Source organism: Phascolarctos cinereus, unplaced genomic scaffold (assembly GCF_003287225.1).
Source record: "Phascolarctos cinereus isolate Bilbo 61053 unplaced genomic scaffold, phaCin_HiC Scaffold_4;HRSCAF=312, whole genome shotgun sequence".
NCBI classification, from domain to species: Eukaryota; Metazoa; Chordata; class Mammalia; order Diprotodontia; family Phascolarctidae; genus Phascolarctos; species Phascolarctos cinereus.
The window spans coordinates 5,899,719-6,032,652 of NW_027555847.1; the positions used below are offsets into that span (position 1 = coordinate 5,899,719).

The 132,934-nt window shown below is 44.8% G+C and overlaps 4 protein-coding genes across 6 annotated transcripts in view; 2 read left to right on the top strand and 2 right to left on the bottom strand.

The window, feature by feature from the left end:
• The window catches only part of HECW1 (HECT, C2 and WW domain containing E3 ubiquitin protein ligase 1), a 317,358-nt gene extending 311,310 nt beyond the window's left edge, over window positions 1-6,048 (bottom strand). Inside the window, exon 1 of the mRNA XM_078152039.1 lies at window positions 5,656-6,048. The gene's annotated coding sequence lies outside the window, so the exon portion shown is untranslated. The remainder of the gene's footprint in view (window positions 1-5,655) is intronic.
• Window positions 6,049-37,245: 31,197 nt separating this feature from the next.
• Window positions 37,246-100,610, bottom strand: MRPL32 (mitochondrial ribosomal protein L32). 3 transcript variants are annotated; one of them, XM_020964482.2, is made up of 4 exons: window positions 100,380-100,610; window positions 97,887-98,068; window positions 95,830-96,092; window positions 37,246-37,624 (listed from the first exon to the last, which is right to left on the bottom strand). In XM_020964482.2, exons 1-3 carry the CDS (start codon window positions 100,519-100,521, stop codon window positions 95,838-95,840), a joined length of 579 nt encoding a protein of 192 aa, XP_020820141.1. In that variant the 5' UTR covers window positions 100,522-100,610; the 3' UTR covers window positions 37,246-37,624; window positions 95,830-95,837. The 3 variants fall into 3 exon arrangements, with proteins under 3 accessions (XP_020820141.1, XP_020820142.1, XP_020820140.1); XM_020964483.2 differs by lacking the exon at window positions 37,246-37,624 and adding an exon at window positions 90,386-92,428; XM_020964481.2 differs by lacking the exon at window positions 37,246-37,624 and having other exon boundaries at window positions 95,785-96,092.
• A 108-nt stretch (window positions 100,611-100,718) lies between these two features.
• Window positions 100,719-113,150, top strand: PSMA2 (proteasome 20S subunit alpha 2). The gene is made up of 8 exons (XM_020964480.2): window positions 100,719-100,827; window positions 108,120-108,196; window positions 108,885-109,017; window positions 109,559-109,681; window positions 110,381-110,462; window positions 111,664-111,737; window positions 112,701-112,758; window positions 112,859-113,150. Exons 1-8 carry the CDS (start codon window positions 100,787-100,789, stop codon window positions 112,973-112,975), a joined length of 705 nt encoding a protein of 234 aa, XP_020820139.1. The 5' UTR covers window positions 100,719-100,786; the 3' UTR covers window positions 112,976-113,150.
• A 995-nt stretch (window positions 113,151-114,145) lies between these two features.
• On the top strand, window positions 114,146-121,446 carry CUNH7orf25 (chromosome unknown C7orf25 homolog). The gene is given in 3 exon segments (XM_020964479.2): window positions 114,146-114,329; window positions 118,040-118,871; window positions 118,874-121,446. Coding segments are annotated over 2 exon segments (1,263 nt in total). The 5' UTR covers window positions 114,146-114,329; window positions 118,040-118,060; the 3' UTR covers window positions 119,326-121,446.
• Window positions 121,447-132,934: the final 11,488 nt, after the last annotated feature.

The following is a 132,934-nucleotide window of genomic DNA, read 5'->3' on the forward strand; positions in this document are numbered from 1 at the left end:
TTTTCCGTCCATCATTGTACCTCCCCAACAATAAACTGCAGGCAATTCGTTCCCCAAATGTCCAATTTCACAGAGTAGCCCAGTCCATGTGTAATTTTCAGGAATGTTGAGAGAAAAGCTCAGCTGTGGTCAATTCAATCCACATTTCTGAAAAATAGTACACTTAGCACTTGGGTGTGTATGGGAGGGAGTGGGGATGGCAGGTACAAAGGCAGAAATGAAAATGTCCCTGCCCCCAAGACATTCGCATGATTGAACTGGGAGGATGCAAGCAACCATCAGTCAACACTTACTAAGCATCCACTGTGTTCCAGGAACAGCGCTAAGCCTAGAGATACAAAAAGGGACCAAAGGCAGTCTCTGCTCCAAATGAAAGGTAAATTGAGAAGCACAAACTGCAAGGGGAATGAAGACAAGCTCCTCAGAGATAGAAGGCACCTGAGATTAGCTTCTGGAAGGAAGCTAGTCTAAGAAGTGGAAAGAAGGTGGGAGGGCATTCTAGGCCTGTGGGCAAAAGGAAGGAATTGAGCCTCGGTGGAGAACATCGGGCAATCCAGGAAGTGGCTGTCACAGATTTGAAGGGTTCTTGGATAGAGCAGGGACTAGCCTGGACCTTCGTGGCCCCACAAGTCAGAACTAGGAATGATGAAGAGAAGCTGCAAGAGGCAGATTGGGGCTTGTTGAAAGGAAAACTTTTAAACCATGCAAGCTGTCTCCAAGTGGGATGGGATGGGATTTTACCTGGGGAGCTCCTTCTCACAGGGAGACCTTCGAGCAAAGGCAGGACAGCCCACTTGTCATGGAGGTTATAGGTGGATAATTGCTTGGGTCCAGGTTGGTCTTCTTAATGGACCACTGAAGTTTCTTCTAACTCTGAGATTTTGTGAAATATCTTTTTATCAAATTGGAAGGGAGGGATCAAAAATATTCCTCAAAGAAAAATGGGAAGTGAGCTTTCATTTTGTTTCAAATATCCCTTATAAGGAAAGTTTCCCTTTTTTGCCCCTCCTTCCATTCCTCCTTTTAGCGAGCAGGTGACCCTGTGTTCTTGAAGGCTTTTTAGTGGGGGGAGGGGAGGTGGCAGCAGGTATTCCCAGCCATCCCAGGGTACAAGGGCTTCAAATAGGGGAGCAGCTGATGGTCTGTGTGTCTATGGTGTGAGAGCTAATGGAGATCACAGAGGTTCCTTACCAGGCTGATAGTAAGGGAATACATTTTTTAAAACCCAGCAACTTGGAACAGTTAGATGGCGAAGTGGATAGAGCACTGGTCCTGGATTCAGGAGGACCTGAGTTCAAATCGGGCTTCAGACGCATAACACTTACTAGCTGTATGACTCTGGGCAAGTCACTTAACCCCATTGCCTAGCCAAGAAACAAAACAAAACAAACAACAACAAAAAAACCCCCAGCAACTTTCAAAGGCCTTCTAAGCTGCTGAGAGACTGTGAAAGGAGGACCCAGAGGATGAAAGAGAATTAGAGCTATGTAGAGATAGAGCATTTGTAAGCACTTACTATGGGCCAGGCATTGTACTAGGCACCGGGGATACAAATGTAAGCCAGTAAGCCAGCTCCTGCTTCAAGGAGTTTATATTCTAATGGAGGAACAGCACACAAAGGGGAATCAGCAAAGGGGGTAAGGAATGATCAAAATCATAGATCCTTAGTATTAAGATCTCATTCCAAAGTCCTCCTCAGATGCCACCCTGTGGTGGGAGGAGGACCTTGGGAACCTGAAGGTCACTCCAGCCCATCACTGGCTCTTAAAGCTTCTACTGAGTGGGAGAGATATCATGGACGCACCAGTCAGCAGATGGCCACCCAAGAAAATCTCTTAGCTCAGTCAAGAAAGGCTCATAAGCAGAAGGGTGGCTGCCAGTTCAAGTTTCTTTGGACAAAACTAATCATGAAAGTCTATTAAGATATTCATGAGACAGTTGATGGATATGACCCAGCGATACAACTGTAGATCTTTTAAAGAATTATATTGTGCCCCTAAACCCTTCACACATTCTGGTCAAGTGCGTACTGCAAAACAGAATGTCTGAAGTGACTATTGACTTCTTATATGAATCCTTAGGCCAATTTCCCTTTCCAAAACCAGATCTATGAAGGCAAAACCAAGCAGAAGACATAACATCTCTCAGGTAAATGTGGGCAGGCTAGTGTAGTAAACCAAACAATTGAAAATGGGGGAGGAGAGGAGGCTGAAATTGTCTGAGTTGTTTGTCTACATTATCCACAAATATTGGCCTTTGGAGAGCAGGTGGAAGTAACCGTTTTTAGAATCCTCTTGCCCCACCACTGAAGGACATTGAAGTGGTCCGTCATAACCTTCTCAACCATCTTCATGTTTCCAACATATGCCAGCTTGAGAAATGTTCACCATATCCCCTTCATAATGGATGGGCTTGTTGGCAAGCCTGCTCCTACTCTTTCTTGTTACGGTATCAACACTTTCAGCTGCAGTTCTTAGAAAGGACTCACTCTTTAGAACCACCGGAAATGCACCACTATGTAATCGTTCCGATAGTATAAACACTCCCAATTACACTTGCGAGTATCCCTGGTGTGTTCCTCACAGCCTTCCCGAGGACATACAGCACAGGAGCATCATCTCCCCTCCACACTCCCAGGGTGACCAGAGAGGACAAAGCTGACAACGTTTTACGATAGGGTTAGCTGGGTAACCTTTCAAGCCACCAGACAATGAAGAAAACACAATGTTGGAGTCCCTGCTCCAACACCCTCTTTCCTCCCTAAACCTCTCCTAAATCTTGTTCCACATCACGGGATTGTTGAGACTTGGAACCTGTTATGTGAACTAGAAGAAAGAACCGTCCATTTGGAGTTAGAGTATAAGGGCTCAAAATTCATCTTGGCCACTAATGGATTTGGAGCCAGAGGTTCTAGGTCATAGGACCATAAATGGACAGCAGAAAGAGACTTTGAGAGGTGTTTGAGCACTAACCTCTTTATTTTACAGACAAGTCAGCTCAGGCCCAAAGCAAGGAAATGACCCCCCCACCCCAAATCGTACAGGTGCTTAGGAGCAGAGCTGCAATTCAGCCTCAAGTCCTCTGATTCTCAGACCAGCTCTCTTTCTATTTGCATCACCACCATCCCCCTACCCCCACCCCTAGTTTGGTGGCCTTGGACAAGTCACCAAAGTGCCCCAGGCCTCAGTTTCCTTCCCTGTATAATTAAGGGATTGAGGGGGATGCTGTCTCAGTTCCCTTCTGGCTCTAGACCTATGGCCCCATGATATAACTGACATTTCCAAGGTGTTTTAAGGTTCTTAACCATTTAATGATGTGCATTATCTCATTGCAGTGAACAACCCTGCAAGACAGCTATTACAGTTACCATTTCCCCCATTTTACAGAGACTTAGAGTGTGAATGACTTGCCCATACAAATGTGAGTCCATATTGTTACCTCTAGCCTTATTATCCCCCACCATCATAGCCAAAGGCAACAGACCTAGGATTTTGGTTTGTATTGAGTTGGGGGCTTTCTTGTCCCTAAGACATAAGCCAAATACCAAGAAAGAGAGGGAAGGGGTTTAAATATGCCCCAGGTGGAGTAGGACACCAGCCGCTGAATATCCGGTTCAATTCGAGCCTCAGTGGGTCTCTCCCTGCTTTGCTATATGTAGCCCAGGGCCTGTCACCATCTAGTTGGTATTTCTCATTTAGTTGTACGTACAGAAGTTCTGTATAGGTATGGGGTTGTGGTGGTGGGGATGCCTGGAGTGGAGTCTGCAAGTATCTTTTTGAATCCTGGGTAGAAGAGGGAAGTAGGAGGGCACTAGCCCACATGCCTGTCCCTGGTATCCCGGTCACAGCAGTTCAGGCTCAGTAGGATCTCTCCAGGTGTTAAGTGCTATTCAAACATGGGGGTGTGACATTTTATAGATGAAGCTCCTCTTTCTCCCCCCCCCACCCCAGTTCATCCCCCTGAAAGCCATAAATACCAAATGCAGAGGATGACAGTAGTGAGAAGAGAGCTGCTTTGTCTGCGCACCAGCCTGGGATTCCAGGATCTGCCCGGATCTGGTTTATTAACTGAAGCCCTGCCAAGTCCCAAGTGGTTGCAGGATGCTCCCCTTCCTAGCGACACTGTATTCCAGAGGGGCGACAAGCAGAAGCCCAGACTGCACCAGGGAAGGCATCACCGACCTTCTAGCTCTGTAATAGGCAAGCAGGCAGGAATACACACACACACACACACACACACACACACACACACACACACACACACACACACACACACAGAACCACACAACAAGCAGTCAGTGAAACAATAATCCCTTCTTAGTGGAAAATCCAAATTTTCCAAATGAATCCCCAGGCTAGGATGAATCCCATAATAACTCCAATCCAAGCAGGCTCCCTTGGCAGACCACCTGCTATGTTTGTGACGTCTTGGACCCCAGCAGTTCCCAAGTCCCCCCTGCGCTTACCCCTTTGCTGACTGGCTCCAGGAAAAAAGGGGATCGTATTTAAGTTGGCCACCAGCACGCAGGACACTCTCGGCACAGAATCCTTTTTTTCCCCCGAGGCAGGGAAATGTGGCTGCCCCTCCGGTTGGAAGAGAACATACACAAGGCTTTCGGTAATGAGGGAAGACCCCTTGTGAGAGAGAGCTGGGGGACACTGGGATCAGGTTCGCTGCCTAGAACCTCCCAGCGCTCAAGGGACCACGCAAATCCTGCCCATACCGCAGCCTGGGCTAGTCACAGCTGGCCCCACACTTGCTTACAAGGAAACGCAAAGCCAGCGACGGTGACCTGGCAGCGCAAACAAAGGTGGGAGGGGGGTTCCGTGAACAGTCCCCCCTTCCAATCAGAGACATAGTGGAGAACTCCCATTATCTCCAAGAACAGGCATTGTCTTAGTTGATCCTTTAGTCCAAGAATGACGGGGAGGGGCAGCAGGCAGTCCGAGCCCCCCCTCAGGCCAGCCAGGCATCTAACCCTTCCTGCCAGTGATGCCCACTACTGATGGCATGCAGATTCGATCCCTGCCCCAGCCCCATTAGAGGAAATGCGGGTGACAGGCGGAGGCAACGGAAGGAGCTGCAGAACCCACAGGGGGGGTGGGGGGGGAGGAAGTGCTGGTCCCCTGCACTTGGCCTAGGTTTCCCCCCCATCCCTGTCCCTCAACCAGCAAGTCCGGGAGGCAGCGGGGCGGGGGAGGTGCGAACTAGAGCCCTCGGAAACGAATGATGAGGCAGAATTTTGAAAGCCCAGCCCAACCCTGGGAATGCGGGACCCAGGCACTCTGGCTTGGGTCCCGCTACCTTGTCCATCCGGAGGGACAGATCCCGGGGGCCAAGTCCCCAAGCTCAGCTGGGCTCGGGGAGCCCCGGGCTGGCGGGGGCGCAGGGGGCACCTGCCCGGAGGGCGCCTCCTTTGTCTGCCGCCCGAGGAGGAGCGCCGGAGCGCTGCAGACAGCCAGCGCAGCGCAGCGCAGAGCAGTCCCCCGGGACCGGACCGCCGCCGGGACCGACTGACGGACAGGCTGGCGGAAATGGCAGCGGGGTCCCAGGGCTGGGGCCGGCTGGTTCCATCCCCTCCAGGAGTCGGAAGCCCACAGAGCGCCTGGGGCGGGGGCGGGGGCGGGGACGGGGGCGGTGCTGCCCTTTCCTTACCTGGGGAAGCTTGGCCTGGCCACAAAGCATGCTCCCGCCCTAGAGCGCACGGCGGCCCTCCGGGGGACCCTGTATGGAGGCGGCGGCCACCGCCACTGCCTCGGTCACTGCGATCCCACTGCCTCCGCGCCCGCTCTCTCTGGGCGGCGGCCACGGCCACGCAGGAGTGAGTGCGAGTGTGTGCGCGGCTGTGTGCGCGCGGGCGTGTGTGTGAGTGTGTGTGTGCGCGCGTGTGAGTGTGAGCGGGCGAGTGTGCGCGCCCGTGTGGCAAGCAAAGGGGCCGCCGTCCCCGATGCAATGGCTCTGAGCCCCTGCCGGGATGGGACTGGGGCTGCCGCGGCGCCTTCCTCGGCTCGCCTGGCTTGGCTCCGCTCGGCTCTACCCTCCTCTTTTTCCTCCTCCTCCTCTCCCTCCTCTTTTTCCTCCTCCTCCTTCCCCTTCTCTTCGCCCCTCCCTGCTTATGCCTCTACGGCCACCGGGCTTAGGCTCCGGGTCCGGGTCCGGGACAGCTGGGACCAACCAGCAGTGAGGCCGCGCTCCCTGATTGGTGCAGCTCCGCCTTCGCCCCGCCCCCGCCCCCTCCCGGGCCCTGCCACCCCCAGTCGCTGCCTGCGCCCATCCCGCGCCTAGCTTGCGCTAGCCAATGCTGGCACCACAGCCCACCCCCGGGTGCTGCGGGCCCAGATACGTACCCGAGGGGCACACATCACATCCTTCCCTTCTTCCCTCCCTCCCTCCATCCACCCGTCCATCTATCCATTCCTCCATCTGTCCATCCGTCCCCACCCACAGAATACACAGGGTGCCTGGTCCCAGGTTATGTCTCATCCATTATCATACTTTCAGGCACCTGGCCCCAAGGCTCGACAGACAGCCACTTCCACTCAGACAAAAGATGCACCAGGGAAGATGGCCCAGTCTTACCCTGGACAGGGGCCAAGGGGCCTCCTCTGGGGATGCCAGGAGATTCCCCCCAGTGCCTTGGACACCTGCAGACTTTGCCTCCTACTTGGGGAGGGAGGGCTTGGCAAATGTAATATCCAGAGCATCATAGACTTTTAGAGCTTTAGGGACTTAGAGACCATCCATTCTACCCACTTCAGGAAGGGAAACTGAGGCCCAGAAAGGAGAAATGATGGGGCCAAAATTCTACCCCATGTGATCAATAGAAAGAGAGCTGGGATTTGCTGAGTGCTTGACACCATTTGAACTGAACAACAACCTTGGGACTTTAGTACAGTAGTATTGTCACCACTAGTTTACAGATGAGGAAACTGAGGCCCAGAAAGCAGAAGCAACTTGGAGGGAAGGTTTGGAGTGGCTGCTTGAGACACTTGGGGGTGGGATTTGGGGCATCTCCTCACCCATCGAACCTCAGTTTCCTCCTCTGCAAAAGCAGAAAAGTGGCCTTTGAAGTCCCTTTCCAGATGAAAATCTAAGCTGTTCTGAACCCTGGTCTCTCATGACCACAATTCTAAAACCCTTCTCTGCTACCCATAGTGTCTAATCTCTTGTCTTTGTAGCTTCATTGCCAAGGACAGAATTTCACGTCTGATAAATGTTGAGTAAACAATGAGATCTCCAAGCACTGAGTTATCTTTTAGCTCTTTTCCAGCCCTGAGGTTCTATGGTTTTATGTTCAAGACCACAGAGAAGAGCACCTCCTTCCAGTCTCCCAAGCAGCAGCATCCTCTCTGTAACTCCTCATTCAGACACTAGGACGCTTCTTTCCTTCACACACACCAAATCTTTACACAGACAAAATAGAGATTTGAGCTGACCCCTTAACACTCCTTCTCCCAACTTGAGGCTGTGAGCAATGCAGGCAAGCAAGTGAACTTTCTGCCCCTCTCCCCCTGAATGGAATGCTTTGGTTCAGCAGTGCTCCTTCCATCTTTGTCCCTTCCTTGAAACTCCTGACCCTATTAGTTAATATCCCTACCAGGTTAAGAGAACTGTCCCAAAGTGAGAGTCCAGGAGGGTGTGAACAGTGGAGAAAGCCCTGGGTTAGTAACCAGGAGACCCAAGGTCAAGTCCTAGGTCAGGCTCCCGAGCTGTGCTGTCCCCTCCTTTGGTAGTAGGTCTGACCCTGATTTCCTCTCCAGTAAAATGGAAATGATGATACTGGGAGCACCTTGCTCAGAAAGCTGGCTGTGCGGCTTGAAGGAGATGACGGGTGGAGAACACTTTGCACAGTGTAAAGCACGCCAGGGAAAGGTCAGTTATTGTCACCATCCTCATCGTTAAAAGACTGATTGGCCATCGGACAGCAATCTCCTGTCACAAGAAGTCATTGATCTATTGCCTCCCAACTTTGGCATTCTTTGTTCTATGCTTGGCATGAGTGGCTTGAGCGATGGCGAGAGCAGTGGCCCATGCCTCTTTGTGGAGACCCTAGGTTGAGTGCAAGATGCACAGGAGGCTCCTGGGTGGTTGGGGGATGAGCACACATTTTCTCTAGCATCCACTTGGATCCCATACTCAGGGGCTGGGAACATCTCAATTGGGGGAATCTGGGTACTTGAAGTCAACATTGAATCCTGCATGAAAAAAAAAACTCTCCCCAAAGAGTTTGCCAAGGGGCAAAATGAATCTACTCCATTCCCCAAAAGTTTCCACAAAGGCAAGTTTCAGACTCACGCGAACAGCTTTGGGAGTTAAGTTGGACTTAAAAGCTTCAGTAGCTTTGTGATCAGGGGTGCAGATTACACCCCAATTCTACTTACCCATCCTTGGGATTCTTGCTCCCGTTTGTCCAAAGTCCTTCCACTTAACCTGGATTCTCTGGGTTCAGTACAACTGCAGAGCTGAACTCTGGCTTCTTCTCATCCTCCATGCATGAGCAGGTCAGCTCCTTTCCCAATCATTCTATCTAATCCTTTAAAAAAAATCATTATAAACTCAACAACCCCTCAGTAAGCTTTGACCTTCAAATACACACACACACACACACAAAACCCGTGTAAAACATAAAAAGTTCTATAACATCATAAGCTTCAGTCATTTACATTCTATTTAACAAAAATGTAAAATTGAACTTTCACAAAATAAAAGCAAATTGTCCTCTTTGCCGCACCCTTCCCACCCTCTGGTTTCTGGTTATTTGTCCAATGTTGTTACTGTTGAGATTATTATCATTTATTGAACGGGTTGTTAGGCAGATCTCCTCAGATTGGCCGAGGATCTCATTGAATCATGTTGTGGGTCATCCAGGTCTTAAATTAATACAGAAACAATCAAATCATAATAAGTGGGAACACATGGCATTAGTGCATTGCTGATGATGCCCCCTTTGTTTATTTCCAGATATATAGCCTCAGTCCAGCTCCTGGTGATTCCAATGATCCTCCTCCGACAATCCTGTGTTTCTTTTCACTTGTGATTGATTATTGGTGTAACAATTCTGAGGGATGGTTTATTTTTCCCTGGAGGACTCTCCTCCTTCCCCCTGACAGGAGGCACAAAGGCTCTAAACAGAAGGGAATAAATCCATCAGTAATGTGAAAAGATTCTGCTCTGCATTGCTCTCTAGGCAAACCCTGACTTGCTAAACAGATATATCTCAGAGATTAGTAGAGAGATGAAGAGAGTTGAGCTGTGGTTTCATGCATTCCAGGCTCTGGTATTCTGAGAATCAAAGGAGTCAATGTTTGAATCAGATGCCAGGTGCTTTGAAGGGATTATTTTATTATTAATAATTTGATCTCAGTTCAACTTCAGAAACAGTTATGAAGCGACTGCTATGTGTCTAAAGCATGGAACTGGGCGTTGATGATATAGAAATGAATGATAGTTGAGTCCCTACATCTGAGGGACTGCCATTCTCTTGGGATGTGGGCTATGACATAAAGGAAGGCGAGCACAGTAAGATATGGGATTGGGACAGATCACAGCCCTAACAACGTGAACTCCACCCTTACAGAGGAAAGTGACTGATCATTCAATCAAGGGCCTGCTAGACACCAAGCACTGTGCTAGGTGTTTGGGGGTAAGACTGACAAATACTGTGTCTGTGATCTCATTAATTCTGGCTGACACCTTAGGCTAAAGGCTTGACAGTCTTGGATTGCTGCTAAGGGTGAGGAGACTTGCCCAGGGTCACACAGCCATGATGTGTCAGAAGCTTGAGGCCAGCTTTCTATTATCCACTAAATCCCACTGCTGGTGTTTGCTTCTGGGGATACAAAGACTAATTAAAAGACTCCTTGCCCTCAAGGAACATCCATTCTACCAGGAAAGATGACATATGTATAGACATACATACATACATCACGCAGGCAATAAGTAGCAAAGGTGACGTTTGAACCTAGGTGTTCTGAAAGGCCCAGCATTCTTTGAACTATGCTCTGCTGTCTCGCCTTTTGTCCAACTCTTAGTCTAAACACTCTGGCTCTGGGGTTAGAGGACTTGGGTCCCAACCTCTGATGCTTACTACCTACGTGACCTTTGGTGAGTCAAAAGCTCCTTGGGCCTCAGTTTCCTTATCTGTAAAATGAAGGGGTCATGGGGGCAGCTAGGTGGTGCAAGGGATAGTGCTCTTGCTCTGGAGTCAGGAGGACCCGAGTTCAAATCTGGCCTCAGACCAAACACTTGACACTTACTAGCTGTGTGACCCTGGGCAAGTCACTCAGCCCCAGTTGACAAAAAAAAAAATGAAGGGGTCAGGTTAGGAGGCCTCTGCAATCCTTTCTGGCTTTAAGTAGTAGGCTTTTTGAGCTTCCTCTTGTGCTCGGTTGACTCTGAAGCCAGTTAAAAGATGGATGAATTAAATTCACTGACTGTTATTAAGACCCTAGTCTGTACTAGGTAAGAGGTAGCATCATAGTCAAGTAGACTTTGGTGTCAGTCCTGTGCTGGTAAAAAAAAGAAATGCCAGCTGTATCCCCACTGGGAGGTGAGCTCTATTCTCAAGGACCCAAACAACCTGCCACGACTCAGATCCTAAGGACATGCTCCTTTTTAGGATTCACTGTGGAGGTCTCTACACTGGCAGCTTCCCAGGCCAATGCAACATCACGCCTGAAATCCCCACAGCCCTTGAGTCCCTTTCCCCATCTCCAAATATGCTTGCCATACAGAAAAACCAGTTTACTCACTTCATCAGTGCAACTGATAACTAATTGTTGGTTTGTTTTTAACATCATAACGCAACCTTCTATGTGCAAGTTGCTGTAATAAGCAATGGGGATACAAAGAAAGGCAGAAACACAAATGGTCCTTGCCCTCAACACATGAGTGGTGGAATAACACATGGACAAATAGGTTTGTGCCAAATACTTTCAGAGCAGAAGAACCAGAACCTTGGAAAGGAAGGCTGGAGCATTGGGAAAGCCTCTTGCTGAAGCTGCCGTTAAAACCGAGCCAGGGACATCAAGAGACAGAGAGAAGGAAGTAGAGTATTTCAGGCATGGGAATCTCCAGTGAAAAGCCACAGAAATGGGAGATGACTTGTCACATGTCAAACACAGCAAGAAGGGCAATGTCACTGGATCATAGAGTGTGGGGAGGAATATGATGTGAGAATCCTGGAATGCTGGAAAGAGCCTCAGATGCCAAACAGAGGGCTCAACTTTTGTCCCTGTTGGTAGGAGGGAGCCACCACAATTTATCCAGCATGGAGGTGATCTGGTCAGATGTGTGCTTTGGGAAGAGCACTTTGGCAGCTGAGTGAAGGATGGACTGGAGAAGAGAGAGGTTTGAGGCTAGGAGACCAATTGGAAATTATTCCAATGGTCCGATGAGTGACAATAAGGTGATGTCTGTGTGAGTGAAGAGATACATGAGTGACTAAGAGTGAGGGGTCAAGGAAGATGCCAAGCAGAGCCCCAGAGAGGACAGAATGTCTAGGAGGCGATGGTGATCAGCACCAGCAAAGGTCGACAAGACGTTAAGAAGAATAAGGAATGTTAAAAGGCCATCAGCATAGTCAATTAAAAGCTCATTCATGATTTGGAAAGAAAAGTTTCAGTTGAATGATGAGCTTGGAAACTTCACTACAGACAGAGGGGTTAGAAGAGAGTGAGAAGAGAAAGACAGAATGGAGGCATTGGGTATGAACAACCTTTTCAAGGAGTTTAGCAAAGAAGGGAAGGAGAGAAATGGCACAGTACCTAGTGGGGATGGTAGGATGAAGGGACTTAGTGAGCATTTAACAAATGAGGATGGGGAGACAGGGATATGTTTGGAGCAAGGAAGGAATTAATACACAGCATTTTAGAAATGGTTTGGTCGCTTACATTAGCTGTTGATGGTATGGAATATGGTGTTTATCCCCTTTTTACAGATGTGGAAACTGATGCTTAATGTGCAATAGGTTCAGAAGGCAATTCCAAAGATATTTTGAGCATTGACAAAGCCCTATAACAATATTTTCCCCCAGAAGAAGGAACCAAAAACCTAAGTCAGAGTCTCAGTCTTGCCATATAACTGTGACTAAGTCACATTCTCCGACTCCTTAGTTTCCTCATCTTCCAAATGGAGATAATCCCTGCAGGTCCTACCTTACATGGTTATTTTGAGCAATGTGCATTGTAATACTTCAAGGGGGAGGGTTTCATGACCTCCAAGATACCTGTAACTTTTCCCCAAAACCTCTCCAACCTAAACACCCCAGGAAAATGAATTGTGTAGCAGATATAGTGTCCCTAAATCTGAACCAACAAGATAAGAAGGTAGAAGCACCACACAAAGACAAAATAAAATCTCACAATATAGCAGAAGAAAATCATCATGCCTAGAGTTCCCACTCAGCATCCCCACTCCCAGATCCATGTAACATCCTGGAAGCTGGCAGTAGTAGCAACATCCTAAGCTTGTGCTTCACAGTCCAGTTTTGAGGGACCACAACCTGATTCCTTATGGTAGTGATTCAGTCTGAACCCCTGAATCCCCTCCCATCCCCACCAACAAAAGACATAGATTCTGCCTGGTCATATGAAGGTGAGATTATGAGGCAACTTGAAGAAGAGGATAGAAGCTGGCTAGAGGGGAAAATACTTCCGTGGCTAAGGGAGAAGAGCCTACAACCATAGCTGGAGTCAGTTCTTTCTCCACAGAGTTTACCTAGAAATGGACCCAGATTGAGTCCATATAGCCTACAAGGTGAGGAGGCTGAGAACACCAACCTCAGGGGTCTATATAGCAATGGAAAGGTTAGAAACCCAGGAATGAGGAGGATTGAGGAGGGAAAGCAGAGACAAACTACCTAGAATCCAAGATAAAGACTGAAAGACCACAAATCAAGTGGAGAAAACTAGAGTGTAAAGTGAAGTCACAAAAAGATAAACCCAGAAAGATACTCATAAAGAAAAAAAAGACAAAATGAAAATTCAAAGAGAGAGGAATAGCCATTATACTATGAATGATAATATAACAAAATTCCCCAATTAGAAAAAAAAAAGAATCCATGGAATTTCCCAAAATCATGGAACAATAGTAGAAAACTCCAGGATTGTTCAAAATAGAAGAAAAGATGATATTCAAAACAAAGTTTTGTCAGAAATCAGAACTCTCAATGCATAATTGAATACAAAACAGGCTAGAAAAAAATAGAAAACATGACAGAGAATCTTTCCAGAGTAGAGACTCTGAAAAAAGAGAATGACAGATTTGGGATACAAAAATGGAAAACAATTTGCTGAAGGAAGTAAAAAGTGAGCAACTTTAAATAAACACATGAAATCTAGGCAACCAAAAGAAGGAAACATAAAGACAGGATGCACAGAGCTAACTAAAAAAAAAATCATCATTTTCTAGAGGAGCAAAATACGTTTAAAAATACTTGAATTTCAAATTGCAAGAAAGAATATAAGAAAAGGGGTCAGAACTTTTGTATACAGAAAACAAAATCCTGTTCACTTTTATCCACACATCACTGCTAAGAATAATCATGCACATGATTGTCCAGAGCATGTAGTAGTTAAATTTCATAATTTTTATACAAAGCAACACATTGTACAAACATTAGGGGGAAAAAATCTTCAAGTATTAAGACATGCTAATTGATATAAACCAAGATTACTTCATAGACATGAGAAATTGGAGAAAAGAAGGGAATATGATATTCTAAAAAGCAAAGGAAGTCAGTCTGACACCCCAAATAACATATCATATAAAGCTGTGGCTAAGAGTAAAGGAAAATAGATGAACCTTCAACAAAAGAAAACAATTTGAGTCACTCTTGTAACAACATATAAAAATAGCATGTCTCTCATAAAATAAGTAAATAAACCAGACTATTGGACTTACAAACACTCAAAACAAGAAAATACAAGGAAAATAAGCCAAATTATCAAGAAAAGTATAGTTAATTTGTATGCTTTATAGACCATTTTTTGAAAACAAAAGAAAATTCAAACTGAGAGACAAAAGAATGAGACTTTTCAACTATACCAAGCTGCCTGTCTCTCTAAGATCACATATTAACAAAAATATGAAACAGAATAATTGATGAACTAAGTATGAAGTTTCTTTAAAAAGTATTTGCCAATAGCAGATCCAAATTAATTACAAAAGAGGAAATAATCATAACAGCTACAACAATAATGACACTAATAGCTTACATTTTTATAGCACATTAAAGTTTTTGGCATTTTACAGATATTATCTCATTTCTTCTTTACAACAATCTGAGAGGTAGATATTATTATTATCCCACTTTTACAGATGGAGAAACAGAGGCAAACAGGGTTTGCCCAGGGTCACACAGCTAGTAAGTGTCTGAGGTTGGATTTGATCTCAGGTATTCCTGACTCCAAGTCCAGTGCTCTCTACTACCAAGAAATATACTTAGGAAATTATAAATGACTAACTGTTGACCAAATGGTGAGAAGCCTCCCTGATTGGTTGTGTAGCCAGAACTGAGAGTACATTGGAAAAACACTAGTTGACCACAGCCTCATCCCTCCCTAGATTCAACTTCTTCCAGTCTGGGAGTGTTCTGGTGAAAGACAATGCTGTAAGAGGAGAGGCCTAACCCCAGCTTCTTGGATAAGAACTCACTATTTGACAAAAACTGCTGGGAAAACTGGAAAAGAGTATGGCAGAAACTAGGCATAGACCAACATCTTACACCATGCACCAAAATAAAGTCAAAATGGGTTCACAATTTAGATATAAAGGCTGATACTACAAGCAAACCAGGAGAACAATGAATAGTTTACTTCTCATATTTATGGAGAACAGAAAAATTTATGACCAAACAAGAGATAGAGAACATTATGAAATGCAAAATGATGATTTTGATTACATTAAATTGAAAAGGTTTGGCACAAACAAAGCCAATGCAACCAAGATTAGGAGGGAAGCAGAAAAATGGGAAACAATTTTTACAACCAGTGTCTCTGATAAGGGCCTCATTTCTAAAATATATAGAGAACTAAGTCAAATTTATAAGAATACAATTCATTCCTCGATTGATAAATAGTCAGAGGATATGAACAGGCAGTTTTCAGATGAAGAAATTAAAGCCTTCTATAGTCATTTGAAAAAATGCTCTAAATCACTATTGATTACAGAAATGCAAATCAAAACAACTCTGAGGTATCACATCACACCTATCAGTTTGGCCAATATGACAAAACAGGAAAATGATAAATGTTGGAGAAGATGTGGGAAAATTGCAACACTAATGCATTGTTGGTGGAGTTGTGAATTGATCCAACCATTTTGGAGAGCAATTTAGAACTATGGCCAAAGGGCTATAAAAATGTGCATACCCTTTGACCCAGCAATAGCACTTCTGGGACTGTGTCCTAAAGAGATCATACAAATAGGAAAAGGACCCACATGTACAACAATATTTATAGCAGCTCTTTTTGTGGTGGCAATGAATTGGAAATGGAAGGGATGCCCCATGAATTGGGGAATGGCTGAACAAGTTGCGGTATATGAATGTAATGGTATACTATTGTGCTATAAGAAATGATAAGCAAGCTGACCAGAAAAACTTGGAAAGATTTGTATGAACTGATGCTGAGTAAAGTGAGAAGAACCAGGAGAACATTGTACACAGTAACAGCCACGTTGTGCAATGACTAACACTGATAGACTTAGCCCTTCTTACTAATGCAAGGATCTAAGGCATTTCCAAAAACCCCATGATGGAAAATCCTATCCATATCCAAAGAAAGAACTATGGAGTTTGAATGCAGATCGACACATACCATTTGCTATTTTTTTCTTCTTTTGGTTTTTCCTATTTGTTCTAATTTTTCTTTACAACATGACTAATGTGAAAATATGTTTAATAGGATGTATGTGTATAGCCCATATCAGATTGCACACCATCTTTGGGAGGGAGGGGGAGAAAATTTAAAACTCAAAAGGTTATGGAAGTGAATGTTGAAAACTAAAAATAAATTAATATTAAAAAAAGAGGAGAGGCCTAAGATCTTCCCTACTCAAAGCTCACTTATGGCCCATTGGTCATGGAGCTTTGGCTCTTTCTGAAATGAAAGAATTTTTGGTGAAAGAAAGGGCTACAACCTTGTGGGTTTAGAAAGATTAGGTGAGAGGACCACCAGCAGATCCAGAAGCCGAGTCCTTGTTGGGGTTTGCAGCAAGTAGGCACAGTTTAGAAGCTCTGAGATTGGTAGATAATGCATTTATTAAGCACTTACTACATCCCAGAGGAGTGAGAAGGTACTTTGGGACATAGACAGTGGTAGCTGAGATGAGAGCTTGTCCAGAAGGGATGCTGGATGCAAGCTTGGGAGACCAATGCTATGTGGAAATAGCAATAAAGCAGAGCCTGCTCTCCCCCAAAGACTAAGGTGGTATAGGGGAAAGTGTGCTTCTAGGGACCTTCTAAGGGAAAATGTTTATGCTTCTCTTCTTGATAAGTCTTCAAAGTCAATATTCCTTTGTATAAGCTAATCAATGGTAATTTCTTAAATAGACTGGAACACTGGTGTCGAAGAGTGTGTGTGTGGTGGGATAAAGGTGAGTGGCACAAAAGGGGAGAAGATTGACATGCTTCATCCAGGAACAATGATGGAGTTGATTTGATATTGGATTCCTTTCATCATTTCTCCATTGGATACTGTATATTAGTATTAGTTTTATAGACATGTATCAATTCTGTATATCAGAGCTTTGCTAGATATATTTACTGTGAATATTTCTTAAATTTTTGAGTTTTTTTTTGTCTACAAAATCCTCTTATGCTTGAATAATAAAATTTCTTCCATTTATTTGAGGGATAAAATTCTTTCTTTTCTCTACAATGGAAACAAATGTTCTATTCTTTATTCTTCTAGTTCTGCGGTTGTCTTATATATTTAGCATTGATCCTATTAAAGTTCCTCAAACAGCTTGTCCCTTTTCCCACCAGTTTTTATTGGATAATGATTCTATTTCCTTTTGGGTTTTGGTGCTGGTTTTCTCAAATGTATACATTAGCTGCTATTTTCAGAAGCTCTCTGCATTTTCATTGATCTGTTTTCCTATTATTTTTCCTAGTACCAGACGGTTTTTGTAATTATTACTCCATTATTCACCTCGACCTCTGGAAGGGTAAGTTCCTTTTCATCAGTTCCTTCCTCTCCCCTCCCCATAGCTCTTTTTCATGTTCTCACCTGTTGGGTTTTCTATATAAACTGTGCTATGACTTTATCTCATTCAACAAAGTGCATTATTGGTATTTTTGTTGGCATTACACCAAATCTACAAGTTTATTTGGGAAGCAGAAACATTTTTCATTATATTTGCTTGACCTAACCATGTTCAGAATATGGCCATTCATTTGTAGCTAGGTGGCCCTGTGGATAGAGAGCCTAGGGCCTGGAGTCAGGAAGACTTGAGTTCAAATCTGCCCTTAGACACTTACTAGCTATGCAACTTTGGGCAAGTCACTTCAGTTCTGTCTGTCTCAGTTTCTTCATCTATAAAATGGGGATAATAATGATACGTACTTCCCAGGGTTATCGTGAAGACCAAATGTGATCGTTGTGAGGTGCTTAGCACTCACTGCACCTGGCACATAGTGCTATATAAACATTAGCTATTATCATTATTCCTCAATTTCTGTCAAGGTCATTGTCAAGATGGATTTGTATAGATCTCTTGTAGGTCTTTGAAGATTAGTGGGCTGGTATTTCAGCTTATTGTTCTTGGTTGGAAACAGTATTTCCCTTTCTGTCAGTTTCCCCTGATTTTTGCAAATGGAATAGAGACAAAGGTTTTTGTGGGGTTTACTCATACAGTTTGTATGAACCTGGGCAAGTTACTTAATTAACACTAAGGCAAGAATTATTGCTGATCTACATTAGCAAAGACAGTTTCCTTACCTTAGCTCTCTGACCAGATAAAATCACCAGAACTGACCCCCATCTCCCTCATAAAAACCTTCTCGTGCCCAGCCACCTTGATGGGTATTTGATTATTTTATTCTCAGTGTCTCCTTCTCCTCCCTCTTCCTCATCTCCCAACACTCAGCTGCTTTCTGTCCCCCTTTCTTCCTTCACCCTGTCTCATACCAAGAGCTGAGTCTCATCCTGACCAAGTCCTCTCCTTCTCCAAGTGATCCCATTCCATCCTCTCTCCTTCAGCATACTGTCCCACTCTTTTATCCCTACTCTTTTCCTTATTTTCAATCTCTCCCTCTCTCTTGGCTCCTTTCCTACTGCCTACAAACATGGCCATGTCTCCTCCATCCTGAAAAAACCCTTTCTTGATCCTTCCATCTCAGCTTACTTTCCTGTAATAATTTCTTCCTTTTTTTTTTTGGAAGCAATTGGGGTTAAGTGACTTGCCCAGGGTCACACAGCCAGTAAATGTCTCAGGCCAGATTTGAACTCAGGAAGATGAGTCTTCCTGATACCAGGCCTGGTACTCTACCCACGGCACCACCTAGCTGTCCCCTAAATGTCCAGCAGACATCTTAAACTCAATACGCCCAAAGTGGAACTTACTATCTTTCCCTGTAAACCTCCCCCCAGTGCCTTCCCTATTACTGTAAAGGACAATGCCCTCCCCCCCAGTCCTTCAGGCTCACAACCTAGGACTGATCCTGGTTTTCTCACTGTCTCTCCCACTCCCCATATCCAATCTGTTATCAAATCTTGTCACTTTCACCTCTGCAGCCTCTCTTGCATATGCCCCCTTCTCTCTTCGGACCCTGCCCCCACCTTGGTGCAGGCCTCCTTCACCTCACATCTGGATCATTACATTAGCTGTGAGTAGGTCTGCCTGCCTCCAGTCTCTCCCCACTCCAGAACGTTCTCCATTCAGCCACCAAAGCACAGGTCTGGCCATGTCACACTCCTTACTTATTAAACTCCAGTGATTCCCTATCAATTCCAGCATCTAATACAAAATGCTCTACCTGACCCTGTAATGTAGGTCTTATTATTATCTCCATTTTTACAGATCAGGAGACTGAGAATTGGATAAATGATTTCTTGCCCATAGTCATGTGGTGGCTGCATGTATGTTCTGGACTCGAAGGTCAGCTCTTTACCCACTGACCATGCACGGATCCTTGCTCCCCTCCCCTCCCTCCATCTGCAATGAAGCCAATGGTGCTTCTTCACTGCTTGGTTTGATCATTTTCTCTCCCTTTCATGGCTTACTGTCATAGCTAACACTTTTAGCACCTTGTCATATAGCATCAGTGGCAGTGGACAGACCTGCTTTCCATCTGTTTTGAATGGGAATACCTGGCATGTTATTCTGTATTTAAAATTAGCTAGTGGTTTTATGTGTGTGTGTGTGTGTGTGTGTGTAAATATATATCATATTAAAGACAGAGGAAGCATGGGGCAGTGCAGTGGGGAAGGTACTAGATTTGGCATCAGAATCTGGATTCCAATGCTAGCTGTGTCACAGACCATTGGTGTGAGCTGGGGCAAGTCAACTCAAATCAGCTTGGGCGAGGCAAGGCAATCTTTCTGGAGCTCACTCCCCTCCTTGAAAATGAGGCGATTGGATTAGGCGTGCTCTGAAGTCTGGTCTAATTCTAGATCTCTGATCCTAAAATACAATTCTTCTTTTCCTATTTTTAAAAATGTTTTTAACATGAGTGAATGCAGTCTTTTATTAAAAGTTTTCTCTCTAATCATATGGTAATATAGGTTTTTATTTTATGGATGATATTTATTCTATTGATCATTTTTCTGGGGGTTAAACTCTGCTTGCATTTTACTCATAAATCCTTCTTGGATAGAATAAATAATTTGCCGATGAAGTACCATTGTAATCTCTCTGTGAGTACTATACTCATTCAGACATCCCCCTATAATTCTTTTTTCAGCCTTACCTTTGCTGAGTTTGGGGATCACATTTTTATTAGCCCTATAGAAGGAATTGGGAAGCCATAAAGAAAGACAATATTCTTTCTTTGGGTTAGTATCTGTGCTATGAGGGCCTGGCAGACTTCAGTGTTCCTCTTCCCTTTTCATAGGGTAGTATTCTCATGACCAGCCTTATTCCCCTCCTGAGACTCATCTCTGTAGGTACTCCATTTCAATTTTGTTAATTTGGGGCTTTCATTCCCCCTGCAGTCAAACTGGTAACAACACTTTCTAAACTTAGCAAGGTTGGTCCTTAGTCAACTGTTATAATCAATTACTAGGCCCATAGCTGAAGCTGTTGAAAACAATCATGTTATTTTACATTTGTTATAAATATTAATTAATTCTTTTTAAATTTTCAAATTTATTCCCAGACAGCCTTGTATAAAAGTCTCTGATCATATATTTTCTTTCTTTCCTTTTCACCTTCATGAGCTCCTTTTTCTCCTTTCTCATTCTGGTAATTTGGATTTTCTTCCCCTTTTGAAAATTATATTTGCTGACTTGAATTTTTTAAAATCATCTCTTGGCCTTATTTGTCCTTTCAGCAGCTTTCTAATTTTCAGCTTTATTAATCACTGTTCTTGATTATTTCTCTGTTTTGGCATTCTGTTGGTTATTACTTTGCTTCTTGAATTTGTAAAGGACGTATTTAATTTGTTAAGTTTCCTTTATTATTTTTGATTGCTACAGGCTTTCCTTACTATACGTTTGCCTCTGAATACGGCTTTGGCAGCAACCCAGAGCTTTGCATATGTCATAACTGTATCGTCATTATCACTGATGTAAGTCTTCTATTGTTTTTTTTTAAATTTTCTCTTTTCTCCAGGCATTATTTAATAAATCGCTTTTTTAGTTTCTGTGTGAACCTATGGACTTACATTATCAACACTGATTTCTAGCTTTATTACATTATGCTTCACAAAAGGTAGTCTATATGATTTCTGATTCTCTCTATTTCATCATCCAGGATCTGTGAGTTTTACTGGCATGGATGCTTTGTCTACAATCATTGTATGTTTGGGCAGACAACATTGGTGAGCTTCCGGACTAACAATTTTATCACTCCATGGACAGTCTGGTGATGGGCCTGTGCACATACATAAACAGGCTTGTCCAAACACTAGAGAGTTTAACTTGGACCATTCCAGCTTGGTAGGACCTGTTAGAGCTAGCGCTCTGCCAGGCTGGTCTTTGAGAGCCCAAAGTCACCTCCAAGCCATGAGAAAAGACCATAGAAGAACTTCAGTGATGTTGGTTACTACTACGCAGATGAACCTGACATTATCTCTCATCTCACTGAGTATTTCCATCTTAGGCTCAACATATCCCAACAGAGGAACAGGAGTACAATTACTTACTTGAAGGCTTTCTGCCCACAGAGGTGCCATCTTGTCATTTCACTTGTCAGGAAAGATTTCTTACCCGACTACCAGTTTTCTTTCCCTCCCATACAGTGCAGCTCCCCTCCCATCCTTCCGTTCCCATCCTTTCTAAAGAGTCTGTAGCCTGGCAACGTTGCTTACTCCTTCAGTTATTCTTCCAGCAAGTCTCTGATGTGTCAGTTCTATCGAGGTTCTCACTCCCTGCCAAGTTTTACAAGCCATTATTAGTGTCTTCTTTTGGCTCCAGCTTCTCTACGGATGACTGCTTAGAGGAGGGCTTGCGTCGTCTACACTGGACTTTCGTCCTCCCTCATACGCCTGGCTTTTGCTTGATTTGGTGGGTTAGGTATCTGGTCAAGCACATTTCAGTAAATTTGACATTGAACGAATTCCCCATGATCCACCCCATGATGAGATGTGTATCTCTCTGAGTATCGAGTTTTTCCACCCCATTGGCCTCCTCCATTCAATAGTTGAAAAGACGTGTCGTCACCTTTGTCCATTTCAGTTTCGTCTCTCCTGGGGTGTTTTGATAGATCTGAGATTCCATCAATGTGGATACTCATCTCAGTGGTGCCGATCATAACCCATCCATGCCATCTCGTCTTGTGCATTCTTTCTTTGTGTCCTCCTACAAATCCTTCATGAAGTTAGAGAGAAGTGGTCATCTACACTATGTGCGATGGGTCTTCTTATTTGTCTCTCGGTATTACATGAATTTCAATGGATCATACAGATTTTATGTAAGTAAAGACTTTCTTTTGGATTCTGTGGTGTGCAGCCTCAAGGACAAAGGTAGAATATCTTTGACAAGCACAACTTACCACTTTGAGGCTTGATTTACATAGAAAACCAGACGGCTGTCCAAGAGACTCACCTCTGTCATTTCATCTCTTATGGAATTTTTCACAAGTTTTATCATATACCTGGGAAATATTTGTTGATAAGAGCCTTTAACTTAGTGTTTTGTTGTACTAAAATAATTTTTAAAAATAACCAACCAACAAAGGAGGGACAGGGTGAAAGGAGAGAGAAAAGTATAAACAGGAGAAAATAGGATGGAAGGAAATACACAGTAATCATAACTGTGAATGTGGATGGGATGAACTCTCCCATAAAATGGAAATAGATAGCTGAGTGAATTAAAAACCAGAATCCTACAATATGTTGTTTACAAAAAAACACATTTGAAGCAGAGAGATATATTCAGAGTCAAGGTAAAAGCAGATGATATTATGCTTCAGCTGAAGTGAAAAAAAAAAAGCAGGAATAGCAATCCTGATCTCAGACAAAACAAAAACAAAAACAAATCTAATTAAAAGAGATAAGGGAGGAAACTATATCTTGCTAAAAGGTGTCATAGACAATGAAATGATATCAATACTAAACATATATTCACCAAGTGGTATAGCATTCAGATTCTTAGGGCAGAAGTTAAGTGAGCTATAGGAAGAAATAGACAGCAAAACTATACTAGTTAGGGACCTTAATCGCCCTCTCTCAGAAGCAGATAAATCTAACCACAGTGAACAAGAAGGAAGGTAAGGAGGTGAATGGAATTTTAGAAGGTAGATATGATAGACATCTGGAGAAAACTGAATGGGGATAGAAAGTAACATAACATTTTCTCAGTGGTACATAGCACCTACACAAAAATTGACCATGCATTATGACATAAAAACCTCACAATCAAATGCAGAAAGGCAGAAATATTAAATGCATCCTTTTCAAATCATGATGTAATAAAACTTATGTGCAATAAAGGGCCATGGAAGGATAGGCTAAAAATTAATTGGAAAGCAAATAATCTAATCCTAAAGAAAGAATGGATCCGACAACAAATCATAGAAACAATAAATAATTACATCAAAGAGGATGACAATGAGACAACACACCAAAATTTATGAGATGCAGCCAAAGCAGTTCTTAGGGGAAATTTTATATCTCTAAATGCTTACATGAGTAAAATATAGAAAGAGCAGATCATGAATTGGGTAAACAACAAAAAAAGCTAGAAAAAGAATAAATTAAAAATCCTTAATTAAATACCAAAAAAGAAATTCTGAAAATCAAAGGAGAGATTAATAAAATTGAAAGTAAGAAAGCTATTGAACTAATAAGTAAGACTAAGAGCTAATTTCATTTAAAAAGAGCCAATAACATAGATAGACCTTTGGTTAATTTTATAAAAAAAAAAAAAAGGAAAACGAAATTGCTAGTATCAAAAATGAAAAAGGTGAATTCACCAGCAATCAAGAGGAAATTAAAGCAATAACTAGGAACTATTTTGCCCAACTGTATGTCAATAAATCTGACAATCTAAGTGAAATAGATGAATATTTACAAAAATATAAATTGCTCAGATTAACAGAAGAGTAAATAGAATACTTAAACAACCTCACTTCAGAAAAAGAAATTGAACAAGCCATCAATGAACTCCCTAAGAAAAAAATATCCAGGATGTACAAGTAAATTCTATCAAACATTTAAAGAACAATTAATTCTAATCCTATGTTAACTGTTTGGGAAAATAGGCAGAGTCATACCAAATTCCTTTTATAACACCAATATGGTGCTGATAGCTAAACAAGGAAAAGCCAAAACAGAGAAAGAAAATTATTGATCAATTTCCCTAATAAACTATTGGTGCAAAAGTTTTAAATAAAATATTAGCAAAGAGATTACAGAAATTTATCGTGAGGACAACATACTATGACCAGGTGGGATATACACCAGGAATGCAGAGCTGGTTCAATATTAGGAAAAACTATCAGCATAATTGACCATATTAATAACAAAACTAGCAGAAATCACATGATTGTCTCAATAGGTGCAGAAAAAACTTTTGACAAAATACAGAACCCATTCCTATTAAAAACTCTAGAGAACACAGGAATAAATGCAGCTTACCTTAAAATGGTAAGCATATCTATCTAAAACCATCAACAAGCATTACATGTAATGGGGATAAGGTAGAAGCTTTCCCAATAAGATCAGGGGTGAAACAAAGATGGCTCCATCATCACTACTGCTATTCAGTATTGTACTAGAAATGTTAGCTTTAGCAATAAGAGAATAAAAAAGAATTGAAGGCAGTGAGGAAACAAAGCTATCATTCTTTGCAGATGATATGATGGTATACTTAGAGAATTCTAGAGAATCAACTAAAAAACTGCTTGAAATAACGAACAACTTTAGCAAAGTTGCAGGATATAAAATAAATCCACATAAACCATTTCTACATATTACCAACAAAGCCCAACAGCAAGAGATACAAAGAGAAATTCCATTTAAAATAACCATAGACAATCTAAAATATTTCTACCTGCCAAGACAAACCCAGGGGCCACATAAACTCAATTACAAAATGCTTTTCACACAAATGAAGTCAGATCTAAATAACTGGAAAAATATCAATTGCTCATGGGTATACCAAGCTAATATAGTAAACATGACAATTTTATTTAAATTAATTACTTTTTCAGTGCCATACCAATCAAACTACCAAAAATTACTTTATATAGCTAGAAAAAATAATAAAATTTACCTGGAAGAACAAAAGGTAAAGAATATCAAGAGAATTAATGAAAAAAATGCAAAATAAGGCAGCCTAGTTGTACCAGATCTAAAACTATATTATAAAGCAGCCAGCATTAAAACTATTTGATACTGTCTAAGAAATAGAGTGGTGGATTAGTGGAATAGGTTAGGTACACAAGTCACAGTAGTCAATGACTATAGTAATCTACTGTTTGATAAACCTGAAGACTTTAGCTTCTGGGATAAGAACTCACTGTTTGACAAAAACTGCTCAGAAAACTGGAAAATAGTATGGCAGAAACTAGGCATTGACCACATCTCACACCATATACCAAGATAATGTCAAAATAGCTACATGATTTACACACAAAGGGTAATACCATAAGCAAATTAGGAAAGCAAGGAATAGTTTACCTGTAAGATCTATGGATAAGGGAAGAATTTATGCCCAAACAAGAGATAAATGATGTTATGAAATGCAAAATGGATAATTTTGATGACATGCAATTGAAAAGGTTTGGCACAAGAAAACCAATGCAACCAAGATTAGAAGGGAAGCAGAAAGCTTGGAAACAATCTATATAACCAGTGTTTTTGATAAAGGGCTTATTTCTAAAATACATAGAGAACTGAGTCAAATTTATAAGAACACAAGTCATTCCCTAATTGATAAATGATCAAAGGATATGAACAGGCAATTTTCAGATGAAGAAATTAAAGCCATCTGTAGTCATTTGAAAAAATGCTCTAAATCACTATTGATTAGAGAAATTCAAATCAAAACAACTCTGAGATACCACATCACACCTATCAGAATGGCCAACATGACAAAACAGGAAAATGATAAGTGCTGGAGAAGATGTGGGAAAATTAGAACACTAATGCATTGTTGGTGGAGTGAACTGATTCAGCTATTCTGGAGAGCAATTTGGAACTCTACTCAAAGGGCTACAAAATTATGCATACCATTTGATCCAGCAATAGCACTTCTAGGTCTGTATCCAAAAGAGTTAATAAACAAGGGAAAAGGACCTATATGTACAAAAATATTTATAATAGCCCTTTTTGTGGTGGTAAAGAATTGGAAACGGAGGAGATGCCCATCAATTTGGGAATGGCTGAAAAGTTGTGATATATGAATGTAATGGAATACTATTATGCCATAAGAAATGATGAGCAGGCAGATTTCAGAAAAACCTGAAAAGACTTAACATGAACTAATGCTGAGTGAAGTGAGCAGAACAGGAGAACATTGTACACAGTAACAGCAAAATTGTGAAATGATGGACTTTGAAAAATTTAGCTCTTCTCAGGAATACAATGATCCAAGACAATTATGAAAAAACTCACAATGGAAAATGCTATCCACATCCAGAGAAAAAACTATGGTGTCTGAATGCAGATTGAAGCATACTGTTTTTACTTTTTTTTTTCTTTCTCATGGTTTTTCCTCTTTTGCTCTGATTACATGACTAATGTGGAAATATATTTAATATGATTGTACATGTATAACCTAAAAAATACCAAACAAACAAAAAGTGCATAGGAATCTTGGATTCTTTGTAACTTTCAGGCAAAACTTTCAGATTTGTAAAGATTGCAGTTATTAGCCTTGGAAACGCATCAAATGTCAGTAATAATAAAGAAAAATGGGAGGGGATCTCATTGAAAAGGAGGTAGATTTTATGTACTTTTAATAGTGGCTGCTTTAATTGAGCCATCAGAGAACTTCAGAATTATTATTCATGTTGTGGGCAAAATGCATTGGAATGGAATGCCCTTCATCATTTTGATGATTTTGATAGAAAACATTACACTCATCTCTTCACACACACATATATGCTTATGTACGTGTGTGCATATATGTATATATGTGGGTGTGCATGTACATACACAGCCATATATACGCACATATATGCAGAGAGTGTTAGTCATTTTCTATGGCTAATTTATGTACGTGTATAAATTGTATATAATTGCATATGCAATGTATGCACATATATCACAGTTATTATGGATCACCAATGACAATCTTTATGAAATAAATATAAAAGATTTCATCCAGGAAAAGTACATCTGGAAAAAAGTACATTGGGAACCCCCAATGTGAAAACTAATGAATCTGGTGAGGCACTCCTCATCACCATCCCTACAATAGAATGCCCCATGCAAATGAAGACAGTGAAGACACATTGAGGAAACACAAGTCCATTCCTAAGGACTGATGTTGGAATTCAATTTGGTGCGTTTTTGGAGGGCAAGATGGCAGTTAGTATCTAATAGTTCAAAGAGGCCAAATAGTATATTTCATGAAGGAAACAATGTGAGCAAAACTTCATATGTGTTTATGAAGCGACCTTTACCACATTCCAGGCCTTGCACACAAACTCGAAGGAGGCACATTTCTTGTTCTCAAATGGGTTCTGATCTAATTAAAGAGAAAAAAAAGACAAAGAAAAGTTAAAAATAAAAAATAAAAGAAGGAAGAATATGATTAATTAAAAAATGTCTGAGGACAGAGAGTAAATTGTTTAGGTCTGAGCACCATTGTGGTCTTGAATAGTTAGAGGAGATGGAACATGAGTTAGACCTTAAAGAATACAGAATATTTCATTTGGCCAATTTTTCTTTTTAGGGCATTTTTTTCCTCATTGGCTTTTTGGACCTCTTTTGCCATTGGGTTAGGCTATTTTTTTAAGGTGTTATTTTCTTCAGCATTTTTTTGGGTCTCCTTTAGCAAGCTGTTGACTTGTTTTTCATGATTTTCCTGTATCACTCTTATTTCTCTTCCCAGTTTTTCCTCTACTTCCCTTACTTGCTTCTCAAAATCCCTTTTGAGCTCTTCCAGGGCCTGGGACTGATTCATATTTTTCTTGGAGGCTTTGGATGTAGGAGCTTTGATTTTGTTGTCTTCTTCTGGTTGTATGTTTTGATCTTTTTCACCAAAGTAAGATAATATAGTCTGACTCTTTTTGTGCTGCTTGCTCATGATCCCAGCCAATTACTTGAGTTTTAAACTCCTTGTTAAGGTGAGAGTCTGCTCCCAATGTGGAGAATATATTGTCCCAAGCTTCAGGGGTTTGTGTAGCTGTTTTCAGAGATACTTGTAGGGCCCTGTAAATTTTCAGTCCTTCCAAGGTGGTATGATAAGGGGTGAGGTGTTTACTGCTTTCCTGGCCTGTGACCACAAGTATCCTTTCTGTCCTGTAACTGTGAGGAGGGTTTCTCTCACAGCCACTACAAGCTCCACCACAGTGCTCCTCCTCACCCCAGCATGCCCCAGAACTGTGACCCAGATCCAAACACGGGCAAAGCAAGAGATTCCTGCCTCAGCACTGACAAAGAGATCCCTGCAATCCCTTTCTGATCAGCCACTGGATTCCCCCTCAGTCTGTGAGCCAGAAGCTCGGGAAGCAGCTGCCCCCGCCCAGGGCCAAGCTCTTGGGGAATGGAGCTGAGACCCCACCTTCCTCTCTCAGCACCAACAGAAACAGACTTTTCCCACTGACCTTCTAAGTTGTCTTTGGCATTCATGGATTGAGGAGTCTGGAAATCTCCACAGCTGCGCATGATTCAGTCCTGTGAGGCCTGCTCCAGGTTTGCTGCAGCCTGCGCGCCCATGCCACACAGTGCTGTGCTCCCAGCCCGGTGCGATACACTTTTCTGATCAATCATACAGGTTGTCTTGGCTTGGAAATGTGTTTCACTCTGTCTTTTTGTGGGTTCTGCTGCTTCAGAATTTGTTTAGAGCTATTTTTTATGAGAATTTGAAGGGGTTTGGGGGAGAGCTCACGCAAGTCACTGCTTTCACTCCATCATCTTGGCTCCGCCCCCAAATATGGAACATTTCAAAAGTGGGAAAAACATTTTAGACACAGAGAATGGTCTTACAATAGACCCACAACCTCTATTCCAGACAAATTGGCCTACTAGTTGTTCTCTATACTGGAATTCAACCTTTCTCCTTCCTCCTTATACTTTCTGCACAACCCATCCCCCTCAGACAGCATCCTTCCTCACTCTGCTTCTTAGAATTGGTTTCTATTTCCTTTATAATTAAATTCAGGCACCACCTCCTAAGGCAGCTCTTCCCTGCTCTCTTCTTTTGTTAGAGTTATTGCCCTCAACTAATTATCTTGAATTTTGTTATTTGTACACAGAGGATCATAGGGGAGGCCCCAAAAGAGTGCAGATTCCAGTGACTTTTTTTGCCCCAACCAGGCTATAGTCCTGACTCTCTGGACTTTCTCTCCCATGCCTATTGCAAAAACCTCTTCACTTTGGAAGTTCACCTCACCCCTGGACTTCTCACAACAGTACCTTTGACTGCTGTGGCCTCTTTCTCTGATTGGCTGTTTCCTCTGGGTAAGCCACATCTTCATTCCTTTCCAGGCTCCATTTCTCTGTCATGCTCCCATGTGATAGACCCCCCTTCCCCCTATCCTATTTTTCAACTTCTTTTAATGTGTTATATTAAAATATAAGGTCCTTGAAGGCAGGGCTGTCTCTTTTTCTCCTTGTATTTGTGTTTCTAGTACTTGGCACTGTGCCTGGAACATAGCAAGTGTTTAATCAGTGTTGACTTGACTACTGTTGTATCCCGTGCTTAGCATAGTGTTTGCACACAGTAGGTGCTTAGAAAATGTTTGTTGAATTAACTGACCCAAACTGCATTAAATAGGCACCAAAAGGGCACATCCCAGTCTAGGTCTGACTGGTCAGATCTGTCAGTGGTCTCTAGTATACTGAGGTGGGACTCCAGCTGGGCTTCCAAGATCAACATTTCAACTGGCAAAGCAGAGAGAATCCAATGTTAAATCTTCTGAGAGCAACAATTCAAGGAGAAAACTTAAACTTGCAGATTAAAGTTAAGTTTCCTAGTTAGCAGCTTTAGCCAGTTGGTCAGCCCTGCCTTCAGGTAGGGCTTCCCTCATCTGAAGGAGGCAAGACCATACACTTAGAGTTCTTTACAGATAAAGAAATTAAGGCCCAGAGAGGCTTCAGGAGTTTCCTCTGGGAAACAGGAAGTAGGCGGTAGAACTAGAGAAAGGAGCCTCCTCAGCCAGTCAAGAACCCTCAAGACTGCTCATGGATGTCCTTGCTCTCTAACTGGGCTTCGTCAAGATCTTGCTGTGGGGAGGGAAGACATGAAGGGTGAACCTAGGCTGAAACCATAACAAAAACTGCCAGAAAGCCCCAGATCTTGGTGGACCTACTGTGGGACACTCGTCTTGTCACTGGGGTCACCAGTTCAACCAGCAGGGGAAATCCTCCAGCCCTACTGAGGAGTCACTTGCTAGTGAACTTGGTTATGGGGAGCTCTGGTCCAGGCTAGTGAAGGGAGGGAACCAGATCTCCCTAGCAGCTCCCTGAGGACCGGGTTGATTTTTATTTTTTGTCTTTGTATCTTAAGATCTAGCACAATGCCTGATACATAATAGGCATTTAATCAAAGCAATGCAATGCATTATGTTAGACTAGGTTGAATTGAAGAGACCCAGATATCATCTGAAAAGGCAGAAAGGGAAAAAATGTATCTATTATCAAATAAACTAATTATTAATTAAATATTATTAATAGATAGATACATGGAGCCATATATATGGGATCAAGAACTAGGCTGAGCAAAACAAATTGAAGGGGAAAGAAAGTGTGTGAAGTAGCTTCAGTTGTAACTATGTTTAATTTGGACAGAGGATGTCAGAGCTACCCACTGCTGCTGCTGCAAAATATTTCCGAGGAGGCTCTTTATAATGGAGTGGGCTATAGTCCCCACTACTGTTCACTCTCTTCTCTCTTCTCTTTCTCTTTCTCTCTCTCTCTCTCTCTCTCTTTCTTTCTCTCTCTCTCCCATTCCTTCTCCCTGTCCCTTTCCCTCTTCCTTTCCCTAAATCTCAACACATCTGAAGTTCTTCTGGGGTACCTACATTCATTCCCCAGGGACAAGTTTTGAGCAGTCCCAGAAGCAATGGTATTAGGAGCCATTGGAGAAAGTTATCTTCATCCTCTATGTTCCCCATGACACTTTTAGTCCAAGGCAGGGCTTCAGACCTTAGAGGTCCTGCCCCATGACAATGTTAAAACTGTCTGTACAGTCTGACCCAGTTGGCTGCCGTGATCTATACAGATTGCTGCAATCATCACAATTATGAGCCAATCCATATTGATTACTGAGAATAATAGCAGTGACTCAGATGGACCATTTCAGGCGGACCACAATCCATTTGGCTGACACATATAAACACAGATATTTACTCTTTTCAGTAGAGACACTATAGGGGCTCTTCTTCATGGGGAGAGGGAGACAAAAGATTCTAAAAAACAAACCTCTCCTGGTGAGGAGGGGGAAATTTAAGCAACATTACAATAGCATAAACTCCATTTTAAAATAACAGAAATGCTGAATCGCTCTAGTGGGCTTTGTAGCCATCATTGACAGGAGACTGGTCAATCCAATTCTGGAAGATAATTCCTCCCATAGTATCTCTGTAGAGAAGATGGAGAAAAATGGCCTAGTAGGTGGCAATATAGTTAAGTGAATTAGTATCTGGTTGATAAATAGATTGATTTTAACCTGGAAGTAGGTCTCTTATGGTGTGCTTTAGACTCTGGATTTGGTCTTGTTCTGCTAAAAAATGTCATTTTTAAAAAGATTTAACAAACAACATTTAATGAACTAAATTCCTAGATGACAGCATTGGAGAGCTTCAGAGTTGGAAGGCCCTCAGGCTCTAGCCTGAGCCACGCATAGACCAAAGGGCTCCCAAGTATAATGCGCCACAAAAGTTATCATGCAGGGAAGTCAAGCTCTAAGTCAAGTGTATTGAATGGAATAGTAAACTCAATGTCAGCATGGAGATCAAAAAGACTTTGGAATTCTGGATAGATGGATTTATACAAAATTGAGATTTAATAGGAATAAATACAAAGTCCTGCATAGAGCTTCTGGACATCTGCCACATGATAAGCACAGGATGGTCCAAACCTGGATTGTTAATATTTATGTGGACATATATGAGGATACACAAAATAAATGCAAAATGTTCTAAGGGGGAGGCCCTCACAGCTCCTGTGTTCAACTCTCTCCCTCCCTAGCACCTACCACCCCCAGCCTTGACTGAAGCCAATTCCCTGCCCTACCCCTTCTGGAATAGATACCCTGCATCTCGGAGTGGGGTGGACCTTAGCTATTTGTATTGCATTACTCTTTGGTTGAACTGACCTCTGGGAGTCTATGGTCCCATACTCTACATGTCCTTTCAGGTGTCTGTGTGCTGGTCATTCAACGACCACTTATGGTCTTATTCCATGATCTTTTTCTGTCCCTAGGACACTTCATGGATTTCAGGTCTTAAGCTTTTCCAATGTGGCTGGTCCCACTGCTTCGCAACCCTGATTATGACAGCACCAGAGACAGCAGGTGTGTCCGTGCAGCTATTCGTGATAACAGTTTGGTTGACCACGGTCTACCCATGCTGATGTTGTTCATTGATAGGGACTTTGACACAATAAAGACCCAAAGAGGTTTCCTGGTGACAAGAAGCTACTTAGTCAGAGACTTGGCTACACTAGTTATCCACAAGGCAAGTGGTGTGTGGCAGCAGGGACTTGGAAATGTATGCTAATCTCTGCTCAGGAGAAGAAAGGACTCCTTGTAAGAGCAAATCTAAGCATCAATAATCCCCAGTAATGACCTCTTTCATGAAAACCAGAGAAATGGACTTCATAGCAGGTTTTTCTAGACTTTTAATCACAGGAGTGGCTGAGAAAAGTGAAAAAAAAATAGAGAGAGAGATAGAAAAGAGAGAGGAGGAGTAAGAAAGAGGAGAGAGAAAGGGAGTGAGAGAGGAGAGAGAAAGGGGAAAGGAGAGGAGAAAGAAAGGGGAGAGGAGAGGGAGTAAGGAAGAGAGAGAGAAGAGAGACAGAGACAGACAGTCAGACAGAGACAAGACCTGGTTAAGACTCTAAAGGTGTACTTAAGAATACAGAGTGGGATTTCTTAGCCCAACACAAAGGTTCCCTTACCTAATAACTCCCGGCCATCACACTAGAGAGAGATTATTACCGGGGATTACAGACTTGTTGGCAAGTGATTGGCCCTTGGGGTCCCTTTTTAACTAAAAGGGTCTGTAATCTCTTGTAATACCTTCTTTAAAGGGGATAATCACTTTACCATAAGGTGTTTTTCTTTTTTAATTGTTATTCTGACCACAAAGATTATACTGTATTGACAAATGCATTGATGGAAAACTATCTTCAGCCTTTAAAAACAAATCAGTCTCTTATCTTGGTGATCTGTTGGTTGTTAGTTAATTTTTTCAGCTTAACCTTAATTTTATGAAAGATCACCATATGGATAAGCTATCACAAAGCAGAGAATATAGCCTAAGAGCCTGGGAAATGAGGCAGGGAAACCTGAGGTTGGGATGGCAGGGGAAGGAAGAAGAACCAGATCCTTGCAGCAAATGTGTTGGGAAAGGACTTGTGACTGTCCTTTCAAGACACAGTAAGAAGGAGAGGGAATCCTAGATAGTGAATTTCTTAGAACATAGACACTGGAAGGAATGAGATAAAGAATTGAGAGGTCCCCAAAATACTGACTGTTAGGAGGAAGCTTTTAGTATCAGGTTGAAACTTCAGACTTTCATCTTCTAATAAATTCTTTTCTATTCCTTCCCATAGCCATCACCCAAGTATAGGCCCTCACTACTTCTTGACTATTGCAATAATACATTTTAATTAGTCCCATTGCTTCAAGCCTGTCATCCAAGCCCTGGGGCCACAAATGCAAAAATGAAACAGGTCCTGCCCTCAAGGAACTTACATACAGCTGGGAAGAAACAACATGTAAGAGAAAAGTCAATACAAAACAATTCAAATTAAATTAAAAGAAATGTGAGGAGAATGGGAGTAAGGCGAATCAGGAAGAGACTTGAAGGAGTGAGGGATCTTGAGAGGCTGAGGGGCGAAGGGCGTGGGAAAGAATTTGTGCAAAGATTCAGAGGAAGGAGAGAGAATGATATGCACGGGGAGCCAGTATGGCTGGAATGAAGACTGGGTAATGCTGAGAAACATGAAATCATTCAAGAAAAATAGACTGGAGTGAGATCTGGGAGGGGCTTAAATTCCAAAGGGAGGAATTGAGATTGTAACCTGGGGTCAATATGGAGCCATTTGAAGGGAAGGATGAAGTGGCCAGATCTGTGGTTTAGGAATATCAGTTGGGCAGCCATGTGAAGGACAGAATAGAGAGGGGATGACTTGGGAGCACAGGAAGAAATTGGGATGGTATTCGAAATAGTTCAGATGACAAGCGAGGAGGGTCTTCATTAGGTTAGGGGGTCAGATGAATGAAGAGAAGAGGATAGATAAAAGATGGAGGGCAAGGCAGAGGAAAGAGTCAAGAATGATGATAGAGTGGCAAATCTGGCTGACTGGGATAGAGATGTGAGAAACAGGGAATTTAGGAAGAGGACAGAGTGTAGGGGGAAAGATAATGAGCTCCATTTTGGACTTGATGAGTTTAGGAAGTCTATGGGCCATCCAATGGAACTGTCCAGCAGTGAATGAAAGCACAACATCCCAAGCTCAGGTGAGAAAGGAAGACTTGACATGTACATGTGAGAGTTAGCCAGTAGTAGAGATGTTAGTTGGCCCCTTTGGAGTTGATGAGAGCCCTGAGAGAGTGTAGAGGGAGAAGAGGGACAGAACCCTGGGGTACACCAATGTTAGGAGGTGAGAGAAGTCTGTAAGAACCCAGAGTGGAGAGGGTATCTAGGAGGAGAGTGGAGTCAAGTGTCTAATGCCACACAGAGTTAAGAAGAGTGAAGACTGAAACCACCACGTTCATCCCTGGGTGATGTTTTCTTTGAGATTCTTCTACAATTTGTTTTTTTTTTGCTGATGACTCTGCCTTAGTCCAAATGCATTCTGACTGGCAAATAGAGCAGAAAGCAGAGCTGCTGTTTCAGAATACTCAGTGAACAGGAAATTGTGATCTAGGTAGGTCTGAGAATGGCAGCTGCTGGACAGGAAGCAGACGGTCACCATCTCTAACGATGTGTCGAGCACCGAGCTCAGAGCTCTTTAGAGAGAAGATCTGCGTTTTCAAAAGTCAACAATTTTAAGGCTTTTCTTGCCAGACTATATTTAAGTCAGCAACACAGACTGTTTGTTTTTCATTTTTAAACATTTGATATCAACTGACAAACAAATGTCTTGACCAAAAATATTTTTGGATCCCATTATAGCAAAAATAAAACAAAATCTTTCTGGGGCAAATAAATAGCTTTATTGCTATCCCTGATGTGTTGAATATTGTTTACATATATGTTTTAAAAATCTATTTAAGATTTATTCCCACTTTACTTTCAAAAAGAAATTAAAGTAGTTCTAATTCAAACCCTAAAATTTAAAATCTGAAGTCTAAAAAGAAATAAAGTAGTTAAAATAGTTAAGAAGAATCCACGAATCATATAATCACAGGATCACTGAGACAACACAGACCATGAAACATACCGTTACGATGTACCCAACAAATGGCCATGCAGCCTCTTCTGGGAGACCTCCAATGAATGCATTATCTCCCAAGGCAGCTCACTTCTTTTTTGTACAGTTCTAATTGGGAGGAAGAATCTTTGTGCTATTTTGATAGGTATTATATTAAATTAAATACATACATTAATTTTGGTTGATACTGTCATCTTTACTATATTATCTCAACCTAACCATGAATGTTGAATATCTCTGGCAACTTTTTAGTTCCTCCTTTATTTATTAAAAAAAAGTTCATAGTCTCTTCACCAATATCTTACATATGTCTTAGAAGGATAATTACTAAATATTTTACACATTTTGTTGTTTTAAATGGCTGTTCACTTTCATTTTTTTTCTGACTTTTTTGTTAGCAATATATAGAAACACTGAAGATTTTTGTGGGATTGGCTGACATCTTTCTATTATCCTAAAGCTATTTATTATCTTGATTTTTGTTGCTGGCTCTGGTTTTATTAATCAACCAGAAAGCATTTATTAAGCACCTGCTGTGTTCCAGGCTATATGCTAAGTGTTGAGGATATAAATGCATAAGTGAGACAGTTGGTCCTTGCCCTTAAGAAGGACATTCTAAAAGGTGCATTCTAGTATACACAGGGGAGTGGGGAGCAGGGAAGGGACTTTTGATTTAGACAGTCACAGGAAAAGTGAGTGGATCCCCTCACCCCAACCAGGGAAGTAGTTTGCCTTCACCTTCCAATAGCAATGGGAGTATTGGTTTGATTATTGCACCCAGAGTAAAAAGAAAGCGGTCAAGAGTGGGGATGGAGGAGCAGGAGTTGGGGTTGGTGGTAAGGCAGATGGCAAGATGAACATATTGGTGTCTTCTTGGATGGCTGAATGATATGTGAAGTGTGGTCTAGATATGACTAGATGTAGTGGGCTGACGTTAATTTTCACTCATTCACATAGCAACCAGGGTGCTCAACTCCAGGGCAGAGTGCTAAATAAATCATATCATCTGCAAATAGAGATATTTTTGTCTTCTCTTTGTTAATCTAGCATTACCGTACAACATTGTATCTCTAATGGCCATAGTGGATAATATTTAGGTAGGTTACTATATTTATAGATACATAGCTATCTATCTCTATCTAAAGTAGTATTAATTAATGCAGCTTTCCTTGTCTGTCCTATCCTTATTTGGTTTTGGGGCCTGGACCATCTTTTTCTCATAGAAAGAGTCTGGCAGAGTGCAATATTTCTCTATATTTTGAAAACAAGTGATTATAGCATAGGATTTTTTTTGATGTTTAAATGTTTGAGAGAATTAATTCTAGACTCTTTCGTGATCAACCCCCTGCTTTGTTTTGAGCTCATTAATGATCTTTTCAATTTTTCTTTCTGACATTGACATTAAAGATGTTGATTTCTTAACTTATCAATTTTAGTATTTAAAAGTCTGTTTTCTCAGTGTCTATTTATGTTAATAATTTAAAAAATAATCATTTTTACCAGTCTTTGTAACCTTTTCTGCTCTTGTTTTTGTTTAATAACTCGGTTTTTGTCTCTCAGACTAAATGTTATTGGTTCTTTCAAATAACAAATCATTGTTTTATTTGTTAATTCAATTATTCTATTGTTTGTAATTTGTTATAATGTATAAAGTATCATAATTTGTTACTTTCTATTTTACTTCTGAAGGCTTGTAATATTCTACTTGTTCTTGGTCTATTAATTCATAGATTTTCAATTTTTTTTAGTTGCAAACTTAAACCACAAATCCTTTCTTCTCTCACCAATATAACCATCCAGTGGCATAAATTTACCTCTGGGAACTATTTGCTCCTATCCAATTACTTTTGACAGCCAGGCACACCTCATTTTTATTGTACTTTGCTTTATTGCACTTCACAGATGTATATATATCCATATATTTGTATTTACAAAGTAAAGTTTTGTGGCAATGCAGCATTGAGCAAGTCTATTGTCACCACTTTTCCAACAGTATGTGTTCACATCATGTTTCTGTGTCATATTTGAGTAATTCTTGCAATATTTCAAATTTTTTTATTATTATTATATCTATTATGGTGATCTGTGATCAGTGATCTTTCATGTTATTATTGTAATTGTTTTGGGCCACCTCGAACTGCTCCCATGTAAGACAGTGAACTTATTCCATAAATCTTGTATGTATTCTGACTGCTCCACCAATGGCCTTTTCTTCATCTCTCTTTCCTCAGGCTTCTTTATTCCCTGAAACACAACAATATTAAGTTAGGCCAATTAATAACACTACAATGGCCTCTAAGTGTTCAAGTGAAAGGAACAGTCAATCCATGTTGCAAACTTGTATTATTTTAAGAAACTGTCACATCCACCCCAATATTCAGCAGCCACCACCCTGATCAAACAACAGTCACTGACATCAAGGCAAGACCTTCCACCAGCAGAAAGATTATGATGACTCACTGAAGGCTCAAATAATGGGCAGCATTTTTTTAGAACTAAAGTATTTTAAAGTTAAGGTACATACTTTTTAAAAAGACACAAATAGGAGCAGCTAGGTGGCACAGTGGATAGAGCACTGGCCCTGGAGTCAGGGGGACCTGAGTTCAAATCTGGCCTCAGACCAAACACTTGACACTTCCTAGCTGTGTGACCTTGGACAAGTCACTTAATCCCAATTGCCTAAAATAATAAAAAAAAATTAAAAAAAAGACATAATACTATCACTTACTTAATAGACTACAGTAAAGTGTAAACATAAACTTTTTGTGCAAAACTTTTTTTGGAAAACAAAAAATTCATGTGACTTTCTTTATTGCAATATTAGCTTTATTGTGGTGGTTTAGAACTGAACCCTTAATATCTTCAAGGTATGCTTGTATTTTGTTGATATTTTAATACAAACTTAGACATTCTGGGTTTTTTTTATTCAAGCATCATACAGAAATTACTTTTCATTTTTATAGGCCTGTGTCTTTTGATATTATTTCTCTTAATGATGGCATATTACATTATTGTCTATAGAATTAATGTAAAAAAAATCTCCACCCTTCTGAATTTATTTATACTCTAGAAAGTGATCAGCTTATTTTTTTTTGTATTTGATCAACTTTTACAAATATTTCATGTGTAATTGAGTACAAAGGCAGGAATATAGTAAGAGGTTACAAGCTGAGGAGACACCAAGCACTAAGGGAAGTTCTAGAATAACAGCAGCAGAGGGAATGGATTTGAAATCCCCCAAGTGAGGAACAGGAGCCAGAGAAGAACAATGGCTGGCTGGACTGGGGCCTTGCACAAAACATAGTTCCAGGAGGAACTCAATGGGAGAAAGGGGTGGTTGTGTTAGAACGTGGGCATGGAAATAAGAATTTGGAGTCGTAAGGTGAGGAAATGTATGAGGCAAGGGGAAAACACTGGAGTGGTATGCAATGATGGAATGATGCAATGAATTTGGGGGTGGGGCAAATTTTGAGGAGAAAGCCAGGAAATGTAGCCATTGGAGGAAATTTGTAAAGGTCTAATGGGGTGATGTCAGACAGAATCACAGAAATGCAGAATCTCAGAGTCTTCAGAAGCCATCAGAGGTCTGATCTGTATCTGACCAAATCACAATTCTCCAGGTATCTTATGCTCAAAGACCTCTGGAATGGGTATGGACTACTTTTGGGTAGCACTAATCATAACAAAGAACAGCTGGGTGGTGCAGTGGACAGACCCTTGGGCCAGAGTCAGGAAGATCTGAGTTCAAATTCTGCCCCAGACACTTACTAGCTGTGTGACCTTGGGCAAGTCACTTACCCCTGTTTGCCTCAGTTTCCTCATCTGTAAAATGAACTGGAGAAGGAAACAACAAACCACTCCAGTATCTCTACCAAGAAAACCCCACGAAGAGTCAGACAGAGCAGAAAATGACTGAACAACAATACTAACAATGAGCATTTTTATCGCATTTTAAGGCTGGCAAAGTGCTTCACATTGTGTCATCTCTACTTCTCAATAACCCCAGGTGGTAGGTGTCTTTACTTCCCCCATTCTGTAGCTGAGGAAATTGAGGCTGAGAGGGGTTAAGTGCCCAGGGTCACACAGCTAGCAAGCGTCTGAGGCAGGAGTCCCACTCAGGTCTTCCTGGATATTAAGCCCAGGATTCGCTCCAAAGCATGAGATTGTTAGGAAGTCTTTTCTTACATGAACCCAACATCCTTCTCACTGTCCCCATGTGACACCTGCCCCCTTCTTCTCATCTTCAGGTTGAGCATCCCCTGGTTCCTTCAGCTGGTCTCCTAAGTGGCCATCTCGAGGTCTTTTGCCATCTTGGCCACTGACCGGCTTAGGAATATCCTGCTGGGCTCTTCATGCCTTTACTCTCACTTTCAACCAACCAACCAAATGAACCAGCATTTATTAAGCACCTACTACAGACAAAGTACTGTGTCAGGTGCTAGGGACACACACACACACACACACACACACACACACACACACACACACACACACACACACACATGAAACAGGCCCTAACCTTGAGCCCTTTGGTAGACTCTACTGGGGGAGATAACATACATATAGAGAGAAATACTGAATAAACACAAAGATGGAATATATAGGGTGTTCAGGGAGGATGGCACCTCTGGTGTAAGGACTGCTCCAATCAGTCACCCAACTTTCACCTGTGGCTCCAAAAAGCTGTAGCATGTGCAGCAGCCACATCCCAGTGAAACTGTCTTGGCAGACAGGCTAAACCAGGCTGAGGGTAATCAACAGGCCTCAAACCCACTGGTAAGTGATGGGATGTCTACCCCAAGTAGGTGAAGACTTCCCTTCAGTGGAATGGGTGGATGAGAACAATTTGTTCCAATAGCCACAAGGGTGGCAGAACTGTGGAATGATCAGAGGTTGGTCAGATGCTGAAGATGGCAAGGTCATCTGCTGCATCCCTGCCATGCCAGTCATCCTGACTTTTATCTTGCCACTCAATTATTCAGAAAGAGAGAGAGGCTGATGACTTTGTGCGAGTTTGCCTCACTTAAATCCAACTCAGGGGCAAGTGAAGACATCACCTGTGAGGTCATTGGTGCTCTTTGAGAATGAAGGCCAAGCAACAGTGACATGACTATCTATATGCTTCTGGTAACTGGTGCCAATGACTAAACAGGTCTGGACCCTCTCTGCTATCTGTAGCTGTCTTTGGACATTATACTTCTGGATGCTCTGGCTTGCTGCAATGTATGGTTCTCATGGATTTCCTGGTTTCTGTTTTGTTGTCTATGCTTTTAATCATCTATCATGCATCACCCATTAGTTCCTATATCTTCTTGGTACATGCCTATCTTCCTAGTTCTAGGCAGATACAAACTTGTAAAATGAGGATGTTGGGTTAGGTGCTGCTCCCTGAGATCTTGCCCAACTTTAGCATGGATGATTCCATGTCCCTGGTGTTACAAGGGACTGAACTCATTTGAATTTTGTTCAGCAGATATGGCAGGAAGACAACAAAAAAGCTTCTTGCAGATGGAGTAGAATATATTGATGTCTACAGAGCCTTGGGCTATTAAATACAGACCACAATCCCAGGTATGATGGTCTTGAGATCTGGCAAAGAACAAGCCCAAATGGTAAACACCTTCTATGCACAGGAGAAGTCATATTAACAGCCTAGGATTATGTAGGGAGCCTAGATAATTTCTGAGGTTTGTTCTATCAACCTAAATCAAAGAGAAAACAGCCAATACAGCAAAGGATTGTGTTCTTTAGCCAAGGCAAGGGAGTTGCCACACAGCAGCAAGTGCTGGGGTGATCAAGAATAGTACCAAAGGGGAAGAGGAGGGATACAATCTGGGAATGGCCCAGCTGTAGGTGAGAGGGGTTGGGACATTCTGTGGTTTTACAAGGTAAGTGTTTTTCGTAAAAGAAAATCCATAGAAAAACCTTGGGTATCTTGGAGGAGACAGTTGAGTATTTACACAATAGTCAGTGGCTGGGAGTGGGCCAGGAGGAGGGGGGAGTAACAACTGGCCAGCCTCAGGCAATTCGTGGGTCTGGGAATGGAGACAAGGTCAACTTCAGTCAGCTAGTAGTTGGTTAAGGCAGCAGCCATCAGCTCATAAGCAGTTGTGCCAAACACTTCCATCTATAAATCCCAATAATTCTGTGACCTCCCCCTTCTTCTTTTTATCATCCTTTGTGATTAAAGACCCACAATGAAAAGCTCTAACCACAGAGTTCTCAAAATGACAGCTCTGGAATTTGTTCAAACCTGACCTCACTTAATTGGTTGTGTTAATACCTTTTATTTGTATAAAGTGTAGGGTTTTTCAAAGAGCTTTCACTAGCTGTGTGACCTTGCTCATATCTCTTAACCTTCGTTAGCCTTTGTTTAACCATTTGCAAAGTGAGTGTGGATGCCTCTATAATTATAAATGTCATGCATCATTTCTTTTTTTCCTCCCAGCATATCCTATGAGCTAGGTTACCAAGTCACAGAAGAGAAGCCTGAGGTTCAGAGGGGCCAGGCCTTCCTCAAATATTAATGGGTAAAGCCAGGACTAGTGCCAAAATGCGAGGCTTCTGGTCCAGGGCTCTTTTCCATTCTGCCTTCTAATGAAAAGACTCTCAGGTCTATCTGATACAAGAATGCCATGCTGGTATTGCACAAACTTACTAAGTTGACTTCATCAAATCAATGACAGGTTTTTCTTACAGAAAAATCTTTCTATTAGTTTGTGGATAAAATAAGATAGATAACCAACCAGACTGCTGTTCCTTCTTTTAATATTTCCCACATATCTTTATGAAAAGATGCCTCAGACTCCTCATTTGTAAAATGAGGGGATTGGACTGATGACCTTTCAAATCTCCTCTAGCTCTAAATCTGTGGTCCTATGATCCACATTCCCACCCCAATTCTGAAGGAAATATGCTAAGGCCACAGCTTGACTCTGTGATGAGTCATCTTTGCCTTGGAGAAATGATCCCTCCCTCCCCCCCCCCTTGAGGACAAGAAGTATCCCAAGGGTCTCACTGCAAAGTGAGATGTCAAGTGGCTTCCACGGGAAGTGTGTTTGGACAGCCTGCAGTAATGACAGCTCTTATGCCAGCAATATTTGCAGGTTCCAAAGCCTTGTCCTCATCATGGCCCTATGAGGTAGATATACCTCAGTAGGTGTTGTTACTCCCATTTTAATAAGCACTTTGGCTACCCACATGGATGAGATCATAGGCCTAATGGAGTACTTTAGAATAGTTACACTGAGAGCTATAGCCCACACAGCAGTGGAAAGCAAGATGGTGGGGGGCAAAGAGCACAGGCTTCCAAGTCAGGATGCCTGGACTCAACGACTGTCTCACTATGTTGGACTGGGAACGAGATATTTAACTTCTCAAGATTTTGGTTTCCTCATCTGAAAAATGTCGGATCTCATAGCTTCCTTCCAGATCTGAGATTCCAACCATGAGCAATATGTCAAATCAAGTCAGAAAGCAGTTATTAAATACCTACTGTATACAAGTCACATGCTAAACACTGGGGGAACAAAAGATAAAAAACAGTCCCTGCTGTCAAGTACCTCTAGTGAGGGAGACAATATGCAACAATTATGTACTAAAGAAAATATAGATGGGATAAATTGGAGATTCTTGAATGTCATCCAATCACTGTCTGTTTTAATCCATAGTTAAAGCGTGTGTGCAAGCCAAAGTGGCCTCTTGTTAATGAATAGTGAACATTCAACAAGCCTTGAACATTGTGTTCTCTCAAGCAGATTCAATATAACCCCTGGAATTGTGTCGTCAGCGTTATCATCAGAAGGGGAAAATGCTACAATAAAGACAACTAGAGTCCCAGAAGTGAGAGCAGAACAACTCTGAAAACATTTAGTATGGCTCAGAAGCTTAATGATAGAATTACAGGAAGTTGTAAGTAGGAAAAAATAGAGATCTTAAAGACAATTTTAAAAAGACAAACAAGAAAATTGACCATGGAGAACAGAAAAATGGAAAATCTAAATAAAGCAAGGAACATGCTGAAAAAGAGAATGGCAAAGGTGGGACATAGAAGAACAGAGATGCAATAGAAATATTATAGCAAAACAACAAAGAAAGGAAAATTGGAAGAACACCGGATGTCTCTATGAACCAGTGATTTACTTTGAAGGCCAAGCTCAGCAAGACAATTTGAGCATCATTGGCTTCCTGAAAACACAAACAAACAGACACGGTGAAACAAAAGCCAGATGCCACATTTCAGGAAAGCAGTCATGAAAATTGCCCGGAAGTATTGAGCAAAAAGGGTAAAGTACAGATCAATAGAATTTATAGGATGATATCAGAAAATAGCTCTAAGCTTATCTCACCAAGAAATGTAGTCACCAAGCTCTAGTCAGAGAGAGAATTTTGCCAGCTAGTAAGAAGAGGTTGTTCATGTACCACATGCAGGTTACAGCTTTGAATTTATTGATTTGTCCAAGGTCATAAACTAACAATTGGTGAATTCAAAACTAGATCCTGGGGTTTTGGACTCTAATATAAGCATGTTTTACAGCCTTTTAACACTTTACTAGATGACCACTTCTTGGGGATGACTCATAGTAAATGCTTATTGATTTATGTAGTGATTGATATTATAAAGGCCATCCTGGTGCAGGTTGCATCAGATGACTGATGAGTTCCCTCTGATTTCTGTAAATGAGACCAAAGTCACAGGTCCAACCCTTGTGGAGCGCCTAGTTCCTTTTTCTCTAGTCCACTGCTATAGACTTCATGTGCCTGTCTAACCCCTCCCAGCTGTTTTGCAAAAGCAAGTCACTTCCTACAAGGGAGTCCAAGCATATGAGTGTGAACCCATCACTAATATAAATGAAACACCCCCCACTGGGAGGCCTCCTTTCTGCACAGGAAAAGTCTTTGGTGAGATTTTTGTGCACAAAGACCAGCATCCTATGGGTGTCTCACTGAACATGCTGGGAGTTTATGGTTTCCATTACAACATGTTCATAGCAGAGGGTTCCCAGGAGCCAGTATTAGGAGAATTAATAGAGCCCCAAGTGCTGAACCAGCCAAGATCAAGGCCTTGGCCCAGTTTCACCAAAGTGATGAGGGAAGGAGGATGGAAATGAGTCTTATTTTTCTAACCTCATTTGAGGATGCCTTTTGGTTCTACAGAAGAACAAAGAACATGGGAGAGACAAGAAAATGATTCACAGGCATAATAGAATCCAGCTTTCTCTTACATGTCACCCCTTGTCCAAGGAATTCCCAAATGCTCAGTGTGTGTGTGTGTGTGTGTGTGTGTGTGTGTGTGTGTGTGCATGTGGAGGGGGTGCCTTTGGTCTGTGTACATCTGACATCCTTCAAAGGCATTGTTTCCTGGAAGACACTGAGCATCAGAAACTCCATTCTGTCTTGAAATCCAAACCCTGCTTTGATGCTAGGCTGACATAAGAATGAAAGCAACATTTCACCCCCAGCTCCCTCCCCAGCCACCTCCCCCGCCTCAAGGAATCGATTTGGAGTACCAGAAAACAAGGCAACAGGGGAAATGCTTCCTTTCTTGGGCCCTACAAGGCAGTCTATTGACTTACCAGATTAGGAGCCCATCAGGCTGGATCAAAGGCTTTCTCTATAAAGGCTTCTTTTAGTGGTTGCCCTGTCTTTGTTCAAAAGATGCCCTGGCAGCAGGAGACAGGATCCTGAATGGTCAATGTAGAGGAAAAGACAAGGGGCCTGGAAAAAGATGGGGATGGGAAGGCAGAACTTTGGGGAAATGATGCTCTTTGGAGCTTCTGGAACCTTGAACACCACAAATTGGCGGGTCTAAGTGAGGCAGCAAGACACATGCCCGAGGCATGGGCCATACATCACTTCGAGTCAGTCTGTAAATGACATGTCCTTCTTCTCATTCCTTTACTGAGGACTGCAACATTTTAGTGATTCGTTCTCTAAAGGTTTTTCTTTTCATAAACTAAAATTTCATCTGAGACCCATAAAAATAATAACTGCTGTCACAAAGCACTTTACAAATATCTCATTTTATCCTCACAACAACCCTGGGAGGGAGGTGCTATTGTTACCTCCATTTTATAGATTAGGAAACTGAGGCAAACAAATTAGGTGGCTTTCCCAGGGTCACAGAGTTAGAAAGTGTTTGAGTAGGATTTGAACTCAGGTTTTCCTGACCCCATGCCCAATTCTCTAGGCACTGATAGCCCCTCAAAGCTTAGATGGATCTGATTCTTGGCAGCCATATTTGTTTCTGCCTACATTTTCCATTATTCCAGGAAATTCTCTGTGTGGAAACTCCAATGCAAATAGACAACTGGCTGTGACATTAAAGAGTTGCTTGGAGCACTGTGGGTTTGAGCGATTTGCTTTTGATTGCATGCATGGCAATGAAGAATGTAGAGTTCCATTTTAGATCCACTGAATTTGAAAAGCTTATGAGAATCTAGTTTGAAATCAGAATTTGAGAATTGAAAAGGATCTCCATCATCTAGTCCAACCCCTGCCTAAGAGGAATTCCTGCTGCAAAATACCCTCAGCCTCTGAAGACCTCCTTGGAGGGAGGGGAACACAATAGATTTTGTCCACCAAGCAACTGGCAATGCAGGACTGGAGCTCTGGAGATACTCAGGCTGGATCTATAGACGCAAGAGTTATCTGTTTGGCAAGGCTAATTAAATCCATTAGCCACTAATGGGAGTACATGAGGTCACCAAGTTAGAGATGCTAAGGGGAGAAGAGGGTCTAGCACAGAGCCTTGGGGTATACTTTCAGTTAGGGGCCATAATATGGCTGATAAACCAGAAAAGGAGATGGCTGAGAAGGAGCAGTCTTACAGGTAGGAGGAAAACCAAGAGAGAATAGTGTCATGGAAACCCAGAATGGGGAGACAAGGACCACAGCATCACAGAACTATAGATTTGGAGCTTGAATGGGCCTTAGAGTATCCAGATGTAGTCCAAATCATTGGATCTAGGGAAAATTCAGATCATTTCCATGATCTATCAGCCTCTTAGCTCTGTCAGAAAAAGAGAGGAGGTGAGCCTGACCTATCCTATTCTTGAAGGTGACGGCTCTGGAGGACAGAGTGAGGCTGGTGACTCTGTACAGTCCTCCCTCACTTCAGTCCAACTCACTTGCATGTCACAGCCTCACCTCCCTGATGTCGTGGTCCTCTTCCAGAACGAAGGATGAACAGCAGCAACAATTGTGGAAGGCACTGCTAAGTCAGAGAGCGTTGTTTCCCTTTCTAATCGCTCACAAACCATCCCACACCCATTTGCACTGGCAAGTTGGGTCCCCCAAAGGATGCCAGTTCCCCCTTAAGGATCTAGGAGGCACCCCTTAGGATTTGGGCTATCTTTCTAATGCAGTCAGCTGGAGCCTCTCTTGTGGGGTGTTCTCCCCAATGTCCAACACAATTTCCAGTCAATCTCTCCCCATACCATTGATGGACGCAATGATTAGAGCTTCAGTGTCATTTAACCAATTAACATCAATTACCTTTTACAAAGAAATATTGACTAAGGAGATAGAGCAAGGACAGAAGTCTTCAAACCAGAGGGGTATAACACCGCCTCTGTCACCTTAGTCCTAGGAGAGAATAGCTTCAAACCTGGAGTGGTTGCAACAAGGCATCTGTCCCCAGTGAGTTTACTTCAGAATGGCATGGATGGTGGTTGAGTTTCTCCCTTGCTGCAGAAGGACAGTTGAGAGTTGATCCTCTGTTAGGCTGGGGCAAGCATGTCGCTCCCTGGGGCTGCACTGGAACCTCATCCAGCTTGGCCACCAGCAAATGTTGGCACAGTCTCCAGCTCCTGAGCTTCTGAAGGCTACTGGAGGCTCACACATCCCTAGCCATTGCCCATCTAAGAGAGGGAAAGGCTAGATATACCAGACAGAAAATAGTGATTCCAGGAGCTCGTGGCTCCATGACCAAGGCCTGTCCCCAACTGGAGGCCTCTGGCACTCTGTCCTCCTTCCTCGCCTTCAGGGGAACAGAGACCATGAGTTTCTTCCTAGCCTCGCACTGGAGGCTTGGAGGCCCCAGAGTTGCTCGTCTGTAGTAATCACTTCCTCTTGACTTGTCATGACACTCACATAGAAGAGGACAAAATGGTTGGGTCAGGACCACAGGTGAGTGAGTTTGGTCACTAAAGGAAAGAATGAGTCAGAACCAAGGACATTCATGGGAACAACAGAGAACTCTAGGCAAGAATGCAAACTTTGCCAGGCAGTGTCTAAGAGACTGGACATCTGGACTCTGATTCCAAAGGAGGGAGAGGGAGCCTGTGTGCCAGAGTGGGAGAGGTTGAGCTGTTAGTGGAAATCTAGAGATTGGCACTCCCTGACTCAGCCCTGCAGCCCTAAAATGAGAGAGACGTTGGATAGGAGCCTAAGTCTTAATAACCTGCCCCAATCAATCAACCAGCAAAGATTTATTATGTACCCCCCCCTCCACAACATGCCAGGCACTGTGGCAAGTTCAGACAAAAAAAATGAAACAAGTTGTACTCACAAGTGTCTAGTACTATATAGGTACCAATAAAATATATGTACAAGGTAAGATGTTTTTGGAAGATGCTCAGAAAATCAGGAAGGTGCCATGTAGGAAACAGCATCTGGGCAGAGTTTTGAAGGAAACAAGGAAATCTAAAAGGTAGAGATAATAAGGGAGTATGTTCTGGGGTGGGGTAGGGGAACAGCCTATGCAAAGACTCAGAGGTGGAAGATTGTATATTGTAGATAAAGAACAGCAAGAAAGACTGGGTGGGCTGAATTGTCAAGCGTGTGAAGGTGGGTAATGTATAAGATGGGGAGAAAGGTAGCAGGGAGCCAGGTTGTGAAAGGCTGTAAATGACAAAGACCAGAGTTTGGATTTGACTCTAGAGGTGAGAAAGGAATTGACTGAGCAGAACAGTGACATGCTTAGACCTGTGCTTAGGCAGCTGAGTAGAGTATGGGGCCCCAGAGAAAGGGAGCCCAATGGTCATGGAGTCACATCACCTGTGGGGCACAATGAGGAAGCTGCCCAATCAGAAGGGGCTTGATGATTCTGCATGGGAAACAGAAGAGGTTGGGGTTGGATGGGGGATATCAAGAGAACCCTGGGACTGTCACGGGAATGAAATCAGTGGCAATACCATGACTGTGAATGGGAGTGTCTGACAGGTTCGTTAACCAAAGACTCAGGGAAGATGACAAGAGACTTAACAAAACTCATCTTTCTCATCCTCTTGGCTTGTCTCTTATCCCACTGGCTACTGAGAGCCCAGCCGAGGTTCCTCAAAACCTGTGACCAGACATCACCCCACAGCAGGCCTGGGATAACAGGGCCTTCTTATTTCCTAGAGGAAAATAATCCAGAGGCTATCCATTAGCACCAGCAATCCCCAAGGACCCTGTGACCCCATCCACAGACATCAGACAAAAGATGCTAACAACAAAGGCAGAATCATTCAGGGCTTGAGTCACGGATCCTGGTCCCAGCATCTGCTGCCATGGGAGGGCCCAGCTGGGCTTCTTGGGGAATGTGTGTGCATATTATATGCATATATATGTACGTGTATATGCATATGCACATATATATGTGTGTGGGTGTGAATGTGTGGAGCATAATTTTACATTTCTATATTTTAAATGAAAGGGAATTTGGGAGAATGAATGAGGATGAGAGGGAGATAGAAATTGGTGCATTCTTCTTCATGTAGCCAGACAGGGCAGCATGTTTCAGGGCTCCTGTTTTCTTAGAGACTAATTCCTTATTCATGGCATTAGAGGTGGTGTTGAGAGCTTCTAGACACAACTGTCTAATTATTGAGAGGAGAGCTGGGAGAAAGGAAAGGACCTGGGACATACAGCTTGGGGCTGGCCAGGGGTGTTCTGCTCAGCGCTAGAGGAACAAAATGCCTTTTCAAACAGAGGTGTCCATTTTTCTCAGTCCTGGGACACAGGCAACATTGGGAGCCAGTGTGGTGTCATGGAAAGATCTCTGAGACTTGAGTCAGATTGCTCCTAGATTTAAATTCCAGCCCTAACATTTAGTAGTCATATGGCCCAAGGCAAACCTCTTTTCCTCTCTAGACCTCACCTGTAAAATGGAGATAAAGAAAATTAAATTCTCTTCCTCATAAGACTATTAGAAGGTGGTCTGTAAACCCTAATGCTCTTGTGTCCATCGTAACACTGGGCAATGGTTTAGAGCTTCCACAGAGACCCATGTCTTTGGACTTCTGACCATCCCTGTGGTCTTGAGACTTCCAAAGATTTCACAAAGGCCCAGACAGACCAATTACACACAACACAATTGGTCTTGTATAATAAATGTTTTAATGCATGCCAAGGAAGGTACAACACATATCTTGTAACAGGAACATAGGAAGAGGACTTCACAGGAAAAGATACTACTGAGTCTCAGTGGGTGGGAAGAGAGGCAGAATACAACTGGGTCTCTCCTTTGGCCTCTTCAGATCATGGCAGAAATGCCAGAATTCCAGAATTTGGGGGTTGCAAGGGACCAAGCTAAGCATGAAAGGTACCCCAACTATAAAACCCCTACCAAGGGTCATCCAGCCTCTGTTTTTGGACCTTCAAGGAGAGGGAGCCTATGTTCCCCCCCCACCTCCACTGCCTCCAGGATCAAACATCTGCTCTTTTGCTTAGCTTTTAAAGACCTTCATAATCTGGTCCCAGCTGGTCTTTGCAGCCTTATTGAACCTTCTGCAGTCTTGCCTCTGTTCTGTCCTCATCTCTGCATCACAGAGCCACTCTCTTCCTTCAAATCACAGATCAGGCACCATTTGCTATTTGCAGCAGGCACCCTCTCATTCTAACTCTCGAATATTGAATGGGTATTTCTTTGTCTGTATATACTTGCTGTCTCCCCAGACAGAACTTAAGCTCCTTATAGCAAAGAATGGTTTCATTCTTGGTCATTGTAATCCATAGCACCTAGGACAGTTCTTGATGCACAGCCAATGTTTGTTGTTTGACTGTTTGATCCCTGGGTGAGTAGTTTGAGTCCTGTCCAGCTCTTTGTAACCCCATTTGGGTTTTCTTGGCAGAGATACTACAGTGGTTTGTCATTTCCTTTTCCAGCTCCTTTTACAGATGAGGAAACTGAAACAAAGAGGGTGAAGTGACTTGCCCATGGTCATATCCAGGGGATATTCTGCCTTTGGACCATTCTAAGTGTTAGGAAGCTTTTTCTGAACTCAAGCCTAAATTAGGCTCTTTTGAATTCCCCTCTTCACTACCCCTGGATCTATCCTCTAGAGGCAAAGGGAACAAGACCACTCCCTTTTTCACACAACAGTCCTTTGAAGACTTGAAATAAGCTATCTAGCCTCACCCTCTTCCAGCCCCCAAGCCTTCCCTTCCCTTCCCTTCCCTTCCCTTCCCCTCCTCTCCTCTCCTCTCCTCTCCTCTCCTCTCCTCTCCTCTCCTCTCCTCTCCTCTCCTCTCCTCTCCTCTCCTCTCCTCTCCTCTCCTCTCCTCTCCTCTCCTCTCCTCTCCTCTCCTCTCCATACTAAATATCCCCAGTTCCTTCAGTTCATCTTCACAGGTCTTTCACCATCTTGGATATCTCCCACTGTCTCTCCACCTCATGAATGGAGTTCCAAAGCTACGTCTCTCAGGATTGAACACAATACATTAAATGTGTTCTGATAAGGGCCAAGGTCTCTTGGCAGCTGGGTGATACAGTGGATAGAGTGCCAGGCCTGGAGTCAAGAAGACTCATCTTTGTGAGTTCAAATCTGGCCTCAGATAGTTAGCTGTGTGACCTTGGGCAAGTCACTTTACCCTGTTTGCCTCAGTTTCCTCATATGTAAAATAAGCTGGAGAAGGAAATGGCAAACTCCTCCAGTATCTCTGCCAAGAAAATCCCCATTGGGGTCACAAAGAGTCAGGCACGACTTAATGACAACAACAAGGACTGTGGGCCATCACCGCTTCATTCTTGGAGTGTTCCTTGATGGTTCTTAACGCAGCCTAACATCATTGTAGCTTTTTTGTCCTTGGATTTGGAGCCAGCCAGACTCAAAGAAGAGTCATTAATGGCCTTATGTCAGTTTGTACTCTTGGGCTTATATTGGCAGTCAGAGGGTACAGTGGATAGAGCCTGGGTTGGGAGTCAGGGAGATGAGTTCCAACTGTGCCTCAGATACTTTCTAGATGCATGTTCCTGAGTAATTACTTAACCTTTTTCTGCCACAGTCTCCTAATTTGTAAAATAGGGGCAATAATAGCTACCACCCACCAAAAGGTTTGTTGTAGGAATCAAGTGAGATATTTGTAAAGTACTTTACAAACTTTAAAGTGCTATATTACTGCTATTGCTGTTATATTGTACTTGCAGACCACTAAAACTGCCCTCTTTTTTCATACACATTGATGTCTCTCTTACCAACCTCTCTAGGTTTGTATTGGAGAAGCTGATTTTTTTGGACCCAACTGTGAGACTTCACATTTATTGAAATGCATCTTGCTGTATGACGTCCAACAGTCTATCTTGTCAAGATTCTTTGGGATCCTGGCTGAGGCCAGGATGTGTTCACAATCCTTCCTAGCTTTATGCCCTCGGACATAATCCCCATCTATAACTTTATACAAGTCATTGATAATATGACCTCCCTGAGAGAGGGCTGTTGCTTTTTTTCCCCTTTACTAAAAATAAGCAGGAGGGAAAGTGGGGGAGGATTGTTGTTCTTGCTTTTCTTTGTAAACCCAGTGCTTAGCACAGTGCCTTACACATAGTAGGAGCTTAATAAATACTTGTTTATTGATAGAGCTAGGCATAGATCCCTAGAGCACAGCCCTGAAGACCCTCTTCTGATCAACAAAAAACTATTAATGACTACTCTTTGACTACTCGGGCCAATTCCAAATGCATTGCACTTCCTGAAGGCTCCATTAATTAGATCTATGTGTTTCTCTGCCTTACCAGTTTAGAGACCCTGCCAAAAGCAGGAGGAAGCTGGGCCTGCCATGAACTGATCTTCATGAAACTGGGCTGGAATTTTGTTCTCAATGCTTCCTTTTCTAGTTCTTCAATGCCATTGCCTTAATAATCCATTCTGGACTTTTAACAGGAATCAAGGTCAAGTCTGCTGGCCTAGAGATTACAGAATCCACTCTCTTCCCTTTCTTTAAAAGCAGAAAAATATTTGCTCATTCTCCAGGCCCTTGGTAACTCCTACTATCTGTGATGATCTTTCCTTGATCACAGAGTGGTGGCTTGGCGCTCACCTCCACTAGTTTGTACAGAACCCAAGGGATGTCATTCATCTGCAGTGGAAGACAGTGCAAGGAGTATAGGAAAGTCTCAGAAACCACAAAGGGAAACGATTCTGATGAGGAAGAAAAACGGGAGTTCCCCAAAGATGCCAAAGGGTGTGTACAGAGGCGTTGGTCTTGAACCTAGGTCTTCCTAGTTCTAAGGCCAACTTACTAGCTATGTTACACTGCCTGTCAGAGTGCCTTGTAAGGAATAAATGTTTGTTCAATTTAAATGAATTATTTAATAGGAATAAAGAACATCACCATTGCAAGAAATTTAATTTCCATTTTTACTCTTATTTATGTATATTTTATAACTCTTCTCCATTATGGACAGCAGAGACCCTTCATTTGGATGCTGTTATCACAGTTTCCAAGTTCTGCATAAATAAGCAGAAATAGAATTAAAGAAAATAAAGATGGAAAAAGCAGCTATAGAAGACCAAGTATATGCAAAGGAGGTCTATGCTGGAGGCAATACAGGTGTGAGGCTGAAGAGATGAATTCTCAGGGCTCTGAAAGAGAAGACCCCAAAGAATTAAAAAAAAGCTCAGATCTTATTATTACCAAAAAAAAGTGAGCAAGAATATTAATAATTGACAAACCATATGCCCATTTTCTCCCATCTACAATTATTAAAGTGAAGCTATTGGACACAAACATTGAGAGTACGGCATGGTGTTCACAAAAGCCTCTTGGCAGCAGACTGTATCTTTACAGTCACACAACTGACCAATATATGTGGTATATTCATGTAAGATCCCACTGGGCTACCTGTTGACTACATCATAGCATTTGAGTTAATTGAGCAAAATGCTGCCTCTGAGGCTCTCCTCCCAATCCTAAAAGAGCCCTGAAAACATGTCACGATAGAGACAACATTGTTCAATGAATTTCTGATCACTAATCCCCAAGGCACAAAATGACAGCCATGATCACTGAAGGTGCTTTTCATGAGCGTGGAGCATGCCCACTGCCCAGAGAATTTGAAGAACAATTTCCTATCAGTAGTAAGGTACTGTTCTTTGTGGATGGTATTGTGCATTAAACCACAGAACAGAACAGAACACCTTAAAAGGAATCCAGAAGCATCCAAGAGTTTGGTCTAACTATTCACCCAAGAGAAGCCAAGTAGGTGAGAAAGGTCTTTTGTCCTGAATGTGTGATAGGGTTGGATAGACAACTGATAGAGCTGGATAATCAGAATGTAGACCTTAGACAGACAGAATACCAGAAGCTGAGTGCTAGGATGGTCCTCAGCAGCCACAGGAATTCAATCTACAAACAACAGAAATCCCTAATAGCACATAACTGATAAGAAACTATCCAGTGTGCATGAAGATCTCTAAAGGAGGGGAAACTGTTCATGTCTCAAGATGGCCCACTCTGCTTCTGCATAGTTCTCATTGTTAGGAAGTTTATCCTGACATAAAATGTGCTTCTTTGCTACTTCCCTCCATAACTCCTGGTTCTGCTCTCTGGGGCCAAACAGAACAAATCTCATCCCTCTTCCAAAGACTTAAAGCCATCCATCCTGATCCCTCTGGGCTTTCTCTTCTTCAGACTATAAATCCCCAGTTTCTTCAACTGATCCTTACATAACATGGCCCCAGGACCCATTGCCAACCTGGCTGGCTCCTCTGAATCAATCTCAGCTTCTCAATGTCCTAATTAAAATGTAAGGAACCTGAGACTCTGGATGAAGTCTGATCAGGGCAGACAGTAGTGAGACTGCCACCTTCCTATTCCTGCAAACTCTTCCTCCCTTCTCCTAGACCACGATCACATCAGCTTTTTTGGGAAGCTACATCGCACTGCTGACTCATACCCTCTCCCCAAGTCTTTTTCAGAATAACTACTGACTAACCATGCTTCCCCCACCTCATACTTGAGAAGTTGATTTTTTGTACCAAAGTACACAAGTGCAAGACTTTATATATCTTCCTGGTTAACTGCATTTTATTAGATTCAGCTCAATACTTGAGCCTGTCAAGATCTTTTAACATCTTGATTTATCATCCAGTGTGTTAGCCATCCTTCTCTGCTTTGAGTAATCTGCACATTTGATGAGCATACCACCTATGCCTTTATCCAAGTAACTGATAAGAATGTTAGACTGAAAATGGAGAATGAGAGGCCGCTAGATGGCACAGTGAATACAGCTCTGGCCTTGGAGTCAGGAGGACCTGAGTTCAAATCCAGACTCAGACACTTAATACTTACTAGCTGTGTGACCTTGGGCAAGTCACTTAACTCCGACTGCCTAAGGAAGAAAGAAAGAAAGGAAGGAAGGAAGGAAGGAAGAAAGAAGAAAGAAAGAAAGAAAGAAAGAAAGAAAGAAAGAAAGAAAGAAAGAAAGAAAGAAAGAAAGAAAGGAAGGAAGGAAGGAAGGAAGGAAAAAAGAAAAAAAAAGAAAATGGACAATGAGCTAGGCCCAGAATTAACCTGGATGATGTTTGTCCTTCTTTCTCAAAGAGGACCAATAACATCAGGAAGGTGATGTGTTGACTTGCCAGTGAATTGGCTTTAAGTGAGGCAGCGATGTGCAAAGTCATCAGCCTCGCTCTCTCCTCCAGAGTCACAGGTTAACATAGGTTAAGACGACTGCCTATGGCCCTGGACGCAGTGAGAGAGCTGGGGCCTTTTTAAGCTAAGGTCCAGGTCTCAGTAGGTCAGCAGCAATACCTATTTAGTAATTAAAGGCTAGATAAGAATTGAGGCAAAAGATGGCCAAGTTTGCCTTTACAAAAGAATCCGTCTAGGAGGGTAAGATCCTTGAGATTCTGTCCAGAACAGAAATAATTGCTATTTACACTCACTCTAAGCCTTCAAAATCCAAACAATGAGCAAGTGAGGCTTATGCTGGGACCTACTATTGGCCAATCAGTGAGAGCCAGAGTGATTTGAGTTTAAAGGCATAGCTAAGTAGCTCCATTTGAATTCCAATGGATAATGACAGAGGGGCTAGACTGCCACTGGGGAATGGCCTACTGCTTTTATTAACCCCCAGACTTCTCCTGGATACTGAGGCCCATCTTTTAACATTGATAAGCTCACAATGTTGCTGTATGGCTTCCAGCCATTGCATACTATATTCTCTGAAGAATTAAAGTTGAGGATCATGTGAAGGGCAATGAATGGAGAGGTACCTGGAAGGTGGGAGAAGGCTGCAGCACATTGCCCAATCAAGAGACACACGTACATGAGACACAAAGTAAAGGATGTCATGGGGGGAATATGTACCTGGGAAAAGTAAACCAGTCACGTGGTGAGAATGAGGGATAACAGAGTTCTACCCTTATATGTCACTGGTCTCTATGAATGTCAAGAGATCCTAAGGAAGGGCTTCTCCTCCCTTCTCCACCATCTATGATGGGTGAACCTCCTTGGGTGTATTTTCATGAGTATGAGGAGGAGACGGCTGGTGATCCAAAAGGTTGGAGGCAATACCCACACCTAAGAGATCAAACAATCAACACTGATTAAATGCCAACTGTGTGCAAGGCATTGTTCTAGGCATGAAAGACAGAGAAGAAAACATCTTGCCCTCCAGGGATTTTCATTCTATAAGCAGAGACAACATGGGCACATACAGATAAGAACAATCACAGATATAAGATCACATCAATCGGAATACCCAAGTAGCTTCCTTCTAATCAGAGTTGAACTAACCACCCTAAACTGAACCCAGCAGTAAGGAGTTGGGCATTTATCTAGTACACAGTAAGGTCATAGGCATGTTTTGCTGCATGTCTATCTGTAGGGGTTGGGGATTACCTTCAAAGCTGCCTGGTAACTGGTCTGGCATGTTAGAAATGTGACTTGTTAAGTTTATCCTTTCCTATCAAGGAATTCCTTGAGAGACACAGAAAGAGGTCATTGTCTGCCTCAGTTTCCTCAACTACAAAATGGATATAATAATAGCATCCACCTCCCAGCATTGTTGTAAGGATTAAATGAGAAAATTTTTGTAAAGTGATTAGCACTGTGCTAGGAATTAATGATACAGAGACACATAGTAGGTGTTTAATAAATACTTGTTTCCTTCCTTCCTTCTTTCCTTCCTTCCTTCCTTCTTTCCTTCCTTCCTTCTTTTGTCTTGTTTTGGGCCAAGGGCAGAAAGCTTTTCCAGGGGCATGCTTGGGACTGTTTCCACCCTGGGGACTTGTGAGAGCAGAGCCAAATTAACTCTCTGGGGAAGAAGGACCTTCTGATAGCAAGATGCCAGGATGGATTTTTGCCAATGCTAATTATGGTATTTCATTTTCTGGTTCTCAAAGTCAAAACAAACAAAGAAACAAACAAAAAGGGTTTTGCTTTATTTATGGCTAATATCTGGCTTCAGAGAAGGTCTCTCAAATCTTATTAAGATGTTGTTCAAAAGCCAATCAATCATTGCATGTATTCCTATAGCTCCTTAAAGGTTTACCAAGGGCATCACAGATATTATCTCATTTGATCCTCACAACAAGCCTGAGAAGTAGGTACCATTTTTATCCCCATTTTACAGATGAAAAAAAAATGAGGCTGAGAGCACTTAAGTGACTTGCTCATGTAGGATTTGAACACAAATCCTCCTTATTCGATGTACTGTGCCCTTTAGCTGCCTCTGAGCTCAAAAGGAGCTTTCCTTCAGCACTACCCGACAGATTTCTACATGAGCAAGAACCTACTCAGGTGAAGCCTTTGGGATAATGATCCCATTTGGCCACACCTGTGTCTCAGCTGAAGTTCTTCCTGGTCCCCCAATTATTTACTTTCTGATGAGGTCTATAATGATTTCTGGGGCCTCATTCATTAGATTCTTAGGTATGGTACTTTTCATGGCATTACACAAATATTTAGTTTTCAAATACTTTGATAGCTCTGAGACCTCATCAATATTGCCATTCCCTTCAATAATGCCAATCACGATTCATCCCTGCTTGTCCATCGGTGTAACTCTTATCCATGTCCTCACCCAGGTGCACCATCTGGGTTCCATCCATCTTGCTGAGGCCTTCTCCTGGTTCATTTGACATTATGAGGAGAGCATTACTGGTCTAATAGGTTATGTGACTCTTTCACCAATTGACCAGCCCATCTTATTTCTGCATACATTTCTTTGATGACATCTTACTCCAGCTCTTTCCTGACATCTTCATTTATTTATGTTTTATTTTCTTACTCCCATTACAGCTCTGCATTGCCCCAGGTATGATTCTTATTTACAGTCTTGGGAGATTGTTATGTTTCATGACTCATGGCCATAGAACAACTGTGAGAGCATATTGGTGTTAAAGTGTTTCAATAAGAAACTTGGAGTCATCAATAAAATTTTTCAATTTCCCAAAGGAAACCTTGGCCCACTCCTGATCAATTCTCACCCTTACTCAGTGCCCATTCACTTTGCTTCTAATGATAGATGAGCTCTATAGGCTGCCCATTTAACTGCATATCCGAGTCTAGACAATAAAAATTTTTCACCCACTTGGTTTTGTGTGGATAGTTAGATCAAACTCTTTTCAATGGTTGTGGAGCTCATTCAAGAACTGCTGCAATGTTCTCTGTCCTGATGCAACTAATAATAATCCCCTTCACAATGGAATATCTGGAGGACTGAACTATCCATAGGGAGTCTCTCCTTGACTGTAAATAAGACAATTAAATTTATAGCAGTGAATGAAGATTTAATGGGCTGCAAGCTCAAGACGAGTAAAACAACATGACATGGAAGCCAACGAAGCTACTGCAATTTTCAGCTGTGTCAAGAGAAGCATAACGCAGTCCTGCTGTATGCTGACCTGGACAGACACTGTTAGCATCGTGATAAGCTCTGGCAGCTAGACTTCAGGACAGACTTGGAGAGGTGGAAGAGGGTCCTGAGGACAACAACCAGGATGGAACAAGGCTTCAAGTTCATGTCCCATGAGCATCAGATGAAGCAACTGAGGGTGCTTACACTGGAAAAGACAAGACTCAGGGAGCCCATTATTACTGTTTTCAAATATCTAATCATCTATTATGTGTAAGAAGGTTGGACTTGTTCTGCTTGGCCATAGAGGGCAGAACTGGAAATAAGTATGAAGCTGCAAAGAGGCAAGTTTGGGCCTGATGTTCCTAACAGTGAGAGTTGCCCCAAAGTGAGATGGGTTGCCTGAGGAGATGGTGGATTTCTTCTCCCTGGAAGCTTTCCAGTAGTGGCCAGATGACCATTCATTGGGAATATTATAGAAGGGATTTTTATTCATGTATAGGTTGAACCGTCCAGTCATCAAGGCCCTTTCCAATTCTAAGATTCCATGAACATTTTGGGAGTAAAAGAAACCAGAACCAACCCATCCTTCTGAGCCTCTGCAGTACTGAGGCTCCAGCCTCATGTGTAATTCTCAATTAATTTTACATCTCATAGTGCTATAAAACACGAAGGAAAAAGGAAGCTAGATGAAACATTTAAATAAACTTGGCCTGCTCTCTGAAAAAGAGACTTGAACTTTCAGGGAAAACGACTCCTAGATGGAGAACGTGCATTAGTGATGGAAATCCATTACTTATTCAATAGCAAGTGCATTAAGGACAGCTCCAGAAAATCCAAAGCCCCGCACCCATTGCTGGGGCCTCTCAGTGGAGGCCAGCAGCTCTTCATAATTTATGAAACAATGACTCTTTTCTGGGTCTTTGTTTTCCCTCGGCGTTGGCCTTGTGACCATGATGTTAGGGATACAGATTCTCAGCTGGACCATTTAATTCTGTAAATACTTAGGTTTTGCATTGAAATTCTGTGACTGGCTTCAGCTTTGACTGCATGCAGTAGCCTACTTCTTAATGGAGCCAATCTGGTGGAATTCCAGGCTTATAAAATGTAAAGTTTATTAGGACTTTCTTCTTTGATGTGCTAACTAGCTCAGGGACACAGGCAGGGGCAAAATCCTTTCATTTAAAAAAAAAGGTAGTCTCTTTTCATAATGACTTAGAGGGAAATAGCATTCTTTGTTCAATGTTTAATGATCTTTCCTTTCTGACATATACTAAAGACATCAAGGGATTATTTTCCTACTAATGATGAAAATCAATGGTTTTCACATATAGCTGCACAGTGCACATCTCTGGGGTCAGGCAAAAACGTACCTCTGGTGCTTTGCTATGGCATAACATTGACCCTGGGCTCCCAAAGGCTTTGCCAGCAGAACATAAACTCGGGAAGTTTCTACCCAGGAGGAAATGATTCCAAATCTCCCCTGAAAACAGACCACATTTCTGCTTTTGAGAACCAGCCTTGCTAACACACAGAGAAGCTCATGACCAGCAGGCTGGCCACTGGTTGAAAGATTTGCTGAATATAATGAGTCAGGAAACTGACAAGTAAAAAAAAAAATACTCCCACCCTGTATTAGTGGCTCCTTTCTGCTTTATCAGTGGTGGAGGTGGAATAGCAGAAGGCAAGGAGTGATTGCAAAGAATCACCTTTATTTTTATACAAGCAGCAAATATTAATGTAACCATCACTACTCAATATATGGGTTTTTTTGTACAAAATCCAATAAAAGAGCAGGTGACCAGAGAAGCTAGACCATGTCCACATTGCCATTCTTCAGAAAACACCAGAAAGTTGCAACTGAAAGGAAGGATCGCCTATAGGATCTGCTGGGCCAGGCCAAAAAGGTGGTTGGAGAGTTGTTTTCATCAAATGCCCAAAGGTAACAGAAAGTTCCACTTCATAAGCTCATAGAATCACAGTCTTTCAGAAGGGGAAGTGATCTTACTGACCATGTAGTCCAATCTGTATGTGAAGAAGAGTCCCCTCTATGACATTCTCAAATAGCCATTTAGCATCTGCTGGAAGACCTCCAGTGAGGAGGACCCACAGCCTCCCAAGGCAGGCCCTTTTGTGTATGGAACGCTCTGTTGGGAAATTTCTCCTGATATTGAACCTCAAGTTGCCCCTTTACCATTGGCACCTTTTGCTCCTGAGTTTACTCTCCGTGGCCGAGTAACACGTGTCTCATCTCTCTTCCACGTGCCAGCCCCTTAGATTCGTGGATGTGTCTCTTGTGCCCCCTATGTCTTTTCTTCACGAGGTCATACATCTACTCTAAGTGACCGTCATAGGGCATGAACTCAAGACTATTCACCATACTGATTACCTTTCTTTGGACATTTTCTAGCCTAATTATCAGTTGCCTTCCTTAAATGGGCTTCCCAGAAGTGAATACAGCTTCTAGACTTTCTCTAAGCAGGGGGATGAGTATAGTAGGATGACTACTAGCTCCTTATTCCCCAAAGTTATACTCCCTAAATACAGTCCAAGATCACGTTAGCTCTCTCATCAGCCACATCACATGACTGGTGTACACCGAGAATTCCATCCACCTACCCACCTAGACCCTATTCAGACACACTTGCCCATTATGGACTCAAGATTGCCCTTCATGGACTCAGGATTGTAGAATCCTAGATTGAGATCTGGGAAGGACCTTAGAGGTCAACTTAGAGTCAAACTCTTTCATTTGACAGATGAGCAAACTGAGGCCCCAAAAAGTGCTGCGCCTTGCTCCAGGTCACACAGGCAGGATTTGAACCCAAATCTTAGTACTCAAAATTCAGTGCTCTTTCTACCACATTATAAGCTCAAGTGTAAGACTTGAATTTCAATTCTGCCCATTAAACTTAATGCTCTAGCCCATCAATTTTTTTTTGGTAAGAGATTCTTTCATCCAGCATGTTGGCTATCCCTACCAGGTCTGTGCCATCTATGAATGTTGTAGTCATTAATAACATTGTTAAATAGCACAGGGCTAGGCACAGATCCCTGGAGTGCTCTATTGGACACTTCCTTCAATGTGGCCAGTCAAAACACAACTACTTTTTGGCTCAGCCATGGGACCAGTCAGCCAATTAGTCACAGTTGCACCTAACTGTATTAGAAGACAACCCATATTTATGCATTTTGTTCTAAAGAACTTAATCAGCCACAATGCTAAAATTATTATGGTTTGTATCAACATTCCCCTCATTTAATAATTGTGTAATCCAAAAAAAGTAAATGATATATACCTAGCTTGATTTAGTCTTAATGATCCCATGTTAGCTCACCGTGGTCACCTCTTTCCTTTCTAAATGCTCCCAAGTAATTCCTCCTGCATTCTTACCACATGTTGAATAATATGCAGAAGCAATTCAGCAACTCTGATCCTCACAAAGCACAGACCAGTTTTTGTCCATCCATACTTGTCAGGATAAGTATTGGTAGTTCATCTGGGCCTGGTGAATGGATGGCATTCAAGGTACTTAGCTACCCTCTAATCATTTTCCTTCCTCACTCCTCTTGGGTTTTACAAGCTCCCTGTTACGTGTTTTTCTTCTGTCCTTCCCAGTCCAAAGGTCATTCTTCTTTGGTGGAGAAGGCAGAGCTGAAACAGGAATTAAATATTTCTACTTCTTTTCTTTCATTCCTTATCATCTTGGACATTCTCAGTAATCTGCCTTTACTTCTATTTCTAGTACTTTCTTGGAAAATCTGAATTATTTAATGGCCTTCCTGTGCAGCCACATCAATCTCGTTAAACACTTCCCCCTTGTCACAGAATCACACAGAATTTTAGCACTGAGAGGGACTTCAGCCACCTTCTAGTGGGGCCCATGTCCCTCAAAGAATTCCTTCTACAGCCAATGGACCAAAATCTACTGCTCTGTATCACCAGACTTTCATCTTTCAGTGTCACCAGAACCTCCTGCCCTTTCAAGTGCATCTTTCCCTTTGTCGACAAAAAAGATAAACCAAGAGCACAGTCACTCTTCTGATCAGCACACTCCAGGGGCTCCCTGGGGCCCCTAGGATCACATACAAACCTCTTCTGCTGGAATTTAAAACTCTTCCCAATCTGGTTCCTATCTACCTTTTCAGGCTTGGTACACATTCTTCCCCTTCACATACTGTCTGGATGTTGTCCTTTGAATGAATTTTCAAAGCATTTAATACGTGCTTGCTGCTTTCTAGGTTTTCAAGTCCTTTCCCTCTTCTGTTTCTTCTCTTCCTCCTCCTTCTCTGGCCGCTTCTTCTCTGACTTTTTTGCTGGATCCTCTTCCACATCATGCCCTCTAACTGTAGCTGTCCCTCAGGGTTCTGTCCTGAGTCCTCTTCTCCTCTCCCTCTTTACTGCTTCACTTGGTGATCTCATCAGCTGCCAGGGATTTAATTACTATCTCCATGCTGTGATTTTCAAATTTACCTTTATTACCCCAGTCTCTCTCTTGACCTCCAATCTCACATCTCCAACTGCCTTTCAGACATCTGGATGCAGCTAAATATGTCCCAAACAGAACTCGTTATCTTTCCCCCTAAACCCTTGTCACCTTCTGCCTTTCCTATTCCCACAGAGGGCACCGCCCTCCTTCCAGTTCTTCAGACTCACAACCTTGGAGTTAGCCCAGATTTCTCACTCTCTCTCACCCTACAACTAGTGCCAAGACCTGTCAATATCACCTTTGATCTCACCTCTACATCATCTCCTGAATACACTTCTGTCCTCTGACACTGACACTCCCTCTAGTGTGTCAGCAAGTCTCCAGTATCCACCCCCCTTTCTTTATGTGGTTCTGGGTAGTATCACACCTGGATTTCCTATTTTTGTCTGGATGTTTTCATTGTGGTTTTGTATCAATGAGAAGAGCAGCCAGGAAGGCAGTATCACTGGATAGAAGAATATGTGTTGGGGAGTGAGAGGTAAGAAGACTAGAAAGGTAGGAGAGGACCAGGTTATGAAGGGCCATGAATGCCAAACTGAGTACTTTGAATCTGCCCCTGGAGGCCATGGGGAGTTTATAGAGTATGGGGGGTGACATGGTTGGACTCGTGCTTTAGGAAAACCACTTTGGTGGTTGAATGGAAGATGGACTGGAGGAGGAAAAGACTGGAGGCAGGCAGACTTGTCAATAAATATGGTAACAGTCCAAGGCTGAGGTTATGAGAGAATAGACCATGGTAGTGGCAGTGTCAGAGGGGAGAAGGGGTCAGCTTCGAGAGATGATGCAGAGGTGAAATCAACAGGGTTCTTTGGCAGTAGATGGATATGGGAGGTGACAGAGAATGGAGGGGTAGGGATGACTACTATTTTGAGCCTGGGACATGGAGAGGATGATGATTCCTTCAACGGTACAGGAAAGTTAAGAAGAGGGCAAGGTTTAGTACGGAATGATAATGAAATAACATCTCAAGCCACCCACGCCTGCTCATTCTGTGTAATTTAGTCTATCTCAATCAACATGAAAAAGGGCGTGGATTTACTCACTGGCCAAGTTTTTCATTGTCAGACTTCCCATGTGTATTTTCACTATTCATTGTCCACCTTTTTTTTTTTTTGATTATCTTGATTGTTGCTATAAAAGTTTTTTTTTTAATTTTACAACTACTTAATTCTAGTTGTCAAATAGATAAAAATGAATTTGCCCTCCTTGAGATACATATATCATTCTCTTTTATACTTTTTGCTTATTTTTATTTTATATGTGTATATCCACGATCCAGCTAGAATATATGGTTAGTTAGGTGGCACAATGAACCTGGAGTCAGGAAGACTGGAGTTCAAATCCAGTCTGAGACACTTACTACCTGTGGGACCCTGGGCAAATCACTTAACCCTGCTCAGCCTCAGTTTCCTCAACTGTAAAATGAGGATAATAAGAGCACCTAGCTTGAAGGGTTGTTTTAAGGATAAAGTGAGATATTTGTAAAGAGCTTTGCAAACCTCAAAGCACAGGCATAGTTGATGGCATGGTCTACAGGCCATGTCAGTCACCAGTTTTACCAATGCCATTTGGCAAGGAATTAGTTCTTTCCTCAGGTGTTACTTTCTATAGGTTTAGCAAATGCTCAATTTTGGTTTGACCTTTGAGTTCTGTATAATGGAAAGAACAATGGACCTAGGGCCAGAGGAACCAGGTTCAAATCCTAGCTCTGCTACTCACTACCTGGGTGACCTTGGCCATGTTACTTGATTTCTGTTTCCTCATGTGTAAAATGGGGATTGGACAAGAGCATCTCCAAGTTATCTTCTAGCTCTGAATCTCTGACTTCAGCACTTTCTTGCTGTTTCCTGGATGTATAATCCTATGACCTAATTCTTAGGAATTTTTGCTCATTTGAGGTAGTTTTAATGTACCTTAAATCCAGATGTGTAAGTCTACTCTGATCATTTTCTTTCCCCCAGGGTGAGGCTGTATGTTTCCTCCCCTTGGGTTTTCTGTGCAGATTCATTATGATTTTATTTTATTTTATGAAGAAACTTTGAAAAGGTCAAATTCCCACTAGAACATATCTTGTGAAAGAAATAAGGAATAGCAAATAATGTAAAATTCTTAATTCACATGTAACTAGTATTTTGATTTTGAGTTCATGAAAGGGTAACAAAACTACCAGAAGAAATAGATAAAAGTATCATAACAGGAAATCCCAACAGGCTAATATCAAAATATAACAAATCTTATAAAAAGATCTATAATAAAGAAAGCTTAGTTTGACCTATTTAAAGCTCCAAACAACATTCATATGGAGATAATAACAGAGAAGCAAGTGGGGAATACACATTTGTCTTAGATATGAGGCAACCTCATGAGGGCAATTAATAATAACATCAGCATCTTAAGGTTTGCAAAAAACATTCTAAACACTACATCAATGGATTCTCCAACCCACTCCGTAAAGTACTATTACTGTGCCCATTTTGCGGATGTGGAAATAAAAGGTAAGAGAAGTAAAGCAACTTGACTACAAGCTGCAGATAATGAGAAATCACTGAACCCAAAGCTTAGTGATGAGTAGATTGACACCAAGCTCTACTAGTGTGGGGAGTCTCGGGGACCTCGCCTTAACCCTGCTCTGCTCAGCAGTTGGGTTTTAATCAGTGGCTTGGATAAAGGTTTAGAAAATATGTTTATCAAGTTTGCAGATAACATTTCACTGAGAGAGATAACTAAAATATTTGATGGCAAAATCAGGTTCCCTAAAAAAGATTTTAACAAGTTAGAATAGTGGGCTAAATCTAATAAGATATCGTTTGATAGGGTTGTGGCCATTTAATATGGATATGTGTGTATGTGTGTTGTGAGAGTGTGTCTGCATGTGCATGTGTGTACGTGTGCATTGTATATGTGTGTGTGTGTGTGTGTGTGTGTGTGTGTGTGTGTGTGCTGTGTGTCTTTCACATAGGTGCCTCCAGCCAGGTATTGTGTGAATCAGAATCTTCTCCAAGTCCCAACTTAGAATCCCTACTGATAGGTTTACTTTTACTATTCAGAGGACACACAATTTACAGTAAACACCCTCAAGGGACCCAAAAAAAGAAGCCTGGGGTTCTTAATCAGTACAGAGGGAAAGGATGATTTTGCAATGACTTGTATCTGGCATACAATGTTTGTATTTCTGCCATAGCCAAGTCTGTGTAGGGCATTCCCTATCCCAGAGAAGGGGGGGACAAAGGGCCTTGAGGAGAGCACCTCTCCACGCTTTAAGTCATCAGAGATAATCAAGAGCTTTTTTTTTAACAAATAGAAAGGAGAATGGGAAGGGGGTAGTGGACAACTGAAGGGGCAGAGATAGAAGAAAATTAGAGGAGGAAAACAGAAGAGGAGGAGGAAAGAAAGACAAGAACACCTATATGTAATATAAGCTATAAAGGGAAACCCTTTCTCCTTCCTCTCCCCAAGTATGCTGGGCTATGACACATCCCCTTGAGCCAGTCATATAACCTGGGCCCTTCCAAGGGACAGTCCCTTTGCAAATAACATCTACACCCAGAAGTTTCTGGATGGCTCCTATCTTTGCTCTTTCCCCAAAGGGTATATTGAAGATGACTGGAGACTGAACTGGAGACTCAGTAGGCTTCAAAGAGCAGAAACAATTCCCACTATCACTCTTTCTCTTCTCCTCTGTTCATAATATTGGAACTCACTGAACTCTGCCTGAGATTTCTCAGGCCAGCCTCCAAGTCTCTGGCTGCCTCTTCTACTTTGTGTTTCTGTCTTTGATTATAGGTGACTTAACAGGGATCCTACAAGTGTTCCCAGCCTTGCTGACAATCCTATGAGTTTGAGAGATTGGGAGCTCCTGGGTCCATGTGTAGGAATCCAGCAGAAGGTGACCTCTGAAACAATTTCCTAAGGTTGAGCCCAGAAGATTGGACTTGGAGTGAATTCCTTGGATTGTGCAGAGCTGAACTGAAGATAAAATGGCTGTTCAGCAGTCTCATATGTTTGATGTTTTAAGTAACCAATCTCCTGGGAGAAAATATTAGGAGTTATGAGTTACTATTCCATGTTTTAAGTATTTTGTCAACACATGTTTGAATTGTGTGTGAAGCATTTTTTTTTGTGGAAGAGGAAATAAATAGTTTATACCCGATCTATTTTTGTATTTTTCTAGAAGACGTTCAACATGAACTTTGCTTTTTTGCTAAGCTTTGAGAGATTTTTGTGCCACGCAATGTGCTAAGTGTTGGCAAAACACACAAAAGATAAGTCCTGCTCTCACGGAGCTCATGTGTACATCCAAGCTCTATACAGGACAAACAGGAAATATGAGGAAAGGTGCCAGAATTAACAAGGTTTGGGAAAGGCTTCCTGCAAAAGGTGGGATTTTAGCTGGGACTTAAAGGAAGCCACAGAAGAAAGAAGGCTGAGTTGATGAAAGAGAATCTTCCAGGTTGGAAAGATAGCCAGTGAAAATGCCTGGAGTTGGCAGATTGTGAGTCTTGTTCAAGGAACAAGCAGATGACTGGCCGGGATCACAGGGTAGGTAGAAGGAGTAAGGTATGAGCCTAGAAAGACTGGGGGTGGGGAGGGGAATCAGATTATAAGGGCTTTAAATAACAGAGGATTATGCACATGGTCCTGAAGGCAACAGAGAGCCACTGCAGTCTACTGAGTTAGGGAATGGCATTGTTAGACCTGCCCATTAGGAGAATCACCTTAGTGGCTGAATGAAAAATGGACTGCAGTGGTAAGAGATTTGAAGCCAGTAGGACTCGCCCCCCCCCTCCCCAGAAGGCTATTGAAATAGTCCAGTGAAGTGATGAGGGTTTGCATTGGAGTGGAGGGCTTAGCAGCGTCAGAAGAGAGAAAGGGCAATGTTCAAGAGATACTACAAGGGTTTCATTGACGAGTCTTGGTGACAGATTGGATATGGTGTGGGTAGGGGGTGTGTGTGAGAAAAAGTGAGGTATCAAGGATGACACTTAGGTTGCCAGACTGGGCGACAGGAAAGTTTGGAAGAAGGAAGGCTTCCTTGGGAAAGATGAATTCAGTTTTGGTCACAATGAGTTTAAAATGTCTACAGGACAGCCAGTTCAAGTTGTCTCATCGGTGGTTGGAGATGGGAGAATAGGAATCAGTAAAGACATGAGGGCTGGATAAGTAGATTTGAAAATCATTAGCATTAAATCCATGGGAGCTGATAAAATCACCAAGTGAAATAATATAGAGTGAGAAGAGAAGAGGACCCAGGACCGAGACCTAGGGGACCCCCACAATTCGAAGTGTGACCTGGATGAAGATCCAACAAAGGCTGCTGAGGAGTGGTCAGACAGGTAGGAGGAGAACCAGGAGAGAGGGGCAGCCCACAAATCTAGAGAAGATAATACCAAGGAAGAGAGGGTGATCTGGACTGTCAAAGGCTACAGAAGCTGAGGAAGTGGATGAGGAGGAGGACTGAAATGGCCATCAGCCCTGTTTCCCAGTATATGATGCTGAGAAGTGAATCAAAACAAAGAACAGCATACTTCACTCATTTGGGGACCTTCCATTAACAAATGCAAGTTGAATTTACTCAAATGGCTAAATTTAATTATGAATACGTTCTTATCATGGGTGTGTTTTTAGATTGTGAAGTGTATTCTACTGCCAAAGTAGACTCAATGAGTATTATTAAAGCATTGTTGGACTTCCTACTTAATTAGGGACACCACTATCCATTCTCCATAGTGTCTGGGAGGACTTATTTCATGCTCCACGTAATGAAAAAAATCAGTAAAATTCTCCAACTCGACAGCACCCTCATTGCCGTGGGGTCACCAGTCACCAGGCACAGTAGAGACAGAATGATACTGTGAAAAATTAAGCTGGTCAGAAAATATGCTAAAACTGGTCCCAAAGAGTTGGATACCTCTGAGTATGAGATCTACCCCCAAGCAATAGGAAAACCTGCCTTAGTCCCACTGAGGTACTCATAGGTTTGTTTTTCTCTTTCTCTCTGCTTTAATGACAATTTCAACTTCAAAAAGTGGAAATGCTAACAAAGGAAATCTATTTTGGATCAGAATATCCCTAACAGGAGAAGTTTGCCTGCTAGGGTAGAAATGATGTGAATTTTGGGGGGCAGTTAATTTTATCTCCCAGTATTTATAATAGAAAATAAGAGGAAAGTGCACCAATCAACCTGCCACAAAGCAATGGCATGCATGCTACACTACAAAGCAGTAATCATCAGAACCATTTGTTATTGGTGAAAAAATAGAGAAGTTGATCAACGAAGCTGATTAGGTCCACAAGACCAGGAAGCAACTGGACACAGTAACATAGCATTCAATAACCCAAAGATACAAACTACTGGGATAAGTCCTCATCATTCAGTGAAAATTACCAAGATGATTAAAGAAATTGGAAGAAATTAGGCCTAGAACAACATTTTCCACCATATACCATGATAAATTCCAAATGATACATAACCTAATCATAAAAGATCCTATCACATACAAATTAGAAGAAGTTGGAGGGAGTTATTTTTTGCGTCTACAGAAAGAGGAGGAAATCTTAGTCAAATAATGGGTAAAGAAGACCACAGGAGAGAAAATGGACAATTTTGATGGTGTAAAGTTGAAAAGATTTTGCACAAATAAAATAGTGATTTCAGAATTAGAAGGGAAACAGGTATTTAGGAAAAATCCTTTGTAGCAACTTTCTCTGACAAAGGTTAAATATCAAGCTATATAAAGAATTTCTATAAATACATAATAACAAGGGTCATTTCCCAACTGATATATGGTCAAAGGACATGAACAGATGATATTCCAACAAAGAAATCTTCATATATCAACAGATACATGAAAAATGACCCAAATCAATAACAGAAATATAAAATAAAGCAACTCTGATATTGGACTTCACATTTGACCTTTGATTGGCAAAGATAACAAAAAAGGAGAATTACTATTGTTAGTGAGGCAACTGGGCACCTAACTGCACTGATGGCAGAGCCCTAAATTGGGAAGTGATTAAAAGTCCCTGTATGTTTACTCCATTACCATGAGGAGGCATCTATTCTACAGAGACCAAAGAAGAGGGAAAGGACCCCTATGTATAAAAATATTTATAGTAGTTCTAAAAACTAGAAACCAAAGGGAAGCCCATCAGTTGGGGAAGGGCCAAACACATTATGGCACATGGATGTAATGGAATATTATTGTGTCATGAGAAGTGACAAAAGGGACTGTTTCAGAGAAGCCTGGGAAGACAACTATAAACTGATGCAGAGAGAAGTCAGCAGAACCAAGAGAATTATTTGTACAATGACCACTATATTGTAAAGGAAAGGAATTCTGAAAGACTTAAGAACTAACTCTAATTCACAACAATCACAAAACTGAAGGTGAAGACTGATGCTGAAGTATGCTTCCCAACAGCTGGTGGAAAAGTGATGGCCTGGAGATGCAGAATGAGATGCACACACAGCCATTACAATACAACTTTGTTTTGCTTGACTATACTTTCATTGGTGGCATAGTAGATACAGTGATGGACTAGAAGTCAGGAGCACCTGAGTTCCAATCTTTCCTTAGACATGTACTATCTGTGCAACCCTGGGCAGATCACTTAACCTCTGTCTACTTCAGCTTCTTCACTTGTAAACTGAGGATAATAAAAGCGCCTACCTCCCAGAATTGTTGAGAGGATCAAATGAGATAATATATGTAAAACAATGCATAAAGGTTAGCTATTACTGTAGCAGGTTTGTTTTTTTGAAGGGGAAGATAGAGAGATAGTTAGAGATTGTGATAAAATGTGAAGAAAAGAGAGGAAAAAAAGAATGACAAATGAAACATTAAAAATACACAGGGGAGACTAAAGTAGGAGATAGAGGGGGACACAAACAAGCAGTACCATATTGGCACTACCATATTAAATTTAATATATATAAAAAGGAACAAGCCCTATGTAGGAGATTTGCAGACTTATTACAATTCTTATTTTCTCACCTTTTTTGTCTATGAAAATGCTCAGGCATAACTGTGGTTTTCTTGATCATAACCTCAAAAGAGGGATAAAAGGAAGAGGGGAGGAAACTCATCAGTCACACTCTCTCAGTTTTAGTCAATAGATTTTTTAAGGCAGTCAGAGGAAGACTGAGTGGGGCCCTACAGACTAATGTTCCATAGGGGGAGTCAGCCCTTAACCATTGAGCTCCCTCTCCCATAAATGCACACACACACTCATACAGAGAAGGGTCTAGGAATCAAATGTCCAGCGTCCACCTACTGGGAACAATTATGACCCAGGCACCTGTGGGAGGGGTGTGTGTACAGCTGCTCTAGGTAGGACACGGTCACCTTTCTACTCAATGCACTCTGATGGCTGCCTATCACCTCTAGGAACAAAAAGGGAGTTCTTTGTTTGGCTTTTAAAGACCTTCCTAGGATGGCTTCTTCCTCCCTTTCCCGTCTCCTTACACTTTACTTCATTCTCCTGACTCTGTTTTTTCACTGGCCGTCCCCCATGCCTGGGGGGGTCCCCCTCCTCATTGCTGCCCTCTCAATTCCCTGGCTTCCTTCCAGACTTAACTCAAGCTCTGTGTTGGGTAGGAGGCTGTTCCCGGTCTCCCTCTCCTTCTCCGCTGCTGGTGTCATCCCCTCTGAGATTGTCTTCCATCTGATTTGTTTGTATCTTGCATGCCCACAGTTATTTTCAGGTTGTCTCCCCCATTAGAATGCATTCTCCTTGAGGGCAGGGACTATGCTTTTTCTTGTATCCCCAGGATGTAACACAGTACCTAGCCTATACTAAGCTTATTGATTGACTGACTGATTGGGGCATATGCATGGAAGGGTACAACTACAAAGCTACAAATATAGGAAGCTCCCCTTGCCCTCTACTGACTTTCTCATGTTGCTTCCTGCTAAACCTTTTCTCTTCTAGGTATCACATCCTCCATTCCTAGGAGGTGTCATATCATTGCCATATGTGGTCTTTAGGGTCACCAACGCCTTTTCCAATGCCCAAATAATGGTGTGCTTCATAAGCATCACCCTAGTAGGGAAGGCTGAAGCTCATTCAACCTCTTTCTCTGTCTCAGTTACAGTTTCTCATCCGAAGAGCTCTTTCCATAGCCTTCCACAAGTCTGTCCTTTATCTGCAGGTAGTGTTGTGATTAGGAAACCTCATCCTTTAAAAAGCGTTAGAACTCTTGTCAGTGAGCCCTCTGAGCTCTGTTCCCATCTAGGTTCCACCCAGGGAGATGGGAAGAAGGTTTCCAGCTTCCTAGATGGAGAAAAGGCTAAGAGCAGGGCTGCTCTTTGATTCTCCTTGGAGTTCTCTATTTTCACTCTTTTGTTAACTACTCATCTCCCCTGAATCTTAGTTCAAGTGTCATCTAACCTACTGCTAGTAACCTATCTTGGTTCTTAGGACCTATCTTCCCAGCTGGTTAGGCAAATATGCCAAGGGCTCTACTTCCTCAAACAGAAACATAGCTGAGGCTTTGGTGAGAAAAAATGTCCTGACCTTCCCTATTCATGATTCTCTGTCTTAATGGCAGCTGCAACATCTGTGCTGGCCAGAGAAGTCGCAAACCACTTATGATTTTTATCCTACCTCCCCCCAGTAGCACATCACAGCCTGACCTTTTTTGGCCTCTCTAAAGGATAAGTGTGAAATCCTTTACTTGAGTTTTAAAAAAATTCTTTGGGCAAGTACAGGATGTGGGAAACATGGCTTTCTGGTCCATGAGAAAAAAATCCTATAGATTTTAGTGGATTGCAGGTTCAACATGAGTCAACAGGATGACTTGTTATCAAAAATGAATAAACAAATAACAAGGCTAATGTGATCTCAGACTACACTGACAGAAAGACACTACTCGAATGAGGGAAGTAGTAGTCCTGTAGTTCACACTGCGACTTGGTCAGACCCTAGCTGGAGTCTGTGCTCATTCTGGGCATCGCTTAGGAGGAAGGGCAATGACAATCTGGAGGGTGTCCAGAGGAGGGCAGCCAGGAAGAGAAGGCATTGGGAACCCTTCCAATACAATCTGATCCATGCTGTGCAAGGACCAGGTAGGGACCTGAATGTCCCGTTTGGGTGGAAGGAGGGGAAATCTAGGAAGGCTCCATAGAAAAGGTGGAATTGGAGCTAGCTCCCAAAGAAATAACATCATGAGCATGCTACTTTTCACCCTCTTTATTTGAGTCTTGTTACTCAAAATGACTAAGGTGGAAAAGTTTTATATAATTGCACACATGTAACCTATATCTGATTGTTTACCATCTCAGAGAGCGGGGAGAAGAGGGAGGGAAGGAAGGAAGGATAGAATTTGTAACTCAAAACTTTAAATGAAAATGTTAAAAAAAAAACAAAGAAAAAGAAATAACATCACAGTTCTATATCCAGAGTTCAAATCTAGAGTAGCAATCCATAAATTAATAAAATTTGGATGAGGAGGGACCAAAGGATCATCTAGTGCAAACTCTACCCCCTCCCCATTTTATAGACGAGAAAACGGAGTCCCCAGATGGGGCAGTGATTCATAAGTTTGAGGGTTTGAGACAGGACCTCTGATTGCAAGCCCACTTTTTATTAAAATTGTCTAAGCAGAACATTCTTAATCTTCCCTGAATAAGAGACACAGAGAGAGACACTGAAAGGGACAGAGAGATGGAGAGAGACAAAGAAAAACAGAGAAAGACAGATAGGGAGAGGCAGAGACAGACAGAGAAATAAAAAAAAAAAAGAACAAAGGAAAACAGAAAGCTTGCAGGGTTGTTTTCCCCCTTCTGCACTCCTAACTCGACCTCTTGGCCACCTGTCACTCCAAGTTCTAAGATCAATAATGTAGTCTAGCAGAAAAAAATTTCCTGAGAAGTTAGAACTACACTCAGATCCCATCTCAGCCATTAAGTGCTCATGTAACTGCCCAGCTAGGTGCCCTTGGTTTCTGACTTTCACACTGAAGTAAGCATCTGGCCCCTTTATCACATCACAGCGATTTTAGGAGAACAGTTGAGATGTATGCAATATACAGTGTCCTGGCTTCAGTTCTTTGTTATCTGTCCTGGGCACTGCCACTAGATTGGTCTTCCTAAAGCAACACTGTTTGCATCCTCAAAAACCTTGGATAGCTTCTCATTGTCTGCTGACCAAAGTCTAAGACCCTCCACCATTTGGATGTAACCTACTCTCTTTTTTAGCTTCCATGATTCCCAGGCTCCAGCCAAAGTGCACTCCATAATCCAAACACATTTCTCATTTTTTACTCTCCTTGCCTTCATCCAACTTGTTCCCTTTGCTTGGAACGCCTCACCCATTGTTCAAGATATCCTTGGTCTTTTAAGATATGGATAGGGACTGGACCTAGGATTGCACTGGTATAGGGAACACCCCAGGGGGGAAACACAGAGGAAACAGTGTGTCCCTCTTTGATGTTTTGGAGAGTTTTCTACAACAATGAGAAGTTAAGCAATGAACAGAGGATCACACAGTTAAGCTGGGTCAGAGCCAAGACTTGCAATCAGGTCCCCTTGGTTCATCTCTGGCCATGGAGATGCTGTTCTCTAAGGAAGAGAGGACATCTAAGGTTCTGCTCAAATCCAGAGTAGGAATCCTCCAGAAAACCTTCCCTCATCCTCTCAGGAAGGTGTGATTCCAACCCCTGTCAATCAATTAGCATTATCAAGTGCTTCCTTTGTGTTCCCCTAATGGGGGGAGGCACCATGTAAATAACTATGCATGTACAAGCCACGTACAGTGTAAATGAAGACAAGTACAGAGTACACGCATGTGTGTGTTTGTGTGTGTGTGAGTGAGGGGGAGAGAGAGAGAGAGAGGAAAGAGAGAGAGGAGGGAGGGAGGGAGGGAAGGAAGGAAGGAAGGAAGGAAGGAAGGAAGGAAGGAAGGAAGGAAGGAAGGAAGGAAGGGAGGGAGGGAGGAGAGAGGAAGGGAAAGAGAGAGGGAGAGATGGAGGAAGGAAGGAAGGAAAGGAGGGAGAGAGGAAGGAAGGAAGGAAGGAAGGAAGGAAGGAAGGAAGGAAGGAAGGAAGGAGGGAAGGAAGGAAGGAAGGAAGGAGGGAAGGAAGGAAGGGAGGAGGGAAGGAAGGAAGAAGTGGATTTATTTCTGTCCATGTATCTTCCTTTGGCTAGAGTATAGAAAACAGCATTGGCCCCTGTGAATCTGGACAATTTATAGCTTTTCAGAACTCATCTAAAAAATGAAAATCATGACGTCTTCCTAGTGTCTTTCTGATGTTCTCAGCCTCTCTGCCTTGACATTGTCTCATCTCTAGACATATTATTGCTCCTGAGCCTGCCTCCCTCTAAGCTGGAGCTAAGTTGTGAAGGGCTTCACAGCATGCTAAACAGAAAAGATTTCCCAGCCTAAAGGGGGAGACAACATGCAAACAAGTATATATAAACAAGATACAGACTGGATAAATTGGAGATTGTTAACATAGTGAAGGCACTGAGATGGAGGACTGGGAAAGGCTTCTTGCTGAAGGTGCGATTTTAGGTGAGACCTGAAGAAAGTCAGGGAAGCCTGAAGGTGGAGATGACAAGTGAGAGCATTCCAGGCTCTTTTTGGAAGACCACCAAAGAAAATGCCCAAAGCCAAGAGATGGAATGTTCTGTGTGAAGAAGAGTGAGGAGGCAAGCAGGTCAGTGTCACTAGATCTCAGAGTCCATGGTGAGGAGAGAGTTACGTATAAGAAGACTTAGAGAGGTATGTGTGTGGGGTGGCAGGTTATGAAGGGCTTTGAATGCTAAACAGAGCATTTTATATTTTATTCTGGTGGTAATAGGGAGCCACTGGAGTTTACCGAGTAGGGGTGGGGGTGGGGGGTTAGATGGTCAGATCTGTGCTTAGGGAAGATCATTGTGGTGGCTAAACGGATGGATTGGAGTGGGCAGAGACTTGAGGAAGGCAAACACCCACTTCCCCAGCAGATATTGCAATAATACAGGCATGAGGTGATGAGGGCTCATACCGGGGCTGGAGCCGTGCCAGAGAAGAGAAGGGATATGCTGGGAGATGTTAGGAAAGTGGAAATGATGGAATTTGACAACTGCTTGGACTTGGGAGGTGAGAGAGAGTGAGAAGTTCCAGAGATATCTAGGTTTCAAGCCGAGTGACTGGAAAGACGGTGGTCTCCTCCACAATGATAGAGAAGGTAAGAAAGGGGGCAGGATGAGGAAGGGGAAAGACAATGAGATCAGTTTTAGACATGTTGAGTTCAAGGTGTCTCCAGGACGTCCAGCTCAGAATGTCCAGTAGGCAGCTGGATCTGGGAGACTGGAGGTCAGCAGAGAGATTGGGGCTGAGAAGTGTGAAGAGGGATGCAAACGTTTGGCAAAGTCATTGTGATAGGTGGGATAGGCAACCAATTAGGGAGGCATCAAAGCATCACCTTGTTGCCATGAGGGCCTGCTGAGGTCACATGACGTACATTTTTGTAGCTCCATCAGCTCAGTTTCATGACTTTCTCCAGCTTCATTATGAGTGGTAGTGAAGGCAGTGGAGAGTAGGAGCCATCCAAGGCTGAGGCTTGGGAGGAAAGATGGGACATAGGATGATGGGGCAAGGGCCTTGAGAGAAGACGACAGGGAAGAGTTGAACTATTTTACCAAGGGGTCAAGCCAGGGAAGAGAAGAGAATGTAGCAAGGGTAGGGGTGATGGCTTGGGAAAGAAACAAAACAAAACAGAACTAAAGAATCAGAAGACTGGAGGTCATGATATCAATGAAGAACAGGTTAGGGGGTTTTAAGGCAGAGGGAGATGTGGAATGACAGTAGATGGTGATCAGATAGAGGAGTTTCAGAGTTCATGAACATTTGTAGGTGACAGCAAGATACAAGGCATGACCTCTCTATGTGTAACTAAGGGGTTAAGGTAATGGGAAATGGATAAGTTGATGCACTGGGAGGTTAGGGTGTTTATTGGAGTATAAGAATATTCAAGTCCCCTAGTTTGAGGCCAGGAGCTGGAAAGGAAAGAAAGATTGTGAGCCATGCTATGAACTCATTGAGGAAGGAAGGAAGGAAAGTGTCCTAGAGGTCAGTAGACCACAGCTGCCAGGATTCTTATTGGGTGGTGGATATGGATTGAGTGAATCTCAAAGGAAGAGAGGGTACTGAGAGAGGAGGGTAGAACGAGAGCTTGGAGGTGGCAAAGGGGAGCAAGCATACTCCCACTCCCACACTTCAACCAATGAGTCAGAGGAATGAATGAAAGTGTAGCCAGTGCTGGAAAGGGTGGCCATTGAGCTGGGTCATCAGGAGGAAACCAGGTCTCCATGAGAGCCAGGAGATAGAAGAAGTGCAAAAATAATAGACTGAAGATGAAAGCAAAGGTATTGCCTATGGACCTATCATTCCAGAGAGCACAAGGGAGGGGGTAGGGAGAATGCAATAATTTGGGGGTTTTGGGGGGAGGGTTGGATTGAAAGGGATGGGAATAAGGGGTCAAGTAGTGGGGGAGAGGATGGGGTTTGCATAATGATGCAGGGGTTTCAGGATCTTTGGGATGGGGAGGGTATAATCATGTGTGTTTTTTAATCATTGCTGAATGAGTTCAGGAGGCTAATTAATATCACTTGGGGTCTGGCCTCAAAGTGTCCTCTCAGGTCATGGGGCAGCTCAGAGGAGGGGGCCAATGTGGAGAGCTTCTCTCCTGTCCCTATAGACAGGCTAGGCTAGGAGAACAGTGTGCAGAGCAGAAAGATGACATCATCATCATCTTCATCATCATCACCACCATCATCATCAACACCATCATCACCTTCATCATCATCATCATCATCATCATCATCATCATCTTTTTTTTGGGGGGGTTAGGCAATGGGGGTGACTTACCTAGGGTCACACAGCTAGTAAGTGTTATGTGTCTGAGCTTGGATTTGAACTCAGGTCCTCCTGAATCCTCTGAGCCACCTAGCTGCCCCCATCATCATCTTAATGATAGCTAACATTTATATGGTGCTTACTATGTGCTAGGTATTGTGCTAAGTGATTTACAATTATTATCTAATTTAATCCCCATAACAACCCTGGGAGATAGGTGCTATAATTATCTCCATTTTACAAATGAGGAAACTGAGGCAAACAGGTTAAGTGACTTGCCCAGAGTTTCACAGCTAGTCTCTCAGGCTAGATTTGAACTCACCTCTTCCTGACTCCAAGTCCAGCACTCTATTCACTATGCTATCTAGCAGACAGGAAGGGTCCCTTACAAGTGGAAAGAGGACAGCCCAGGGGACTGAGATTCAATTGAGAAAGAGAATTATATGGCTAGATCAATACCTTAGGAATATCACTTTGCAGTGGTATCTACCATTACAGGTCATTAATACATGTTTTCTTGGAGGGAAAAGAGAAAGAGAGAGCATTCTACCTGGCTCTTAGTCCCTGCCCAATCCTGCCCATCTACTCTGGGACTTGGTCATGGACCTTCCAGTTCATCAGTCTTCTCAACTCCAGTGAGCTGCGTCTCCACTCTTTCTTAGCCCCCACAGAAACAGCTTGTCCCTGGAACTTCATTACCATCCAGAAGTGGAACAAATGGGAGGTAGTAGGTTCTCCCTCCCTGAAGAACGTCCAGTAGGTGACAGCAAGCAGGGTCTGGGCCAGGTGCTGGTGACAGATGGGGTGAGCACTTGGAAAGGAAGGTTGCTGCTTCTAGCCCAGGATCTTTGTGGAGGGTGACATGGGGAGGTGGGGTGGGAAGGGAGGAAGGAAGGACTAGGGCCAGCACTGCAGAGCCCAGCAAGGATGAGTTTCCTAGATTCCTGGACTGTCCCACTGAGGTTTGTGGTGGGCTTAAGGCAGTTTTCCTCAAAGTTCTAAAAGAAATCATTTCTCAGAAAGACAGAGGCACATGGCTGAAATTCAGAGAGGTCTGAGACTAGCAGTTGCTGAGTGTTGAATGTGACAAGCTCTTATAGCCTGGGGAGATGCACACCAGAAATGCGGCATAATTATGGGAATGCTTTGCTTTCAGGCTAGAAAGCCTGCAAAAATAGGCATTTAGTGCAGAATTGTCTCTTTCTCAAGCTTCTGATAAAGCCCTCCCCTCCCCTCCCCCATTTTTTGGTTAAAAGCCCCAACTACAAAGCTTCCCATAGTGTTCGTTCCTCCTTCTTTAAGACAGAAATTATGCCTTAGACAACGGGATTCCTACCCAAAGGGCCCACCCTCTCCACAGAATTGAGAGCATAATTGGGAGCGGGCTGGGTTTCCTGCTCCCAACAGCCTAATTCCCTTTGTGCTTTCCCCCAGGCTTCCATTACTTCTGCCTGGCCCACAGCTCAGGGTTCTTTTGTGACCTCTCAGCCTGACATTCACTACCCAGTGGCCTTTCAATGCCAGCTAATTGAAGGAAAACTAATGAGGCCTCTTGGGGAGCAGCTCCTTCTCCCCTTCTTGCTCTTTCCTCAAGTCCACCCCCCCACCCAAACCCCAAAGTAGAGTCATTAACTCCTCAGGTCTCTCAGCAGCTTGATTTGTAACCTTGCATTATAAGAGGCTGGGGTCGGGGGAGGTGGGGGAGGAGGATGGAATTCACAGGGTCCTCCTGCCTGTTTGTACCATGCACTCTTTCACTGGTCAGCAATGCACTTAGAAAGGTCCTTCCAGCTCCAAACCTAAGAGCCTGGGGTTTTCCACAAACAAACACATGCATGTGGACAGTTTATCAAAGCAGGCTTTCAGGAGGGTGAGCCTTTGAGTATTTCTTCAGGGAAGGGTGCAGGAGTACCCTTGGATGTCCGTGTTGAGAGAATTGGGGACATCAGCTGGGGTATGCCCAGTATCCCCTCCCTCCATCTCCCAAGTCAATGACTTCTCCATGGCTGGAATGTCCTCCCTCCTCATCTATGCCTCTTGGCTTCCTTGAAGGCTCAGTTACACATTTTTCACACAAATAAGGTCAGATCTAAACAATCAGAAAAATATTAACAGCTCATGGGAAGACCAGTCCAATATAATAAAAATGTCAATTCTATCTAAAATAATCTCTATATTCAATGCCATACTAATCAAACTACTAAAATTATTTTATTGAACTAGAAAAAATAATAACAAAATTCATCTGGAAGAACAAAAAGTCAAGGGTATCAAGAGATATCTATTTTACATTTTGTAATGCTCTTTATATTTTCTTTAATCTTAAATTCTTCCCTTATGCATAGACTGACAAATGATTCCATGCTCTTCTAATTTACTTACTGCATCACCTTTTATGTGTAAACCATGCATCCATTTTGACCTTATCTTGGTATCTGGTGTGATATGTTGGTCTGTACCTAGTTTCTACCATACTTCTTTCCAGTTTTCCATCAGTTTTTATCAAATAATGAGCTTTTGTTCCAAAAGCTTGGATCTTTGGGTTTATCATATACTAGATTACTATGGGCATTTACTATAATGTAATATGTGCGTAATCTATTTCCACTGATCCACCACTCTATTTCTTATCCAGTACCAGATTGTTTTGATAATTACAACATTATAATACATTTTGAGATCTGGTTACAGCTAGACCACCTTCATATTATTTGTTTATTGACTTGCTAGTTTTCACTTCCTTTTTTTTTTTAAGTTTTCTTGTACAAAATGACTAATATGGAAATGTTTTGCATGACTGAACATGTATAACATATATCTGATTGCTTACAGTTTCAGGGAGAAGGGAGGGGAGAGGGAAGAAGGGAAGTATAGAATTTGGAACTCAAAACTTTTTTAAAAGGTTAAAATTTTTGTTTACAATTGGGGAGAAATTAAACATTATTCTAAAAAAGACAACTACAAACCCACCCTCTGAAAAGCCTTTCCCAGTCTCCCAAATGGCCAGGGTCTCACCACCCCCCATTTAGCCTGTTTGTAGCTGTTTGCTTATCATTTCCCTCACTGGAGGCTCCATGTGTGCTGACGCTGTCTTTTGCCTTTCTTCACCACCCCAGCTCTTAGCACAGTGGCTGGCACATAGGGAGTGCTCAGTAAATGCTTGTTGACTGACTAACTGACAAAAGCTATCGCTTTAAATTTCATCAATCGGGGGTGAATTGACTGGTTCAGATTGTTGTGGGTCATACTTCCCCCTTTGGGTGGGTTCTGGTGATCACTCACAGAGTTCCTGTTTGTTTTGTAAGTATCTTCTGAGAGGTAAGCAAGGACCAGAGATGGGCAGCCGAGCTAGGAATGGGGTGGGGAGGCTCGTAGTAGAGGTTTAACAGTGTTGGCTACCACTGGTTCCTTGGGTTCATTTCTTTTATATTTGTAACTGCTCCAGTTTAAAAAATAGCTGAACTTCAAATTATGCCCTGAGGATGGTGCCTCTGAGGGAAGATGCATCTGGAATTGAGCCTGGAGCTTCTAACCCTAAATCCAATAGGATCACCCCCATTTCACAGATGAGGAGAGTGAGGTTTATCTTGTTTAAGTTACTCGTCTGCAGCCACATAATCGGGTAGTGTAAAAGACAGGATCACAAGCTTAGTCTGACAAGAGACTGCAGAGGTTGCCTCGTCCATTCCCTCACTTCACAGATGCACAAACTGCAGGCTGGAGAACTCAGGTTATTGGCCCAAGGCCTGGCGGGTGGACCGAGCCACAACAGGAGCCTTGGTCCTTTTGAGTTTGGCAGTCTCTGTGGCACGCCAGGCCCAGGGTGCTCCACGGTCCCTCCTGTCTGGACTCCCTCCCGCTGCCCTCTCCCGTTATCCTCTGACATCCTAGCAAGGTGAGCAGGATCACCTGTTAGAGAGGTAGCCGGCTACCACCAGTAGCTGAGGACCGACTACCAAGAAGGGCTTGTGGCTGAATCCATCACAAAGGCACAGAGCTGTCCCAGAAACGGAGGAATTCCCAGAGAAGCGTTCAGGGCATGAGGAAGAAGCATCCCAGCCCTGAGGGCATAGCCAGGATCCCGGGATCAGACAAAATGACGCCTATTAACAGGAACTGGCAAAATAGGCATCAAGGTGTTTTTAGTTTTATTGTTGTTTGAAAACTTGCTCAGGGTGTGGCGTCATTTAAAACTCTGCTGCTTTTTAATGTTTCCATGCTTGGCTGTTCTAGTAAAGACCCATGCTCCTCCTCCTCCTTCCTCTTCTTCAATCTTGCAATCATTGGGGGTGGGAGGAGGGTTGCTAATATTTAATTCTCCTTCAGACATAAACAATTTTTACAAGGATGCTAGTTTATGCTTCACCTCTCCTGAGCACAGCCAAGCACGGTCTTCTTTCTGGGGACCCTTCCCCTCTTTTCTTTGTCTCTGCCTCGTCTCCCCTCTCATCTTCTCTCTCCCTCTATGTCTCCTGTCCTCCTCTCCTCGCTCTCTCTCTCCTCTTCAATCTGTTCATCTGTCTCTTTTGGTGTGTCTGCCTCTCTCTTTCTCAAATTGTGTCTTTCCTCATCTCCAGTTATCTCCCACTGCTCCTGCAGCCATTCTGGCTGCCCCTGCCCTTGGGGTCAGCCTGTTCTCGCTGCCATCGAAGTGCAGGGAGGGGGCGTGACCAGGGACCGCTCAGGATCTATTATATCATTCTACAGCATCAAAAGGCCCTTTCAGCACTGCCCATAAACAGGGCCAGGGGCAGCTAGGAGTTCTGTCATCCCCAGAGTCCTAAGTAGTGAATCACCTTGTCCTTGGAATTTGGGGGCTCTCTGGGATGGCTTCTAGAGACTCATTCATTCTCACTTCACATGTGAATTATGGAGTCCAATTCTCTGCCTCGTAATTAAAGGCTGGACACGCGTGTGTGTGTGTGTGTGTGTGTGTGTGTGTGTATCCATAGGATGGCTCTGCAAAAGCCTTTTAACTCAAGAGTATTTTGTTTTCACTCTGGCTAGGCATCTTGTAGGTGTATACAAACACAAAACTTCAAGATGTGATGTTTTCTTAGTCAGGTGGAGCTGATGGGTGAATTATTTGTGTTGTTTGGAAAGCTGGGAGCATGAGAAAGAAGAGAATGGAAGAAAAACAGCCCAGTCCTATTCATGAGGCTGAGAAGGATGGGAAACACCAAGAGGCAGAGTCAAAGGCTCTGAATGCAAAGCGACCACCTCTAGCAAGTGGCCGCGAGTCAGCATGGCTCCCATGAGACTCTGGAGGCCAATATGCAGGAGACAGGAGCAGAGATGGTGAAAGGAGTCTCAAAAGCCAAATGAAATTGAATTTTGATGCATCAAGCCATGATTCACACTGAATATTACTGTTTCAATCAAGTGCTTAGCTCAGCTTCTTCTCTGCCAGCCCTGGACAAGAATTCTATCAAGAACCTTCCAGAACACCGAACTGATTCAAGCCTCCAATTCACTTTCCTAAATCCATGTGACACGGAGAACTCTGACCTGGAAGTCAGAGGACCTCCTGCCTGGCTCTGCCACTTGCTTGCTGAGAAACTTTCCTAAGTCCCTTCCCCTCTCTGGGCCTCTTTTCTTCCATCCATAGAATGGGAGTTCGTAGAACTTGGAGCAACCTTCTCTGTAACAGTTGAGGAATATTCTGCGCTCTACTTCCCTTTTTACACACAGGGATCAAAATCTTCATTTTATAAGGAAAAACTTCCTAACAATCATGGCTGTTTCCAGTGTGTGTGGGGGTGGGGTGGGGTGGGGGGGTGTTTGCCTCAGGCAAAATGGAGGTCCTTACCCTTGTCTTGGGGATGAGTCTGAATGACTCTTTGCCAGTGGTGCTATAGAGGGGATGCCCACTCAGAGGAACAATGGAGCTGATGATCTCTGAGGTCTTTCCAACTCTGAAAGTTGCTGATTTTATTATTTTTGTGCCTCTCCCAGTGCCTAGCATGGTACTTTGCACATGGTAAGCATTTAACAAATGGTTATTGGTTGAGTGTTGAACTGGGATGAACATGAAAGACACAGCTTCATTTACTGGCATTGATGAGAGGGGTGCATTCTTGGCCAATGAAAGGGCTTAGAATAAGGATTAATAGAAAATGAAATAGACCAATCATTGATTCAGGCTGCTAGAAGACCAAAGCACCCCCTGGTGGTTCTCATGTCACTTAAAAAGTACCTTCAGCCCAGGGCTAGGCCAAGTGGAAATGCCTGGACTTTGAGGGTAAAATGCACTCTAGTTACTTAAAGAAGAAAGCATGGGGCTGGAAATGAGGAAACCTGGAATTCAATGTTGGTTCCTCCAGCTACTTGTGGAATAACCTCAGCTAAGTCATTTAACCTTTCTTAGAGCTTTCCTTATTTGTAAAATTAGAGGATCTGCAAACTGTAACTTCTATGATGCTGAGGCCCAGCTAGAAGGCAAGTCAGCAGTCTGGCAGGACTCAAACCCAAGAATTTGGCATAGACAAAGTCATTTGTGCACTAAGCCTACATTTTTACCAAGGAATTACTAAGGCATCGAGCTTGACCTCTCCAATATATATGACAGTCATCCAGAGTCTGCAGGAAGATATCTGCTCATGGTACCCAAAGCAGCCCATTCTACTCTGACTCTTAGACCGAGCTGAATCTGCTTCTATAATTTCTGCCAATTCCTCATAAATCTTCCCTCTGGGGTCAAGCAGAAAGAGCCTAATCTCTCATCCATGTTGCAGCTCTTCAGAGAGCAGAAGACTTCTATTTTATCCTCCCTCAGTCTTCTCTTCTGTAGCTTCTTGAACCAGACCTCAGGGGTCTCCTCTCCAATCCCCTTCCTGAGCTGGTTGCCTTCTTCTTGACTTTCTCTTTTTCAGGTAAATGATCTCCTGGGTTTTCAGATGGCCAAAGACAATCCAGGGGAAAAAGAAGGGGAAGCCAAAAGAAGCACCTGGAGCATGACGTGCTCTTCACTAAGGGGAACCCTACATTGGGTATCCCACAGGTAGTGCTGTTAGAGTGGGGGCAACCTTACCGTTGGATAAGATAGGTCTAGAAAGAATGCCTGCGTGTCCAAGGCCTTGCTAGGTTTTCTGTCCTGATCTGTCTCTGCCCTTGACTTGGGCAAACCCGACCTGAGATCCCAAGAACAAGCTTCCAGCCCTAAGAATAACCCACCCAGCCTCCATTATTCACAAGATAAACCTATGGGTCTGAGCACACACTGCTGGATTACTGTCAGGATCAAACAGCCTATTGATCTCATGTACCACCAAAGACTCCTGGAGACAATGGTGATACTAACAAGGACTGATCTTCATCGCTTCCTTCCTGGTGATCCTCCAGGCTGGTGCCTGTAGAGTGACTTCTGTCTGTGGGTCAGAAGAGCCTTTCTGAAGCACACACCTGCTGCCCTGATGTGCGTTGGTACTGGAGGCTCTTTCTGTTCCTCGTCCCTGCAGACATGGTGCATTTGTTACTTTGTTGTCTTGTATTCCCCAAGTAGACTACAAGCTCTTGAGGGCAGGGACTGCCTCACAGTCGTGTCTGCAGTCCTGGTGTCTGGCACATGGTAAGTGTTTAATAAATACCTATTGACTGATTGATTGATGGGCGTAGGCGCTTCCTAGTAGATGTTTCTCAGTTCCATACATCAGCTTCACTCAGCTGGCACCAATCCAACATTAATGAGATCAGGGTAGAGAGCTGAATGTCCCTGGGGGTCAGTCAGTTGTGCTTCAGAGGCCTATCCTACAAATGTGGGCCTTTGTTGGGAGGGAGGAAGAATGACTGGAGATAACACAGACAGATGATTCAAATCCTTCCACTCAACTGGGAAAAGGAGGCTAGCAACAGCTCACAGCATATCTTTGTATGCGAAAGACAGTCCACTGTTATATCAGCATTCCTGATTTAAATGAATTCCATCCTTCTAATGAGCTTTGGCTCATTGGCTGATGGCCACTGTTGCTGTTTCCTCTTTGCATCACTGCAATCACTCAGGGTGATGGATGGCACTGGGGGTAGGTGTCTCTCTCTTACACGGTAGCTAATAGAAATGAATCACTCATCACTGCCAATATCAATGACCATGAATAGCTATTGCACTGAGGATCCCAGCTAAGATGTAGTCATTGGTAGCACTATGGTGGCCAGCTGTGAACTTACCTTTGTAGTCAGGCTAAAGTGAAATGGTATTCCTTTTCCTTAGAATTCGTTTAGGCTGAAATCTACTCCAGTCTATCCCGTCCTAACCCAGAATGACCAAAAAACACTTAGATTCTTCAAGGATTCATGATTTTCACAGTAGGAGAGGCACCTAGGTGGATAGAGCACTGGGTCGAGAGTCAGGAAGACCCGAGTTCAAATCTGACTTCAGACACTTACTAGTTGTGTGATCCTGGGCTCACTTTCCTCTTCTGTACAATGGGGATAATAATAACATCTCCCTCCCATGGTTGCTGTGAGGATCAGAAGAGATTATATTTGTAAAGTGCTTCACACAGTCCCTGGCACATGGTAGGTGCTTAATAAATGCTTGTTCACTTCTTCCCCTTTCCTATCAACATTATATCTCTTCTATGACTCAGCAAATGGTATTTGAGATTTGTAGTGGCCAAAACCTTCACCAGCCTGCAGCCAGTCTGAGCAGGAACCTCTCTGGACTTTGCCAGAATGGTCTTTGGAGGCAAATGTGGGTAGCTCATCAGTCCATTTCCTGGTGGTTCCTCCCTTGTGCCCAATCCATTTCCTCATGGTCATGTATCTCTTCAATGAGATCTAGATGATGCCCACTTCTCACATGTGATTCCTGGCTCTTTTTAGGTGGCTGGCTCCTCATGCCCACCATGGACACCTCCAGCAATATTTTGAGTGAGCTGCACGTTTGATTCTTTGGAGATCATGATCCTCCACAATTCACTATCATATGACAGGATTGGAAGAATACTGGCATGAACTGTCGGCCTTGTTTTAGGGAGAAGCTTGGGGGTTATATATGACACAGCACAATCTCTAAATCATAATACTTCCAAAAAGCAATTCAATTCACTCTCTTCGTATTTAATTCTGGCTTCAACTTTTCATCCATCTGCTGAATTTGTCCAAGAAATTCTTCACAAGGGGCCAGCTTCTATGTAATGTCCATTCAACCACAAATTTATCATCTGGACAATGGACACTCTTCGTCCACCTGGCTGTTGAGTAATTATTGCTCTAACTCCTCAAACAGCTGTCAAAATAATTTTCCTAAGCTTCTGGTCTGCCCCAAACACTCCCACTCCTCCCCCCCTCCAAACAAGGCAAAACAAACTCATTTTCCTGTTGCTTACTGAATTATGAATATAATCCAGGGCAGAACCAAGACAACGGAGTAGAGAAAGCACTATAGACAAACTCTCCCAACATTCCCCTCTAAAACAATGACTCAAATTTAATTCTGGAGTGGAAAAGCCAAAAAAAGGTCAGGTTGAGGCATTTTTTTTTCCAGCTCAAGACAACTTAGGAAGTCTGAAGGAGAGGTGTGTGACACTGGGTGGGGGTTGGCTCAGAGCCCATGTGGTGGCGACAGCAGCAGCTCTGCAAGCTCTCTGGCCAGAGATGGTCAGGTGGTTGGGGTGTGGGGGGCAGGGCTCAGGCAGCTTGTCAGAGATTACAGGGGACTCCTTTCCTAGCACCGGGTATAGGATTGCGTGCTGTGCGGCAAATCCATCGTCTATTCCCACTTCTGCGTCACAGTTCCAGGGTGGAGAGGGGTGCTTGTGGGTGCAAGGAAGCAGGGGCCCTGAGGAGCAACAGTGATTTCAGCTGCAAAGGGCTGAAAGTCCGCCCTGGGTAAGAACCAAAGAGGAGACCAGGAAGGCTGTGACCACGCTTCTCCCTGGATCATGCCATTTTGGAAGCACTGCAAGACCTCAGAACTAAGTCTGAAAACAGCAGCAGGAAAAAGTCTGAAGCTTGGGGCATTCTCCCCTCCTCCACCCCCACCTCTGGGAACAGAGCCCAACTCTGACATACAGTTCAAAGTCAAGAAACAGGTCGGAAAAATGAACCAACAACAACAACACAATGAGAATCTGCCTGTAAAAAGGGAAGACCGAGACACAAACTGAGAAGAGGACAACAATGTCAGAGCAGCCAAAAGCAAAGGCTCAAATGAGGCCATAAATGAATCTTTCTGTTTTTCTGCATTTGTTTGTGAGGGTTTTTTTTTTAAGGCAATTGGGGCTCAGTGACTTGCCCAGGGTCACACAGCTAGTGTCAAGTGTTTGGTCTGAGGCCGGATTTGAACTCAGGTCCTCCTGACTCCAGGGCCAGTGCTCTATCCACTGCGCCACCCAGCTGCCCCCATTTGTGAGGTTTTAATGCCCTAATGCAGGGTCAATTTTTGTGAAGGTGTCATGTACAGCTGAGATGAAAAAAAAAGGTACTCCTTTCTGTTCCTGTTCAGTTTCTTCCAGAGGTATGATGTATCTGATGTTCTAATATCCTATTCACATCCTCCACTTCTGTTTTGTTTAGTTTATGATTAGATTTCATTTAGCTCTAGGTGACCCATACCAGGCTGTGCATCTGCTGGGCTCTGGGATCAGAGCAGAGGCCCTCTCCTCGCCCACTCTGACCTGTTTCCCAGTCGCAGGCCACACCCTTGATACCACCCTACTCACCTCAACGCCCCTTCCTCCAGCTATAGCAAAAAGACAAGAAAAAGAAACTGAAGGGATAAAAACAGCCAATGGGGAAGCAAAAGATTACTGTTTGCAGAGGATATGATGGTATTCTTAGAGAACCCTAGAGAATCAAGTAAATAATTAACAACTTTATCAAAGTCGCAGGATACAAAACAAACCTACACAAATTATCAGCATTTCTGTATACTACCAACAAAACCCAGCAGGAAGAGATTAAAAAAAAAATAAAGAGGGGCAGCTGGGTGGTGCAGTGGATAGAGCTCCACCTTGGAATCAGAAGGACCTGAGTTCAAATCTGGCCTCAGACACTTGACACTTACTAGCTGTGTGACCCTGGGAAGTCACTTAACCCCAATTGCCTTACCCCCCCCCAAAAAAAAGAAGAAATTCCATTTAAAATAACTATAGATAATATAAAATACTTGGGAATTTACCTGTCAAGGTAAAGTGCACTATATGAAGAAGGTTACAAAACACTTTTCACACAAATAAAGACAAATCTAAACAACTGAAGAAATATTCATTGCTCACAGGTAATGTAATAAAAATCACAATTCTATTTAAATTACTTATTCAGTGCTATACCAATCAAACTACCAAAGAATTATTTTAGAGAGCTAGAAAAAAATAATTAAATTCATCAGGAAGAAAAAAAAATGAGGGGAGACATTCTGGCAGTATCAAACTACATTACAAAGTGGTAATCATCCAAAAAAACCTGGTACTGGCTGAAAAATAGAGTGGTATATCAGTGAAATAGATTAGTTAGATGATACGCATTAGTAAATAAGCACAGAAATTTAGTGTTTGATAAACCCAAAGATCCAAAATTTGGGGGCAAAAACTCAGTATTTGGCAAAAATTGCTGGGAAAACTGGATATCAGTTTTGCAGAAACTAGGCATAGACCAACATCTCACACCATATTCCAAGATAAGGTCAGAATGGAGAAATTACTTAAGATATGAAGGAAATTAAGAAAGCATGGAAAAATATACCTGTCAGATCAATGGATAAGGGAAGAGTTTATGACCAAACAAGGGAGAGAAAGGATCATAAGAAGTAAAATGGATAATTTTGATTACATGAAATTAAAAAGTTTTTGCAGAAACAAAACTAACACAACTAAATTTAGAAGGAAAGCAGGAAACTGGGGAGGGGAGTGAAGTACAGGAAATTTCTCTGATAAAGGCCTCATTTTTCAAATATATAGGAAAATGAGCCAAATTTATATATATAAAAAGGCCATTTCCCAATTGACAAATGGTCAAAGGATATGAACAGGTGGGTTTCAGAAGAAGAAATTAAAGCTATCAATAGTCACATTAAAAAATACTCAAAATCACTATTGATTAGAGAAATGCCAATTAAAACAACTCAGAGATAGTACCTCACACCTAACAGATTTGGCTACTATTATAGAAAGGGAAAATGACAAATGCTGGTGGGGATGTGGGAAAACTGGGACAGTAATGCACTGTTGGTGGAACTGTGAACTGATTCAACCATTCTGGAGAGCAATTTGGGACTATGCTCAAAGGGCTATAAAACTGTGCATACCCTTTGACCCAGCAATAGCACTACTATGTCTGTATCCCCAAGAGATTAAAAAAAAAAACGAAAAGTACCTATATGTACAAAAATATGTATAGCAGTCTTTTTGTGATGGCAAAGAATTGGAAACTGAGGGGATGGCCAATAATTAAGGAATATCTGAAAAAGTTGTGGTATGATTGTGATGGAATATTGTAAGAAATGACAAGCAAGATACTTTCGGAAAACCTGGAAACACTTACATGAACTGATACAAAGTGAAGTGAGCAGAACCAGGAGAACACCGTACACAGTAACAGCAATACTGTACAATAATCAACTGTGAACGACTTAGCTCTTCTCAGCAAGACAATGATCTAAGACAATCCCACAGGACTCATGATGAAAAATGCTATCCACCCCCAGAGAAAGAACTGATGAAGTCTGAATGAAGATTGAAGCATGCCTTTTTTTTTTTTACTTTCTTTACTCTTCTTTTGTTTTTTGTTCTTGGTCTGTGTTTTCTTTTACAACATATCTAATATAGAAATGTTTTGCGTGATGGAACACGTATAACTTACATCAAATTGCTTGCCTTTTCAATGAGGGCAGAGAAGGAGGGAGAGAATTTGGAACTTAAGATTTAAAAAAAAGAATTGAAATATTTGCATATAATTAGAAAAAAATTTTTTTAAAGTAAAACTTGGCTCAGACATACACACATCAAAAAAGGAAGGTGGAAAGATGGGAAGAAAGGAAGGAAGGAAGAAAAGGAAGAAGTCTGGATGGAATGAAAAAAGGAAGGAAGGAAGAAAAGAAGGAAGAAGTCTGGATGGAATGAAAAAAAGGAAGGAGGGAAGGGAGAGCAGGAGGAAGACAATAAAAGAAAAAAAAGAAAAAAACCTATCATTTTATCAAAAGTTGTATAGTAGAACCAGGAAAACAATGTACATAGTAACAGCAACATTGTACAATGATCAACTATGAATGACTTCACTATTCCCAGCAATACGATAATCCAAGACAATTCCAAAGGATTCATGAGAAAAAAATGCTATTCACATCCAGAGAAAGAACTGAAGGAGTTTAAATGTAGATCTAAGTATGCTATTTTCACTTTATTTTTTTCCATGTTTTTTTTTGTTTGGTCTGTTTCTTCTTTCATAACATGACTAGTATATAAACATGTTTTACATGCTTGCATGCATATAACCTATATTAAATTGCTTACTGTCTTAGAGAGGGGGGAGGTAAAAGACAGAGAAAATTTGGAGCTCAAATTTTTAAATGAACGTTAAAATTTGTCTTTACATGTAATTTGAAAAAATAAAATGCTAGAATTTTCAAAAAAGTTGTATGTTATCTTGGGTTGCCATCAACAATATATCTCTTTTGAGTTAGCTTTACTATTCAAACTTAACATTCTTTCATTTATTTTCTTATAGAGATTGCTCTCCCACAGCCAAAAGATAAAAATCTCATGGGCCCATTACAGAAAGAGAATTATCTCAAACACTTTGAATAAAGATAATTTTCATTTTTAAAGACATTCCTCTTCTTAGATAGTTGGACTCCAGCTGAACCAGTTATGACAAGCCTTAAGAACAAAATGCATATCATCTCCGGTTGCTCCTTCTTCAAGGCAATCCTGATTTGGTAACTTGGCCAACTCTTACATAATCTTGCATTTACATCCCTTGAAAACAGTGCCTTTTATAAAAATACTTAATGGCAGAATAGGGTAAAAATTGTTAACCTCACATTGATGATGAAGTGAGGCATTATTAAGTAATGCTTACTTTTGCATCCTAACCTGCAATTACCACATGCAAAAAATGACGATGATGATGTCTTTTTGACCCAGGGCAGTAGGGTATCTGAAATGATTTCGTGACCAGCCCCACATAGCACCTTGAGGGCAGTCATGGTGCACTCAACTAATCCAGTAAGCATGCATTAAATGCCTCCTTTGTGTCAGACACTGGGGTCTTCAAGGCTTCTATTCTTCCTCTTGAGCTTCTCTCCTGGAGGAAATGGATCTGTTCTTTCAAATTTAATGATTCCCTATTGTTTCTTTCAGGTGCCTCTTTTGCCTCCACCTCTGGAAGCCAGCAGCGCACAGTAGGCATTGATGCTAGGACCTCAGAATTACTCCCTAGACCCTGGATAGACCCTCTCATCTCCCAGCGTTTAGTTCTGCATATAAAAGGTTCAGCTGCATGTCATTCAGGCAGAAAACAGTGTGCCAGAGTGAACTAAGCCATTTCTGGCTGTTTATTTTTGGATTATAATTTTATTTCACTTTCTGGGTCTTGTTATCAAAGAAACTTGCTTCTTGGCACAGAAAGGTCCCAGTGGAAAATGAAAATCAAATTCAAAGTGAAAACTGTAGGTATGAAATGGGTGTTTTGTATAGGTCTCTGCTTTTAATCTCTTTATGTGCTGGAAACGCACTGCCCCATTTCTTTCCAATGCAATCAAGGAGCTGGCACCTGGAAAACCATGAGGCAGGTAAAGCATTACACTTGGAAGCTTCATGCAGACACCTTAAATTTGGGAGAAGGAATCTGTTTTAAAACCCAAGAACAAAGCTGCCAGCCCCTTCGATGGGCTTGCCAAACAAAAGCATCAACATAGACTTCCATAAATGTTTGTTAAAATCCAACATATTTTCCTTAGCTCCAGTTGAGTTCAACAAACACCTGATCCACATCCGGGGTCTGCCACTCATGATCTCGTGAGGCCCTGGCTAAGTGCGTTCTCCTCGCTAAGCCTGCTTCTTGTGTAAAATGGTGGGCCTGGACTGGTACTTTCTACGTGCCAGGCAGGCCCTGGGCTATGCAGGTTCCATGCTACTCTAATCTCTGATTTTCTGATCCTCTATCCAAAGCAGTATGCTATTATACTTGGAGACAGAAAGATTTAAAACACCAACAGGCAAAACTGCCCTCAGGGAGCTCCCCTCCTATCATGGGGGACATGATGTGTGGACAGGTAAGTATAATACAAGATGGAGTTTGACCTGGGCAAAAGGGGATACAGACAACTACTCAAGGAATACCTCTTTTTTTTGGGGGGGAGGGTGTTTTGAGCTCTTGAGTTTAGCCTTGATGGAGAGGATTTAGATTGAGGCAATGAAGCAGGAGACCAACAACATGGGGACGTCTGAGGTGGTATCTGCCAAGCTCAGGGAATGGCTCATAGTCTAGTCTGGCTAAGAAGTCGAGCAGGAAATGGGTCAAAGTGCTTGAAGGAGAGCAATAAGGCTAGAGGGGGAGGAGGTTGGGATCCCCCTTTGGAGGGCCTTAAATGGTAGGCTATGGAGTTTTTATTTTATCCTAGGGGTAAAAGAGAAAAGCCATGGAAGAGTTTTCTTTCTTTCTTTTTCTTTCTTTCAGCACAGGTGTCCCATTGGTCAGTATGCTAGAAAGAGTAAGTGATGGATGTACTGAAGAATGGGGAGATGGGAAACTAACTGGGAAGCTAATAGTCGAGAAAAGAGGGGGAAACAGTGTGAGGGAAGAGAATGGGGTGAGTTGGAGAGATCACAGAGGCAGAATTAACCGATAGCATGCGAGGAGTGAAGGTGCATGAGAGGACTCGGCTCCCTGGCCAGTGAGGGCATGAGTGGAAAGAGGGAAGTTGTGCGGAAGGCCTAGCATGGGGCGGGTGGGAAGGAGTTTTGAGATTTGGACATGGTTAGTAGGAGGCATCGGTGTAACATCTGGGTGACACTCAGGAGGCAAATGGATGAGACTAAAAGCTTCAGGGAAAAACTAGGTCACAGAACTTGTCTGAACAGCATCCTTTTTTTTTTTCTTTCCCCCACTATGTACATTAAAGAGAGAAACCATCACCTTATTGCCCTTAGCTGGAAACTCCTTGAAAGTAAGAACAAAGTTCAATCTGCATCTCCTGTTGTTGGGACATTTTCCTCACCTCAAGCCTCAATTTGCCCACTGGCTATTTCTCTTATGATCTGGGTGCTGACAGAATGTCTTTCCCTCCCCGATGAGAGCCTGAAGACAATCAACACGTCTTCTGCTTCTCTTTGAAATGACCAGTTCTTTCCCCAACCCCGTTCTGGCATGGACTCACTGCCCTGGCCTTTGAACTTGTCTTTTCTAAAACTTGGTGCCCTAAACTCAGTCTTCTGAATCTGACCTGACGAAGTGTGAGGACAGAGGGACTGTCTCTTCCTTATTCCTGGAAGGGATGACGCCCTTATGGTACTCCATGCTGGCTGTCCTTATTGACTTATACGGAGTTTATAGTCTTCTAAAATCTCCAGCTCTCTTAAAGACAGACAGTCAATAATGCCCGCCCCCTTCTTATGACTGGCACACAGTAAATGTTTAATAAATACCTTCACTGATTTATCTGTCAGTTTTTTGAAGCAAAGTGTAAGATACCACATTTCTATTTCATTTCCTGTTGTTATTACTAGTTCCAGCCCAACCTTCCAGCTTGTTGAGAACCTTCTGATCTTGGCACCCAGGGTCTTGTCAGCCATCTTTCCCTATCTTTGTGGCATCTGTAAATTGGATAAAGATGCTGCCTCTACCTTTATGCTCCCTTCATGGCTTTGTAGACACCTGGGTAGTCCAATGGATAGTGTTGGACCTGGAGTCAAAAAGAACTGAGTTCAAATCCTCTCTCACAAACAAATAAGCCTGCCTTCCTCAGTTTATCCACCTGTAAGATGGGGCAATAACAGTACTTACTTAACATGGTTGTTGCGAAGGTAAGATGAGATACAGGAAAGTATCTGGCAAACCTTCCAAGCACCACGTAACGATATGCCTACTATGATTTATCCACTTTACAGAAATATACCCAACTGTACTATCATCCAGGCCATTCCTTAGCACATTTTCCAAAAAACGCATAACACACTTCACCCAAAGCTGAAATCCAAACGAATCCTTTCTATAGAATTCTCCACGTTCTACCAGGCAGCAGGAGTGCAGTGTGGTGGAAAGAGTGCATAGGTCCAAAGGCCTGGGTTCAAATTTCACCTGGCACTACTTAGTGACCTTACCAAATTCCTTAAAATCTCTAAACCCATTTGCTTGTGTGTAAAATGAGGTCAATGGCCTAGGCCCCTGGCTCAAAAGCCAGACAGACATTATCCTATTTAGCAGATGTTATTTCTCCAAATGCAGGAGCTGCAGCCCTTAGGGATTTTTTTTCAGCAAGGAATGAATCGGTGAAATCCCAGGTGACTGTAGTGAGACAGTTTTCAAGTATGAGAGGCTGAGCTTCTGCTTTTCTGCTCTAGAGCCTGGAGGTGATGGACTGCACCTTGAGTAAGAAGCCAGACCTTGCAGCAAAGCTGATCCACAACTGCAGGACTGAGCTCATCAGACTATTCTCTAGTTGGGTGAAGACAGAGGCTTTATTGTGTAAAAGTAAATGAAGCTCCAAAAGAATTCCTAACAAAATTCGAATTTTCCCATTTCACATTAATTTTAAAACCATCTAAGTTATAGTCAGCAAAATAAACGTTTCCTCCCAAAGATGGCGGACACTTGCAAACGTCAGCATTTCCTGACATGGGTCATTGGTTCTGCACTCAGATCACAACCTATTTAGCAGCAGAAGCGATTCCAGGCGTTGGAGCTGGAAAGAACCTTAGAAGTTACTGAGCCCAATCTCTTAATTTTACAGAAGAAGAAACTGAGGTGCAGAATTTGGGTGACTTGCTGAGTCACCTGAGGTGAAGTCTGAACCTGGGTTTTCTTGACTTCCAGCCCAATGCCCTACCCATCAGGCCATGCTGCCTCTTGAGAGCAATACCCTGAAATCCCACATAGAAAGAAAGAAAAAGAAACCAAACAGCCCAAGGTCCCGGAGCCACGTTTTAATGTAGAAGGATCCTCTTTGAACACACCTGAATTATCAATCCCTGATGAACCAGGTTGGTCGCTTCCTGTCTCGCTCGATGATTCTCTTGCCTTGATCTTCTGCCAAGGGAACTTCTCCTTGGTATAACACCACAGTCTCAACAGTGGGGGCCTTAAAAGGCCCCCCTTCCTGCTTCCCTATCTGCCTTCTGATTTGCGCAGTCTCCTCACGAACTTTTTTGTAGCAATAACCACAAAGGACATGCTTTTGTTTCAGATGGCCACATTCAGGACACACATCTATATTATTCTTAAAAAAAGAAAGAAAAAAGAAACCCAAACAAACCAGAAAGAAATGATTAAAAAATTGCACTTTAAGAAACATGGCATTTCATAGCACTTACAAGTTCAGGGGCAATGGTATGGAGGACAGAATGTGTATATAGCCTGTCAAAATCTAAATATAGTAAATTCCAAATACTTCGACAATTCAGTTACTCATACTACTGACTACGCAGCAGACGACACTACTTCTGAGCACAGACCAGGGAGAGAAATGTACAGGCCGGCACACGATTTCTCTCTATTGCTAACTAACCAGTACATCCATCAGCCGTCTAGCTTGCACTGAGGGCCCTACTATGTGTCAGGCGGTGCACCAAGGGCTGGCGGTACAAAGGAAAGAACCCCAGGCTCTGCCCTTGGGGAGCAGCTCATCTCATGGGGGAGACAACATGCTACCAAGATACAAACGGATCAGCTGGGGGGAGGCAGCAGAAGGTGGGCCCATAGCTGAGACCTGAAGGAAGCCTGGACACAGAGATGAGGAGAGGCCTTCAAGGCCAGGGCAGAGCCAGGGAGAGTGTTCGGCCTCAGGAGGAGGAGGGTCTCATTTATGAACACCCAGGAAGCCGGGGGCCTTGGATCTCAAAGCACATGGAGGGAGACAGGGACAGGTAACACAGGGCTCTCCAAGCTGGTGTGAGTACGGCCCTGGGACGGGCCGTCAGGCTTGGGGCTGGAGAGAAGGGCCACAGGAACAAACAGGGTTTGCCTCTTCCCTCTTCCCTGTTCTGGCTAAGAGATAGGAGGTCTATGGCTGACTGCTTGTTGGGGCTGGGAGGCAGAGAAACTTTGACCTTTTGTGGACAGGACAGAGAGCTTCGAGAGGAGAAGAAGGAAGGAGCAGAGCGGGAAGTACTCTCCTGCTTCCAAATAAGTCCGGCAGCTGCAGGACAGGAGACAGATGTGGGCAGCACGGCCAGCTCTGTTCCAGACTCATTTGGGGCCTGTGCTCTGCTTGTACGGATGCGCAGGCCCCTTGGGCAGGCCATACCTGCTGCTGTTCAGGACCCTGCGTCCTGCTGGGATGAGGAATAAGATCTGACTGTCAGAAACCTCGGGGGCATCTTGCCCACATGCATGGCCAGAGGTTTTAGAGGCTTGTGAGCTAAGGACAGCCACCAAGTGAGCGCGTCATGGTTTCCATGGGCAGGGAAGTGATAACCCTGCTCGGGGCTGCCACTACATCTAGAATTCAGGTCTGGGAGCCTCAAGTGAGGACAAACATCTGTGAACTGGAGGGGGTGGGGGCCAGGAGACCCACCCTCGAGTACCTGAGCTTGTTCTCCTTGGCCTGAGAAGGCAACGCTCTGATAGATGGCTACAAGTCACCACGAGGCAGAAGCCTGGAAAGGCCCGTTTCCTACCAAGTCATCCCGCTCCAAAGTGGAAGGGGTGGCTGTGGGAGGAGGGGCCTGCCCTCCCTCCATGAAGGGCTTCATGCAGGGGCCGAATGACCCCCCCCCCATCACCCAGGAGATGGGTCAGGCTAGATGGCTGCCCTCCAGCTCTGGGGCTCAGGCATTTGTGGGCACCCTCTATTTTATCTTTCATGCTGGCAAGCATTCTGTAGGGTTTTCAAAACAAATTTGGAGAATACACAGCCAACCCTAAACATCTTTTGTCTTCACATGAAAACATCATCTAGCAGAACTGCTGAACTCCTCTATCCTCTTCATGGTAATACATTGGGGCATCCCACATTCACAGGCTACACAGTCTTAAGGGAGGGAAAAACATAAACCTGAAGTCACTTGTTTACCTTCACTTTAATTAACTTCCGGGGGTTTCTTCTCCTACATCGATTAACTTCAATTGTCCGTCTGTTCTTGGGGGCCGCCATCCAAACAACTCCATCTAACAAGCTGGGAGTCTCTGCACCAGTGCTGGCTTCCGGCAGCGGCTGCAGGAGGGCAGCTGGGCCCTGCACCGCCATTGCTGGTCCTAGGAAGAACACAACACGCCTTCATTCACTGACAACCCGTCAGTGTCTTTCTCCAGCTCAGTGATGCCGATTCATGCAGACACCTCATTACTCTTCAGGATACAAGATGACTCTGCTGACATTCGCCCCTTGAGCAAAGGTCAAGCTGGAAATGGGTTGGAATCTGCTGTCAGGTCTGCAGTGGAAGAAAAGCTAAACCCCAAAAAGCAGGCAAGTCTTATCTATTAAACTCCACCAACGGACCCAGCTGGGCCAAGAAGAGACCAAGAGGAACTGAGGTGGGAGCCATTTTGGAAATCGCTTAGCCTATCTCAAGCAATGCTACGGGCCTGCAAACCCTCATCTAGCACCATCTTGGAAGAATCACAATGACAAGTAACTGGAGACTAATGGGAGGAGGCTGGCCAGGAGAGGAACGGCTCTCTGCTGGAGGGGCACAGGATGGGTGTGTGACGATGTGGCACCAAGTGACCTCTGGAAAGTGGCACATCAACGAGATCACAGACCCCCATGTATGAGCATATGGGCCAGAGGCCCAGGCCACAACACTTGGTCCATTTGGAGTGAATTTCCTGCCAGGGCAGTACTGATAAAATTGGGGACAGCCCGTCTACCTCCATTAACTGGCTCAGAAAACACAGTGTGAGGTGGGATGTTACAGGGCAGCAGGTTCCAAAGAAATCATGTTTTGGTGGAATGATATCTCAGAGTATTTTACTTTATTATACTGCAGCATTCCAATGTGGAAGCAGTCACAGGATTCAGAACTGGAGGGGAATTCAGAGACCAGCCTTTCCAACTCTCACGCAAGAGATAGGGAAACTGAGGCCCAGGCGCCAGGACACAAAGTAGCCCCTGCCCTGCCTGAGCCTCACAAGCTCCTGAGGAATACAAAACACACACATACATACACACACACACACACACACACACCACACACACACACACACACACACACACGGAAGAGACCATCTGAGGAGGGGAATCAGGAACAACTTCATGAAGGGAGGGGCTGCGTTTATCACTTTACACAACAACCCTGTGAGGCCCTTGCTATTATTATTATCTAGAGGAGGAAACTGAGGCAAACAGGGCTAGTAAGTGTTTGAGGGTTCATTTGAACCCCAAGCCTTGTCTCCGGGCCCAGTTCTCTATCCAAGTCCCCATGTGGCCTCTATGTTGGGCAGGGAGGTCAGGAGCTTCACGCTGTACAGAGACAGAGATGCTAACTGGGCTCGGGAACAGCAGCAGGGCGTACACAGAGGTCAGAGGGCCTTGCACCGGGCGGGGCAGGGGCAGAGGGAGGAAAGGGCTGCTGAGGGCAGGCGGGGGAAGGGCTCTGTGCTCCGGATGGGAGGCCAGGCTAGGCAGGGCTCAGAAAGGAGCCGGTGGGCGGTGAAGACACGGGTCAGACCCGCAAAGGACGGAAGTGACAAAGCAGCTCTGAAGGCAAGGCCTCCGAGGTAGCTGGCATACGGCCCGCATTTCGGGGATCACCGGGGCCTTTATTAAAGGTCCGGCCGACACAGCCTGGGGCCGGGGTGCAGAGGTGACTGAGGATGAGCGGGGACCCGCAGGACTGGGGGGGGCGGGTTTCGGTGCAGCCCCCGATCCCGTGTTAGAACAAGGCTTGAACCGAAACCGGCCGCGGGGTCCAAGCCTGGGGCGCCCCAGATCGGGAAGGGGCAGTCCTTACGAAGGACGCTCGCCTGGTCATTGAAGGCTCTCTCCAGAGCCACTGTCGGAAGCAGCGTCTTCCTGAGTCTCGCGCACCCATCCCCCACCCTAGGAAATGCTTGGGGGTCGTCTTTTTTTCCCCCAGTGCGCCTGGTCCCCCTGATGGGGACAGAATGCTGCTGCCAATGACCTTGTACGGTTCAAAGGTCAGGAAAAGAGAAGAAGCTGATGGGGAGGCGTGGCTTGATTTAAATGACACGATTCCGAGCAGGGTGCCTCAGTGTCCTCCGCCGTATACTGGGAATCCTGGGGCTCCAAGCACTTCCCCCAGGACGGTCGTTACGCAATTGGGGTCAGTGGCCCACGTGGGCTCCCTGCCTGCTCCGGCCACTGCGCCGCAGAGAGGGCTGGGAAGAAGGTCGGCAGAAGACGCAGAAGAAGCGCATGCCCCGTGCGTACCCTCGTGTTCTCCATCTCCCTTCGCCCCACCGCTTTCCGCTTCTGCGCGTGCGGAGCGACCCACGCGATTCTGCGTCGCGCGCCCTCGCCCGCGCTCGCTGACGTGCGCGTCCCCGGCCCGTGCGACGAGCGCGTCCCCGGCGCCGCCTCCCCGATTTCCCCACCAGGACCTACCCCAGGAAGGGCCGGGGAAGCCGGCAGAAAGGTCCGAGGGAAGCGTCTTCTCCAGCCGGGCCCAGCAGTTCTGTAGCAGGCGCGCGGCAGCCGCCGACCACGAGGGCAGGGTCACCCGCAGGCACGCCAAAGCCAGGGCCATGGCCGCCGCAAGAAAGGAGGGAAAGAGCGAGCGCGCTGGACAGCGGTGGAGGCCTGGCTTCCTGCCGGAGGGCCCGCGCGCGGGGACTTGGGAAGGCGAGGCCTTTTTTCCCCCCCGCCCACCCTCCTCGCGGACTACATGTCCCGGCGTGCCTCGCGACCTCTCCGAAAGCCGCCAATGAAGAGCCGGCGCGCGGGCGGAAGCGGGGCCGGGCCGGGGCGTCGTGCGCAGGCGCAGCGCCCGGGTCCGGCTACAGCGGGGGAAGATGGCGGAGCGCGGCTACAGCTTTTCGCTGACCACCTTCAGGTAGGGGCGACCGAAGTGACCAGGCCGGTGAGGGCCGGAGGCGGCCGGCCCACTGGCGGCCGGGGGCCAGGGACTCGAGGCTGCCGCTGCGGCTGGAGCGGGGGCCGGGACTGGGACCTGCACCGGAGCCGGCGAGGGGGCGGCCGTGCCGAGTCACCGTAAGCCCGGTCAGGCCTGGGTTCCGAGACCGTGGGGGGCCGGGGCCGGACTCGAGATTCGGGCCCAGGGTCGCGGTCTCAGGCGGCCGCGGCCCCAGCCCCGGGACATCTCCCGGGCAGCGCTTTCATTTTCCCTTCCAAGCCCGCCAGGCCGCCCGCGGGGGCCCCCCTCGGGAGCCGGGTGCAAATGCTGACACGGATGGTTCAGGAGCAGGTGGCCCCCAGCGCTTACGCGGGGCGCGTCCTGTGTGCAGGTGGGAGGTCGGGGATCGGGGCGGCCAAAGGAGCTTGGACCACGTCCTGGGAGAACTTAGGTATGCCTACTACGTGCCAGACGCTGTTCTAGGCGGTGTGTAAATGCTGTCTCATCAGAACTTCACCACAGGCCTGGGTGTTGTCACTTTGCACTTAACAGATGAGGAAACTGAGGCAGACAGGGGTTAAATGTCTTGCCCAGGGTCACGCAGCTAGTGAGCGTCCGAAGCTGCATTTGAACTCACGACTTCCTGACACTGTGCCACCAAAGTACTTTTGCAAACTTTAAAGTGATAAGTAAGTGCCAGCTGTAAGGATTACTAAACTGGATTCTTGGAGGTCGGTGAACTTGAGTGGGGAGAAAGGTTGCATTTCTATTTAAATAAAATTGGCCTTTGCAATGCTATGCATAATATGCATTTAAAAGTATTGTTCTGACAAGGGGGTCTGTGACTTTCACCAGACTGCCCAAGGGGTCTGTGACACCAAAATGTTTGAGAATGCCACATCCAAGCCTACCCTTTCCTTTTTAGATGAAGAAACAGCACAAAGCAGAGTGCCTGACACATAGTAAATGCTAACAAATGTTTGTTGACTGAAACCCACACCAGAAAAATAATTTGCTAAAGGTCATGCAGGTAGGAAGTTCATGAGGGCTCAGGTCCTTTGGCTGCATTCTAGAATATTAGGTAATAATTAAATATTTATCTATAGAAAAAATACATTTAAGACTAGAGTTGTAAAACGTGACTTTTCACCCCACTCTTTTTTCTATTTTCTATGAATAGTATTTTATTTTTTCCAATTACATGTAAAGACAGCTTTCAACACTCTTTTTTTTATGTTATAGTTTCACATTAGTCATATTGTGAAAGAAAAAAATAGAACAAAAGGAAAAAAACCACGAAAAAAGCAAAGAAAGTGAAAATAGTGCGCTTCAATCTGCATTCATACTCCAGCAGTTCTTTTTCTGGATCACCTGATTTTTTAAGAACACCTTTTTGGGTAAAATGAGGCATACTACCACCAAACATTTCTGAGACATTCCATCCAGCCAGCCTTTTCATGATAGACAATCGCTGCTGTGTTTCAGTCACTGTGCTAGACCTGGGGGTACTAGCCCAGAAATGAAATAGACGCTGTCCTCCAGGTGTGGAGATAACACGGTCCTGCCTTAGTATCTTTTAAAGTAGAAAGTAAACGCAGTACATTTTTTAGGCGAGGTGCCTGAGAGGACAAGGAAGAGCCTCTTGCTGTGTTTGAATGTACTTTGAAATAAAATTGGGATTCCAAGAGACAGAGATGGAGGGGAGTGCATTCTAGGCATAGAATAATTGCACAGGCATGGGAAAATGGAATGAAATGTGTTAGAAACAGCACAAAGGCCAATTGGGCCGAACTGTGGAAGAATAATACATAGGGTGGAAGAGGTGGAGACCCGATTGTGAAGGACTTTAATTGTCAGGCAGATTAGTTTGTATTTGATCCTATAGGTCAGCAGTTCTCAGGTGGTTTGGTCTTGTGACTGTTTTATGATCTGAAAATTAATAAGGACCCCTTTACATGCTTAAACATTGAGGACCCCAGAGAGCTTTTGCTTGTTATGTGAATTAATCTAGGGATATTTCCAGTATCTAATTTAGGTATTTACTGTATTCGAAGTTAAAGTGATAATTTTTTAGAAATTATTAAATAATAATAAACAAGGTGGCCAAGTGGATAGAGTGCTGGACCTGAAGTCAGGAAGATGCATCTTCCTGAATTCAAATCCTGCCTCAGACACTTAGTAGCTGTGTGACCCTGGGCAAGTCACTTATTCCTGTTTGCCTCAGTTTCTTCATCAATAAAATAAGCTGAAGAAGGAAATGGCAAACCACTCCAGTATCTCTACTGAGAAAACCCCAAATGGGGTCACTAAGAGTTAGACAAGACTAAACAACACATTAAAAAGTATATTTTCCAAGCTCCCTCCCCCCAACAAAAGAAAAGTCAGAGGAGTGGCATTGTTTTACATATTTTTGCAAATCTCTTTAACATCTAGCTTAATAGAAGAGAGAATGATTCTTATGTTGCTTTTGTATTTAGTCAGTTTTGATGTTATTTGAATTATATAAAGAAAATCCAGCCTCACCCAGATAGATAGTTGGAAAAAGGAGTATTTTAGTAGGCAAATAGCGTCTTAGAATTATTATGAAGATGGTTTTGAGCTCAGGGACCTGCAGGGGTCCGCTTGGAGAATAGCTACTCTAAGTGATAAGTAGCCAGTGGGTTTGATTGACTTGGAGAGTGACATGATTAGGTGTGTGCATTAGGAGAATCCTTTCAGCCACTATGTGGAGAATGGATTGGAGTGGGGATCACAAATTGTTATAAAGTGTAATGGAGATACTGGACCAGGTTGTTGTGTGAGTTAGAGTGGGGGACCTTTGAGATCCCTTCCAACTCTCAAATTCTGTGATTTAGAGACAGGGTCCTCCAGTGAAGGCTGTGGCAGCAGTCCAGGCAAGAGGTGAGGAGTACCCAAGATAGAGTGGTCGTTGTCTGAGTGGGTTGTGGCAGCTAGACAAAATTTGGCACCTGATCGTGTATGTAGGGTGAGTAAGAGTGAGGAGTCAAGGGTGACAACTGGTTTGAAAACCTCTGTAACTTGAAGGATGCTAATGCCTTTGATAGGTGGTACACTGTGCTAAGTGCTGACCTTACAAAAAGGTAAAAGACAGTCGTACCTTCAAGGGGTTCACAATAGAATGGGGAAACAAGAAGCAAATACATGTGTACAAACAGGATAAATAGAAAGTAATTAAAAGAGGAAAGGCATCAGAATTAAGAAGAGCTGGGAAAGGTTTCCTGTAGATGAGACTTTAGTTGGAACTTGAAGGAAGCCAGGGAGGTTTCCTTATTGGAGTAGGGAAGGCATTCCAGGCCGGGGGACAGCCAGAGAGATGGAGGGTCTGGTTCATGGAACAGCCAGGAGGCCAGGGTCACTGCATTGAAGAGGATGTAGTGGGGAATAAGATGTAAGAAGGCTGGAAAGGGAGGAGAGGGCAGGTTATGAAGAGCTCTGAATGCCAAGCAGAACATTTTGTATTTGCTTCCGGAGGCCATAGGGAGCCGCTGGACTTTATTGAATGGAGAAAGGAGGTGACATGATCAGACCTTTGATTTAGCAAAATCACTTTGGTACCAGTGGAGAATGAGCTTGGGGTAGGTAGACCTGCTGGCAGGCTGTAGCAGTGGTCCAGGTATGAGGTGATGAGGGCCAGCACCAGGCCAGGGCTAGGGGCAGTTTCAGAGGAGAGGAGGGGGCTCAATCAGGAGATGCTGCAAAGGTGAAATTGAGATGCCTTGTCAAGAGCTGGAATATGAGGGGGTGAGGGGAGTGAGGAATCAAGGATGACACCTAGGTTTCAAGCCGGGGGGTCTGGAAGAATGGTGGTAGAAGATGGTGGCGTCCTCAACAGGTGGAAAGGATTTAGAGGGAAAAAGAATGAGTTCTGTTTTGGACATTTAGTTTCAGATATCTGTCTACTGGACATGCAGTTCAAGATATCTGAAAAGCAGTTGAAGATACAGGATTGGAGATCAGCAGAGAGTTTGAGGCAGGAAAGGTAGAGTTGAGACTTATTAGCATAGAGATAGATGGTAATTAAATCCATGGGAGCTGATGAAATCACCAGGTGAAGAGAAGAAGGCACAGGACAGAGCCCTTAGGGATACACAGGGTTGGAGGAAGGGACCTGGAGGAGAATCCAGTAGGTAGAAAGAGAACCAAGAGATACTATCTTGACAACCTAGACAGTGATGGGGATGTTCAGAAGAGAGGTGGGTTTGGAGGAGGAGAAATGACTTCTGTTTTGGACATGCTGAGTTTGAAATGACTATAGGCCATCTAATTTTAAATATCCAGTCATCATTTGGTGAAGGGAACTGGAGGTCAGGAGAAAGGCTGAAGTGTGGCCGTGTAGATCTGGAAGTCATCTGTATAGGGATGATAATCGATCTCTGGGTTGCTGATGAAATCCCTGAGAGGAGTATAGGGAGAAAGTAGAAGCTATCCCAAGGCAAAATCTTGGGTTATATTCACAATTAAATGGCAGAGTGGGGGTGGTGGTCCAACAAAGGAGACTGAAAAAGAGAAGTTGGAGGGAAGGCAGTTACAAGAAAATCCAGAAAGGACAGTGTAAAATGCGACAGGATTCCAGGAGGAGTGAGGAATGGCCATCAGATTTGGCAATTAAGAGATACTTGGTACCAGTGGAGGGAGTGAAGATAAGATAGAAAATCGTAATGCAAGTGATTGCATTGGAGGAGAGGGAGTAGAGGCAGCTAGTGTAGATGGTTTTGTTTTGTTTTGTTTTTGTTTTTCTTCCCCCTAGGGGTTTGTCTGAGAAGAGAAGGAGAGTTGTAGGAAGATAGCTTGAGGGGGTGGTAGAGTCCAGTCAGGTTGGTTGGTTTGTTTGCCTTTTAAAGATTGGGAGAAGGAGGCAGCCAGGAGGACCCAGTATCTCTGGGAGAGAGGACAGCTTAAAGCTTGGAGTGACATTATCTCACTTGATCCCATAATCCAACAAGGTAGTAAGGATAATAATTTTTTCCCGTTTCTGTAGTAAAGTAAAAATGGCTGAATGCTCAAGGTTCCCACAATGATAAGTGCTGGTGTCAGGGGCAGAGCCCAGGGGCTCCTGATCACCTTTATATTTACATAATCCCCAAGCCAAACAGCTTCTGCTACTTATAAGGAACCACAATAAAACAACTTTGAACAAATAGACTTGGACAGATGAATGTTAGAGAGATTTATTTGTTTTTATTAATTTTTTTATTAATTTTTTTTTGATTTATCAAGAATCACTTCCATAAACTTTTGAGTTTTAAATTTTTCTCCCCCTCCCTTCCCACCTCCCTCCACAAGATGGCATGCAATCTGATATGGGCTATACATATACATTCGTATTAAACATATTTTCACATTAGTTATGTTGTAAGGAAGAATTAGAACCAATAGAAGGAACCACAAGAAAGGGGACACAAAACAGAAGTTTTAAAAAAAAAGAGCAAATAGTATGCATCGATCTGCATTCAAACTCCATAGTTCTTTCTCTGGATGTGGATAGCATTTTCCATCTTGCATTGCTGAGAAGGGCTAGTCTGTCAAAGCTAGTCATCACACAACGTGGCTGTTACTATGTACAACGTTCTCCTAGTTCTGCTTGCTGCATTCAGCATCAGTCCATACAAGTCTTTCCAGGTTTTTCTGAAGTCCACTTGCTCATCGATTCATACAGCACAATAGTATTCCATTACATTCATATACTACAACTTGTTCAGCCATTCCCCAGGTGATGGGCATCCCCACAATTTCCAATTCTTGGCCACCACAAAAAGAGCTGCTGTAACTACTGTTTTACATATGGGTCCTTTTCCCATTTTTATGATAGGTCTATTTGACTAGTTTTCCCTGCCGTCTTTAGGAAGGTATCTCTAGCAGTTCAGTTAAACAGACGTTGATTAAGCATCTATTCTGTGCAAGGCACTGATAATATAGAGACAACAAGGGAAGCTCTGTAAATTCAAGGTGCTTAGTTTTGTTTTGTTTTGGGGCTGGGGGAGGGTGGGGAGAGTAACTCCCGGAAGAGATCCAGGAAGACCTCATGGAGGAGGTATATGAGCTTTGCTTTGAGGTTTTAATGAACAGTGTGCGTTTACTGGGAGTATCTAGTCTGTGCAAGGCACTCCAGAGAAATTGTTGCATAGAGGGTAACGCTACATTGTAATAAATTCCATGGCCGTCTTTTTAGCCTCCTCTTGTAGTGGGGATTTGATTATAAATCAGTAGGACCTAGAAACAAAATAGCTTCTCTGTGACAAATGACGTTTCCTGGGTGTTCTGGTAGTTAAATTTTCTGTGTGTGCATGTGTGGGGGTTTGCAGGTAATTGCCATTGGACTGAAAGTAAGATTTCTGAAGCTCTTTTCCATTACCGGCTTCAATAGACCAATGCAATCATTTTCCTCTCTAAAGTTGGTGAGAGATTCTTCAAAATACACCTGTGAATTCCATCTTGTAAACCTTAGAAATAGTTTTTGTTTTTAAATTATTGGATTAGTTGCTGTAGCAGTTTCTAAAAATGAAAAGTTACCTCTCAGGTGAGAGATGATCTAAAAATCACCTCCTTTGTAAGGGTGTAGTACAGAACCACCGCCACCGAAACAGGAGGTTGTTCACGATGTAACTTTGCATATCACGGCAGTTGTGTTGCTGATGAAATGATTTCCTAAGCGCTTGTAGTAACTTTGTAAAACTGAGTCATTTGTAGCTGGCCTGGTGCTTGTAGAGCTGTGGTCCCCAGGTAAGATACCTTTGTACTTAAGTTTTACATTTAAAAACTTTTTTTTAGTTTCATAGTCAGGTTGTTGAAATGCTGTGGAGAGGTTTGCGGTTATCAGATGTGCCCAAGGGTGCTGGGCAGGGTTTGAGAAGGGAGGGAATGGTGTCTCAGGGAACAGCAGGTGAGGCTGCCAGAGACGGACAGACGTGCTTAAGGATCCTAGCAGAATCCTGACTCTGGATGACCAGGCCTTGAGATGCAGGTCTCACATGGACTGATGTTTTACTCTGGTCAGGTGGTATGTAGAGAAGAGCAGGCTGTTGCTAAGTTACTGAGAAGAACAATGAGGCCTACGACAGTTTCTTATAAACATTTTGCAAGTATATTTTTTGAATAATCTCGTAATAGTAATGAACATTCTGAAGGACTCGTCTGTTTTAAGCATGAACATGGTGGTACAACATCACTTGGGCTGCCCCATGGAGTTCCCACAATAGAATTAACCTTTGTAATGCCTCCTTTGAGCACCTTGTGTCTTTGTTTCCTCCTAGTCCTTCTGGTAAGCTTGTGCAGATTGAGTATGCCTTGGCTGCTGTCGCTGGTGGAGCCCCCTCGGTTGGAATCAAAGGTAATGGAAGCCATGCCATTCCAGTTGACTTTAAATTTACTTTGGCTTAAGCTTCATTTCAGATGGTGCTATTGGGTGACCCTTGTATTGGTATAATTAGAGACAGTTTAAAACTTGAAGCAGATACTTCCTGGGGAGATGGTATTTTACTTATATTGATCCTCATATGAATTTGAGTCTGAGATTCACCAGTTAACTTATTCAGCCCCAGGCACTGTAGTCTTTGGTATCTTTTCATTTCCTTTCTGAGGCCCCTGGAATGCTTTCTCTCATTTCCTTTTTAAGTGATTTTTCCTGTGAGTTGATAGTTTGATGAATACATTCTTTTCTTGGACATACAATAGTGAATGAAATAATGCATTTTACGAAGAGCAGTTGCCTTTTATTTTAATGACTGTAGTTGGCTTGAAATTTCACTAGGTTTTTATGAAAAGGCAGAATGCCAGTGCTATTTTAAATGGTGTGAATTTCCAGTGAATGCAGCAGGCTTGATGTGATGGGAAATGATTTCATTCCTCAGCTAAGAAAGTAACTTTAAGTGTGGGAAGCCAGCAGAAGAGTTCACAAAATGTAGATAACCCAAGGGAGAAAGGGACTTGAGTGATTAGAATATTCTGTTAGGTGTTCATTTATGACAAATGGCGCAAGGTCTCTGAACAGCTGAGCATTGACAAGTGGTTTCTTTCAGCTGCCAATGGTGTGGTGCTGGCAACAGAGAAAAAACAGAAATCGATCCTGTATGATGAAAGGAGCGTCCACAAGGTGGAGCCAATCACCAAGCACATCGGCCTGGTCTACAGTGGCATGGGCCCTGACTACAGGTCTGGGGGGGCAGGGCTGTGGTGGTGGGGACTAAACATCTGTAACATGGGAAGCCTACACCATTTTTATTACCTCTTTTAACAGGAAAACATTGTAGAAATGTTTGTGGTGAAAAGCGGGCAAGATTGGCAAAGTTGGGGCACAAGGAAAGCTAGCTACTGTACTGGGTTTACCCATCCCTGAGTCTTCCTCCCTTCTCAGGGTTAGGAGTGGAGGGCCATGGGGTCCCTCAGGGTACTTTGTGTCCTGGGGTGAGGTATCAGCAGCACATTAGACTTGCTGTTGGAATCTAAGGTGCTTTAAGCCCACATCTGGCAGGGTCTAGGAAAGAGATGCTGAGTGATCCCAACAAGTCACTTGGAAACATCCCCTCTTTACGACAGGGATAGGAGTTAGACCTGAGGTCACTCACCATCCTGGGAACTCCTGGATAAGGGAATTCCCGCGACTAAAGCAGGCCAGCACCTCCTTGCCACCTCACAGGCAGCTGAGAGAGTTGCCTAGGATACTGAGCTGCCTCTGTTTCCCTTCTCTTGCCAGAGTCCTAGTTCACCGAGCTCGGAAGCTGGCACAGCAATACTATCTGGTATACCATGAGCCCATCCCTACAGCGCAGCTGGTGCAGAGGGTGGCTTCAGTGATGCAGGAATACACACAGTCGGGGTAAGTGCCCTGGATGAAGGCAGACTTGTGAAGAGGAAATGTTCTGTTTAATAGCAGCAGCCACTATGAAGGAGCTTCACTGAGACTTCTCTATCACTTGTTAATTAATGAAGGGTCAGAAATGTTCCATTTAGGGAAGACTAGATTTCTTTGCTAATTCTGGGTATCCTTGGCTGGTGAGGGGCTCCTAATGCTGCAGGGAGTTCTCTGCCCATCATCTGTGGACAGTTTCTGTTGCTCCTCAGAAACACAGTTATTTGCACAGCACATTAGAGGCTTAAACCCAACATGTGAATCAGGTGTGATTCCAAATGGTATCTAGAGGGACTGTTTCACCCACTTCTGATGTGTAGGACTGCCCTTGGCTTATTGGCATTGAGCTGAAGCTGTCCTTTTGTTAAGACCCTCAGACTTCTGACCCCAGATTTTAAATTACATTTATCTGGAGGAAAGAAAAGCAGATGTCAACGGTAGCTTCTAGTTCAGCACAGAACATTGATTTAATGTTTGTTTTTAAAGGGTGACATTTGTGAAATTATCAGTGTTCTTTCTAAAATCTCATGTGAGACTGACAAGTGTCTTTGTCTTTATAATGCTTATGGGATAACTTTTGTTGTCATTTCCCCCAGTGAAGTCATTTCCCTCATGACAGACCAGTGTCTGATCCAAACAGTTAATTTTTCTTTTTCCTTTCTGTAGTGGTGTACGCCCATTTGGAGTATCACTGCTCATTTGTGGTTGGAACGAGGGCCGACCTTATTTATTTCAATCCGATCCATCTGTGAGTATCAGACTGTTGGAACATCTGTTAAAGTCAAGCCATAACCATGTTAAAAATGTGCCCTGGGGGTTGGGGGAGGGGTCAGAGGGTGGCATTAAGTATCCAAATACCTTGCTCAGATGTGGTATCAGAAAGTCTTTAGAAGACCTGAGCTCCTGTGACCCTTCTTGTGGGGACATGTACGACTCCTGTGGTGTGTTATTCATGTGTTTTCATTTGTACCATTCACAGTGTCATGATCCTCTGCAAGTTTCCTAACTTTAGCTCCTTTGATGTAATCGGAGATGGCTGCAGTGGTCCTCAGTAGGCATCCTTCAAAGCCGAAGAGGTTTAGCACCTTAGGAAAGAGGAACATGGGGCTTGAGGGTAGTGACCTCTATGTGCTGGGCTGGTCTTGAGGCCTTGGGATGTCCCCTACTGCCTCTGTCCCATTCGATGTTCCTCCAGGGTTTAGAATCTAGTCGAATTTGTGCATGTCTGAATAGCTCGAGGAAAAGCCACTGAATTCCATGTGCTATAAAGCCAGCTCTTAGTTATCTGGCTGCCTCCATTTAAGAAGACCACCTGTGTCACCGTGTGCCACTCTTTGCTGCTGTAGCTTCCCACCTTTCTACTTAGAGGAAGGATGCGTGTTCAGCATCTGCTCTGGAATTAGAAGGAAAAAGCTATTCTTGTGTCATCCGGGGAGGTCGAATCACCATGATTTATTTCCATGGGGTTGGATTTGTACTTTTTTCTCTCTAGGTCTAAGCGCTTCCAGTTATTTTAGCCTTCCCTCATGAGTCTTAAACTAATCCATTACTTTGGCATATTTCTCATGAAATTGCCATCTGTCTGTTCCTTCAGAATTTAATTGGGCCTGAAAAGACCTTAATGGGGCTAAGCCTAGGGGAAGTACAGAGATATGGTGAAGGGACATGTTGGAGGCAGGATTTGAACCCAGACCTTCCTGACTCAGGCCAGTGCCCTGCCTGCTATACCCTGTGGCCTCTTGATCCTCTTCTAGGTTTTCATCCCTTCTCTTCCCCCCCTCTTCAGTGTTACAGAGAAGGGTGGTGACCTTTCTGGTGTCTTCAGTAATTGTGGGCATTCTGCCCACTCGTCCTGTTCTCTGAATTGTATTTCAAAGGCTTCTTTTGTGTAGACTTAAATTTCCTTTATGTAATAATGTTGTTTTTTTTTTACTTCCCTTTCTGACCAGGGAGCTTACTTTGCTTGGAAAGCTACAGCAATGGGGAAGAATTATGTGAATGGGAAAACTTTCCTTGAGAAAAGGTGGGTGTGCTCTGACTCCCCGGGGTGGCCTTCTGCAGATTTGCTCTCACTGTTCAGAGTCACGTGCCTAGAACTAGCCTTACATTTTGGACTGTGATGATGAAAGCATTTCCACCATCTTCTCCATGCTTTTTTCCTCCCCACCCCCACTCCATGGTATCTGTAACCCTCTAATGAAAGAGGAAAGGGAACAAGCATTTATTGAGACCCAGTGTTCCAGGCACTGTGCATAGCACTTCACTTCTCATCGGGTCCTAACAACAGCCCTTCCCTGGGAGGTTGGGACTGTTACTATCTCCATTTTGCCATTGGAGCAAACTAAGGCAAGTAGTGCTGCAGTGACCTGCTCAGAGTCACACAGCTAGTAAGTGTCTGCGCCACATTTGAACATGGGTTTTCCTGACTTCTGGCCCTGTGCTCTGTCCACTGCACCACCATCCTCTCTGTTTCTTTTAGCCCCTGGATTATATGTGTGTGTTTAATTTATTTACGTTACAGAGAAACCTGTAACTTTTGGAACCTTAACATTTTTTTAAAAATGGCACAAATAATACAGATGACTCCATTTCATTGTTTTTCACCATTGTCTTCCATTCCGAAAGACCATAATTATTTTTATAATTGAAGATCATTCACTTTAAATTTGACAAAGTCAGATATTTTCAATCTGAAATTTTCTTATTTTATAATACAGTTTTATATCTTGATTAGATTAGGTGTTTATTACAAGATATTTTTATTTGTAACTCACTTGGGGCCTAGTTGTTTGTGCTGGCAAGTATCACATGGGTAAGAAATTACTTTGACATTGCGAATGAGGTGACAAAACAGTTTGCAGCATTGTTTTGATGTAAATTATGAAATGAAACCTTTTACCAGATTACATTCCAGGATTTTTTTTTTATGTTCATGAAGATTTGAGAAGGCCAGCACTGCTAAGTTCTTTCATTTTCTTAAATTTAGATACAATGAAGACCTGGAGTTGGAGGATGCCATTCATACCGCCATCTTAACACTAAAGGTTAGTGAGACCTGCGGACAGGGAGGCAGTGCTCAGTAATTTCATTCATCATCACAGGCCTTACATGTTGACTTCTTATTTTATTTTTTTAATTACCCAGGAAAGTTTTGAAGGACAGATGACAGAAGACAACATAGAAGTTGGCATCTGCAATGAGTCTGGTTTTAGGAGGCTCACCCCCACTGAAGTCAAGGATTACTTGGCGGCCATAGCATAATATTCCAATGACTGAATCACCTGAAGTTTCAATTGATTTACCAATTTGAAATGTTTCAAAATGTTTTGGTTTTTCTGTTTTTTGCATACTTATTTCTACATAGTTGAATGGACTGAAGTTTTTAAAAATGATAGGTGTAAATCCTAATAAACTACTCAATCCAGCTGGTTTCAAACTTCCACTGTTCAGTGTTTGAGGAAACAGTGAGAAAGGAAGTGGCCACCGAGAGCCTGCACTTTCTCCTTTTTGACCTGTGTGTGTGTGTCTGTGGAGGCCAAAGGTTGACTTTAGTTTCCAGGTGTGGCTCAGCCATTTTTCAGAAATAAGGCAGACAGACATGATTCAGCAGGACAGAACTGAAGTCAGCACTACAGATGATACCAGTCCTAGCCCCTGCAGAAGTGGTAGGAGATGCCGGAGCACTGATGGGGAGGATGGGCTGGGCAGGCAGACAAGCAGGTGGGAAGACACTTCGCTCATGGAGGAAGAAATCTCCATGTACCTAGAGCTCGGTGGGGGAGTGAGAAGGAAGGCCCTCACTTGTAGGAGAGCACGCTGACTGTAGGATCAGTCACCATGCAGAGTTGGCCCACCGAGGGAGGGACGAGGCAGGAAGGCCAGTGGTGGAGCTGGGGTATGGACCCAGGACCTCCGCCAGCAGCCAGGCCTCCCTGGTAGTTACAGTGAGGGGACCTCTTCAACGGTGCCCCCCAGCCTGCGCTGGCTAGAGGGGTATTCCGCGAAGTCTCCCACCCCTGGCAGACCTATTCCTGAGTCTTTGATGGAAGCAGCACCTTAGCGGGACCCCAAAGGGTGGGGTGGGATGCTAGTGACAGACGGACAACACGGTACAGCATCTGTGCAGAGGAAGGGAAGCACCAGGCAAGGGGATGATGCTCGTTACCCAAGGGGGGGCCACCGCAGACCCTAGGAAGAGGAGAACGTGGCAAGTGGATGGAGGCCACGTGGGGAAACAGGCCTGGGGTGCCCTTATGAGTAACGAAAGCGCACGAGTGCTTGTCGACTCTGGGACAGTGTTGCCTCCGGCGCCGGCAGGGCGGCCGGTGTGGGGACTAGCTCAGCTGCGGAGCCACGCTTGGGCTCAGTGGGGCGGAGGCCGAAGCGCGCACGCGCGCCTGCCCGGGGGCAGCAAGTACAGTCCCGGGAGCCGCCTGGCGGGCGTCGCTGCCGACCTTGGGCGTCCATTGTGCGCCGGGGCGGGGCCGGTGGAGCGGGGCGGAGCGCGCCACGCTGGGGCCGAGGTAGCGGACAGACGGACGGACGGAGAACCTGGAACAGCCCCGAGGGGCGCAGGACGGAGCACCGCCTCCGCCGCTGGCTGCGAAGATTCCAGGTCGCCGGGAGCGGACAGAGGGATGGAGTCTCTGGGAGTTCGTGGGAGGTCGGGGATGATGCAAGAGTCGAACCGGAGCCGTGGCGCATGCGCGCTGCTCACAGGGCGGGGCAGGGCCAGAGGTGGGAGGGGCCCGCGGGCGGGTGCCCTCAGCCAAGATGGCCGCCTGCCGGCTTCGTGCGCCGCCGAACGCATGTCCTCGGGCGAGGGATGCCTGGGGCGGTGTCCCCAGCAGGGTCACGTGACCCCGCCTCCCCGCTGCGACGGTGACCGGCAAGGAGCTGAGTCGGGCCGGCCTGGGGCGAGTGTCCACCCGCCGCCCGCCAGCCGGCCGGGCCAGCCGGCCAGGTGAGGCGCCACCCGCCCGCGCCCCACCGTTGGCCCGGAGCCTCGGGCAGGGAAACTGGGGCCTCGGGGGGCTGTGCGGGAAGGGGCGCGGGGTCGCACCAAGCGACCCACCCTGTAGAGTGGGAAACTGAGGCCCAGAGGGCCGCGAGGACCGGACACTCGGACCCCACCATGGAGGGGAGCGTAATTGACGAGGGGCCTTCATTACTCACGCCCCCACTTGTGTCCGTGCCCAGGCCTCCACTTAGTGCGGCTCAGGAAGCATTTATTAATCCCCTGCTGTGTCTGGGAAGGGGGGTTGTCTGGCACCCGCCCCCTGCAGGGTTGGTCTGGGGCAGGACTGGAACCCAGGGCCAGAGCCAGTCATCATAGCCCTCCCACCCTGTTCCCTTCTCCCTTCTCCCCATGGTGGGCAAGATGGGTAGGGGGGGAGGGGAGGAACAGGGAGGGAGTTACACCCTTGCCTGGGGTGGGGCCAGCCCCCATTCCCTGGGAATCTTCTCTTCCCACCAACAGGATGCAGGAAGTGGTACCGTCAGCTGAGCCTTGAAGGACAGCACCAGAGCCTGAGGGGGGGGCAGGGGCCCCTTCCGCGTGTTTGCTCCTCCTGCTTTGCCTAGACTTGGCCTCTTTCCATCTGGCCTGCCTCGGGGTCTGCGAGGGTCTGCAGTGGCCAGGATCGCCCCCGGCCAGGATCGCCCCCAGCCCGGGTCAAGGTCTGCAGGCAGGGGCCAGAGGGCACCTGCCAGGGCGGACTGCCCTCCTTGGTTAATCGTGACCCCACGAGGGCTATCAGAATCCACTTTTTTTTTTTCTTGGCTAGGCAGTGGGGTTAAGTGACTTGCCCAGGGTCACACAGCTAGTGAATGTCAAATGTTTGAAGTCTTCCAGGGCCGGTGGCTCTCCACTGCGCCATCCAGCTGCCCCCAGAATCCACTTTCATTTGCTTTTCTGTGACTCCCGTTGATCGTGGGAAAGGTCGTTGTGTGTCCGGCCCCGGTTCCGAGAGCCCAGCCGAGGTCTCCTGGAGTTTGTGGCCAGAGCTCTGGAGGGAGTCCTGGGCGTACATGGGAGACCCCACAGCCTCCGGATCCATCATCTTTCCTCTTTCGTGCTGAGGAGGTGGTTTGGCTCCTTGAGCGCCTTCTGACCCTCCTGGCTCAAACCGGGCTGCTCCCAAGGACCTTGGAAGCATCCTGCGCCCTTGAAGTCCGGCAGGTCTGAGCTTCCTCTGACCTCTTTCCTCCTTCTTTAGAGGACATCCCCATCCTTGCAGAGGCTTCTCCCTTCCCTGGCCCTCACCCCCCCAGTGATTTGCCCAGGCTCCCTATGCTGCCCCCAGTCTTCCCCCATGGCCTCGCCTGCATCCTTTCTTTCCCACTCGCTGTCACTGCCCTGGTGCACGTCCTCACTGCCTCCAGAATGGGCCATCATAGGAAGCCCCACGCAGGTATCCCTGTTCCCAGCCTCTCAGAAGGCTTCGAAACCATCTCTCTAAATCATTAGGGAGTCTTAACCTGACTCTGTGCACTTGTGGCTTTTAATAGGTCCTACTCTGTGCCAGGCATTGTGCTAAGAACTTTACAGATAGCTCATGCAATGCTCTTTTGCCCTGGAGGAAACTGAGGCAGAGGTGAGACTTACCCAGGGTCATTCAGCTAGAAGGTGTCTGAGACATTTGAACCCATGTCTTCCTGACTCTAGGCCTGGTGCTCTGTCTGCTGCACCACCTCCCCACCTAGCTGGCGTGCCTGATATGGACAACTGTATCAATATGATCGGTTTCCTGCCTAATCTTATGCATTTATTTCATGCACATAAAAACGTTCTGAGAAGGGGGATGCTCGGGCTTTACTAGGTGGCCAAATCAGTGTGTGACTGATACAGAAGAAAAGGTTAAAACCCCCTTACAGATATCTCATCCAGTCCTCACAACAGCCCTGGGAGGGAGGTGTTATCACTGTCCACATTTTACAGCTGAGGAAACTGAGGCAAACAGGTTAAATGACTTGCCCAAGATCTCCTGGCTCATAAGTGTCTGAGGCTGACTTTGAACTCAGCTCCCACACTGTCTCTGCAGTGCCACCCTTCTGGGATGCCAGAATGCCATCCCATGTGTCCCAGAGTCTGGCTTCCACCGGGGTCATTCTGGTCAGACCAGGGGGGCACTCACCATCCCCACTTCACCTCCAGCCTTGTTGGCCACTGCCAGGAGGGAGCTAGTGGCCGCAAAGTCAGCAGAAGTGAAGGGAACCCAAGTCAGCGCCCGTGGCCTCCTGACTGGTCTTGCCCCCCCTCCCCCCAGTCCGTCTTTGCCTCGGCCACCTGGGAGTCTTTGCTTGTCTGCCCACTGGCCTTGCCTGGAATGCTCGTCCTCCTCCTCCAGCCTCAGCACTTACAGGAATCGTTTCCAGCCCTCTTCACGCTGAGACCGTCTTCCTGGGAGGACGTACAGCTCGTCCTCTCTTAGGTCACTGCCGCCGCCTTCCCGGTTGGATTGTGGGCTCCTGGGCCAGGGTCTGGTCTGCCTTTCTTTGCGCCCCCAGTGTTTACACCGGCCTGGCATACAGTAGGGACTTAATAGATGCTTCTTGTTACATTTTCGGCTCTGGATCCTCATTTCCTTCAGAGTGCAGATAACTCCGTCTGCTTGAAGCGTGTACTGATCCTCCCCAGCTCCTCTCGCCTCCCTCCCTTACGTTCTCTTCTCTTCACATTTTACATCTGTAGCACAGGGATGTATTTGGCCTCTCCTCCATCAGAAGCCAAGCCCCTTGAAAAGAGGGATCATTTCGTGCCAGGTCAGTGTATTGCCAGCCCCTAACCCAGGGCCTGGCACATTGTTGGCATTTGATAAATACTTTGGGCGATTGAGGATGAGTTTGCCCGTGGCTGGCATTTCTGCATCATCTGTGGGGTGGAGAGCCTTGTTGTGGGGGCTCGGGATTTCATGCTCTTGTCAGGCTCTCAAGGATGAGCTGCGTGACCTGTGGTAGGCTCTCGGCCTCTCTGAAGCCTCTGTAACAACCTGGGGATTTGTGGGACGTGGGCTGGGTTCCAGCCCTGCCTCTGGGACCCTGGTTCCCATGGTCCAGGCTGCTCCTCTCTGTACTCTTGCATGGGGTGAAGGTGTTGCGGGCTTGAATTAGTGCCAGGAGGTCCCTGTGGCTGATGGAATTGCAGGGGAGCCCATCCCTGGGGGCTCAGAGGGTCAGATACGGGGAGCCTGGCTTTGAAGCTCTTTGCCGAGCGGCATCTCAGCTCTTAACTGTCATTCATGTAGCCGGAGCTGGAAGGCCTGGGTCGCCAAGATCCTCCTCGGAGGCTTTGACTCACCTGGTTTTCTTCTTCTCTTTTCATAGCGTACGAATGATGCTGCCAGCATGTCCATGCACTCCATGCTTTGTGAGCGTATCGCCGTCGCCAAGGAGCTGATCAAGAGAGCGGAGGCCCTTTCGAGATTGAGGAAAGGAGGCATCGAGGGGGGTGCCAAGCTATGCAGCAAACTGAAGGCTGAGCTAAAGTTCCTGCACCGGGTGGAGGCGGGGAAGGTAGCCATCAAGGAGTCCCACCTGCAGAGCACCAACCTAACCCACCTCCGCGCCATCATTGAGTCCGCTGAGAACCTGGAGGAGGTGGTCAGCGTCCTCCATGTCTTCAGCTACGTAGACCGCTTGGGAGAAAAGCAGAGCCTCGTGGTGGACGTGGTGGCCAACGGCGGCCACACATGGGTCAAGGCCATTGGCCGGAAGGCCGAGGCTCTGCACAACATCTGGCTGGGCCGGGGCCAGTATGGGGACAAGAGCGTCATTGAGCAAGCCGAGGACTTCCTGCAGGCAAGCTCCCAGCAGCCTGTGCAGTACAGCAGCCCCCACGTTGTCTTCGCCTTCTACAACAGCGTGTCCAGCCCTGTGGCCGAAAAGCTGAAGGAAATGGGCATCTCCGTCCGTGGAGACATCGTGGCTGTGAACGTCCCCCTTGAGCGGCCCGAGCAGCGCCTGCTCAGCGACAGCGAGTCTGATGAGGAGGCCGCGGGGCTGTTGGAGGTGACCCGCGTCGACAGGGAGAACATCGTGGCCAGCGTGGCTTTCCCCACAGAGGTCAAGGTGGACGTGTGCAGTCGAGTGAACCTGGATATCACAACTCTAATCACGTATGTCTCTGCACTGAGTTACGGCGGCTGCCACTTTGTTTTCCAGAGAAGGTGCTGACCGAGCAGGCAGTGCAGGAGCGGAAGGAGCGCGTCCTGCCCCAGCTGGAGGCCTTCATGGCCAACAAGGAGCTGTTTGCCTGCGAGTCGGCCGTCAGGGACTTCCAGACCATTCTGGACACCTTGGGAGGGCCTGGCGAGAGGGAGCGGGCTGCCCGGCTGATTGGGCGGATCAGAGTGGTGCCGGACCAGCCCTCCGAGCGTGCCTTAAGACTGGTGGCGAGCTCCAAAATCAACAGCCGCTCGCTAACCATTTTTGGAACTGGGGACACTTTAAAAGCCGTCACAATGACGGCCAACAGTGGTTTTGTGAGGGCTGCCACCAACCAAGGCGTGAAATTCAGTGTGTTCATCCACCAGCCCAGGGCACTGACTGAGAGCAAAGAGGCCCTCGCCACCCCCTTCCCAAAGAGCTGCGCGGCCAACAGTGAGCTCTGACGGCATGTCCTCAAGAGGGCGCGGCCTTCTGCCACCAAAAAGGCAGGCCAGCAGAGCCGGTCCTCAGAGGGTCTTGAAGCCTGTCACCGGGCACGTTGCCACTTAGTCTTCTCAAAGGACAGATGCACAGACCCAGAGACACGTGAGAGGACAAACCCCGCTTGTCCACCTGCAGAAACGCAGCCGAGGAATCTGGCTCCACGTGTCCTGGGGCTGCTACCTTTCCCTGAGAAGGGTTGCCACTGTGTGTTTCCGTTGAGAGAATAACATTTCAGGGTAGTCTGTCCACACAACGTCCTGCATTAAAAACCCGCTTGAAGACTCTGGCAGCGTGGCTTTGGGTTTTTTTGGTTTTGTTCCCTGGGCTCATTACTTCAGGTGGGGTGGGGGTCAGAGGGGAGGCAGCCAGAGGAGCCTGTAAATCAGCCGTGCACAAGACAGGCTCCTCAGACGGCTGCTGTCAGCCAGTCAGAGGGCTCTGGGCACGTGGTTCCTTGAGTCTGCTGTAGGAAGGATGAAACCTTCCAGCCTCTGGTGTCTGAGCGCCTGTTCTGCTGCATAGCCTGCCTCCAATTTGTCCAAAGCCATCAAGTTTTAGACAAGTGTTAAAAAGCCCAGCTTAGACAGTTGGGAGGAGGTGGGGAAGAGAAGGGTGCTTGGCACACTGGGATGCTCCTCTCCTGGAGGGAGACCGGTGGGAAGGCCATGCCTCTGGCTCTGGCGGCTGAAGGAGAGAGAAAGCCGTTCTGGCCCTTAGAGGAGATAGGACCCTCCTTTGGCACCTTCTAGAAACAAGCTTTGTCATGGCAGTTAGGCTTCTAGACTAAGTGCAGGAAACTCTGGAGGACGCAAGATAAAATACTGTATGCACAGGCTCATTGCCCGCCCGCGTGGCCCCTGGCTTGGCTTGGACTTGAAGACAGCTTGAGGCACTTTAAAGGAAGATGTCCCACCCTTTGTCTTCATGAAGGATGAGAGACTTTCAAGCTTAGCTCAGTGACCAACAGCTGGCATGCCAACCACCTCCCTTCCCAACGTCTCACCAACATCTTGGGCCCTTCTCTAGAAATTCGGAGGAGTGAGCACCACCCAGAGGTGGAAAGGAAGCACCCGCAGGGAGGGCATTACTGCTTAGACATCTGACTTCCAGAGTCCCAATTTGGGTTCTGATCTCCATAGGTTTGGGCTGTATTTGGTGCCTCAGGACTCTCTCCTTTTCTGTAGGAAGGTGGGATCTATGTACCAGACAGGGGACTTGCAGACTGACTTTTCCAGCAAGCCCCTGAGCCCTCCCTGATGGTTCTTACCAAGTCGCCATCCTGTTGGACCTGCTTTAGCAAGCAAGCTGTGGACACAGCCCACTGATTGTACCTCAGCAGAGAGGTTATTGGAAACTGTTGCACCAGTGTGCCATATGTGATCTACCAAGGCTCTGCGTTAGGACCTTGCTTTGCACTTTGATTTCTAAGCAAAGTAAATATGTTTATAAGTTAAATTGCTCAGGGAACAAGCCCAAGGCAAAGAATTAGGAGAGATGGTGGAGGAGGAACCTCAGGGTCTCACAGTCACAGCCTTGGGTTTGTTGAATTGCAGGGACAATGCAAAGTGGTTTTTTGTTACCTAGGGTGGCCACAGTGGATAGGAAGCTGGAAGATCCAGGTTCAAATGCAGTCTCAGGCACTTACTGGCTGTGTGACCCTGGGCAAGTCACCACCTCTTGTCTCAGTTTCGTCACTTATAAAATGGGGATAATAGTAGGGCCAATACCTCACAGTGTTGTTGTGAGAATCAAATGAGATGTTTGTAAAGCTCATGGCTCAGGACTTAGCTCACAGTAGATGTCAATAAATGACTGTTCCCTTCCCCCCCTTCTGTTTATAAATCGCTAGTCCTCATAGCTTCAGTGCCGTGAATATTGTTCTTCACATTAGCTGAGACCTCTTTATTCTGTGATTATATAGCAGCAGTATGTGATCAGAAGTTGTCTTACTGTATTGGCTTCAAGGTATATTTTTACCATAATCTTGACTTGTTTGTCCCTTTAACAGACAGATTGTTGCCGGCTTTTTTTCTATTCACTTCCTGTTTGCATTTTCTAAATTAAATCTTACTTTTTTCCAATTGTCAAGTATTCCTTTTTTCCCTCCCCACCCTGCATCTTCAAGTGACATGAGTTCTTGTTGGCAATGTCCAACAACGTGTGCCTTGCTCTGCATCTGCTTGACATTTTTGAAAGGAGTCTACGTCCAGCCCTGTGCGACTCACTGCAAATGCCTAAAATGAGGAGATGGCAGAATACGGTAGGGAAGGGCCAGGAGTCTGGGTTGGTTGGGCGGGGTCTCCACATGTTGCTCCACTTCCCTCGCCCGTGAGGATTCGCTACGAAGGCTCCCTTCGCGTGCCTGGTGTCTGAGTCTTCAGGCTCTTGGGGCAGCGTGCTTTGCGCCTCTTCCGTTACCCGCTAGAACGGGTGGAATCATCTCGTGGCATGATCTAGAGATTTACCTCGCCTACTTGTGTGCAGGCCATGTTTCTGTTTGTTTGTTTTACTCCTTGAGTTGGACTGGAATTTTCCATACAGGGTTTCTCTCTGCATTTGTCAGAATGATTCAGAAGCAGCAAGAAGTTGCTCCAGATTCCAGCTGGTTCCTATCTTGACTTGTTTTGACTTTCTCTTGCCTCCAGAACACTTTCCACATGTCACCCTGTTAGTTTGGGGAGTGGGCAGCAGTTACGGGATCTTTTAGTTGAACCGAGAAAAGAAGGGAACAACCTGCATGACACTGGGCATCTTGAGGAGTTTTCTCCTTTTTTCAGCAGATGCTCAGTATGTCGCCCTGCCCATTTCCCTTCTTGATAGGTTTCTGTTAAGCCACAGTTAGCCAAGCTGATCCATCGATTTCTTGTCCCTCGAGGCTGGCCAGAACTGAAGGAGTCTTTAGTGAGGCGCAGAGGCTTCAGTAAAAATGCCCCCACAGTATCTCTGAGCCCATTGATTGAGAACCAGGGAATCTGAGCATTGGAAGGGACCTCAGGCGCCATCTAATCCAGTTTCTATGTCCCAGAAAGCCCGCCGTAACATAGCTGAAAAGTTAACTATGCAGCCTCTGCTAGAGAACCTCCAAGGACCAATGGTGGATGAATAGAAGGACGGCTTTTGGGTGATCCTCAGACAGGAAAGCAAAGCAAGAGGGTGGGTTGGTCTCATCACATGGACAAAGCCAAGAAGAACATCATTTTCTAGGCTCCTTGTCCTAAAGCACAAGAAAATATACTTAAAAGTTGTTGCCAAATGAACAAGTCTTGATATCCGTAGCCAAGGCTTGGTTAAACTAAAAGGTGAAGATAGGAGCATACTCATTAATCCCCAAATCAGGGCGTGGGAAAGGCTCTGCCACTGGCCAAAGTGGCCAACAACTTCCTGAGCACGTTCTAGCCGCTGCAGTCTCCGTTCAGACCAGGAGGCTGTCCTTGTGTATTGGCTTTCTTTAAGCAAACCCAAGTTTTCCAGGTTAGTACTAATGCCGAGGATGTCTTGCTGTTTTAACTTAAACCCAATATAAATTACAATTCTCCAAAGTGTAAACAGAGTTCTGCTTTATGTGTTCCTCTGCTCTTCAGAAATAATAAATATTGTTTAAAAAACATGACTGCTGTTTTCAAGAACACATTACTCAAGTTGATTAAAAAAAAATAAAAGTCCGTCACAATTCAATAAACATCCTACTCGGCAACAAGATGCATTTTGAATTCTGGCCTCATTCACTTTAGCTGACATGTTAGTATTCTGTCAAGGTCCTTCATCTGTTGGAGTCTCATTTTTCTCATCTGTAAAACGGAGACAATGCCATTCAATTGTACTACAATTTGTGTGGTGCCTGTCATTTGTCAGACCCTATTTAGGGCCTGGGGCATACAAAGAGAAACACGAGATAGTTCCTTCCCTCAAGGAGCATGCCCTCTAGTGGGGGGACACAGCATCTCTCAGATAACTGAACGTAGAGTATACGCAAGAAAAACAATAGCTTTAGGGGGCCCACAGATGAGAGCGTCAGGGAGGGTAGGAGATGATGCGGGGGCTGAGCTGTGAAGGGAGGCGAGTAGGGAGAGCACCCAGGGAGGTAGCCTGGGCAAAGGAGAAATGGGGGAGGGGGCAATATCCTGTGCACACAACAGCAAGCTAGGACATGGGGACGGAGACAATGAATGACTGGGGCATAATCATGCTGGAAACATGCAGACTCAGAATGCCAGATGGTCGAGTTTTCATTTTTCCCCGGGGATGATAGGGAGCCGCTGAAACTTGGTGAATAAGGGATTGTCATGGTCAGATGTGCTGGAGGAATATGACTGGCAGCGTGTGGAGGGTAGATTGCATTTAAGGTTTATGACACACTTTACAATTATTTCATTTCATCCTCACAACTTTGTGAGGGAGATGCTGTCATTTTACAAATGAGGAAATTGAGGCAGACAAGTTAAATGACTTGCTCAGGGTCACACAGCCAATAGGTATCTGATTTGAACTCAGGTTTGCTTGACTTGGGGCCTAGCACTCTAACTGTTAGTCTAGGCAAGAGGGGATGAGGTTCTCAAGGGTAGTAGTTGTGTCAGTTAAGAGATGAGGGCAGATGTCAGAGATGCTGTAGCGGTGGGATCGATGAGACTTGGCCGCTAACGCGATATGGGGGGTGAGTGAGAATGAACAGCCGGGGAGGACCCTCAGCTGTGAGACTTGGTGACTGAAAGGTGAGGACTGTGTTCCCCAGGATAGGGAAATTAGGCAGATGGGTGGGTTGGGGCTGGAGGAGATGGGGGGACCTGTGGGGGGCCTGGCAGAGATGGGGGGACCCTGCCCCTTGGACCTATTGAGTTTGACATGCAAACAATCTGAGTGAAGGCGTCTTGCCCAGGGCGAGGGCTGCTGAGTGAGCAGATGCCTGAAATGATTTTCTTTGTCATCAAGGTTTGCGGCGCCCGTGCGTGCGTGTGTGTGTGTGTGTGTGTGATTGCCATGTCTTCTATCAGTCTGTCTTTGGAAAAGGTCTCTCCAGGTCAGACGTGCTCCACTGCTTTTCTCTTCCAGATGTCTGGCAGGTTCTCTCAGGGAGGGATCAGTGGAGACATCTGGATTCAAGTCTTTCAGAGCTGGGACTTGTTAGTAGGTCAGGAAGTAAACCCTTTGCATGTAAAATGATTTCCGCTAAGGAAATAATCTCTTTGCTCTCTCACCCAAAGAAATTTAAGCTGCGCTCTTAGAATCATGCTCAGGGATTGAAGGCAGTTAAAAAAGCAAGCCCACAATTAGGCTTCTGAACAAGTCTATTCTGGACCCAGAGTAGTGACCTCTGCAATGGCTCTGCACCTTGGCCACGTCTCTGAGGCCTGGGAAGGAAATGCTTTATGGGCAAGTGTGCACGTACACGCGCACACAAGCACATACATGCACATACACGTGCGTGTACACATGCACACGAGCCCTGCTGCCTCTGCTGCAGTGAGAATAGTGGAAGAAGTGACAGCTTCTCTCGCCTGCCAAAGAAGGGTGATCATGGGAGGCCTGGGGTTCACATTCAGGAGCCCAAAAAGGCTTATTGTTTGATGCTTTGGAGGTGGGGGGCATATGTACCATGGGCATGATGGGGGGGCCAGAGATCTCTGCACTCCCCAGTTAGTGACATGAGCTGGAGGAAGTTATGCTGCCTTTCACGGCTGTCAAATAAGAAGGTTTTTACTAAATCCACATTTCCCAACTTAATTTAGCCAATTTTAGCTCTATGTATTTAGGCAAAATTCAGAATGCCCACCTGGAAGCTGGGATGCGGGGTTCTGGGACTAGTCTGTGAGTGTCCAAAACTCCGCGTCCTTTCTCGGCATGATGAGCTGACTCTTGTTCCGATTCTCCATTCACTGGCAGTGCCTGCTCTAGGTGTGTGCTGAAGGACCAGCTCCCAGGACTGACCATTCGACTGGAGGCCACAGTTGGGAAGCGGGATGTCTCTCCCCATCTGTTTGTTTTTTCCTGTATGGACCATTAGGCTGGCCTCCTGAGTCACCATTGATCTCATTTGGGAGGTTCAGTAAATTCTGGCGCTTGATGCAGACAGCACAATGTCACGCACAAGCAGGAGCAGCTAGGAGCCCCACCACCCGTGGTGGGCCCCCTCTTCCACTAGAGCCTCGGACATGCTAAGTGACAGGGCCAAGAATCTCTGGTGAGCGTACACGCCTCCCTGCTATCAGTGTGGGCTTCACTTCGAGTGGCCGTCAGAACTCTCTGTGGTTTTGTCAATGAATCGTATATGTCTTTCTGGGTTTGTGAGGGACACAGTTTGGGGGAGAGCTTTGAGGTAACATTTTTCACCGTTGAGTCAAATGGTTTGTTTTATTTACTTATCTACAGACAATAGATGTAGTGAGATCTTGTATTCTCTGTACCTTTCATTAAATCCAGCTACTATGAAGGTGTGATCTGGGTCCCCTCCTAGGTCCCCTCCTCACTGTAGCCCTCTTCCCCTGGAGGTTCCTGGTGCAGCAGCACTCCCTTCCTTGGTCCCTTCCTGGGTCCCCTCCTCACTGTACCCCTCTTCCCCTGGAGGTTCCTGGTGCAGCAGCACTCCCTTCCTGGGTCCCCTCTTGGGTCCTGTCTCCCAGTGCTCACTAGCCCTAGCTGGAGCAGGCTCATTCTATTCCATGGGTTCAGGTAATTCTGAGAGGCTGGAAATAGTTTTCTATCGCTGTCACTCACAAGCTTCTATCCACTGTGTCCTTCACCGATGATCAATTATGCAGCCAGAATTAATTAGATTTTAGAAAGGGGTATTGATATAGCAAAGCAAAGTAAAAGCAGAAGTACAAACACCTCCCCCAACCTCCACCCTGGGGGTCACCTCTTTTGGTCCCTGGGGAGAGTGGGCTCAAATAAGAACATCTTTGTAAAGTGCCTGGCACACAGTGGGTGCTTAATAAATGCACGTTCCCTTCCCCTGATCCCCCTTCAAACTGGAAGGGTTGCCCCCTTTCCCCACAAAGCTCCTTATTTTTGGAAGCACTTTTCTCCTTTGGCGGTGTGTGGTGCGCGTAGCCCTCAGATGGACCCCCCCAGCGGGGCTCTGATGCTGCCTTTCTTCAGGGTGTCTGGTCTGTCCTTGGCATGTCCCTCAGCCCCCTCGGCAGGTACTACAGCCAATCACTGCTGCTCCACAGAGGCTGCTACCAGCACCAGTCGGAAGACTCTCGAAGGTCACCAGGGAGTCTGTCCTCTGTCCAGTGGGTGAGTGAGTAGATGGACGTGGGTGAGGAAGGACTCGATGCCTCTCCAACCTCGTGAACTTTGCTGGCCTGGCTCCCGGGAGTCCGAGTTTACTGTCTACCCTGTGATGAGGCATCCAAGGTGGGCTTCTGTTAGAATGGCTCCAAGACTTTGGGAGCAGCCTGGAGTCTGAGTAGGTGAACCACCCTGGGCTCCGACTGCCGTCAGCACTGGGCCTCCCGCATGGATTAGCACAGACTCCCTGCAGAGGAATTGGGGGAATTCCGCAACATCACGGGCATGTTCCATGGCTCTGGTGCCAGGCCTCACTGGTCAGCAGAAGCTGCTGCCTGTTTTCTGTCCTGTGTAACTTCTCTTCTCCTCTGCTCCTCTCTTGGCTGCTTAGATGTTATTTTCTAAATTTGATTTTTAAAGTGAAAAAACTTTATTTTCTCTCTTTCTTACCTCCTCTCATTGGAAGGAAAGAAGAAAAAAAAAACCTTGTAACAGTTATGCTTAGCCAAAGCAGATTCCTGAGCTGGCCACGTCCACGAAGCGCGTGTCCTTCTGAGCCCTCTGTTAGGAGGGGAGCTGCATGCTTCAGCAGCGGCCTTGTGGAGTCAGGGCGACCCCCTTTCTACCTCAGGCAATTGCCAGATTCATCCTAAGTGAAAGACCAATCATCCTGCAGCTTCATGTGCTTTCATTTGAGTAACAGACCTCATGGAGGCCTTCTCCAGTAGACAGGCCAGGCCACGTTGGGACAGTTTGGGCTTTTAAGATACTTTCCTTACATCGGGCCAAGTAGGACTTCCTTCCTGTTACTTTCACCCACCATCCCTAATTCTGCCTATTGAGGCCAAGCCAAACAAGCTTAATCTCTCATCAGCAAGATGGCCCTTCAGAGATGGAAGAAGAAGAAGAATGAAGGGGGGGGGAGGAGGAGAAGGAAGGGGAGGAGAAGGAAGAGGAAGAGGAGGGGGAAGAGGAAGGGGGGAGGAGGGGGGAAAGGGGAAGGAAGGGGAAGGGGAAGGGGAGGAGGAGGAGGGGGAAGGGGGGAGGAGAAAGCTCTTGTTGTCTTGGGGTCTTTTTGTCCTGGGGTCTTGTCATCCTGGGGGCTTCTTTTTACTCCAGCCTTTGTCATGGCCTTCATTGATCTTCACTTGGCCTGGTTGTGAGGCCGTGGGATTTCCCACAGCATCCAGGCCCTTCTCACTTACAATAGCCTTCCTCCATATTGGGCCCCTTCTCACACTGGTGAGCTCCTTTTGGGGCCTGCCTTTTGGGCATGGGCCTAGGTCAGCCATGCCTAATTCCCCTCCTGGCTGTGCTTCTGACTCCACATACTTTGCCACCATGCCCCACTCACAAGGGTCCCCTATTTCCACTTTCCAGCTCTCTTTGAGGGGAATGTAAGCTCTGTGAGGGCAGGGACTTTCTTCTTGCTTGTGTATGTAACCTATGCAGTTAGGAGGGAGGGAGGAAATGAGCATTTATTAAGTGCCAACTATGTACAGTGCCTGGCACATAGTAAACCTCCCCAGCACTGACCACAGTGTCCGACACATACTGAGTGCTGGTCACTCTCATCCAGATACTCTCCTACCTCCCAGATCCTTTCCAAATGAGACTCCCAGAACTGAACCCAACCCCTCAGAAGCTCTGCCAAAGCTGAGAACGATGGGACGTAATCATTCAACACACATTGAGCGCCTACTGGTGTCCTTGAGGTTCTCCTAGGCCTGATGATTCGAACCCCAAACCAATCTCTGCCCACATTCTTTTGGGCAAAGCTTGGCTTCTCTTAATGCCTAAGAGGTTAGATTTGGACTCCAAGATGCACTGTGGGCTTGTCCCACCCAAGACTCAATGCCTGGCTCTGTCTTCTCCTCCTTTCCTTGTACAGCTATAGCAGTGTGAGCCCTAGGACATGTTGCCTTCTCAGCCTTTGCCTGCTCTTCTGTCCTGCCCCGATCCCTCTGGAGCCTACCTGCTGTCCCCATCCCTTTGACTTTCAGGCATCTGCTGATGTTGGCCACCTTGTGCTTTGTGGGAGTCTCAGAACTCCCCCCCCCAGATCAATGGAACTTTGGGGACCTTCCAGCCCAAAGTGGGTCTGAATAAGAGCCCTCTCCACAGCAGCCCCTCCCCCCAAAGAGCTGGGCAGACTGCACTGGCCTCCAGAGAGGAGCAATCGGCTGCCTCCTGAGGCAGCTTTCGGATAGCTCGCATTCTTAGGAAGCTTTTCCTAAACTTCTGTTGCTCTTAGCTCTTCCTTCTGGGGCCAATCAGATGGCCCCGTGAAGACAGCTACTAATAATCAGTCAGTCACGTATTAGGCCCCTGCCATGTGCCAGGCAGTGTGCTAAGCACTGACTGTCCCTTTCATTCTTCATCCTGAATAGCCCCCAGGTTCTTCAGCTGATCCTTGAGTGAGCTTGCCACCGTTTTCTCGGTTGCCGTTGCTGACTTAGCACATACAGTGCCTGGCACACAGTAGGTGCTTAATAAGTGCTTGTTCACTTGCCTTGCCTTTCTCTATGAGCTCTCCTCTTTCTCAGTGCCCTCTGTAAGCTGTCATGCCCCGGGCAGAGGGCAACTGCGTTCGGAGCAGGGGTGATGCCCTTCTCCCTCCCGGGGATGAAGCTGGCTAACTTCAGGTGGGTGGTTGTGGTTGTGACAGAGGGCTTGGAGATCAATCAGGCGAACTCCCCAGGTCTGCGGGGACATTCTCACCACTGCTTGGGGGCTTCTGGTCTACACCCTTACTAAGTACATGGATCTTGAGCAAGAACTCTGAATTCTGCCTATGCCAGTGCCTCAGAACCTCAGGATTTGGGCATTGCCCCCCATTAACAACTCACATCAAGGGTTAGGGAGATTTTACAAAATTAATTTCTTGTTTGAAGGCATATCTAACAAAAAGTGTGCCCTTTGCTGAGATGACAAAGATAAGTTGGGGGAAAAGCTCGTGCCGAGGGGTCAGGTTTTCTCCCAGGCAGCTGGGAACCGCGCTGAAGACCACCAAGCCATCCCAGCAATGACGCCTTCTCCCGCCCCATTTTTGACTAGCTAAATGTCTTTGTCATTGGTTTGCAGCCAGCTCCGTTAGTGAATGTGGTCATCTGATGAGGGCTAGGACTGAGGTGCAGGCCTCTCTGGATTCTTAGACAGTAAAAGGAAGAGAAAAGGATGAGCTGCTTGTGAGGGCAAACCAGTAAGATGATTTTCACCTGGTTAGTGAAATACTTTGGGAGGCCTACCCCGTCATTTTCCACCTGGAGTATCACTTTTCTACAGGACTCCATAGTTCAGAAACAACCACCTGAGAGGGAGTCATAGAGTCGCCTACAGTATCTCTGAGTGGGAAATATCCTCATTTACCATCCAGCCCAGCCTGCCCCGGAACCAGAATCCTCTCTACCGGCTAGCTCACTTCCTGCCAAGTGGACCAACCTCTCCTGGAATGCCTGCAGGGAAGGGTTCTTGGCTTGGCTCCAGGCTGGTTTTCATAGACGGTTCCTCACTGGGCTCACTGGTGAGTTCCTCAGTCACCTCTCCACTGTCGATGGTTCCAATCATACCACTGGCTTCAGGAGTGGGCTCCTGGCTCGGTGCCAGGCTCACTCCCTCTGCTGGCAACTCAGTGGTTGGGCTGGTAGAGTTCTCGGCCCCACAGTCCATGTATTCTTCTGGATAATAAAAAAAAAAAAGGTCTCAGTCTCCTTTCCTTTCATTCTCTTGACTGCATGCCCTTCCCCCAAACCAGTTCATTAAACAAGAGAAATGAAGGATGAGAAGGTTGGCTGGCTACTGGAGAGAGAACCCCCTTGAATTAGGAACCCAAGCCCCAGGGTTCAGTTCCAGCTCTGCTGATTGACTCCCTGGATACCTTTGGATGAGTCCTTGTCCTGCTTGAGATCTCAGGGTTCTCAGTTATAACTTGAGGGGATTGGAATCCAAGCTTCCTTCCGACTCCATAGCCTGTGGCCTCTTCTTTCAGAGAAACCCTGACTACATTTCATACTCTCATTCCTCTCATTAGTGAGAGTTCTCATGAGTTCAGACACAAGGTAGAAGAGCACCGTGGCCCAATACAGTCTCCAGCCTCCCACCATCACCCTTGGCTTTTCTTTGTTCATATCACCCATCTGGAAAGCAGATTTACAACTGTAGCCTTTCCATTCTTAGTGATGAAAGTTGGTTGGGCTGGAGACCCTGTGGGGTGGACTGGAGTGGGGGAAGTTGGGTACAAGCTCCCAGCCCATCATTCAGTCCCATTGAGAAGGTTCTTTCCAATTCACCAACTTCACAACAATGCAGAGCTTTACAAGATGGCACCCTCAACTTACCTTGGCCTGTTGAGTGGACCAGAGCCAGAGTCATGAAGGCAGAGAGGATCAGGACCTCCTTCCACATGCTTAAGACTTTCTCCAGATGGTGAAGGCTGGTGGAAAGCCAGGCTGAGTAATGTCTGGCCAACTGGAGACCCATTTAAAGGGTCTTGCCCCTCCGTGTCAGCTCATTGCCTCCACTTCCTTGGGAGGCAACCGTTCTGGAAACAGCAAGTGATGTAAGAAAAACCTCATTTAGCCTCCAGGTTCATGGCAGGAAAACCCAGACGTCTCAAGGAACTTGGTCTGCTCCCTTGCCTTGCAGTTCAGGTCTGGTGGGAAGCAAAATTATAGGGAGAAGAGATGGTATGAGAGGATAGGGGCTCTTGCAAAGGTCACAGGAGAGAGAGAACAGGGCTGGGCAGGCCGGGATTCTTGTTTAGGCCTTTGGGAGATCTGAGTCAGCAAACCTCTGACCCTTGGGGTAATTGAAAAGCCAGATTTGACCAATGGTAAGTGACTCAAGAGCTTTGCTCAAGCACGAAGGGGAGAAAGCCTGGTATAGGGGGGAGAATAATGGTTGTAAAATCCAGAGACCTCTGATCAAATCAGAACTCAGACACTTACTGGGTATGGGACCAGGAGCATCATTTAAGCTCTGAGCCTCAGTTTCCTCACCTGTGTAATGGGAGTGTTAATACTGGCACGCTACTCTTGCATGATCAAATTAATATCACAACATCTCAGGGCTGCCATAAGGGTCCTATATAGTGCTGTGGGCACCCAGGACCTGAAGCAGAATGTCCTTTACATCACAACCTTCTTGGTCATCCAACCTTTTCTTGAAGACCTCCAGGAATGGGAGCTCACTACCTTTAGAGGTAGCTCATTTTACTTATGGACGATCTAAACTACTCATTAGGTTCTTCTAGAATCAAGGCTAAGTGTCCCTCTTTTTATGTTGGGCCTACTGTTCCCAGTTCTGCCCTCTGAGGCCGAGAACATCTTGTCTTTGAGACAGGACTTGTGGACACGGTTCATCAAATCCTGCCTGGTCTTCTTTTCTTGAAGATACAACCTGGTTTCCTATAACTGATCCCTTTGTAGCCTCAGACTATGCTGGTCATCTTCCTCTGGCTCAGTTCCAAATTATCAGTGTCTTTTAAAATTTATTTTTATTTTATTTTTGCTTTTTGTTGAGGCAATCAAGGTTAAGTGACTTGCCCGGGGTCACATAGCTGGTGAGTGCCAAGTGTCTGAGGCTGGATTTGAACTCAGGTCTTCCTGATTCTAAGGCTGGAGCTCTATCCACTGTGCCACCTAATTGCCCCACAGTGTCCTTTCTAATAATGGACTGCCCAGAACTTATTGCAACATCCCAGCCCTTTGAGTGGGACCTGAGCAGAGGAAGGTGGGACTCCTCCCTTAATTTCCAGACTGTATTGTTTCCCTGGCTGGCAGGTCACACTGTTAATTCCCATTGGCTTACAGTCCATTAAGGGTCAGTGTTTGCTCAGTGGGGATGATGTGGCAGAAGATGCATTGCAGTCTGCCTTGCCACTGGACTCCAAGTAGCACGGCTCTGTCCCTATGATTGGCAGCTGAATCTCTAGATAAGCCTTTTCCCCCTAAAAGAATGTGAGCTCCTTGAGAGGGGAGACTGTCACACTTGGCATATAGTCAGGGCTTAATGAATGCTCATTCATTCATTCATTCATTCATTCATTCATTCATTTATTCTAGCCCAGGCAAGAATACCCATAGCTACCAATCACTGGCATTACTTAGTGCTGTAAGGTTTGCAAAGTATTTTAAGTACCTTATCTTATGTGAGCATCCCAGTGCCCTTGGTGGTGGTGGTGGGGGGTGTTACTGTTGTTCCCATTTTACAGATTTGACAGCAGAGACCAAGAGAGATGAAATGACATATTGCTAGGGATTGGAACCCAGTTCCTCCTGAGTCTTTTCTCTAGTGATCTTTCCACTGGCCTGCTTCTTCCTCAGCAGCTGCTTCTTACCTAGA

Coding starts and splice junctions, on each gene's coding strand:
- PSMA2 (XM_020964480.2), top strand. CDS start 100,787: ATGGCGGAGCGCGGCTACAGCTTTTCGCTGACCACCTTCAG. Junction 109,018..109,558: donor GGCATGGGCCCTGACTACAG/GTCTGGGGGGGC, acceptor TTCTCTTGCCAG/AGTCCTAGTTCACCGAGCTC. Junction 112,759..112,858: donor CCGCCATCTTAACACTAAAG/GTTAGTGAGACC, acceptor TTAATTACCCAG/GAAAGTTTTGAAGGACAGAT.
- MRPL32 (XM_020964482.2), bottom strand. CDS start 100,521: ATGGCCCTGGCTTTGGCGTGCCTGCGGGTGACCCTGCCCTCGTGGTCG. Junction 98,069..100,379: donor CTTCCCCGGCCCTTCCTGGG/GTAGGTCCTGGT, acceptor TGTTCTTCCTAG/GACCAGCAATGGCGGTGCAG. Junction 96,093..97,886: donor GGAAGTTAATTAAAGTGAAG/GTAAACAAGTGA, acceptor TCTTTTTTTAAG/AATAATATAGATGTGTGTCC.